Source organism: Leucopleurus acutus (assembly GCF_964270905.1).
Source record: "Leucopleurus acutus genome assembly, chromosome: 11".
Classification (NCBI taxonomy): domain Eukaryota; kingdom Metazoa; phylum Chordata; class Mammalia; order Artiodactyla; family Delphinidae; genus Leucopleurus; species Leucopleurus acutus.
The window spans coordinates 94,342,823-94,481,419 of record NC_139152.1 but is presented as its reverse complement, the minus strand read 5'-3'; the positions used below and the strand labels follow the sequence as shown (position 1 = coordinate 94,481,419).

General features: G+C 53.6%; 5 protein-coding genes across 7 annotated transcripts; 4 read left to right on the top strand and 1 right to left on the bottom strand.

The window, feature by feature from the left end:
- Window positions 1-15,561: 15,561 nt before the first annotated feature.
- Window positions 15,562-33,034, top strand: NPTXR (neuronal pentraxin receptor; the record flags this gene model as incomplete). The annotated part of the gene is made up of 5 exons (XM_082850465.1): window positions 15,562-16,167; window positions 28,494-28,719; window positions 29,538-29,785; window positions 32,339-32,518; window positions 32,804-33,034. The coding sequence occupies exons 1-5, from the start codon at window positions 15,586-15,588 to the stop codon at window positions 33,032-33,034; spliced, it is 1,467 nt and encodes a 488-aa protein (XP_082706591.1). The 5' UTR covers window positions 15,562-15,585.
- A 13,083-nt stretch (window positions 33,035-46,117) lies between these two features.
- On the top strand, window positions 46,118-57,851 carry DNAL4 (dynein axonemal light chain 4). Its single transcript, XM_082851219.1, has 4 exons — window positions 46,118-46,216; window positions 53,670-53,877; window positions 55,459-55,542; window positions 56,770-57,851. Exons 2-4 carry the CDS (start codon window positions 53,809-53,811, stop codon window positions 56,932-56,934), a joined length of 318 nt encoding a protein of 105 aa, XP_082707345.1. The 5' UTR covers window positions 46,118-46,216; window positions 53,670-53,808; the 3' UTR covers window positions 56,935-57,851.
- Window positions 57,852-68,812: 10,961 nt separating this feature from the next.
- SUN2 (Sad1 and UNC84 domain containing 2) lies at window positions 68,813-95,321 on the top strand. Of its 2 annotated transcripts, none has more exons than XM_082850206.1 (18): window positions 68,813-68,882; window positions 81,658-81,814; window positions 82,728-82,930; window positions 83,294-83,428; window positions 84,130-84,225; window positions 84,569-84,662; window positions 85,711-85,781; window positions 87,810-87,937; window positions 89,828-90,082; window positions 90,529-90,606; window positions 91,087-91,130; window positions 91,718-91,883; window positions 92,229-92,450; window positions 92,780-92,864; window positions 93,250-93,365; window positions 93,498-93,665; window positions 94,045-94,137; window positions 95,122-95,321. In XM_082850206.1, exons 2-18 carry the CDS (start codon window positions 81,693-81,695, stop codon window positions 95,233-95,235), a joined length of 2,190 nt encoding a protein of 729 aa, XP_082706332.1. In that variant the 5' UTR covers window positions 68,813-68,882; window positions 81,658-81,692; the 3' UTR covers window positions 95,236-95,321. The 2 variants fall into 2 exon arrangements, with proteins under 2 accessions (XP_082706332.1, XP_082706331.1); XM_082850205.1 differs by lacking the exon at window positions 68,813-68,882 and adding an exon at window positions 79,086-79,227.
- Window positions 95,322-98,845: 3,524 nt separating this feature from the next.
- Window positions 98,846-122,911, bottom strand: GTPBP1 (GTP binding protein 1). The gene is made up of 12 exons (XM_082849768.1): window positions 122,713-122,911; window positions 119,951-120,062; window positions 113,655-113,835; window positions 112,713-113,061; window positions 109,021-109,144; window positions 108,046-108,160; window positions 105,061-105,205; window positions 104,763-104,945; window positions 103,904-104,039; window positions 103,088-103,266; window positions 101,618-101,818; window positions 98,846-100,711 (listed from the first exon to the last, which is right to left on the bottom strand). The coding sequence occupies exons 1-12, from the start codon at window positions 122,902-122,904 to the stop codon at window positions 100,619-100,621; spliced, it is 2,010 nt and encodes a 669-aa protein (XP_082705894.1). The 5' UTR covers window positions 122,905-122,911; the 3' UTR covers window positions 98,846-100,618.
- Window positions 122,912-126,084: 3,173 nt separating this feature from the next.
- JOSD1 (Josephin domain containing 1) lies at window positions 126,085-138,293 on the top strand. Of its 2 annotated transcripts, XM_082849921.1 has the most exons (5): window positions 126,085-126,470; window positions 126,801-127,620; window positions 135,121-135,249; window positions 135,378-135,572; window positions 136,217-138,293. In XM_082849921.1, exons 2-5 carry the CDS (start codon window positions 127,436-127,438, stop codon window positions 136,314-136,316), a joined length of 609 nt encoding a protein of 202 aa, XP_082706047.1. In that variant the 5' UTR covers window positions 126,085-126,470; window positions 126,801-127,435; the 3' UTR covers window positions 136,317-138,293. The 2 variants fall into 2 exon arrangements, with proteins under 2 accessions (XP_082706047.1, XP_082706048.1); XM_082849922.1 differs by lacking the exon at window positions 126,085-126,470 and having other exon boundaries at window positions 126,774-127,620.
- The last annotated feature ends 304 nt before the right edge of the window (window positions 138,294-138,597 follow it).

Sequence of the window (138,597 nt, the reverse complement as noted above, 5' to 3'; positions counted from 1 at the left end):
GCAGGAGACTGGAGATGGGGACGCCGCCTCAGCGTGGGGCTGGGTCCCCAGGCCACAGGCCCCTCTCCCAAAGGTTGCAGGTGGAGAAGACGCCTTGTGTTGGGTGTGGCTTTTGGTTCTGTCGTGCTGGGTTCGGTTGTTTCTGGGCCGGGGGAGGGGCGTCTGTGCTGATTACTCTGTCTTGTATGTTTCGTTCTGCTGCTCTTCAATATCGTATCAATGCCAGGAAGGGGGCACGAAAAGCCTCTTTTGCCCCCCCCCCAAATAAATTGTCACATTCCGAAGCTAAGGTCTAGCCCCGGGTCTGTCTCATTTCTTCCGGCTGGGACTGTGGTCTTCAGAAAGCTCAGGCCATGCCTCTCCTGGTGCGGGTGCAGCGAGGACAGGGGGCCCCTGGCCCTCAGCGGTGGCAGGCCAGCGCTCCGGCCAGATTCCAAGCTCCCCGCCTCCCACCCCACGTCCACCTCGTGGGGAGATGGGCTTGAGGGGAGCCCCCTACACAGGTAAGCTGCGGCGCGCGCCACTTCTTGGAACCCGGAGACTACCTGGTCAGCGGGCACGTGGGAGGGGTGGGGCTCCCGCCACTGTCCGCCCCCCAGTTGGAGTCACGGCACCCGCAGAGAGGGGGCCCCGGGAACTGGATCCCTAGCCCGCCGGTCATCACGGGGCCTGGGAAGGAGCAGGCCAGGGTTGGGGGCACGGGCTACCCTTGTCAGTAGTAGCCCTTGCTAACAAGCTGCTTCAGCTCAGAGAAACATCTGTTTTCTGGGCGCTCGTGTGCCTCCTCTGATGAGACGAGCAGCCTTGGGGAGCCCGTTGGACGCCCACAGGGATCCAAAAGCAGCAGACCCCGCAGATTCCCATGCCTGCCTCAAGGGTTTGCCACCCCGCCCATGTCCGTGAGCGGCACCTCCGTCCCTCCACGGCCACCCGTTTGCCAGGCCTGGAACAGGTGTCACCAGGTGTCTCCTTCCAGCCCTCCCCTTCCCCACCACCCTCACCCCCTTGTTGTGAAACCCCCAAGGCTCGCCTCTCAAAGGTCTCCCCACCCTGCACCCCCATCTCACCTGTCCTGACCCCGACTCCTTTGGCAAAACCTCCCTGATCTGCCGCACTCGCCCTGCACCTCCCCCCGCTCTTCCACATGATGCAGATGCCGCAGGGGCCTGGCAGCCCTGCCAGAGCCTTCAGGAAGCCCACTGCCCTGAGGATCGAGTCTAAAGTCCTCCCCACCACTCTGTCCGGGGAGAGCTCCCCGCCTGAGCCCCCACTCCGTGCCCCGTCTCGCTACGCGAGAGTCGCAGCTCAGTGCCTGGCACGTGGACCCTTGATTCGTCTTTTTCCGTCACCAAGCTCGGTTCTTCCTTACTAATGCGGTCAGTGAGGCTTGGGAGGGCCAAGCGGTAGACATGGGGCACCAATGTGACTCATCCAGCTGGCCCTGGTCGAAGAAGAGCATGTCTCTGTCCGGGACTGGTCTCCGTGCAGAAGCCGGGCAGGGAGATGGGAAGGTGGGTGAGGGGGGTGGGACCCAGTGTGGAGTCAGGGCTGACCTCCGTGGCACCTACTCCACGTGCACCCCTACCTTGCTTCCACCTCGTCGTCTTGCCTGGCTCAGTGCTCTGTTCTCCAGACATCCTCATTCGGTAGGTACTTAGTTAAGCAACAGCAACACTGGTGAGCACTCTCCCATCCCCCCCTCACACCCCTCCCACTCTCCCCGGTGACCAGTGCGGCCTCCAGTGATGAGCCTGTGTCACGGAGGAGGGCCCGGGGGTTGAAGAAATTCCTTTGCCCCAAGTGGCACAGTGGAGGGGGACTTCCCTCCAGCACATGACTTTGCCCCCCGCCCCTGCCCAGCTCTCTGGGATTGAGAACACGGGGGCTGCCCTTGGGAGGCAGGTGCGTTCAGGGATTAGTGTCACGACTGTCCCTTATCATGAGTCCTGCTGCCATCTCTTAGCAACTATGTCTGCCTATTAGTTGCAGATGAATGAGTGTGACCGGGGCAGCTCCTTAAGGTGGATGGAAGGGTTCGTGACGAGGACGGGGCAAGACCACGCAGCTCGGCTCAGGGAGCCCGACGTGCCCGTCTGAGGTCAGTGAGGGCGCCGTACGTGCAGTGCTGGCGTCGTGGGGCTTGTCTGCTAGGCAGTGCCTGACCAGTCCCCCCACCCACGTCCCTCGCCCTATTCCTGGCGTCACCAGGAGTCAGCCATGGGGTGAAGCTCAGGATTTGGGGCAAGGTGTAGAGAGTAGAGGTTGAGATGGTATGAGAATGACAATTGTGCAAAATTATTCAGTCGCTTCATAGAAGCTGAAAGTGTAATGGTTTTTCTGTCCTTGTTAAGCTGTACCTGAAGTGAAGGGGGTGGGTCAGAGTGGCAGCATCTAAATGCCGAGCCCCCCTCAACCAGATCCCAAGCCTGTGTGCCCATCTGCACCCTCCTTGTTCAGGCTGCTGGCTTCTGAGGGTTCACACTTCACAAAGGCCTCTGGCTGGGAGAGGCCCCACAAGGATAGCTCACCCACAGGGTGGGGCCTGGAAGGGAGCAGCGGGTGAGTGGGCGTCCTGGCCTCCAGACATCTGAGCCTCTGAGAGTCAGAGGAGGGACAAAGGCCGAGACTTGAAATCACCTCGTGAGCTATGATGAGACCTGGACATGGCCGAGGAAGTGGGGTTGACAGGAAGTGGCCAGAGAGATTTAGAATATTGAGGATTTGGTGATTGGCTTTGAGTGCCGTGAGAGGGGCCCTCTGAAAACCTCCTGGGTGTCTGGTGTAGGCATATGAGTGGGTGTTGGCATCACAGGCTGGGGGACCGGCAGAGGAGTCAGCCTGGGTGAAGCTGAGTGCAGTTTGGGACACCTTGGGTGCGAATCCGACAGAGGGGCCAGGAGGAATTTTCATCCAGAGATTTGAGACTCCTGCCCTCCCAGGTGCTGCTGGAGAAATCTGTCCCTTTGCTGAAGAGTCTTTGCCCCCAGGTGCACCTCAGCTCTGAGATGACTGGTCAGCAGACATCCTGGAAGGACCAGGATGAGGACTTAGGTGCTTAGCTGCTGAGGCCACTGGGAGATCCAGCCGCCGCCTGCCACCCCTACCCTCCCAATTTCCTGCCTTTCATCTGGGTGAGGTTGTGAGGCAGGTGGCTGGGGCGATGATGAACCCCGTCAGACAGGTGAGGAGGAGGGGCAGGGGGCTTGCCAGCGCCGCTCAGAAGCAGAAGAGTGGAACCCAGGTCTCGGGCGTGATGGATAGAAGCTTCTGAAGAGCCAGCTGCTCAACACAATACTTCGAGATACTAAAGAAAATAGAACATTCTTTGAAACACCCGACTGAGCTTCCAAGAGAGTAAAGAAATCCCCGGGGACCAAAAACAAACAAAGAGGAAGCCAAAATCAGGGTGACAAGCAGATGCGAATCCTTAGGCTGCCCCGCAGGGTGGGTGGCACGGGGACAGGGGTGGGGAGGTGTTGGCCTTGGCCTATCTTGGTAACCAAGAAGCTTGGATTTCACATCTATGTAGGGATGGGGGACAAGGCCTTGGGCCCCTTCCAAGAGAGATTTGGAACTAAGACACCTGAGTAAAGCTGGACCCGTATCCTCCGTGAAAGAGCAAGTGGGGAAAAAACAAAAACGAAAGAAACATCCTTTTGCAAAAAGCAGGAGGAGTTGTCAAAGAAGTTGGCTCATGTTTGGCTCTGTGGGAAAAATGAAAATGAAGTCTCTCTTGCGAAATTACAACTGTAGACCTTCCCTCAGACAAAATTTGAGGTTTGGATTTGCATTGCCCACACAGCCCCAGAACTCCTAAGTCTGGAAATTAATATAAAAAGCAAATGTGGGGTGAGTTACACCCACAGAGCATGTCCCTCTCTGGAGGGACATTCCCATAGTAAAGGCCACGTGGGATACTCACAGATAAAACCGTTGTTAACATGAGCTCTCAATCCCAAATTACAAAACATACAAAGGAGCAAGCCACCAACAGCAGAAAAACAAACAGCATATATAGAATCCTGCATCTGACGTGTTATTTGCAAACACACATCGAAGATTTCCAAAAACGACCGTGAATAGCATGCAGTAGGACATAAAGCAAGTCCCAATAAATTTCAAGAAGTTGGTATCACAGATCATGTAGAAATTAGAAATCAATAGCAAAATTATAACTAAAAGACAAAACCTCGTGTACTTGGACAGTAACCCAGATCTCTCATTCACCTACACCTTGCTCCTTCCCCAAACGTCTGAAATCTCTTTAGAACAATGAGATTCCAGGACGGATGTAAAGCTGCTAGTAGACGGCAGTCACATGGGAGGAGCACAGCCAGTGTGAGTTGAAACTGGGTGGGAACAGGTCCCTCCCTGGTCTCTAGACGGGATGTGATCATTAGAGCAAAAGACCGAATGCTTCTCTGTCTCTTCCAAAAATGAGCTCAGTGTGTGACAAAGACATGAGCCTGCATTTAAATGACAGCCGTCAGCCATCAGCCTTTATGAGCCAGAGGGTCTGGGAAACATTTATGCAGAGCCAAGGTGGGCTGATGGAAATGGGACAGAGCAGGTGGCAGGGGTTCTCAGTGCTGTGTCATAATGCCGAGGCCCCCTGCCGACGAGCAACATGCTCTTTTGGGGTGGACTTGGAGGTCCCTAGGGGTTCTCTGTTAAGGCTCCGATACTCCCATGTGCGAGCCAGGAAATAGGACACACTTTGGAAGAGGCACACGTGGACTCTGTCCCCACAGGGACTCATTACAGTGATTGTCATCTCACTGGCTCCCTAGGCAGTCCTCGCAGGCACTCAGCTCGGTTTCCAGGCAGTAGCGTCCTGAGGCTTGCTGCCCTTCCCATCCCTGGCCCCCTCCCTGGCTCATCGCCTGCCTGCCTTTCACAACTCAGGCACTGTGAAGAGACCCTTGTCCAGGTTCAGGTGGCCAGGACACTCCCCTCTCAAGGCCTCGGTGTTCCTCAGCATTAAAAGAGGCCAGGACTCCCTGCTTGGCACGGTTACTTGGGAGGACTGAACGTGATGGGTCAGAAAGGGTTTTGTTCAAGCACCACATGGGTAAGAAGGGTCATCTTCCCAATCCATGTAGCCAGAGTCAACCACTCCTCTGACTTCCCGCCCCGGAGTTCTAGCCTTCTGCTCACCAATTCTGGATGCCCTCCTCCCGTGTAACAGCTTAACAATGGTAGAAAAACAGTGGACAAGTCTGAGCTCTGCCGGCTGTGTGATCTCAGGCTGGTCAATCACCCTCTCTGGGCCTCTGTAACCTCTTCTGTAAAATGGAGGAGAGGGCTTCCCCTAATTGTCTTTTCCAACTCAGAATGACTCTAAGGATAACTAATGCATACAGAGTGGACTTCGCAAGGACTGACTCATTAAATCCTCACAATCTAGACAGCACAGTACCCACAACATATAGATGAGGGAACTGAACTCAAAAAGGCAAAGTAACTTGCTCAAAAATCCCTACGTGGTAGACGTGGGGTTTGAACCCATGCAGTCATACTTACCCACCATGCCAGCACCCTCCCTGTGTCGCCTAGTGGGTGAGGGCCCAATCACTGGAGCTGGACTGCCTGCCTGAGTGGGACCCTGGGCATATTGCTCATCTCTTCTGTGCCTCCGTTTCCCCATCTATAAAATGGGGGAGGAGAGTAATAACTCCCTTCCTCGTGGGATTGCAGGGAACTCTGCTGAGGGCTCCACGGGCCAGGCTCTGAGCTGCCCACTGGAATTTCATTCCGGCCTTAACCCTCCCGTGGTACAGCCAAGGAAACTGGAGAGACAAGTTGGGTCACTTGCTCCAGGCAGTGCTAACTTGTGGAGCTGGGACCGAAATCCAAAAGCCCCAGCTTCAACGTCCGTGCTTTCAACCACTCTGCGGCATCTCCACGTGATGCCCTCAAACTCCACGCTCAAAACCAAACTCCGGGCTGCAAATTGGCACTCCCCGCAGCTGCCTGACTCACCACCCTCCCTGACGGGGGCCTGAACCCTGCACCTTGTCTTTGACTCAGCCCTTCCCAGCTAGTCCCCAGCGTGGTGACTCACTGACCCCGGAATGGAAAAGCCACTCCGATCCCTCCCTCCTTCCTCAGCCCTGCTGCCCGCGCCAGTCCAGACCCCAAAGCTAGGGACAATGGATACCAAGTACCCCGCTTCCAGAGGGTAGCCTTGCAGAGGAGCTGGACAAAAATGCTCCTGGCCCCTCAGCCCTCCCAGGCGGTGGGGCTAAGGAGCCATGTGGGAGGTGGGGTTGGAGAGGGAACTGTCTTTAGAGACAGTTGGCATCACTCCCTAGCCTCAAGCCAAGTGAGGGAGCTTCAGAGAGCATGGGAGCATGGCATGTGTCCGCTGGGATTTGGGAGGTGAGGCGACTAGGGACAAAGGTGAGAGGCTGGCTTGAGTCCCCTGTTTCCACAAGGCAGGCAGGGACCGAGCTGCTTTGGGGACAGTTCGCACTCCCAGCATTTGGGGGCCAGGATGCAAGAATGTTTCCCGGGGTCCCGGGGGAACCTTGGAGAAGGCGGCTGGTTTGAGGTCATTTTGAATTAGGATCCAGCCCCAAGAGGGTTGGGGTGGGGAGGAATAATAAGGAAGGTGCACGTGATCCTATCAGAAGACTTCATGTTGGGTGGACCCCCAGTGACGGGTGCTGAAGGGGTGTTGTGAGTGCCAGCCAGGGGGTGCTTTGCCCAGGTAGGAACTGCAGGTGGGACATCCCTAGTGATGCAGGCTCTTGGAGGAACCCACAAAAATGCCCCTAAGGAGAAAGAGCCAGGCCCCCAGGCACTCACCTAACCCACCTGAGAACACAGACTCTCCTGAGGACACCTGAACCGGCCAAGCCAGACTTACCTTGTTACCTCTCCCTCCTCCCTGCTTCAAGCTCCAGCCCTGGAGAAACCAGAGGCAACGAGTGGGGGAAAGGGCAAGGGGAGAGCAGACCAAACTGGGGTCTTAGAGGAAAAGCCCACCGTGCCCCCTCCTGCTATATAGGTCTTTGAATTTAAGGCAGACTTGAGCTGGGGGAGAGGAGAAGCTTTGACTAGAGCTTAGAGCTTTGCTATTAGACCCGACTATTTTAATACCTAAAAAATAAGATAAAGCCCAAAAGTGACTGAACAAGCTCTGAGATATGCCCAGGATCTCATCCAGAGGTAGGGAAGTTTGGGTCAACAGAACAGGCTAACAAGGCAGCCACTGAGAAAGGGTAAAATTCTTTCTGCCTGCTGCCCGCCAAGCACAGCTCATCCTGTGTCTCCCTTCACTGCCTCAGCCTCCTAACAGGCCCTTTTACTTTCTTCTCCTGTTCCAACCGACCCTTGAACCCCATCCTAGTCTACCGGGCTGAGGCCTGCCAGAACAGCCTTCCCTGCACCGTGCTTTCATCCAGAGAGACAGTCTATCGTAGTGGCCATGAGCTTGGGTGTCTCTCTTTGGATCCCAGCTCCTTGACTTGGAAGCTGAGCGACCTGAAACGAGTTGCTTAACCTCTCTGTGCTCCAGCATCACCATCTGCAGCATGTGGATCGTGATAGCAGCATGCCTATTCCACCACGGTTCTGTGAGTCTTTAAAGGATTACATATAAAGCCCTTAGGAACATAGTAAGAAGCATTTCAGTGTCAGTGATCATCATTATTCTCAGATGCTTCCTTCTTGCTGTGTAATCTTGGGAAAGTCCCTTTCCTTCCCTGCTTCTCAGTTTCTGTATCTGAAAAATAAATTGTGTGTGGGTACAATTTGCTTGTGGCTACAGCTAATGCTGGTGGCAGACAAAACTTCAGTGAGGAGAGAGACCCAAGCCTGGACCCACCCCACGGTGGACCGAGAAGAGAGCTGGCAGGCTTGGCAGGCAGGAGTAGGGAGGGGTCCAGCCAGCAGGACTGCCCACTCTACCCTGGTCTCATGCCTTCTGCCTTCTTCTAGCCTCTAGGAGGGTCTCCCCAACCTGCCCCCACCTTCCCCTAGGGACCACCTTGGGCACCCAGTGCTAGATCAGGAAACAGATGGTTTCCTCACTGGTTCCTCACTGGACACACGTGAGCAGCCATCCAGGTGAGGTCCCAGGTACCCGCCCCCTTAGGCTCTAGCCCCATCACACGCCTCTGCCTGAGCCTGCAGTGTCCATCTGCCCCTGATCCGCCTTCATCAGGAAGCCTTTCCTCTTTCGTCCTATCTGTGGGCAGCACAGAACTGCCCATACCCATTTTACAGACTAAGAAAGGAAGGTTCCCTAAAACTCAGCTTTCCCGCCTCCAAGTGCAGTGTCTGCAAAATCCTGGGAGTCATCAAAAACCTGCCTTCTCTAGAGGAGCTAGAGTAACGGCCACCGGCCCTGAGGTTCCATCGTGCGTGAAGCAAGTACATCCTGAACACAGGCTGGGTGCCAGTGACCCAGATAGGAAGCAGCCTCGGTCCCAGACCTCAAGAAGTTCTTGAACTTGTGGGGAACGCAAGTTACAGATCAGTGCAACGGAAACGGGCACGGGGGCCACTGGCGAGGGCGGGAGGGGCGCCGCAGTGGCTGATGGGTTTACGCCGGCTCCTGGGGTCAGGGAAACGCCAGGAGAAGGGGCGGCACTAAGCGGGGGGCGGAAGGAAGCTCCCAGGACGTTCTGCTTCCTCACGGGGCAGGGGCTGATTGACTCTTAGAGTGAGAACATGCCACAGGGGGTCTGAAAACTTCTGGGTTCAAATTCCAGGTGTACACCCAGTGACCAGGGGACCTTGGTCAAATTGCTGAACCGACTTTCTTATGTGTGAAATAGGGATGGTTAGAATACGGAGTTCCAGGGTTGCCACAGGTGAGGACCTGGCAGGGTAAAAAGTACGGCGAGGAGGAACTGGGAGCATTTGAGATGCTGGTGAGACAGTGAGAGCCCCGGCCCCAGCCCTTACGGCCTCAGAGAGAGGATGCAGCCTTATTAGGCAGCCACTCCACTGGTCCTTCTTAGCTGGGCCTGGACTCAGGCACACACGCTCCAGCCAACTCCCAGGTCCCCCACAGGGAGGACACCCGTTTCCTCCTTGTTTCTCAGCCCCTCCTGAGCTGGGAACAGATGTCCTCGCTTCCTGCCCGAGCCTGAGAGGTGGGTTGGCTCCTTTCGCTGCTTCCAGGGAAGTAACAACCCTGGATGGAACTCTCTGGGCTTCCCCAGAGAGGAAAGCTCTCTCTTCCGAGGCTTCTGCCCCTCCTCTCTGGTTGGGCTCCTAATCCCAGCATCTGCTGCTAAAACAGAAACGTTGCTGGGCCCTACCGGAGCCCTGCTTCCCCCTGGAAGGCCCCAGTCTGGGATGTGTTAATGGAACACATATATGAGCCTTAGTCTGGATCATTCCCCAGCTCTGCTCGGAAAGGGGGTGGGAGGGGAACGAAGAAAGGGCAGAGCAACTATGGAGGGAGGCACTGTACGTACCTGGGGAATCAAGGTAAAGAAGTAAAAAAGGAAATGAACGTTTACTGAGCACCTGCCACAGGCTAGGAACAAATAAGGAAGGGGGTAGCATGTACGGGGCATCTACTGAGTGCCAGGCATACTGAGTGCCCTGGGAATACAAGGCAGCATGGTAAGAACTGGTCCCTGCCCCTGAGTCCCTGGGAGGTTTCATATATGACATCTCATGTGGTCTTCTAATTCTCATAACAATCCTATGAGGTAGGTACCATGGCCCCACTTTTTAGATGAGGAAACTGAGGTGGCTCTAGTCCAGGGACAGCCCATCCCTGGGCGGAGACTGGACCCTTGGGATGGGGATGTCCAGGATGGGCACAGGAAGTTCCCTTTGTCCTCAGCCCCCACCGCCCCACCCCCTGGGGAAAGGAAGTTCTTTGGCCCAGGAGCACAGCCCAAGAGGCGTTGTCTTCATTCACTGGGAGTTGGAGTATCCACAAGGGCCAGACCCGGAGACCCAGAGATGAGGATGACCGCTGGTCCCTGCCTTTGAGGAGCTCACACTCCTTCAGGAGACAGGTAAAGGGGGAGATCCTGTAGTAGAGGGAAGCCCGGGGGCTCAGGAAGGCAGGGAGAGAGAGAGTCACGTGGTACCAGCACTGAGGGAGTGCGATCTGGGGATAGTTAGGATGACTAACTGGCCGGATCTGCCCAGGACTGAGAGATTTCCTGGGACACAGGACCTGCAGTGCTGAAACTGGGTGAGTCGGTCACCCTAAGCCCTGAGATCAAAGTCTGGCTCTGCGTTGTGCCTGTGGCGGAAACTACCTAACTAGCACCCAGTCCCCCATTCTTCTAGCAATGACTTTATTATGGTCCGAAATTGCCCCCATACGATTCTACTGCCTCCCTCCCCTGCTTGCAGATCTGTTGTGCATGGACTTCACTAGGCTAGGGAAGGCAAGCGTATTCTTCCTCCCTTTACTCAGCAGAGCTAATAGCAGAAGGCAGGGGGAATTTAGACTCGGTGCTGGAGGAGGGAGACAGTGAATTCCTTTTGGGGTCCTGAGACCAACTGTGATGGGGGCTGTGGTTCATCCTACCACCCGCCACTTCTAAATGTCCCCTAAGGAAGAGAGGCCCAGGGTACCTCAGAGGGGCTGCTCCCTGGTCGTGTGTGGAGAAGCAGATCTTCACGGGGGAAGGGGGGAGCTGTGGCAGCCTTGGAGGGCACCTTCAGGATGCATCACAGCTTTGGTTGGTCGGTCGGTTGGTTAGAGCAGTTTTCGGTTCACAGCATATCGAGCAGAAGGTATAGAGGTTTCCCATACAACCCCTGCCCTTATATATACACAGCCTCCCGCATTAGCAACATCCTGCACCACAGTGGTACATTTGTTACGATCAATGAACCTACACTGCCACGTCATTATCACCCCGCGTCCATAGTCTACATTAGAGTTCCCTCCTGGTGCTGTACTTTCTACGGGTTTGGATAAATGGATATTGACAGGTAGCCACCATCATGGTATCATGGAGAGTTTCACGGCCCTAAAAATCCTCTGCGCTCTGCCTATTCATCCTTCCCTCCCCCATACTCCCTGGCAACCACTGATCTTTTCACCGTCTCCTTTGTTTTCCCTTTTCCAGAATGTCACACAGTATGGAATCATACAGTATGTAGCCTTTTCAGACTGGCTTCTTTCACTTAGTAATATGCATTTAGGGTACCTCCTTGTTTTTTCATGGCTTTTCATTGCTGGATAATACTCCATTGTCTGGATATATCAAAGGGCATCCTGGTTGCTTCCAAGTCTTGGCAATTATGAACATGCAGGTTTTTGTGTGGACATCACCCCAGCTTTTGAGCTGAAGCCACCCTCTTCTGGGGCAGTGCCCAATTAATGACTGGGCATGAAAAGCGTACTAGGGACTGGGCATTTGTGCCCAGTGCAAAACTTCCCTGATGGGCACTGTTGGCCCTGGAGCACCCAGTTAAGTTGACCAAGGCTTTGTCAGATCTGCATGGAGGTCTGAGGTTCAACCTTCCCAATTCGTCTTTCTCCTCTTTATTTTTCCCAGGTTTTAGCCCCCAGTCAATCACTTGCATGTCTAATGCCATCTCAGTGTGCTTCCCGAAGGACCCAACAACTAACACTCTTCCTCTGAAATCAATCCACAATCCACCCAATTCTCTCCATCATCATGACCTCTAAACCCCTCATTCCTCTCATCTGGATGGTTGCATGGTCCCTACTTGGTCTCCATGTTTCCTCTCCTATCCCTTTATGACCCAGCCCCCACACAACTACCATTGACCTTTTACGAACACAAACCATATGGTGTTACTTCCCTGCTTAAAGCCCTCCAGTTGGGCTTCGAATCAAACCCATTCCCTTCCCCTGGCCTGTAAGGGCCCACATGACCTCACCCTGCTTTCCTCTCCAGCTTCCTTTCTCCCCGGGAGTTCACTCTGCTCCAGCTCCATTGGCCTTCTTTCTGTTCCTGGTATATATCAAACTCATTTCTGCCTCAGGACCTTTGCACTAGCTGTTGCCTTTGTCTAGCACACTCAGTCCTTCCCCAAGTTTCTACATGGCTGGTTTCTCAGGTCATTCAGGTCTCAGCTCAAATGCACGCCTTTTCTGACAACCTTATAAGTAATGCCCATCTCCTAACTCCCCACCCCACACACACTTCCTATAACTTTCTATCACGTCACTTTTAAAATTTCCCTATCGTTCTCATTACTATTATAAATTAACTTGTTTATTTAATTATTCATTTATTTACCACTCGCCTCCCCACTATAATATAAAACTTGAGAGCTTCTCTTGTTTCCAGCTCTCCCCAGTGCCTGGCGCTATGCCCGGTCCAAAGTTGGTCTCCAAACATATATTTTGAATGAATGCCTCTATTTGTTCATTTAGGGCAGAATTCCCTTTCCCTAAGGATGGAATGAAAGTAAAGAAATAAAAACCTCAGAGACGTGAGCTTTAGAGGGAAAATGTGCGGACTATTGCAGTCTTATGGAAGTTCCCCTGAGAATCCTATTCTGACCACCTCTTGATGAGTTCTGTGTTAGGATCAAGGGGGGTCTCTCCCAGAGCCCCAGAGAGATGGGTTAGCCCCTGTCCTAATCTCCCCCCCCCCCCCCACCAGCAGAAGCCAGGGTTGCCCGTGGAGGAAACAGTTCCACAAACATTCACCAAGCAGCTGCCCTGGGCGTGGCCCCATGCTGGATGCTGGGGATGGAGATGAATCACGGAAGAAGGAGGGGGTGACCTTCCAGGCAGGGGACAGCGTGAACAAAGGCAGAGATAGGAGACATTCTGGTGTTTGGGGGGAATTATGCACAGTTTGGTCCTGCTCCAGCCAGTGAGGGTAGGAGATGAGGCTGGAAGGGTGAGCCATGTCCAGATTACCAACCGTCTCATAAACCAAGAGAAGCTAACATAATAAGGCCCAACGTGTATTAAGGGTTTCCACGTACTCTTATTCCCCCATTTTACAGATTGCAGAAGCTGAGGCACAGAGAGGGTGTCAGGAACTATCAAAGACCTGAGACTTTACCCTCTTTGGAAACTAGGTCATGCAACTGGTAACAGCTAGAGGCAGGGTTTGAACTAGGCCTTCTGGCTCCAGAATCCATGCCCTTGACCACTAGGTACTGCTGCCTCTTAAGGAATTTGGACTTTATTCCACAGAGGGATGGGGATGGGGAGCCACTAATAGGTTTGTAAGCAGGAGCGTGACGTGTTCATATCATAGATTTTAAAAGTCATTCTCGGGACTTCCCTGGTGGTCCAGTGGGTAAGACTCCGTGCTCCCAATGCAGGGGGCCCGGGTTCGATCCCTGGTCGGGGAACTAGATCCTGCATGTATGCCACAACTAAAGATCCCACATGCCGCAACTAAAGATCCTGCATGCTGCAACAACTAAGACCCAGCGCAGCCAAAAAAAAAAAAAAAATTCAACTCCAGCCTCTGGACCCACTTATCCAACTGCTGTCCATCTCTCATGGAGCAGCTCACGTAAAGGTGGCACCATTTGGTACCCAAGCCACAGAGGCTTTGCTGCTCTTGGCAGCAGCCCCCTGTCCTGGCCTCCTCTGTCCTTCTAGGATGTAATGTGTGTGCTTCTGTCTTCACAGAACACACGTAGATGCACCAGGAGTCCCGATGCCTCACGCACCTGAAGGACCTCACCGCCCCCCCTACTGCCTGCCTTCACCTTCAGAGATCCCGGCCCACCTCTCCACCGGGGAGGCGCTTCCTCCGAGCTGTGCTGCTTGGCAGGTTTCCAGGTCACTGCTCCAATGAGTATTCACTCACATGCACGCACTTACGGCTCTGGGGGTTCATCGTGTACAGAGCTGTCATTTGATTTGCTCCTACTTTACAACTCAACCTTTGACTCCCAGAGATCGGGTAAGCAGGGCAGGCATTATCCTGAGGCTGGGGGTGGGGTGGGGTGTGTGGAACACATGCCCAGGGACCACTGGGCAGGATCTCCATAGCCAAACAGGGTCTCCCAGGGCTGTTGCCTCCTGAGGAATGTTCTGGTCTCTCCCCGCCACTCTGCAGAGACCACACGGCAGCCATGGTGGTCCAGAGCCCCAGGGTGAGCCTTCCCTTCAAGTCAAGAATGCAGGCTTGGAAGGTTGACAGGCCTGGGTGTGGCCTCGGCCAGTGCTCGCGCACGAGCCATAGCCCATCTCCTCTATCCCAGCCTTCCGAACACCCTTCCAGCTCTGGGAACCCATGCTGGTCAGGAGATGCCTTGTGGAAAACTGGAGATGGAGCTGGACTGTGAAGGATGGTAGAATTTTTTTTAACATTTTTAATTTTTAATTTGCAGCAAAATATATATAGACTTTTTTGACAGGAGAAAGTAAACGCCTCCTGCATCACCCCCGCACCAGAGCCCTCTCCCACGCCTGCTTGTTCCTGCCAGTGCCTGATCCACATGCCCACCAGGGTCTTGCCATGCTAATGCAGTCTGCAGTGGGGAGAGAGGTCTTCTCTGGGACCCTCGATGTTCTCTGCTCCCAAAGATTCAGAGGAGGGAACTTGTGCTGCTCTCTGAAATCACAGGAAGATTTTTCTTTTCTTTCTTTTTTTTTTTTTTTTTTTTTTGCTGTACGCGGGCCTCTCACTGTTGTGGCCTCTCCCGGTGCAGAGCACAGGCTCTGGACGCGCAGGCTCAGCGGCCATGGCTCACGGGCCCAGCCGCTCCGCGGCATGTGGGATCTTCCCGGACCGGGGCACGAACCCGTGTCCCCTGCATCGGCAGGCGGACTCTCAACCACTGCGCCACCAGGGAAACCCTTTTCTTTTTTTTGAAGGGGAGTGACCTCTCCTCCTTCAGGGAGTTGGGGGTGGGAAATGACAGGCAGGTGGCCATAGTATAACGAGAGGTTGGATCAAAATCTCCAGTCCCCTGCCCCCAGCACTGGCCTCTTTCCTTGTTCTCCCCACGCCCACCCCAGCTCCATTCCATAGTCTGGGTCCAGTCAGATGCTCCTGAGCTCAAATGCTGCTCCAGCGCATACCAGCCGCGTGATCTTGGACAGCGACCTGACCCCTGTGGGCCTCAGTTTCCTCATTTGTACCGTGAGTGTGTCCACGGTGAGGCTTAATTGTAAGCAAGCTCCTGGCTCCCTCAGCACAGAGCCCGACGCGGAGAAGAGCTCCCCGCAAGGTAGCAGGCGGCATCATGGGTTCCGGGAGGGGGCCAGAGCACAGGTGGGGTGGGGTGGGGGTCGCCCGGGAGTCCCGCCGCCCGGCCACCGGGTCGCCGCCCTCTGCGCGGTGACGGCAGCGGATAAGGCTCTCGCCGCATCCCGGGCAGCGCCCCCACTCGGCGCCCGGCACGGAACTGGTGCGGGGCTGGGCCGGCCCGGAGGAGCCGGAGGGGCGGGGCCGCCGCGCCAGCTCCCCTCCCCGCCGCCCGTCGCCTTCTCCTCCTCGCGCTTCCCGGGCTCAGAGCGGCGGCAGCAGCGGCCGCGGCAACAGCTTTGGTTCCGGCTCCTCCCGCTCCCGCTCCGGCCCCGCTCGGCCCCACTTGCCCGGGCCCCGCGCCCCGACCCCGCCGCCGCGCCTGCCGGGGGCCTCGGGTGCCCCCGCCGCCCGCCTCACGCTGAAGTTCCTGGCCGTGCTGCTGGCCGCGGGCATGCTGGCGTTCCTCGGTGCCGTCATCTGCATCATCGCCAGCGTGCCCCTGGCGGCCAGCCCGGCGCGGGCGCTGCCCGGTGGCGCCGACAACGCCTCGGCCGCCTCGGGCGCCGCCGCGTCCCAGGGTCCGCAGCGCAGCCTTAGCGCGCTGCACGGCGCGGGCGGCTCGGCCGGGCCCCCAGCGCTGCCCGGGGCTCCGGCGGCCAGCGCGCACCCGCTGCCGCCCGTGCCCCTCTTCAGCCGCTTCCTGTGCACGCCTCTGGCGGCTGCCTGCCCGTCGGGGGCCGAGCAGGGGGACGCGGCGCCGAGCGAGCGCGAGGAGCTGCTGCTGCTGCAGAGCACGGCCGAGCAGCTACGCCAGACGGCGCTGCAGCAGGAAGCGCGCATCCGCGCCGACCAGGACACCATCCGCGAGCTCACCGGCAAGCTGGGCCGCTGCGAGAGCGGCCTGCCGCGCGGCCTCCAGGACGCCGGTCCCCGGCGCGACACCATGGCCGACGGGCCCTGGGACTCGCCCGCGCTCATCCTCGAGCTGGAGGACGCCGTGCGCGCCCTCCGGGACCGCATCGACCGCATCGAGGTGAGCGCCGCGCCTCGCGCCGTCGGGACCTGGCCGGGGGGTGGGAGGGGCCGCTCGAGGGAGTCGAGAGCGTCCCGGGGTCCCGCCGCCACCGCCGGCTGAGGGACCCTGGGGAGCCCCCGCGAGTCTCGGAGCCTCGGGTTTCCGTCTGTGCAAAGGGGATGGTTGGTCCTGCCTCCCAGGGGGAGAAGGGAGGAGTCCGGTAGCGCACACAGGCCGGAGACTGACACTGTGACTAAGGCACAGGAGGCACACGGGAAAGGCTCCCTCCAGATCCTTTTTCCTCTGTAAGCCTCAGTTTCCGAGTCTGTAAAATGGGTATAACGGTGTCCACCTGTAGTGTGGATTGATGAAAATGTAGGTACGTGGAAATGCTACGCACGAACTAGGACCTCGTTAAATGTCCGTTTTATTTCCTTCTTTCAGACACCCCCAAAGCAGCAGCAGCCACACACTCAGTCCCTATGGTCAGAAGATAGGAACGCTGTCCAAGGGACTCGGGGTCCTCCTCTCCTGTGGAAGAGCAGGGAACAGTGTCTCATAAGCCAAACGTGGGTGCCCCTCACCGCCTCCACCCCTAAGTCCCCCACCTGGGCTCGGACCACGGGCTTGATAGCAAGAGCTGAGATGGTGGTAGCCCAGACAAAATGCCTGGAAGCCGGCAGCTGTAGGGTGAGGGCTGAGTGGAGAATAGGGTCCCACCTGGGTCTCTCCCCTTACACTCACCTTTTTCAGATGTTCCTGGCCCAGGCTCAGGATCAGACAGAAGGGGTCCAACAGGGGGAATCCGCTCTTGGCTGTCCTGTGATCCTGGGCCAGCCATTTCTCCTTTGAAGCTGCCAGACCCCTACCTCCCTGTGAGAACTTATTTGGGGCCACCTGGAGGGGAAGCTGGACACACTAGGTAGGACAGACATCTGGAGACACTGACCACCCCCAGCCATCCACGACTTCAGACTGCAGGGAAGGGGGTTAGCAACAAAACTGGATCCGTGGAAGGAGGGGGGAGAAAGAGGCCACAGCACCAGCTGCCCCCTTTATTACCTCCTTCGAAACTGAGTGCAGCTGTCAAAGGGAGGAGAATGGCTGGAAGGAAGGAAAGACAGGGACTTCTCCCTCTCCATGGCTTTCTCAGTTACATCCCTGGCCGAGCAGCACAGGAGATGCTGCTGGTATGGAAGGCTGGCCATGCCCATGGCCCAGTGGCCCTCCAGAAAGTCCGTGTTGGTGTCAGCACCCACCCTGCAGGGTGTCAGAGCACAGCCAGGCAGCTATCACAGCCAACCCCAAACCTGGGGCTCAGAGACCTCCTAAGGTGAGTGACAGAGACAGAGGAAAGCCCAGAGTCTTACCTGCTGGCAACATCCCTTTTCCCACTCCAGCTCTGGGGATTTCTAGGATGAGAGCTGAGAGCAGGAAAATAATCAGGGAAACACGGAAAGTCAACAGTGAAGGGAAGTCTCAGTTTCCTCACCTGTAAAATGGGGACAGTATTAGCACCTACCTCATTGGAGTGTTAGGAGGATTAAGTGAGTTAATCTTTTTGGATTGCTATTTTTAACATTAAGCTCTAATATTACCAATTTTTTAAATAGCCAAAATTTAAAATGGGAACAAATCCTCCCTTTAGAAATAGATTTTATTAATGTAAAAAAAAAAAAAAAAAAAGATCTGGTCTTCAATAAACTTCCCCTTGCCTGCCCTAGTCCCTGCCCCCACACCCAGATGGCGCCCGTGGTTCCTCCCACGTCTGGGGCTGGCAGGGCTGGGCTTGCCCTGGACCTGCACCTGTGCATTTGGCAGGGTGGGCTCCCTTCCGGTTAGCCCGCTGAGGTTGGGGGTATCCTGGTGGCTGGGATTTGGCACCAGGTCAGCCTCCTAGGTGGGGGAGTCCTGCTTCCCTATACGCACTCCTGCTTTCTGAGTGCAGTGGACGTGGAGGGGCTGCCTGTCCTTCTGAGCCTGGCAGCCAGCAGAGCCAGTCTCTTTGGGGTGTTTGGCAGGGGTCAGGGTCTGGAGCCCAGCAGACTCGGGGTCAGACTACTGGTCTCAGCTGGACCCCATGCACCTTTTAGCCACTGACTAGTTTTTCCCTTGCCTTCTCATCCAAAAGCCTCAGAAGGATGCCCCCAGGTTTTCAGGGTGTACTTTCTCACCACTAGTCTCTCTCCCACCTTGGTACACTGAAAGTGCTCGTGGTGACGTCACCACAGTTGATAGATTGCATGGGAATGTTTCAGTCCTTATCTTGCTGGACGCCTCTCCAACATCTGACCCCGTTGATCATCCCCGCCTACGAATCTGCATGCGGTTGGCTTCTAGGTACCTGTCACCTGCCCCTCCACCCTCTCTGCTTCTCTGTCCCCTCTTGGGTCCTCCTCCTGTAACATGTGCGCCCCTCGTGGCCTTCCTCTCACTTTCCCGGGGTGAACTCGGCCACACGCTGAGGCTTTCCAACACCATTCCACCGTGATGCCCCAAACCAACTTCGTCTCCAGCCCAGGTTTCTCTCCAAGCTCCAGACCAATAGATCCAGCTGCTTCCTGAGCACCTCCCTCTGGATGTCCCACCAACCCCCTCTCTTCATCTTGTCCCAGCCTGAACTCAGGTGCGCTCTGAGAAGCCCTGCTTGACTCCTCCCCTCCCCCCCCCTTCAGTCGGCCTCGTCTCTCCGCAGCTCCTTGCAGCAGCCTCCATGCTGGTCTCCCACCTGCCCAGACACACTCCTCCATCCCTCCTCCTCCAGGCAGCCCCAGGGATCTTCCTTAAGCCCACCCCGTGGGGCTCCCCTGTGGTGCACACTCAGCCTGCCCCCAGGCTGCCATTTTGTATCTGGCCCATCTCCCAGTTTCTTCTTCTTCTGCCGAGATTACCCCCAACATATCCATACTCATCATTTAAGTCTGCTCTGAGTACACCTCCTCCTAGAGGCCTTCCCTGCTCACCCTCTGTCTCCTTCCTACCCCCACCCCTGCACATCTCAGCACACCCCTGCCCACCTCTCTGCATCCCTCCCTTCCCCACCCCACTGGGCTGACTACCAAAGCGGAGGAAAGGTCCCCCTCGCCCACCCTCTCTCCACAGGCCTCAAGTTGGAGTCACATTTGAGGGCTTAGGAGAAATTGTTTGTCTTCTATGTTTTTATCTTTGTTGTTATTTTTGTTGTTAATTGAAAAAATGTCAAAAGATTTCGGGGGGAATTATATTTAATTCCACCATTTTATTCGTTTTTGCAGCCCCCCTTTTGGTCCGTTATCCAAGTGTAGACATTGTTCCTGAGTTGCTGGGTTGCTGGTAATTACCATTTTAATGATGCCCGTAATATCCTGGGACCCATCTCAGGCTCCACCATCCATCAATCCTTTGACTGTCTCCTGTTGCTGGAGATGTAGGTTGTTTCCGATTATTTTTGCTTCTAGATGCTCATTGCAGGATCGATTTCTTGCAGATAGTTGTTTGTTTTTTTCTTTTTAAGTCTGTTGAAGTATTTCTTTAGGCTGAATTCCCAGGAGTGGTATTACTGGGTCAGATGCTATTGACTTTTATGGCTGTGGCCAAAAACCACTTCTCAAAAGGACCATTTGTGGGGCAGCCAGCCATGTATGCATGTTACAGTGTTCTGGTTTTGCACTAATTGATGTGTAAAATGAAATTTCAAGATAGATTTAAGCAGCAATTTTTGGACATAAATCACATTCTTAATCCTGCCTGGCAAGCTAGTTGCCTCCCCTCATCTTGGGGTGGAAGCCATGAAAAGGAACACCCTGATGATGGTCGCAGAGGCTCCTGGACTTAATAACAATTATAGCTCATGCTTCCTGAGCACTTACCATGTGTCAGGTGCTGTTCGCTATCTCATTTAATCCTGATAAAATCTCCATGAGGAAGGTACTATTCTATCCCCCTTTCACAGATGAAGAAACCAAGGTTCAGAGAGGTTAAGAAACCGGCCCAAGTTCACACAGCATTGGAACCTGGATCTGACCCTGTCAGTGTTTGGCTCCAGAGCCCTTGTTTTTCATCATTAGTGCTAGATCCGTCTGGAGGGGTCAGACCTCACCTATCTTCAGGAGAGTGAGAAACACAGGTGAGGGAAGTGCCTCTTGTTGGAGAGTGCCCTGGACCACTTCTGCCTCAGAACGTATAAAACGAGAGTGATGAGGGCCAGTCCTCAGGCTTGTCGTGCTGTGGCAAGATAATCAGGAGGCTGAAAACAATAAATAATGACAGCAAGGGACATTTATTAGGCACTCACTATGTACATGTTAGCTTATTCCGTCTTCAGACCTGTGAAGCAGGCTGTATGCATTCCCATCTTTCAGATGAAGAAATGGAGGCTCGTAGAGTCTGGAGGAACCAGAGCCAGACAAATCGCCTCCCACCCTCCCCACCCGCGGCTTCTGTTTCCCCTTCGTAAAATGATCAGTGGGCAGGTGCTCCCTAAGCACCTTGCAGCTCTACATGTTCACTGAAATAGGAAGGCTGGGTGGCGTAAAGTTGAGTTCTTGCTTGTGACCTTAGGCTAATCACTTTCTTTCTCAGGGCCTCGTGTCTTTAATCTGTAAAGTGGTTAGGAGGGGCTGGGTTTGGTCTGGGCCCTTTGGGCTCGAAATTCTGAGTTCTTGGGCCGATGTTTCCTGATTAGGGATTGTAGTGCGGAGTATGCAGATTCCATGTTTATGTGGCCCCCGACTCCCCAGCCACACTCTCAGACCGCCAGTTCCTCAGCGGAGTCTGCAGATAAAGCGGCTTATAGAATCTTTTGGTGCCTTTTTAAAAGTCTATTGGTTGCTTTTGCTTTCCTCTTACATTCCTGCCCACCCTGGAAGCTTCTGCTCTGCGGGGGCTGGTTCCCTTGACCCTGCCCTCTTTGGCCACAAAAGGGGCCAGCAGAGTGCAGTGAGAGAGCTTCTGCCCATCGGCCTTTTGTTGGAGGACGTGGAACCTAGTGCCCTCTAGGCCACCTGCAGACCCCGACGGCCCCTCTCCCTGTGGCTGGCCTCCCCCCGTCTCTAGGTGGGGCACCCATACTGAGAAGCCCTTAACCCCTACTCCTACCAGTGTGGAACCTGCATTCTAGCAAGAAACCTTGGTTTTAAAAAACCCAGTTCTGCCACCTGCTCACCGTGACCTCAGAAAATTCCTTCTTCTCTCTGATCCTGTTTCCCCATCTGTCAGATGGAAGCGTGGGCAGGACACCCAGAGAACCCCTCTTTCTCTGTCATCCTGTGCCCTGGAGGCCTCTCATCGCTGGCAGGCCTTCGCCTGGGAAAGGAGACCCTTCCTGCCATTCCAAGCCTGGAACGAGCTGCTTGGGCGGAAGACAGGGACTTACCTGTGGGCTTTTTTTTTTTTAAGGTATATCTAACATTCAATATAGGTAAGAGCTCACATATCTTACTTTAAAAAGACACAAATCTTAAGTGTACAGCTCAGTGAAAATTTATGTATGGCTGCATCCATGAAAGCACCACCCACATAAGAGTCAGGACATTTCTGGAACCCCAGAAGGCTCCTCTGTGACCCCAAAGTCCATACTTCCCCAGAGGTACCACTGCTCCAGTTTCGGTCACTGTAGGTCAGTTTTCCCTGTGTTTGAACGTCGCTCAGATCGACTCAGAGAAGCTGCACCCCTTTGTGTCTGGTGTTCTCTTTCAACGTTGTCTGACCTTCAGTCGTGGTGTGTGTGTCTGTGGTTCGTTATTTTTCAGTGCTGTGTAGTGTTTCAATGTGTGGAGATACCCTATTCCTCTGTGGATGGACATTTGGGTTGTTTCTGGTTTGGGGTTATTACGGATAAAGCTGCCGTGAATGTACTTGTGGTATCTCTAGTTGGCTAAAAGTCCTCATTTCTCCTGGATGTATCCCCAGGAGTGGGATGCTTGGGTCCCAGGAGAGGCATATATTTAGCATTGGGAGTTTCTGCCAAACGCTTTTCCAAAGTGGCAGTGAGTGTTTGCACACCCACCTGCTGTGAAGCTTGTCAACCTTGCTACGGTCATTTTAAAGACACTCCCCGTCCTGGTGGGTGTGTAGTGAACTCATTGTGGTTTTAATTTGTATGTCTCTGATGACTCATGATGTTGAGCACCTTTTCGCACGTTTTTTGGCCATTTTGTGAAGACCTTGCCTGTGGGAGGTGGACCGAGATCAGTGGCTGGTGTCCCCCACGCCCACCCCCACCCCCGAGTGACAATGCCGTTGGATTTCCCAAGACAGTTGGGCATGTGATCCCTCCTGAACTCGGGACAGAGATCGAGGCAGCCAACCCGAAGCGGAAGCTCTTAGGTGCCCCCCCACACCCCTCGTTTGACTCCAGGGGAAGCTGAGGCTCAGAGAGGCTGAGTGACTTGCCCAAGGCCACACAGCACGGCAGAACTGAGCCAAGATGACAGCCGGGATTTTCTATGAAAATGTGCTGAGGGTGGGGTCCTCAGCCTCTGCTGCAGATTCTTGGCCAGGGCCCAGAAGGTGTGTGGGCAGGCAGGGCCTGAGAGAGAATTTTGTGGCAGCTTGACAGGGAGTACTTGAAGGGAGAGGAGAAGGGGCCTGGGGTTGGGGTGCCTAGTCACTTGCTCTGGGGCCTCAGAGCCCAGGAGGGTGTGTGGGCACACCCTCTGTGAGCCATCTCCCCTTCCTCCGGCCTCCTCCCCTCCCACACACCGACTGCCCTGACCTGGCACCCTTGGTGCACAGAGGTCCATTTGTCTTCTTTCCATTCCAGCTGCAAATTGGCAGTGGGGACCAGAACAAAGATCAGTCCGGCCTCTGCCACCTGCTCTCCTGCCCCTTCCCTGCCAGGGTTAGATGGAGACAGAGCAGCCCGCTGGGCCGGCTCCTGGGGAGGAAGGCGGGAGCAGGACAGCCCCTCTGAGAGGCCTTGTCCGACTCACCATGCCCCCGCCGCCCCACAGAGAGCTTCTTGCCGGTGCTGTCGCTGTCACAGCTCCCAGACAGCCTCCCCCCAGCTGAGAGCGCTGCTGTGGCCGGCGCTGGCCTCATTTGCCTAGGGAACCACAGCACCTTGCAGTTAGTAAGAGGCATCAGGGCTGAGCGCGCCCTCTGTGCCAGCCTGTTCTAAGGGCCTTACAACTTAGTCCCATGAGAACCATGGGACCGTTACTCTCCCCATTTCACAGATGAGGAAACCGAGGCTCAGAGCGGTAAGAACCTTGGTTAAGAACCGAGGCTCGGAGAGGTTAAGAACCTTGAAATCTGGGATTTCAATCCTTGGCAGTCTGGCTCCAGGGCCCACATCCACACAGTTACTACTCACCACGCTCTCCTGTTCTCTCAATAATAGCAGGAAATAATAATGGTTTTGACTCTTTATCAGCCATTTTTATATGCCAGGCTTTACATATTTTTTCATTTTGTATATCCTAAGATGTAGATACTGTAATTATCCCCATTTTACAGTTGAGGAAACCGAGGGTCAAAGGAGCTGAGCAGCTTGCCCAGGGCCACAGATCCAGTAAGTGGGGAGCCTGGGAATGACACGGGCCTGTCTGACCTGAGAGTCATGCTGGTACCCATGGCATCGTGTTGCCACAGCACATGTTGACAGATGGATGCGTGAATGAGTGAATTAATGAGTGAGTGAGGACTCACAGTTCCTCCAGAGACACCCTCTTTCCCTTTCCCTTTGGCGCATCTTAGCTGAGTCGTCAGGGAAGCTGCCATCTGGAGGGTGAGGAGGCATTGGCCAGAGGAGGTGGGATGGGGGTGGGAAGAGTGTTCTCGGCAGAAGGAACAGCATGTGCGGAGGCCCCAGGGTGAGAGGGAGCTGGGGACTCTCAGTCGGAATGAAGTGTAGCCTCTGGGGGTACGTAAGGGCTGAGATTAGAGGGGCGGGGTATTTACTGGTGGGAGAAGGGAGCTCTTGCAGGATTTCAAGCAACCTGCTTGGATTTGCAGTTAGGTGCCTGCCTCTGGCTCCTGTGTGGAGAAGGGCCAGAGTCGGAGCCTCACGATGGTGGCCTGGGCTGGGGTGGGGGACGCAGGAGCCGAGTGAGGCTATGGTTAAGATTCAGGGTTAGATTCCACCCTCAGAGACTCTGCTTTTGGATTTTCCCCCGTTTTTTAAAAGAAATTTATTGTGAAGTACCTCAGAGATATACAAAGGTATAGAGACTACCATCCAGGTCCCCACCCAGGCTCAAGACCCAGACGAGTTGCAAACAGCTGATGCCCCTCAGCGTCTCCCTCAGGTGCCAGAGGGTCACCACTGTCCCGAATTTGTATTTATCTCTCCGTGCATTCCTTCATGCTTTTATATATACGTGATCTAGTTTTGAATTTTTGCAACTTTGTGTGAATGGCATCTAACTGTTCTTCTGTAACTTGCTTTTTTTTCTCAATATAATGATTCAAAAAAAGATTTATGGGTGGAGGGGAGGCCCCTGCACGAGATGTTTCAGTAGGTATTAAACATACATGTGTAAGTAGTAATAACCATAATAGTAACTGACGCATAGCACGTCACGTGCCAACTCTAAGGGCGTTATATCTATTAACTTACTTAATTCTCACTACAATGCTATGAGATATTATTTTTGTACCTTTTTTTGCTGATGGGGAAACCGAGGCATGCAAGTTTTACATAACAAGGTCACTGGGCTGGTGGAGCCTGGGTGTGAGCCCGGGCCGACTCACACAGGACTTGGGGGCTGAGCAGATGTGGGAGATAGGAGGCCTGACCCACACCGCTGCCGCCGGGCCTGCTCTCTTGCCACCCTGCCCTGCTGCCCCTGGAGCTGGGCCTTGTGCTGTTTGGGCGGGGGTGATCTGTGCAGAGGGTGGGACCTTGACCCCGAAATCCAGCACCTTCCCTCTGCTCCCTCAAGGAAAGGAGTTGTCCCCACTGGGGACAAGGTGGTAGGGTCTTCCCCACGGCCTCCAGCCTCAGAGCCACCCTGCATAGGCAGGTCCCTCGCAACGGCACTAAAACCTCTTCTGCTGGCCCTTGAGGCAGGCAGTGCAGCCGACACCGTGCCCATTTGGCAGACCAACGAACTGTCAGGGTAGGCGTGAAGAATGGGAACAGGTTCTGGAATCAGAAGGGGCTGGACTGGGGTCCTGGGTCTGCGACTTCGCAGCGGTGTGACCTCAGGCAGATGACTTCACCTCTCTGAGCCTCTGCTCTCTCATCTGTAAAGTGGGCCTCCTTACTTCCCCAGGCTGGCGAGAGGGGTTGTGGAATGTTTGCACAGTGCTTCTGGAGTGCAGGGCCTGGCACGCGGTGCGTGGCAAGGAGGACAGCTGCCTCTGTTGGCCTCTTGTTACTGAGCGCTAATGAGCCCGGCACATTACCTGAGCTGGACCCGAATGCTGGGCTCTGGCTCCAGACCCCACCCTGGACTCCCAGCACGACAGGAGTGGGTTCTGAGCCCCCATCAGGACCCTCGTGGGGTGATGGCATCATCGTCTCCCTATCGTCTTGTGCTGGGGGCCCACTTGGCATCAGGCCGAGCCCACGCGGCACAGCCCGCGCCCGCAGCAGATGGGAAAGTGGGGGGAGTCATGTTCTTCTGATTCAGACGTTGGGGTGGGGAGGGGGCCACACAGGATCCAGTGAGCCCACCTCCTCCCTGGGCTTCCTGCAGAGCTGGCGGCTCTGACAAAAGAACAGCTTGTGTGCCCACCTCCCTCGGCCTGCGCAGTGTCTCCTCGCAACAGCATTTGTGTAAATAGCACTTGACGTCCTGTTCCTTCCTGGCAGGTCTTTCTCGCTCCAAGGGAGGAAGACGCTTTGCTAGAGAGAGAAGGCTTTGGCTCCAGAAGGGTCAGCTTTGCCCAGCCCCATCACTGTAGAAAATTCAAAAGGACTTCTGCCTCGGTTTCCCCATCTGTGAAATGGGGACACTAAGAGTACCAACCAAAACAAGTGGCTGTGAGGATTCACGAGTAAATACATGGAACGTGCCGAGGGCGGGCCTGGTACACTGTTCTTCAGAGGTGTGCCCCTCATGCCCAGCTAGGCCCAGTGGAAGGAGGGAAAGTGAGGCTGGAATGGTGCTGGGGCCGAGGAGACCCAGTCGCGGCCCTCCCAGTGCTGATGTGGAAGGCAATCCATGAGCTAATTGCCTCAGCCCAAGGTTTCCCGAAAGTCCAGTCGCCTCAGATGCAGTGGGTGGCTGGCCCTATCGCTCCATAAGCTGTCTGTGGTCAAGGGAAGATTCTGGAGGTAGCGAGCTCCCCATCAGCTGATGTATACAAGCCTCACAGTGTGCATTCTGCTTTTACAGTCCACGAGGACCTGGTACTTCCACTGTTCCATCCTTACATCTGTCCTGTGGATGGACAGAGTGGGGCCCGTTGTCCCTGTTTTACAGAAGGGGAGACTGAGGCTTTGCGTTTAGTCAGCACCAGAGTCAGGATTCACACAAGGAGCCCCCCGGATAGTGGAAAGTGAAGATTAGTGTAACATGGGTGGGGCCGGGTGTACCGAGCAGCTTATCCATCCGTGCCCCGCCCCCCTCACCTGGCCTCCCCACCTGGTGGGCCAGAGCAGGCGTCTTAGTGGGTGGGTGGCTGTGTCCTCTCTCATGGGACTCTGTGAGGGATAAAGTGGCCCACGCCGGGCCAGGCTTGGGCTCCCCTGATCACAGCCCCGCGAGCCAAACACTCCAAGTCCCCACTTTATAGAGAAGGACAAATGACACCAGAGAGGTTAGCCCACCTGCCGCCGCTGTTGGGGTGGAACGGAGGAACCAAGTGTCAGTCCCTCCAACTCCTCAGCGCAAGGTCACGTCACTGTCTGTGGTGGCCGCTCCCTTCTCTCAGGCGCTGAGTGTGGCAGTGCCACTCTGCCTACACTGCCCTCCCCACCCCCAGCACTTTGAAGCAGGGGGCACATTTATCCCCTCATCACATGGAGCTCAGAGAGGCTAAGGGAACTGCCCAATGTCACACAGCAAATGACCAACAAGGCCAGGATTGGGCCAGTGAAGCTGGGAGGGGTCTTCTGCACTTGCCCTGAGCTGTGGGGCCATCCCTGCAGGCACGTGGCACTCAGGGAATGCTAGGCTGTGCTCTTGGTTTTCTGTTTGGCCCTCGGCTGTCTCTTCAGCACCTGGTGCAGTGCCGAGCCCATAACAGGCGCTCACTGAATATTTGCTCGGTGCAGGAGTCATGAGAATTCAGTGAGCTCAGGTCTGGGGCTAAGCCTGTGGTCAGGGCCCAGGGCAGGTGGAGTGGGAACCACCAGGGCCCCTGGGCAGTGAGGAAGCATTGGGCTGTCAGTAGGGAGCGTGGAGGAGGAGAAAAGGGAGATAGGGGACAGGGATGGTCAAATTTGGCTCCTAGAAGCTCACTGAATTATTAATTTCCTACCCACGTTCCTGTGATGTGTCTGCCAGAGGCTGCCCCCCCACCGGAGTCAAGACTCGTGGCCTCACCTGCATTCCTCCACCCCAGAAGGGGCTTCCTGCAGCAGGGGAGGGGAAAGGAGAGGTGCCCTGGCTTCTGCCCCAGTTCTTCCCGCTGGGGTCTTAAGACAGGAAAAAGGGGGACTCTAAACACTTTGTCCTCATCCTGGGCAGGATGGGGGTGTCAGAGACCACCCTGGAACACGCTGCCCTAGACAGTAAGTGCAGTAAATGGGCTCTGTTCATGGGCATTTACCACATGTAATCATCCCCACAACCCTTCTGAATAGGTACCGTTGTCCCGTGTTGCATGAGAGGAACCAGGGGTTCAGAGAGATGGAGGCATTTGCCCCAGGCCACACAGCAGGTTGGTTCTCAAGCTGGATTTTAACCCTGGGCTGTATGCCTCCAGAGTCTGTGATCTTAACCACATGCTAACCTGAAGCGGCCGGAGGAGCAGTATTCCAGAAGCCCCTGATTTGTGTCCCCCCGGGTCTGCCCAGTGTTCGCACAGAGCCTTGCACCCCCTTAGAGAAGCTTGACATGTGACTAAGTGAAGACAAAGACATTCCACCCCTTCAGGGCCCATCGGGATATAGCCTGCCCACGATGAAGGCCTCAGTAGTGGCTCTCAACCCCAACTGCACGTTCGACCCCCCAGGGGACTATTACAGCTCTCTACTGCCAGCCCCCCACCCCACCATATGCTGAGCCGTCCTGAGGGCAGAGGCCAGCCTGCTTTCAGCTCCCCGTCACGCATCAGCACTGGAAGCAGCCTGCTAGACACCCGTACACGTTTGTTGCCTGGAGCTGGTATTGCCATCCCATTTTACATATGGGGAAGCTGAGGCTCACCTGGGGTCACTCAGCAGGGGTGGTGGGCATCTCTGGGCCCTTTGTCTCTTTCCTTCCTCCCTCCAAGTGACCTCGTGGTCCTTTTCTGTGCCCCGTGAGCAGCAGGAGCTTCCAGCCCGGGTGAACTTCTCAGCGGCCCCAGCCCCTGCGCCCGTGGTGCCCACCGCCCTGCACTCCGAGATGGACGAGCTGGAGGGGCAGCTGTTGGCCAAGGTGCTGGCGCTGGAGAAGGAGCGCGTGGCCCTCGGTCACAGCAGCCAGCAGCAGCGGCAGGAGGTGGCGAAGGAGCTGGACGCCCTGCAGGACCGTGTAGCGGAACTGGAGCGCGGTGGGTCCTGAGCCCCACAGAGGGCGTGGCAGGCGAGGCCTTGGTCCTCAGGGTGGCAGATTCACTCAGAAAGCATTTTCATGCTCTCCAGAGGCTAAAGCTAGATGGGATGGTGGGGAAGAGGCTGTGAAACACAAGAAAGAGGGAATAATTGGGAGAGGGCGTTATCATTATTGTTAACAGGTAGCATTTTCTGGCGCTTATTGTATTCTGGGAGTAGGCTAAGTACTTGATTCATCAGCTGGTTTAATCTTCACAGACCATACAGGGGTGGTAGTGTTATTATCCCCATTTCACAACTGAGGAATATAAGGCTCAGAGAGGTCAAGTGACTTGCCCAAGGTCACACAGCCAGTAAGTAGCGGATCTAGACCTTAAACCAGGTCTGACTCCAAAGTCCATGCATTTAACCACCACCACAATAGCACCTTCAATGTCAGAATTTTGTCATTTGTTTAACACCTGGGGCTGGCACCACCGGGGGGGTCAGAAAAACATGACATATTGGACAGTGTACAGGTGTGAGCATCAGGGGACCTAGCTCCTCATTCCACGGCTGTCACTGGCTTGCTCTGTCGCCTTGGAAGCTCACCTCCTCTCCCCAGGCCTCATTTTCCTCATCTGAAAGATGTGGATTTAGGACTCATGAGCTCTCAGGGACCTTTTGTCTTTTAAACTTTGTGAGGAGCACCCTTAAGAGGCTTATAGATGAGTTTGGGCTACCAGGGGACTAGTAACCCTCATTCTGGAGTATGCCCTGCCCACCCCCCATCAGTGTCCACTGACCCCCCCTGTGTCCACCTTGCTCACCCCCTCAGGGTCCTCAGCCTACAGTCCCGCAGACGCCTTCAAGCTCAGCATCCCCATCCGCAACAACTACATGTACGCCCGCGTGCGGAAGGCGCTGCCCGAGCTCTACGCCTTCAGCGTCTGCATGTGGTTGCGGTCCAGGTCGGGCGGCACTGGCCAGGGCACCCCCTTCTCCTACTCGGTGCCTGGGCAGGCCAACGAGATTGTGCTGCTGGAGGCGGGCCATGACCCCATGGAGCTGCTGATCAATGACAAGGTGAGGGGGGGGGAGCGAGTGGGAGGGGGGCGTGGGGGGGCCCTTTCAGGAGCACCTGTACTGTGCTGGGCCCTTTCAGTTCTCCTGCTCAGCAGAATCAGCACACATGAAATGCCTGGTGTGTGCCAGGCTGGGTTTGGGGATTTCAAGACAAGCCAGACCTGGGGCTGCGAAGAGGAGCTCATGTCCAAGAGAGGCTGTCAGCGGTGGTGCGCCACTTGCAGAGGGGCATGTGAGGCTCACAGAGGTTCAGAGGCTTCCCCAGCGATGCAGCTATGGGAGCAGGGCTGCAAGTGTCTGCCCCCAGGGCCCTGCTCGTTCTTCTGGACAAAGGACCTCTCTGGGGAGGGAGGAAGGAAGGGCGGGAGGGAGTGCTAGTGGATTCCTCACCCCCCTCCCCCCTGCAACCAGCCCCATGCGCCTCCCCTACGTGGTGAGTAGGATACTGCCGTGGTCAGGCTCTGGGCTGCATGCTGGATGTGAGGCCTCGTTCTGCCACTTACCCACTTCGTGGCCTTAGACTAGTCACTTACCCTCTCCATGCCTCACTTTCCTCATCTGTAAAGCAAGAATAACACTCTCTACCTCATAGGGCTGTGGTGAGAAATAAACAGCTTAAATACATGTAAAGGGCTTTGAGCAGAGCCTCGCATTTAACAAACTTCGATAAATGTGCCCTGTGCCAGTAAATGCTTTACCCATGCTATCACCCTTGACCCAACTGCACCAGGAGGTAGACACCCTATTATCCCCATTTTGCAGATGGAAAAGCTGAGGCTCAGTGAGGGCAAATAATGCACCCTGGCCACATAGCCGGTGAAGGGGTGATGACGTGAATTGGGGTCTTGGCCTCCAGAAACCACCTCTTAATCCCTCCACTGTTCTGCCCTTGGGTCACCCATCTGCCCCATGCCCAGGACTCCCACCCCCTCACCCCTCCCCCAGCCTGGCTTCAGGGCAGGATAAGGTAGGGGGACTGGGGGGAGTGATGTGGCAGGAGCATGGTGATCAAGGGGGAAGGAAGGGGAGCATCTTATCACCCCATTCCCCCCAAATATCTTCCCCGGCCTGCCACGTTGCTTTGGGTCTTGCAGGCATGGTGGTCTTTTGAGACTCCCTGAAAATGCAGGCAACATATATTGCACCCACTTGTGACCAGGCCACGGCCACAGAGAGCTGCTAGGAGTGGCTGACACCCAGCAGAACCCTGCTTAGCAGGAGGTGCCTTTCATTGGTGTCCTGAAGGAGGCAGAGGGAGATGGGCCCAGGGGACAGTGAACTTCCCTTGTAGCCCAGTAGGTCCTAAGACCACCAGGGTAGCTGGATGACATCTAGATCCTGCCTCCTGGTTCCCTTCATGCACCCCCTGGCTGCCATTTTTGCCTCTGCCCACGGTTAGCACTCAGTTCTAGTGAAAGGAATTCAGCACCCTGGACAGGGCCCAGCTCCCTGAACTTCTGGGGCCTTTTGAGAACCAACCTCACAAGCTACTCACAGTACTCATTTTATTCCAGCCTCTAAGCCTTTGCCTCTGCTGTGCCCCCCGCCACTTGCTTTGCCTTGCAGCAGAGTTGCCAGAGTCCATTGTACTTCCAGATGTGTTTAGCTTTCACATCTTCTGTTCCTACACCCCTCTCTCCCTCTGGGCCTTCACAGCCTCTGTACCTCCCAGATGGCCCCTATGTTACTCTGTCTTGTAATATTATCCCTGAAGTCCTTCCCTCCTGTGCAGACTCAGGTTTTTTTATGACCAGGACCAAATCCATACCCCCAGTGTCCAGAACAAGGCCTGGCACCAAGTAGGCCTCAGAGAGTGCTGCAATAAATTGTGATCTCAGAGAACTTGGGAGATGAAAGAACCCTTTGGGAGCCCCAAATCCAGAGGCAGCAAGTACCTTTCATATCACAGGCCAACGCTAATCAATCATCAGTGGCTTCTGAGAGCACTGTGATGAGGAAGGTTCCTAGGGTGAGTCTAGGCTCATGATTGATTAGCCATGTCTGCCTTGGGTGGAGGAGGAGGCAGAGGTGGCTGCATATTTGCTATCCTTTTCCCAAACCCCTGACTTTACGGATGAGGAGACTAAAGCCCAGGGAAGAAAGGGCAGCCTCCCCAGGATCCCACAGGGGGTTGGTTGGCAGTGCCCGGCCTCTGAGTCTAAGGCTTGTTCTACCACTGCCAGTACTTCTTGAGCCCAGCTGTGTGCCAGGCACTGTGTGTGGTATTCAGGGGAAGGTAGGCTTGTGAGATTCAGCTCCCACCCTGCATGACCTTGCAGGCCTGTTAGAGAGTGAATAAACCACCTAGAAACAACTGAAAACCAGCACTGAGTAGTCCCTTGTGATCTGAGTGAAGCTGCCTGATTGTACTGATATATTGTGGGGAGAGGGGAAAGAGTGGTCGGAAAGACACTGAGCTGGGAGCAAGGGGAGGGTCAAGCCTTGGGTCAGTCCCTGGAAGGAGGGACACCGGTCTCCCCATTCCCCATCCCACTGCTCCAGCCTCGGGCCTTGTGGCACCTCTGACCTGGGGCTGCGGGAACCTCTTTTCAGGTGGCCCAGCTGCCCCTGAGCCTGAAGGACAATGGCTGGCATCACATCTGCCTCTCCTGGACCACAAGGGACGGGCTGTGGTCTGCCTACCAGGATGGAGAGCTGCAGGGCTCCGGTGAGAACCTAGCCGCCTGGCACCCCGTCAAGCCTCACGGGATCCTTATCCTGGGCCAGGAGCAGGTAAGGCTCAGGGTGGGATGCAGCTAGATATCCCACCCACTTAGGGCCTCTGAAAGCACAGCAGTGAGCTCTCAGTCTGGCCCAGCCACTCTGCAGATGCGCAGACTGGGTGAGACCCAGGGAGAGCAGAGACTCGCCCAGCGGGCTAGAACCTTGGGGCGGGGCTAGAACCTGGAGGGGGTGGGACTTCAGCCGGGACAGGGGGTTGACTCTCTGAGTGCCTCCCTGTGTCTCCTGCTCCCTCACTCCATGTCTCTCTTCTTTCGCTCTGCTCTTTTGGTCCAGGATACCCTAGGTGGCCGGTTTGATGCCACCCAGGCCTTCGTGGGTGACATTGCCCAGTTTAACCTCTGGGACCACATCCTGACACCTGCCCAGGTCCTGGGCATTGCCAACTGTACGGGGCCGCTGCTGGGCAACGTCATCCCCTGGGAGGACAAGCTGGTGGAGGCCTTTGGGGGTGCAACGAAGGCCGCCTTCGATGTCTGCAAGGGACGGGCCAGGGCCAAGGCATGAGGGGCCGCCTCGTCCAGGGCCCCTCCCTTGCCTGCCAATTCGGGGGCCTTCCGGGGCGGGGTCACATTGCTTCCTCAGCCTACCCACATACTGGCCTCCTCTCTTGCCCCACTCCTGGCCACGCCTCCCGTTTCCGCCGCCTCCACCCACACCTCCAGAACGCCCTGCCCTTGGCGGCTCTCCGCTAATCCCACTCGGAGGAGAGCAAGCAGCTCAAATGAACAGGTCAAGCCTGGGGGAGCGCAGGGCCCGGCAGTGGGTGCGTAGCGGTGCCCACGGCTCTCCCCTCGCGGCTGCCGGCGTTAGAGTGGGGCCGCCTCCCACCTCCCACCCCGCCCTGTCCGCCAAGCACAGCTGGTTCCACTGATCTCATAGCTCCTCCCCTGAGGTCGTGTATGGGGGACGGGCCCCCGTCTCAGCAGCAGGACCGGTTATCTGCCCCCTTGTCCTCCATGCAGCAGGCCTGTCCCCTTCCCTTCAGGGCCGTAACAGGCTGGAGAGCTGTCCCCCAGCTGAGAGGGAATGACAGAACCGTGGGCAACTCAGATTCAGCCCTCCTTTATCTTTCTACCAGCTGCCGGTCAAGGGCAGTGGGATCCTGATGGAGCCTCTCCCCCCACCGCACCCCGACCCACACCCCTCTCTTCCTCCTCTTTCCTTGTTTCTTCGTGTGCAGTGGTTTGAATGTGGGTTCCATGCCTGGCCCAGCCCCACCTCAATTTCCAGGACACCCCCGTCCCAGCTCCAGCCTGGAGGGTTAGGGACCGAGACTCCGGGAGGCCAAAGGGCCATAGTCACCCCTTGCGCCCATCCACAGCTGTGCCCACTGGCACGGTCACCTCTCCCCTTCTGCAGCCAGGACAGGGCCTGGGCCACTTCAGCCTGGGCTGGGGACAGCATGGGACAGAGGCACATGCCCCAGGGGACCCACAATACCTACCCGCTCTGCATGGCCCTGCAGCCTTTGGGGGATGGAAAGAAGGAGCTGAGAGGGTCGGGAGAAGCGTGGCGTAGTGTGCAGAGCGCTGCATAGGGAGGAGGAGCCCTTGGTTCCTGGTCAGCCCTGCCGCTGACCTGCTGTGTGGTCTTCTGTAAGTCCCTGCCCTCTCCGGGCTGACCTTCCTCATTTATGAACTGAGGCCCTTGCTTCCGTCGTTTCTGAGAGCTCTCCAGATCAAAAGTGAGACGGTCTGTGATTTCAGGTGGATAGGGTGGGACAAGCCTGAGAACCTGCCTAGGGACTGAGGGGCACAGCAGGGGCAGGTCCTGGGACTGGGCAGCCGATGGGATCTGGCTAGGCTGGGTCAGGGTCAGAAGCTGGCTCCAGAGAGTCAGGGGCAAGGGCAAGGGTCAAAGCAGACCAACCTCACACACAGATTGTAAAGATCAGCTCTTCTGGTTTCCCCCAGCCTGGCACCCTTGCCTATCTGAGTGTCTCAAAGGGCTGGTGGCTTCCTGGTTCCTACCCTTAAGTCCCCACCAGCTCCCCCAAGAGAGTAGGAGAATATCAGAGCTGAGAAAAGCCACCCAGTCTGACCTCTTTGCTTGTACAGATGGAGAAGAGCTCAGAGAGGGCAAGTGACTTGCACAGGATCACACAGCACGATGGAGCAGAGCCAGGACTAGAACCCAGTGCTCTTTCCCCCACACCCTATTTCCTGCCCATGAGAGTCTTTTGAGTCCAGCCTATACCTGAGAGAATGGATATTTGAGAGGTCAGAATGCTTTCCAGCATGCCCACTGGCCCACCTTCCTTTATGAAACATACAAACATCTTGGCATTCCCACCCCCCACCCCCAGAAGGTAGGGGAGGAGAGGTGTGATCCCCGGGCACTCTGGCAGGAATGGAGACCTGAGAACACAGGTGTCCCTCCCCTTGCCAGTCACCTACCAGGTGTCTGGGCAGCTGTTGGCTACCTGAGTCAGATGGGCACTGGTGGCTTTTTGCCCCCGTTCTGGGTCCCTGTCTCCACTCCCCACGTCCACTTAGCCTGAGGCACTAGGCAAGAACTGCAGACTGTGGGTCCCAGGGCCATGGAGGCTTTTCCAAAACTTGTCGCTTCCAGCCCCCAGATCCTCGTTTCCATTTCAAGAGCACAGAAAGACCTTTCAGCCCCTCCAGCCCAACTCCGCCTAGAAGGAGTGATGATGCCCTTCAGCCAGAACCTGCCGAGGTCTGGGTTGTCCCGGTAACAGCCAATGACATCAGCCTCAGTGCGGGGTCAAGCGTCTCATAAGGACATACGCTGTTGCTGGGGTGACGGCGGAATTCGGAACTTAGATTTCGGGGACACTGGGTTTTACTGGGTTTCTGTTATCGTTTTTAAGGGAACAGCTCTTGCGGAGGCCTTGGGGCAAAGAAAGGGTCTTGAGAAGGAGGTGAAAGAACTTGTTTGATCCCTTGAGCCCACCCCGAGGCATCATCCCAAGTCCTTTATGCTTTCTCATGGTGATCATGAGACATGTGACCTGTGCTGAGTCACCCTGGTCATCCCTCCAGAGGGAACAGGAACAAACTGGAGACACTTGTAGGCTCTGAGTCTGGGCCATTGGTGAGTGGCCTGGATCCCCGTTTCCATTCCGGAAAGATGAACGCCCCACAGTCCCCACCTCTCCTTCATCTACTGTTCATCCTTCTTGCCTTTGCCGAGTGCCTGCTGTTTGGACTCCACATTTGACCTTCAGCTGCTGCCAGGCACAGCCGAAGAGACGGGGAAGAGAAATGGCGCTCGGTTGCACCCTCGAGCCACTCCTGGCTGAAAACGGGGCTGGAGCCGTGTCTCTTAGGCCCTTTTTAAGTGTCAGGCACCATGCTGCGCGCCTCACGGGGATCAACTCATTTATTCTCACAACAGTTCTCAGCTAGGACTGTCCTTAGCCCCCTCATACAAGTAGAGAAACTGGGACCCAGTGAGGTTAAGTAACCTGCCCATGGCAATCAGCCAGCAAGTGACGGAGTCCAGACTTCAAGCCAAGGCAGGTGACATCCAGGACCCGCGCCTCAGCCTGAGGGGCGCCGCCGCCGCCTGTGCAGCGGGATTTGGTTATCCGTTGCTCCTGACCCCATTCACCCCACCGAGAGGAACAGAGCTGCAGGATGGGCTGGCCCCAGGGCCAGGGTCCCCTTGGGTGAGGCCGCGGGAGGGTTCTCAGCCCCTTCAGGGAACATGTCCCTGTGCAGGGTGCCCTTCTCTCACCGGCTGGAGTTTCCAGGAGAGCTGAAAGGGGAGAGGAAGATGGGCGTCTCCTAAGAATCCCAGGCTGCGAAGGGCAGAAAGTTGACATTTCTCAAACCCCTGCTTTGGGCCCAGCCCTGTGCCAGGTGCTTCAAAGCTCTTATCTGCCAGTTTTCCCACCTTGTGGCACATGGTGCCCCTAATCAACATCCCAAGGGGGCAGATCACCTTGCCACCATTGTGCGTGACCTAGGACCACAGATTTGGGCAAGAAGGGCTCTAAAGCCCTTGTTTTACAGATGAGGATGCCAGGGCCCAGGGAAGATGAACAGCATTTGTGGACACCCAGCCGGGACACTGGGAGACCTGAACCCAACCTTCTGACTGCATTCAGTGCTCTCCATGATGCAGTGGCCCCAGTCCCCGTCCCCGCCCCCCTGCCCCCCCCCGAAATGGGTCCCTCCTTTTGTACATTTCCCAGCACCCTTGCTCTGAGCAAACTGGGGAAGGGACACCTTTCCCCGAGATGGATTCACTCACTTCACCCTCTTTGTCGCAGCTGCCTACCACTCTAAACCCCTCCTCCCAGCACCACCCCCAACCCCGCTGGGTGAGGAAGGGGCTCACGTGGGCCCAGGCTGAGCAGTGAGAGAGCATGTCGAGCTGTCAGACACTGTGAAATTAGTGCATCCTACTGGCGACGTGCCTCCCCCTCTCCTTCTCCTGCCTGATTTTGTACATAAAGTGACATGAGATGCAACATGCGTGTGTGCGTGTGTGTGTGTGTGTATGATATGTCAAGGTTTTGTTACTTTTTTGTTTCTGTAAATTTGAATGTTCAAAATAAACATGATGTTTACTCTGAGGCTCTTCTTGCAAGGGTGGGGCTACCCTGGGGGTGCCGGAGGGGAATGAAGCGGCTGCTACTTGGGGCGGGGCAGTAGGCAAAGCCAGAACAGGTGCCACCTTGGGGCCCCAAAGCCTCATCCAAACCCACCTGTGCCCCCCAACCAGGCTCTGCCAGGTCCCAGGTGTAGACACACCACTTTTCCCAGGATTTGTGCAGGAAGGATGTAAAGAACACAGGTCCCACATGGAAAGTGCCCTGGTTCTGATAACTGGGCTTTGGCCTCATTCCTAACGCCTCATCCCCACCTCGTGCCCCAGTTATGGGAACCAGGTCCCTGACTTGTTCCCTGAGACCCAATCTGCCTGAGTTACTTGCCTGGACCCCAGAGTGTTGCCTCCCTTGGGGTCCTGGGGAGATGGGGTAGGGGAGAGGGAGGGCCCTGTTGTATTTCAACCCGTCCCCTCCCCGCAGTCTACCTGGACTCCTCTGACTCGTGTGGCCTCTAGACTGACTCTCGGCCACAGGGTCTACTACCCTCACCCACCCCTCCAGGCACCCACCCCATCCCTGAGAGGTCTTGATCTGGTCCCCAGCCCTCCCTGTGCCCACCATCTTAGGGGCACAGCCTCCACCCTCCTGCTCCAGCAATATTGTCACTGCTCTTAGTTGGAACTTAGATGGTCCCTGCGAAATGCCAGGGGACCAGTCGGGTAACGGGGTGGGGGGGGTCACACCAGCAGAACAGCTTTCTCAGACTTTTCCAAAGTTTCCCAAACTTCCAACAAGAGGAATTCACCTCATAAGGAGCAGGGGTATAGCCGGAAGCAGCACTTCAAATAGGAAAACCATATTTCAAGTCTACCGAGTAATCAGTAAAACTCCTGTTCTTTCCACATTCTACTCCAGAATGAATCCAGATTTGTTTTAAAATATTGCTTTTAATTACTTACCACTGGGCAAAATGAAGCTGCAGGCAGATATGCCTTGTTTATCCTCTCTTGCACTGATTTACTTACAATCACCCTCTCTCCCTCTGTCCCACTCAGCTGGCACTGTCCAACCTTGGTTAAATCCTGCTGTCTACCTGCTCGTGCCAGCACCTGCACAGCTGAACGCTGATGTGGAAAAGCACAGGGCTCCGAGGTGTGTTGACTCTCATTTTAAATTCACGGGCAGAGATCTCCAAGGGGTGTTTCTTCCTTTCCAGCAAGTAAAGTCTCTCTGGAGGAAAATAACATCACCCAAACTCACATATTTTGTTACACAAGGTTTGGCATTCAATAAGAAATTATCAGACATATCTGGAGACAAAACTGAATGACTGAAAATCAAGAGAAAAAAAATTTAAGGGCCAATAGACCTACACATGTAAAATTGCATGGAAGTAAATAAACACACACATATGCACACGCACAGGCACACATATACACACAGGTACGAGTAAAACTGGGGAAATTGGAATAATATCGTATCAATGTCAGTATCTTAGTTGTGATATTGCATTATAGTTTCGCAGGATATTACCATTGGGGGTAACTGGATAAAGGGCACATAAAATCTCTCTATTATTTCTTGCAACTTAATGTGGATTTATAATTATCCCAAAATTAGAAATCTAATTTTTAAAAGATCTCTAAAGGAGATTCATAGAGTGGAGTTATAAGACCCAGGCTTGAAAATAATTATGATTAATATAACTAAGAATGTAGATGACAAATAGAATTTCAACAGAGAACTGTAAACTAAAAAAATAATCGAAAATTCTAGAACTGAAAAATACATTAACTGAACTTATGAACTCAATAAGTCTAACAGCAGCCTAGACACAGATGAAGAAGGAATTGTGAACTCTATGACCTCAAAAGAAATGATCCTTAAGAAAGACTGAGGGGAAAGAACGAAAGTACAGGAAAAAAAGCATAAGATTAATATGGATAAACCCACGCACATATGGTCACCTTATCTTTGATAAAAGAGGCAAGAATATACAGTGGAGAAAAGACAGCCTCTTCAATAAGTGGTGCTGGGAAAACTGGACAGCTATATGTAAAAGAATGAAATTAGAACCTTCCTAACACCGTACACAAAAATAAACTCAGAATGGATTAAAGACGTAAATGTAAGGCCAGGGACTTCCCTGGTGGCATAGTGGATAAGCATATGCCTGCCAGTGCAGAGGACACGGGTTCCATCCCTGGTCTGGGAAGATCCCACATGCCGTGGAGCAACTAAGCCCGTGCGCCACAACTACTTAGCCCACGTGCCTACAGCCCGTGCTCTGCAACAAAGAGAAGCCACTGCAAGGAGAAGCCCGCTCACCGCAACGAAGAGTAGCCCCTGCCCTCCGCAAATACAGAAAGCCCGCGTGCAGCAGCAAAGACTCAACACAGCCAAAAATAAGTAAAATTAAATCTTTTTTTAAAAAGTAAATGTAAGGCTAGACACCATAAAACTCTTAGAGGAAAACATAGGCAGAACATTCTATGACATAAATCACACACAGCAAGATCCTTTTTGACCCACCTCTTAGAGTAATGGAAATAAAAACAAAAATAAACAAATGGGACCTAATGAAACTTAAAAGCTTTTGCACAGCAAAGGAAACCATAAACAAGACAAAAAGACAACCCTCAGAATGGGAGAAAATATTTGCAAACGAAGCAACTGACAAAGGATTAATCTCCAAAATATACAAGCAGCTCATGCAACTCAATATCAAAAAACAAAAAACCCAATTCAAAAATGGGCGGAAGACCTAAATAGACATTTTTCCAAAGCAGACATACAGATTGCCAACAAACACATGAAAAGATGCTCAACATCGCTAATCATTAGAGAAATGCAAATCAAAACCTCAATGAGGTATCACCTCTCATCATCAGAATGGCCATCATCAAAAAAATCTAGAAAAAATAAATGCTGGAGAGGGTGTGAAGAAAAGGGAACCCTCCTGCACTGTTGGTGGGAATGTAAATTGATACAGCCACTATGGAGAACAGTATGGAGGTTCCTTAAAAAACTAAAAATAGAACTACCATATGACCCAGCAATCCCACTACTGGGCATATACCCTGAGAAAACCATAATTTGAAAAGCGACATGTACCACAATGTTCACTGCAGCACTATTTACAATAGCCAGGACGTGGAAACAACCTAAGTGTCCATCAACAGGTGAATAGATAAAGAAGATGTGGCACATATATACAATGGAATATTACATGCCATAAAAAGGAATGAAATTGAGTTATTTGTAATGAGGTGGATGGACCTAGAGTCTGTCATACAGAGTGAAGTAAGTCAGAAAGAGAAAAACAAATACCTTATGCTAATGCATATATATGGAATCTAAAAAAAACGGTACTGATGAACCTAGTGGCGGGGCAGGAATAAAGATGCAGACGTAGAGAATGGACTTGAGGACATGGCGGGGAAGGAGAAGCTGAGACGAAGTGAGAGAGTAGCATTGACATATATACACTACCAAATGTAAAATGGATGGCTAGTGGGAAGCAGCCGCATAGCACAGGGAGATCAGCTGGATGCTTTGTGACAACCTAGAGGGGTGGGAGGGTGGGAGGGAGTCTCAAGAGGGAGGGGATATGGGGATATATGTATACATATAGCTGAGTCACTTGTTTTACATCAGAAACTAACACAACATTGTAAAGCAATTATACTCCAATAAAGATATATTTTTTAAAAGATTAATATGGGACATAATGAAAAAATCTAACATGTAAGGAGCCCCAGAAATGGAGAGAGCAAATAGGGCAGAAATAATATTTGAATAGACAATGAGAATTTTCCAAAAACCATTGAAAGACATTAAGCCAGAGATTCAAGAGTCTCAGGGAACTCCAAGAATGAGAAATGCAAACAAAACCATAACTAGGACTCTGATAGTGAAACAGCTGCAAATCAAAGACAAAGAAAAATTCTTAAATGGTCTCAGAGAGAAAAGATGCATTACCTTCCAAGGATGGATGACCAGAACAACCGCTAGCTTCTCAATAGAAGGAATGGAAAAAGGAAGACAATAAAATGACATCTTCAAAGTGCTGAAAGGATATAACTGCCACCCTAGAACTCTATATTCATTGAACGCCCTTCAGAAATGAGGAGGACGTAAAGATGTTTTCAGACAAAGGAAAAACAGAATAGTTATTACCAAAGTTTTTTGTTACCAACAGAGCTTCTCTTAAAGGACAGACTAAAGGAAATTCTTTAGGGAGAGGGGGAAAAGGTCCTGAAAGGAAGTATGGAAATTCCAGTGAAGAACAAAGGAAAGGGTGAATATGTGGCTAAATCTAACTTAATATTGATTGGAAAAAAATTATGTCTGTGAACTTTGAAATTCATGGCAGCAACAGAATTAAAAAGTGGGAAGAGGTAAAGGCAATTAAAATATTCTAATGTCCTTGCAGGGTCCTGGAAGTAGTAAAAGTATTAATTTTACATTAGAGTTGAACAAGTCTAGGATCGATATTGAATTTTCTTAGGGTAGTCACTAAAGACTGTAAAAGAATATGTAACTAACCAGTTACTACAGGAGAAAGAAATAGAATAATAAAAATCCAAAGAAGGCCAAAAAAGGGGGAAAAAAGGAACCCAGAAAGGGAGGGATAAGTAGAAAATAGTGAGGTGATTGATTTAAACCTAAATTGAATGTCAGTGGGTAATTACATTAAATATTAAAAGATAAATATTCCAATGAAAATATTAATATTGTCGAACTGGACTTTAAAATAAGTCTGTAGGAAGGTTGAAATTAAAAGGGTAGAAAAATTATACCATGCAAACACTAATTCAAAGAAGGTTGGTGTAGCTATACTTAGTTCAAAGTAGACTTTAAGACAAGAATCACTGCTAGAGATAAAAGACACATTTCATGATGATAAAGAGTCAGTCTCTTAGGAAGATATAACAATTATAAATTTGTATGTGTGTATTAACACAGCATAATTATATAAAGTAGAAATTGGTAGAAACAAAGGAAAAGTTGACAAGTCTGTAACTGTAGTGGGATATTTGAACACACCTATCTCAATAATGTATAGGGCTAGCAGAAGAAAAACAATTCAGCATGAGTACAGAACATCTGAACAAAATGATAAACAAAGTTGACCAACAGAGCAACTACAGAATAGACATTCTTTTCAATTACATGTGAAAATTTTACCCATACTGACTCTAGTAAGTAAAATAATGCCCTCCTCCCTGCACCAAAGATGTCTACTTCCTGATCCCCAGGATGTGTGAATATGTTGTCACATGGTAAAGGGAAATAAGGTTGCAGATGGAATTAATGTTGCTAATCAGATGACCATGAGATAAGGAGATTAACTAGGATTATCTGATTGGGCCCAAGGTAATCACAAGGGTCCTTAGATATGAAAGAGGCTGAAGAGTCAGTGTCAGAGGAAGGCCGGAAGTGTTTAGAAACTGAAAAAGGGAAAGAAATAGCCTTCCTTAGAGCCTCAGGAAGGGATGCAGGCCTGGGGATACCTTGATTTTAGCGGGCTGAGACCCATTTCAGACTTCTGACTCCAGAACTGTAAGATAATAAATTTACGTCATTTTAGGTCACTATCCTCCCAATATCTGTGACTTGCAGCTGATGCAGTTGCTAACTGATTCCAGGGTGTCCACCATTAACCGCTCTAAACAGCAGGAGCAGTGCATGAAGAGGTGTAGCGAGAATGTAGGCTGAATCCTGGGGACCGACAAGAGCTGAGTCTGAAGAAGTAGGGTAGGATCCTATCCCCCCCATTCATTTATTCATATAGTTATTCATGAGACATTTACAAAGCCCCTACTCTCTGCTGGATCCTGTGTGAAACCCAGAGATGCAGACGTGAATAAGACAAAGTCCTTGCTCTCAAGGAGCTCACAGGGGAAGACGGAGAATTAAACTCAAGTACAAAACAGTGGAGAAGAGCCGTGGCAGGAACATGCACCAGATGAGACGGGAGTACAAAGGACTTTTCTGGTTGTAAGTGGTGGAATCCCAACGTGTGCAAGCTAAGACCAAAAGAGTATGGGCTCCTATAGCCAAAAAAGGAGGGACGGGCAGAGGAAGAATGTGGGCAGAGAGGATGTGTGAGCAAATGCAGGGAGGTGAGGAACAGTGTAGAGTGTGTGGAGAGCCATGAGAGCTGGAGTGGCTGGAACATAAACACAGGGGAAGGAGAGGCAAGGAGATGGAGGTGCCCACGGGCCATGACACAGGCTTGAATGCCAGGTCGTGGCATCTGGATGTCACTTGGTGGGCGCTGGGGAACTGTGGAGGGAGGGAAGCAGTTGTTAAAGAGAGGAATGCAGTGGTGAAATTTGGGTTTTAGAAGTATCGCATTGACGGTGGTATAGAGGGTGAATTAGAGAAGGGCAAGACTGCGGTCAGGTAGTCCTATTAGGAAGTCATTGGCAATAATACAGGTGGGATCATGGCACTGTGCACATGAAGAGTGCCATGAAGATGGCCAGAAGGGGCTGTAATCAGGACATAGGAGTTAGAACCAGCAGGCTTGTGACTGATTTGAGGTGGGTGACGGTAGGGGGAAGCGGGAAGGACAAGATTCCCTGATTTCTGACGTAGGCAACTGCAGGTGGTGGTGGTGCCGTTTACTGAGACAGGGATGCAAGAGAGCAAGTTGGAGGAAGATGGATTCACTTTGGGACACTGAGTTTGAAGGGTTTGTGGGACATTCTGGTGGAGATGGCCAGGGGGCATTTGGATATTTAGGCCTGTAGCTCCAGTGAGAGGCCTAATCTGGAGAGAGAAACACAGGAGCCATCAGAATCTACAAGAACATTGACAATGGAACCGTGGGAGTGGATGAGATCCCCAAAGGACAGTCCTTAAGGTGGCAATTCTCAACAAGATGTGTGTGGGGTGGCATAACTCCCTGGAAGAGTGTTTGGAATCACCAGAGAGGTTTTCCAAAATACACACCCAACCCTCAATTCCAGTAAATACTCTAGGCAGCGTGACCAAGGGAAACTCTTCCTGATGAGGAGGTGACCTAGGGTAGGAAGGAATTTGAGACCATTGATAAGAGGAGGGTCAAGGTGGGCACAGAGATCAAAGGAAGAAGGAGCCAGAAAGGAAGAGAGTTTTGAGGAGACCCAGGAGAATGAGGTGCCCCAGGTGTTAGGATAGAGCAGTGATTCTCAATGGTGAGTGCACACCAGGGGTGCTTGTGAAAAATATAGATTACTGCCCTTCACTATTCTGATACTTTGGGGCCTTGGAATCTGCATTGTAAAGAGTTCTGCAGGCACTATCTTTGGGGTGGAGAATTTCACGTAGATGGGTGTAGTCGACAGATTTATGCCAGCAGGGGGATGGGTCCACTAAGATAAAGACTAAAAGGATCTATTGGATTCTACTCTTCAGGAGGTCACTGGTAACCATGGAAGAGGGAATTTTGGTGGTGTCGTGGGAGTGGAAGCCAGATTGCAGTGGGCTGAAGAATGAATGGGAGGTGAGAAAGAGAAGACAGCAAATATGGACCCCTTTTGGGAGAAGTTTGGATCAGAGGCGGAAGCAAGAGCTTCATCCCCCTCAAAGGCCACCTTCCATCTCTTGGAGAAACTTGGCAAAGAGGATTGAGGAAGTCTGGAGGCTGAGTCACATGTCCCGTGGACCCTCAGAACACACCAGGGAGGCAAGCTGGGAATCGGCAAAGGCCTGGCGCACCTCAAGCTTCCAAGTCTCAAAGCTGAACCTGCTGGGCCTGCCTTCACCTACCCATTCCAAATCCAGTCTACCATCTTCTCCATCCAAGTGATCTTTCCATAACCCAAATCTGCCCGTGACTCTGCCCTACTTAAAACCCTCCAGCAGCCTCTCTCCCCCACTCTCACCTCACTTCTCTGAACCTGGCATTCAAAGCCCTACTTCCCTCTGCATCTTCACTTCCACTGTCTTCACCATCCCCCTTCCCACTTGCACCACATTCATCATCTACCCAGGCCTCATGGAGCCACCAGCAGTTCCCCAGTGAACTGTGTGGACCCTCCTTGCCGCTGGTCATCTTAGACTCAGCCAACTCAAGCACCACCTGTTCCGAGAGTTAGTTCCTCCCTCCTTGGAGAGAACAGGCACCTTGCCCACACCTCTACCAGAGCACAGGTAGAATGAATTACTCTCTATCTATTTGTTGACATGACTTTCCCCACACTGGACTGTGCCTTCTCTGGGACCAAGGTCCTCATCTTACTCCCCTCTGAATCATCAGCACCTGTCCAGGACTGAGTTCCCAGTGAATGCCAATGAATGTGAAGTGGGGTTCCACCCTAAGTACCCATCATGATAGGGTAAATGGTTAAAATATGGAACACCCCACTGACCCTTTGATCCACCAATCAAATAATTGAATCTGCAGGTTCTTCTCCCCTCCCCCCTTTCCCTTCTCCCTAGTTGTACTCATATGTTCAGATTAATTTCTCCTAAGGGAAAGAAGAGGCAGGCTCTGGACAATGGTATCTTTAGGTCAGATGGTACAATGTCTCCCACGGGCTAGGACTAGGCAACTATAAGAGGGTGTGCTGCTGTGCAAGAGCCCCTGGGTTCCTTCTCCAGGAACTTAACCTTGATTTTTTCCTTTTACAAGCTACTTAACCTCTCTGAACCTTAGTTCAGATGGATGTGGTTACGAATACTATTCGAATGGTGTTCGTAACCACATCTCATTGTGGTGAGAATCAGGTGCGATACTCATTGTAATGCTACTTAATATTAGGCTTTTGAGATCCCAATAAAGTGGCATCTTAGGGTCACGACACAGACAAATTGCATTTGTTATTTCAAATGACTAAAAGGAACTCTCCAGGCAATACTGCTTTTCAAAGTTTCTCTAAAATGAGAACTTCTTAAGGTACCCGGCTCCTCAGGCTCACTTAAGACAACTATAAGTGAAGCCCCACCTCCCCAACCTCTAAGCCACGCCCCTTTCCGCACAAATCTCTACGTTGTGGGCCCTTCAACATTGATTGACGTTTTTATTGACCAATAAGAAGTAAAATTTCCGTCAACGTCCGGTGAGGGGGCAAGACTTCCTTGCTGTTGCTAAGACACTCTTGTTTCCCTCCTTGACAACCCTGGCGGGGGTGCACTCGCTGAGGCCCTGGCTCCGGCCCCCGCGGGAGCAGGTGAGGCCCGGGGGAGCGGTGGGCAGCCGGGCGGGGAGGGCCGGCCCGAAGCGGGGCCGGGAGACATTGCGGGGCGGGCGGGGCCTCGCCTACCGCGGAGGCCCCACCTCAGCCTCCTGCCTGTTGGTCCCCAGTTCCAGGTCCTCCCAACCCCCATTTCCCTCCACCACCACTTCGGGGACCTGCGAGCTCTGTCGAGACAGTTTCGCCGTCGCGACTCTGCAGGCCGCTCCTCCCTACCCTCCCGAGGTCCCCTCCAGCTTCACGATCCCCCGTCCTCCCTAACCCAACTCCTCCTCGCGCCTTGATCCCCTATCTTTCGCAGGGTAACCCCCTCCTCCCGCGGGTGGGCCGGTGGTCGCCATCGCCTTCCCCCAGACCGCTTGACTTGGGCAGTTGACGACGTGCTGGGACTCGAGGCTGGTCATTTCCCTTTTTGGCCTCAGTTTCCCTATTTGTAAACGGGAAGTTAGGTTAAATGATCTCTAAGGTCTCTTTGACGCTGACGTTCTAAGATGTGATTCTTTGACCCAACTGTAGGCTTCCCTGACGATGTGGTCCTTTTGGGAAGTTTCGGGTGTAGTGAAAAGGACTTGGCAAACCTAATTTGGATTCCCAATTACAGGACCCTAGCAAGTTACCTAATCTCTCTGGAGTCCAGTCTGAGTATATATAGAATTAGGAACCTGCAGCACATCTCCTTTGGGGATTCTGAGGATAATATGAACTTCCTTCCTTTGTCTCTTATTTCCGCACATTTTCCCCGTCTGAGAAGTGTCACCAGCTCCCTTATGGTCAGCTGTCATTTCTCCGTTTCCCCTACAAATCCACATCGCTAGCTCTGATCTTTCTCCTGGGCTTCCGTGGTTAGGGAGAGTTTGGGAGTGGGGGTTGGAGTAGAGATTGATATATTGATGTGGTGCTTGGCCTTGGTGGCTTCCCTCCTGCCCCGATAATCCATTATTCCATGATTCCCTGCTCCTGATGAGACACCTCCATTTGTGTATCTCACCAACAGCTTAAACTCAGCAGTTCAAAAATCAGACCAGCCCGCGTCTTTATCTATCCATCTGTCCTACCTGACTTCCCCTGTCTGTCTCAGTGGCGTCACCATCCTCCTGGGGCATCCTCCATCACTCTGCCACGCCCGTCCCACTTAGGCAGTGTCAAGTCTTTGATTGGGCCTCTGCAAGGGTCTCACATTCTCTCTATGCCTAAAGCCACCGTCCTGGTTCAAGTTTTTAATGCCTGTCACCCGGGCCATTGCTGTAGCTTCCTAACTGGTGTTCCTACCTCCAGTCTCTCCTCCTGTTAACCCAGCCCACCAGAATAATTGCCCCAAAACACAACCATGTCACCAGCCCCCAAGACACTTCCAAAGGGCTTCTCTTTCTCCACTAAAAATATCCATACTTCTTAAGCCTGGGTCTTAGGGCCCTGCTGTATATCCGCAACCTGACCCCAGTCTTTCTTCCCAGCCTACTTTCTCTTTTCTCCCTTGCCAAGTTCTGTCCTCAGGCCAAATTGGACTGTTGGACTTGCCCAGAAAACGCTTTGAGCTTTCTGCTTTGACGTCACCGTGTGTGTTCATCTCTCTGCCTGGAAGGTCTTTGCTCACCTCGCCCACCCATCAGGATTCCCACTCAGCTTTTAAGGTCTGACTCAGATGCTGCCCCTGCCACCAAGCTGTCCTTGCTGTCCTCTGCCGCCTCCAGAATTCTCCTATTTCCTCTCTCTTTGCGCCGGCTTGTGGCGCTTACTGCTCTCTGCCGTGAACCGTAGTTAATTCCTTGTGTATGTGTGTGGGTCTGTCATATTGGATTGTGTCCTCCTTGAAAGCAGAGACCGTCTCTTGTTTATAGCAGAGTAGTTGGAAAAGCTTAATCCTGAAGTCATATATAGCTGATTGAATCGTAGCTCCTCCGTTTATTAGCCGGGTGGAAAGTCACTTTGCTTTTCTCAGCCTGAGTGTTCATCAGAGAAGTAGGGATAATAGTGCCCACCTGACAGAGTTCTTAGGGGGAGTAAATGAACACCCGTCCTGTTGTCTTGTTCAGGGTCAGTGCTTAATAAGTGTTATTGAATGGATTTGATAGGTCCTCTCCCTTCCCAGGGGGCAAATGAAATATAATTTAATTACAGTTTAGATATTTGTTGGGCTTCTGCCATGTGTCAGACATTGGACTTGGTGCTCTCGGTGTTCAGGAGAACAGAGCAAGTCGTTCAGCCCCAGGTGATTGTCTGGACTCACGAAGCACTGCTGAGTCGTGACTGGTTGTGAGATGTCACCAATAGTTAGCGATTGTGACTGATTTTTTAAAAAAAGTAAATCAGGGCTAACTCCAACTCATTTCTGTGGTAACGTCATTCTCAGTCCCTTACGTTCAAATCTGTTCTCTTGAGTGGGAAAGGAGGGGGTAGGTGGGAAAGTGGGGGGTGGGAGACTGTGGAATCTGCTGTCTGTAGTAAGCATCTGTTCTCCTGTGGAGCTGATGTCTGTGATAGTTATGGCTTTTTGTTGTACTTTGTATCCTGACAAAAATGTTTGGATTTGGGTATGTCCGTGAGGGTGTACCACACGAGTCAGTGTTGTTTATTGCACCATCTTATACATAAAGAAAATGTCTTGATCTCTACCTCCTCATCTTTCTCTCTTCCTCTCTCCCTCTTTCTTTCCTTCCCTCCCCCTGGTTTAAGACACATCAGAAGTTTTCACTGGACCTCAGTGAAATGAGAAAAAAGAAGGGTGATGTGAAAGAAAAAAGGCTTGGTGTGCATGAAGGGTAACTCTTTTCTTGAGCAGGACTGTTCTTTATCCTGCGATCGTCTCTTTCTTACTCTTAAAACTTTCTTTTATAGTAGATGATGCATTTTTTAAAATAAATTTATTCATTTATTTATTTATTTATTTTTGGCTGCGTTGGGTCTTTGTTGCTGTGTGCGGGCTTTCTCTAGTTGTGGCAAGCGGGGGCTACTCTTTCTGGCGGTGCACGGGCTTCTCATTGCGGTGGCTTCTCTTGTTGCGGAGCACGGGCTCTAGGCGCGCGGGCTTCAGTAGTTGTGGTGCGCGGGCTTCAGTAGTTGTGGCGCGCAGGCTTAGTTGCTCCTCGGCATGTGGGGTCTTCCCGGACCAGGGATCCAGCCCGTGTCCCCTGCACTGGCAGGCAGATTCTCAACCAGTGCGCCACCAGGGAAGTCCCAGGTGCATTTTAAACTGATTGTGGAATCCACATCTTCCGTGTTGTTTCCTGACGTCACCACTGACATCTTAGACGAACGCTCTCAAGTCCTTAGGTTCCTTTCTCCTCACCTTACGAGCTTTGCCCTTTGTTTGCCAGAAGGCAGAGGGCGGACGTGTCAGGGAAAGGCAGGAGGATAACCAAGGTGCCGAGTGTGTGTGTAGCCCCGATACGGCTGGAAGTCGGAGGCCTGCCTGGACGGGGGGCTGGACCAGTGGCTGCCGAGGATTGACATTGTTCGTGTTACTGTCTTGTTTCCTACTTGCTTGGGACAAGAAAGCAAGCACAGAAGGTAGCGTCAGAAGAAGAGACATGGGCTCCGCTCCTGGCTCTGTCATTGCTGGCTGTGTGCCCACAGGCCAGCCCGCAAACCTCTCTGAGCCCCAGTGTCTTGTCTGAGAACTGGGAGCGGGTGCTGCCCTCACAGGTTGTTACGGGCTGAAATGAGGCAGTAAGTGTGAAAGCGCAGTGTCACCACACTACAGCCCCCGGCCCAACTGTGTTTACCAGATTTCCTTGTGAGTCCTTCCTCCTTCAGTACTAACAGCACCGGGGGGGACTCGGTGAGTGTTGGTTTGTTTGGCCTAGCATTTAGCTGTTTAGTTGGCTGGGATATGAACAAGGGCATTGCACTTCCCCTTCCTTCCACACCAGTAGCAAGAGCTGACATTTACTGTGAGGCAGAGTCTATTCTTAGGCCCAGTTTCCAGATGAGAAAACCAAGGCCTAGAGATGTAAACACTTACCCGAGACAGACCGAGGTGTGAAGTCAGACCTGCCTGTGGAGCACGATGCCGTGCGCCAAGCGTGTCCTCCCACCTCTCGGATGCTGGAAGGTGGTAAAGGGGTGGCGAGCCGTGGTCCACGAGCCAAGCGTGTTCCAGGCGCTGAGTGGCTTGGGGTGGGGGGTCGGGGTGCTGGCTGACACTTTTGACCTTATTTCCCAGAATTCATTCATTTTTCCTTCCTCCTCCCCACATCCCCTAACCCTCTTAAGGATTCCTCCCAAACACTTCAAAAGCAAAATAATAAATAGTGACTGAGGTCATTGCCACAGAAGAACAAGGGGCACAGGCTTTGACAGGAGGATAAGATGGAGAGCCCTGCCTCTGCCTCCTGTTGCCTAGGAGAAGCCTCGCAGCAGACATGGGCGAGGCTGTGTAAAGCTCCAGAGGGGCCCTTGGGTAAGGAGGGGACTAAAGGGCAGAGAGGGAGCAAGGCTGCCACTGGCTCTGTGCGCCAGGACAGGCCCCGGGACGGTCAAGCTCTGGTACCCAGGAGATTCAAGTGCCCTGGCCAGGGGCACGCTTCCATTATTAAAGGGCTCTCTTTTAGACCTGACGCAACTTCTTCCTGGCCTGATCCTGTCAGGCACACACTCATTTGCATGGAAGATTTATAAGGTTATTAAAACCTCTAGTTCTGCTATTTTCGGTAGCATTCTATCGGCAGGGTTTTAAAATCGTGGCTGAATGACTGTAGCTGTACTATAATGATACAGCATCATAAAAATTCTCCTACCTCTCTGGATTTGGAAACACATAATCTATAACTGTTCCTTTTCATTCTGTGAGTCTCATTCCTTTTGGATCCCCAGGAGTACGTGCAGTGGGTAGGAAAAGTATCTGCAGTCGTGGTCCTGAATAAATGCGGTTGAATGAGATTGACGAAGTGCTGGCTGCTAACATGGTGGCTGTAGGGGCAGCGTGATGCTGAGCGCGGGGAGCTCCGCGATTTCAGAACGCTCACGTGCATCTGCTTGGTGCTCTCGACAGCTCTCTGAGAATGAGAAGGTGGGATTATCCCATTTCACGGAGGAAACCAAGACTCAGGAGGTTAAATTACTTGCCCAAGGCTGCAGAGCAAGGAAGAGGGCAGAATTGATTTCAGTTACAGAGCTAGTATTCCAGCCTTAATATTCCGCCTCGTGATCCTGTACTTTCTCTTCTCTACAAGGTGATGTCCCCTCTAAAAAAAAACTGTCCCAGTGGCTTTTCCACTTTGTTCCTGAAGAAGGGGCTTTGGTAATACCTCTGAAGTCTTGTTTCATCAGGATTCTATGTGTTGAAGCAGAGTCCAAGCAGCGGTCACAGACCCTGACCTCCCCGAGGGCACACGTATGCACAGTTGCCACCGAGCTCCCCTCCACACTAGCGCTTTTTAGCCCAGAGGATGAATTGGATTGAGCTGAAATATTCAGGTGGAAGGGCCCTAAGCAGCTGCTTCAGCATTGTAAGTTGTTCCCGCTTGAAAACCTCAGGAGGCAATGGAAGCTTAAAGCCCTTATTCTTTTATCATCAGTGTGGCCCCGCACCTTCTGTCACCCCTTGGTGATGTGGAAGAGGAGGCAATAAAGTGGCCTTTACCGAAGACAGCTAGGGGGACAGGGCGCAATGGGACCCTAACATTAACGAGAAAGGACGAAATGATTCACTGGCTTTTGTGAAGTAAGACACTTCAGCAGAGAGCACAATGAGATTGTACTTGGTAATTTGCAGGCTTATATATAGAGACAAACAGAAACTGCTAATATCTGAATGGTACAAATGCCCAGAACGATGAGGTAACAGGGGCTGTCTGTCCGCTGGGAAATCAGAACATACCCATGCTGTGGGGCGTGGGGTCGGTGGCAGGCTTCCAGCCTCGCTCGAGGGAGCCGAGCACATGGAGTGGCGCTGAGGACTTCTGCAGCATCAGAGAGTGGGATAAGCTCGAGAGCACAGCCCAGAAAAAGTGCACGGAAAGCTCAAGGCTTGGCCAAACAAGGGTCAAGTTAGCATCGGAACAGCAGACACCGAAAGGGAAGATCAAACCTTCCTCTCACCGCTGGGCTCACAGGAGCCGTGCTAGTGGTCACGCCCTAGAGGTCAGGCGTGCGGGCGCCCGCTGTGTGTCGTTGCCATGCAGAGGCCTTGTGAGGAGGGGTTAGGGTGACCGTGCCCAGATCAAACCCCAGCTTTGCCGCTCAGTAGCTGAGCGACCCTCCATTCATGCAGGCCCTAACTGGTGGGGTCGTTGGTGGCATGGGGCTGAGTAAACACACGTGGAGCGCTTAGAACAGTGTCTGGCCCAAAGGAAAGCCAAGAGACGTCGCTCGTCGTTACCTGCCCGTTAGTTGCCCGTTAGTTACTACGCTAGGCATCTTCAGGGTTCGGTGGTCGTGCACTGAAAGCAGATGTATTTGGAAATGTGAGAAGTGCTGGAATAACATTATTTGGCTGTATTTGGCCAATAAGGATGGTCACAAAGGGCTTAACGACATGGCAGTGTGTATTTATTTGTGTTAGTAGTACTTCTGAGATTAAAAGTTCTTTGAATTATAGGATAAAGAGAAACACCAGAATTTGCAGCACTGCTTCCAGTCTTTTAGGATCCAGGCCCATCTCTTTAGAAAAAGCCCCATCTGTTTTTCCATAACTAGATTTGGAAAGAAAAAAAAAATCTATACATGTGTATTAGCTTTATAACTTTTCAGTCATATCCTTGTATGCTCCCCCCAGGAGCCAGAGGGAGGGAAGCACAATTTACTGAATGCCTACCATGTGCCTGGCGTACATTGTCTCATTTGATTCTCATAACAGCCCCATGAGATAGATTGGACTACCTTCATGTTACTGATGAGGAATCTGAGGTCCAGGCCATGCAGCTAGTGTGCGGTAGCACCGGTACTAATGCCTCAGCATCCCAACTCCTGGGCCGGCCAGACGGGTGGCCTGAGGGAGTGGATGAGAAGAGCTGGGCTGCCAGGTGTGCCAGGGAGGGCACAGAGCATTGCTGGTCCCCTTCCTCCCACAGAGCAGGGACCTGCGGAAGGAGGCACTTGTTTGCCCATAAACCCAGGGCTGTTGAACGTGACCTGACATCTCACTTCCTAACCATGTCTGCTGGGGAGCAAGGACTGCGTACATAGTGGGCATGCAGAGAAGCTACGTTCCTTAATTGCGAGCTCAAGGCTCCACCCTCAGCCTGGCCCGCAGTCAGTATTTGTCTTGGTAATGACAGTGTGGGCTTGCAGCCTCGTACCGACGTGTTCTTAGCTGGGTCCCAGCATCTCGTGTTGACTCATCCTCCCGTCTGCAGACTTGCTGGCCATTTGGAAAGGATGCAGAGGAGTTGAGATGGGGAGGTGTCAGATTGTTACTGAGACATTTCTAATTTGCGATGTGTGGTTTTTAAGCCAACTCGTTTCTCCTGGTTTTTCCTGTTTTCTGCAGCACCCCTTGGGGAAAGACATTTTCTGCTCCCACCAAGCTGGCTGGGCCTGCTTCCTGAATCTCCTGGGTGTGTCTTAATTACCAGTCCCAGCACCTCCTGAAAGCCCCACTCTCTCCTCCTGGTCACAGAGGAAGGATCATGGGAGAAACAGAAGGGAAGAAAGATGAGGCTGATTATAAACGACTGCAGACCTTTCCTCTGGTCAGGGTAAGCCCTGGAGGAGGGAGCCAGGTAGCCAGCAGGCCCCACAGAGCCTTAGAGAGAGGCAGGGGGAGCTTGTCCCCTGCAGAACAGCAGTGGGAGGAAGTTAAGAAGGGCTCTGTTGGCCAGATCTAGAGACCGAGGGGTCAACAGTGATTCATCCTTTCATTCATTCATTCACTCGACCATTATTTATTTAGGCCACCTGCTATATATCGGGCACTGTTCTAGGCACTATGGATGTAGGAGTGAACAAGACAAAGGCCTGGCCCACATGAAAGAAAGGTTTAAAGAACATAATTTCAGGTAATGAGTGCTATGAAGAAGAATAAAGCAGGTATAAGGGGCTAGAGAATAGAGGATGTCTTCTAGAAAGGTTTCTCTGATCAGAGACCTGAATAAAATTAGGGAGCAAGCCTTGTGAAAGTCTGGGGGAGAACACTCCCCCAGCAGGGGAGGCAGCAGGCACAGAAAGCCTGAGTAAGCCCAGCGTTTGGGAGGAACAGCAAGAAGGCCAGTGTGGCTGGAACAGGTGCTGAGGGGGTGGCAGGACGTGAGTGTCAGCGTGACAGCAGGGCCAGGCCCCAGAGACCTGGGGGCCACGGTGAGAAACGTGGATTCTATCCTGAGTTCAAAAGGGAACAGTAAAGAGCTTTAAGCAGAGGAGTGGGAGTGCTGTGATCCGTTTTACGTTTAGTATTTCTAAAAGATCACTCTAGCTGTTGGAAGGAGAATGGATTTTAGGGAATCAGGGTGGAAGTGGGGAGACCAGTCAGGGTGCTATTGCAGAGGCCCAGAGAGATGTGGGTGGCCGGGTCCAGGTCACAGAGTAGATAGAGGTGGCAAGACATGGTAGGATTCTGGACAGATCTTGAAGGTAGAGCAAGAGAATTCACTGGCGCATTGCATGCTGGGTACGGGGGAGAGCAGGCCAAGGGTGGCTGCTAGGGTTTATTTCGTCCTGAGCCTGGGAGAGAAAACTGTGTTGATTACCAAGAGAGGGAAGACGGAGGAATAGGTTTGTGGGGAAAATCAAGAGTTATCTTTCAGACATCTGAGGTTGTCAAGTAGGCAGTTGGACATAGGAATCCGGAGCCCAAAGAAGAAGTTAAAGCCAAGGATGAACATGTGGGGGCCCCACCCGCATAGAAGATGTATGAATCCGCGGAGCGGGGCCCCGAGAGCGGGCAGCTGGGTGGAGACGAGGCCCAGAAGAGGAGACACATCAGCAAAGCGGCCGGAGAAGGAGCGCCCAGAGGGGCCGCACCGTCTCTTCAGGCTTCTGGGCGCGCCAGCTGTGCTCTGAGGCTACTGGTAAACCGTTCCCGTGGCCGGCAGGCTCCCGCCTGGGCCACCTTCAGCCCACGCCTGTCGCTGTAACACGCTGGTCGCACAGGGGCCCGGGGCCTAAGAGCCCGCGAGGCTTAGCATGATTCCGTCAGGAGATGGGTCATCTCTCTGGGCTGTGCCCGGGGCTGTGCCGGGGCAGCTCCCCGGTGTCCGTGCCTTACGCTTGGGACGGAGGCCAGCCCAGGAGGCAGGTCACAGGCTGAGGCTCTCTCTGTTTGTCCCCTGCCTTGTCTCCAGCACTCGGACATGCCAGAGGAGATGCGAGTGGAGACCATGGAGCTGTGTGTCACGGCCTGTGAGAAATTCTCCAACAACAACGAGGTATTGCCATCAGTGCAGGTGGCCCCTCGTGTCTTTGGTGACCCCTGTGGCCCCAGTCCCCACAGCGAGCCCCAGAGAGTCCTGCTGGGACCAGGCTAGAGCCTTCCTTGGAAGCATTCGCACCATGGGGAAGGCCGGTGAGGGGAGAGACCGGTGCTGTCTCCGGTACTGATCCGATGCTCACGACCAGCCCTAGAGGGAGAAGAGCCAGAGGGCTTTCCGTGACGCCCCTGCCCGCGTTCCCCGTCTCAGGCGGGCTGCTGAATAGGGCACCTTTCCCCTTGGCTCCGTCCCTGCGGAGAACAGAGGCCCACCCAGGTGCTCATTCATGTATCCATTCATCCATGCAAGAAAGATGTTAGACACGTCCCTGTGCCAGGACCGTTCTAGCTGCTGGCGATAACGACAAATCAGCGTCGACACAGGGATGTCACTCATCAATCTGGTGGTGAGCAAGAAAGAAGTCGGTGTCATGGCAGCTTGAGTGATGAGGCCGACCCTGGCTAGTGAGAACCCAGGCTTTGGGCCAGGGAGGCCCACGTGCACATCCCATCTCCAGCCCCTCCTAGCTCTTGAACCTGGCACAGGCCATTTCTTATCACCCAGTGGCCTAGTCTATGGCCAGGGGTGAGGGTGCTGCCAGTGCTCAGCAGGTGCCTAAGCACGGGGCTCACCCCGCAAAGGCCGGGCCTCCGCCCCACCCCCAGACCTCTTCTCGAAAGAGTGAGTGCGGGAAGGAGGGAGCCAGGCCAGCTTCTGTCCCAGAGCCCACCAGGCCCGTCGGGGAAAAGCCTTTCTGTTCCCTGAGGGGAAGCCTGACACCTCGTGGTGACGATGGTAATCCGTGCAGTCTGCGGCGTGCTCTCCGGGCGCTTGTTCACTGAGTGCTGAGAACAGCCTTGTGGCCCTGGCACTGGACGCGGGCACTAAGGGCAGAGCCAGAGCTCCAGCCCGGGGCCCTGTGTCAGGCCCGAGGCCCGCTCTACTGCCTCACCAGTGTCTTCTGACTGATGAGGTAGTGTCTGGTTTCCTGTCCCTGTGTAACGACAGCCCCTGGCAGGAGGGTCCCCGTGCGGAAACCCTGTCCGAAGGTTCCGTAAGCAGAACAGCGATATCAGGCAACAGGCCTTTCTTCTTGCCAAGACTTGTGCTTTCCGGAGAGGCGCTGACTCATGCCCACTCTCTCCCCGAAACCTCCCTCTCTGATGAGCATCCTCTTGGTTCCAGAGCGCCGCCAAGATGATCAAAGAGACGATGGACAAGAAGTTCGGCTCCTCCTGGCACGTGGTGATCGGCGAAGGCTTCGGCTTTGAGATCACACATGAGGTGAAGAACCTCCTGTACCTGTACTTCGGGGGGACCCTGGCTGTGTGTGTCTGGAAGTGCTCCTGACACTGTCCCCCACCCCTGCCCCCGTCCCCCGCAGGCCTTTTCCTGCTGTTCCTCTGGGATGGGGAGCAGCCCCAGGCAGCTCCTGACTTTCCAAAGGAAAGCGGGCTCTCTTCTGTTGTCCTGGGTACCGTTTCCTGAGCCGCGCCCAGTGTGTGAATTCGTTGACATCTCTGCCCCGGGCTCGCAGCCATCTCACGCTGAGTCCCAGGGCGTGAGGGGGCGGCAGGGGAGGGGTGGGGAGATGCGACAGGGTAGAAGGAGCGGGGGAGGTGGAATTGCTCTCACAGGGACATGTGAGCCCCGCCTCTCCGGCTGGCTGCTCACCCCTCACAGCCCGGGAGCCCCTCGCTCCCACCCGCAGCACTGCAGGCAGGTGTCCGCTGTCCTCGTCTTTACGGGCCGTATGCAGGCGGCCTCGAGAGGGAGTCTGTCCTCGGGGGTCGCTGGCGTCTCTCCTTGTCCTCCGGAGAAGTGGTGACCCCCACCCCACCCCAGAAGCCCCTTTCCCAGCCTGACCCCGGGCTGAACAAGGCACTGCATCTCGTTGGGCCGACAGCTCCACAGCCCCAGGCTTTGACGTGAGGACCAAGCAGCCTGTCGCCCTCCGTCCCCTCCCCGCTCCCCAGCCGCCAGGCTGCGTGAACCTGTTACCCCGCCTCACCCATGCAGTTGGTAACCAGTGGCTGAGGGTGTGGGAGCTGCGACTGCGCAGTTTCTCGGAAGTGTCACTGACCTCCGGTGAGACGCCTGGGCCAGGAGTGCCCTCGCCGTGAGGCCCGTTTCAGCAGGGAAACCTGGCCTGCCACTTCTCATCAGGGACCGCATGCTGATTTGTACTTCTTATCTCTGCTGGCTTTTCTATATTCTTTTTGAGTGTGGGGAGAAGGGTTTTAGTAGAAGGGCGAATCCTATTTTACACAGCGGTCTAATTTATATGAATGTCTTGGTTTTTACAATTAAAATAACCAAAAACTGATCTTGATCTACAGTCTCTCGAGGTTGGAGTGAAGGCAGGCCCAGTATCCTCAGGCTGTGCTGGGTCCCAGGAACTCGGGGAAGCTTCTGGCCGGACCGCAAGGCTGCCGGAAACCCTGTGCTCAGGCACGGCCCCGCGCGCCTGGGCCCTGCCCCCTCCCCGTTCCGTCACGGGTGCGGACTGAGCGCAGTTGGATGGGGCCCCGTGGACGCTGACTGAGACACCCTTGGTGGCCAGACTGAGCCACTATAAAGACGTTTTCGGTCTCACATAATGTAGTTCAGTTCAAAGATGTTTATTCAGCAGCACTGAGTGCCAGGCCCCGGGAGTGGGGACGCAAAGATGGAGAAGCCACAGACCCTGCCCTCAGTGAGCTCACAGTCTATCGCAGAACACTTGAACCCGATTGTTTCAGCGGGATGTGAAAAGTGGTGTAATAAGAGAGGACAGGACGTGGTTGGGTGGAAGGAGGTTCCATGCCCAGCCCAGAGAGTGAGGGGGAGCCTCCGGGGGTGGGGGAGCCCTGAAAGCCAGTTCTTGAAGGGAGAGTGGGATTTTCCCCAGGGAGGAGATGCTCCAGGCCAAGGAACGGTGGGGATAAACGCACAGAGGCGGAAATGGCTTGAGGAGGAGGGGCTGCCCTGCAGGCCCGAGAAGCCCCTTCAGCTCAGGGGCTGGCTCCGGAATCTGAGTCTCACACCCCAAAATGCCGGGTCTGGGCAGAGCTGGGGCAGCCTGTTCTCCCCAGCCCACTGTCCCTGCACTCACGGGGCCTCCTGAGATGGCCCACCTAGGACATTCAGACCTGGCAGTCCTGGCCCCTGGCCCAGTCACAGCCTCCTGAGGCTGAGAGTCCAGTTGTAATGGGATCTGTCAGCAGCTCTGCTGGACGGCATCCTGTCAGTCAGCTAAGCTCTGCCCAGAGACCCGAGCGGCTGAGCTGGGAGGAGAGCGTCGTCGGCCCACCCGAGAGCCTCACAGTGCTTGCTGGGTTGCTGCTGTGTGTGGTGGGGTCCTGAGCTCAGTGCGATGGGGACGAAAAGGAGAAGTCAGGGTCACTGCCCCAAGGCTGACCACCTGGATCTAACTGTGGAGCGGGTCCTGGCCCTCTGGGACTTGGGGGGCGCGGGGGGCAGCTCCTTGACCTCAGACCTGCGCTGGCCCGAGCCCTGTGCCGCGCTGGGTGCTGCCGGGAGATTGGCGAGGCGTGCAGATGGGAGTACAAGGAGAGGGGGTGCCGAGGCCTGGAATAGCTGTGGTTTAGTAACTGCCGGCTTTGCGGCTGTTCTCTCCTTTAATCTGCCACACGTGGGTGCCAAAAAGTAAGACAGGCTCAGCCCGCATCCCAGGTGGCGGGGTGGCAGTGGGGAATGTGGGCTCTGAGGTCCGCAGACCCGGCTCCGGCCCAGCCCTGCTCTTGCTAACCTCTCTGTGCCTCAGTGGCTTTGTCTATAAAATGGGGATAAAAGGAACCAGCTCCTGAGGTTGCTGGGAGTCTCAGGCCTGCACCTGGCCCTGTGGTGCACACTGTGTGCTTGGGCGTGCTGCTCTCTTCCCGGCTGGAGATGGGGTGCTGACACCCAGCTCCCCCAGGACGGGGTGGAAATTCAGCAAGATTTTACAAGCCGGCACTGTACTGAGTGCCGGCCCCAGCAGGCACTCAGTACAGTGGTGCCCCTTCTGTCTGCTGCGGCGGGCCCGTCCTCGCAGAGGGCCGTGCGCCCACTGTCGAGATTGGGCCGGGTGACCCGGGGCCGTCGCCGCTGTTTCCCAGACACTGCTTCTCTTGACCTCAGTGGCTTTCCTTCCCTCTGCTCCCTGAGACCTGTGCCAGCCGTGGTCACCCTGACCTTCCTCCCAGGCCCCTCCCTGCTCGTGGCCAGTGATTCAACAAGCATTTGCTGACAGGGGCTGCAACAGGAGAGGGTCGTGACGATGCGGAACGCGTCGGAACACACTGGCCTTGGCAGTGGCTGGCAGTCCATTGAGGGAGGCAGACCCAGGAGCAGAAAAGCAGGATGCCTTTAAGTAATCTGCTAGTGGGGAGGGAGGGTGGGGTTCAGGGGAATTCAGGGTTCGGGGAAGGGAGAAGCTCTCACTGCCCAGAGCACTGGGGGAGGTGTCACAGAGGAGGTGGCATTGAACTAGGCCGTGGCATTTCCAGGGGAGGGATGAGACGGGGGAACGCCTGGGGAAGGCACCCTCGGGTGAGGGGGCAGGGGCATGTGCAGAACAACGGGGGCCCGAGGAAGCTGGTGAGATGGATGTGGAGGGCAGTGGAGGATTTGGGGGTGCAGCTCCCAAGAGGGCGGAGGGAGGAGGAACGGGATGAAGACGAGGGTTTTTTTTTTTGCGATACGCGGGCCTCTCACTGCTGTGGCCTCTCCCGTTGCAGAGCACAGGCTCCGGACGCGCAGGCTTAGCGGCCACGGCTCACGGGCCCAGGCGCTCCGCATCATGTGGGATCTTCCCGGACCAGGGCACGAACCCATGTCCCCTGCATCGGCAGAGGGACTCGCGACCACTGCGTCACCAGGGAAGCCCGGTGAGGGGTTTCTGGGGTTGAGGACAAGGAAGCTTCCAGCTGTTGAGTGTCCCCCACTTGGCAGGCACTGGGCTCCCTCCCTTACGACCGCGATGTCCTGTATCCTCAACAGACCTCCGAGGTGGAGATCACCGTCCCCATTTACAAATGAAGAAACTGAGGCTGGGCGGGCGAGGTATCTCGCCCAGGTCCAGTTAGGAAGCGACTTCAGCCGGGACCTAGACCCTGGCCTGCCGGCCTCAGCGGCCCTGCTTGTCAGGGCACAAGCTGTGTCCACAGGCCTGCTGTTTACCTCCCGTCCAGTGGACAGCTGGGGTCCCCACGGCCAGTCCACACCTCCGTCCATCGGGCTCCCAGCTGCTTCCTTCCGCCGGCAGCAGGCCTCCACCTGCCCTCTGCTCGGCCTGCCGCAGCCCCCGGCATTCACTTAATGGTGGCAGCGACCACAGCCCTGCAGCCACCGCCAGCCCCGGCCCCTCCGGTGCCGTCTGTGCGTGGGCAGCGGTGACTCGCCCACCGACACCTCAGTCCCCTCTGCCGGGCCCAGCCAGAGTAGGCGTAGGGGAGATCGCAGCCTTCTCTGGACACATCAGGAGGCCGAGTCACAGGCCCCAGCCCTCTGCCTGGGAGAGCAGTGCGCACCGGCCAGGGAGAATGAAACGCTGGTCACCATACCGGGGCCCGCGGGGGTGGGGGTGGGAGTGGGAGGGGGCCAGGGGCACCGAGGCAGTCGGTGGGAGAAGGTGAAGAGCAAGGGCTTGGTAATGGGGCCCGTGGCATCCAAGGCGGCGCGCACGCTGCCAAGGGGACGGGCTGCCCTTGAAGCTCGCGGGGGGCCTGTGGAGAGATCTTCTGGTGAATATTTAATGTTCTTGGAAGCGATGCAGAGAAGCTCCAGGATCCCGCCTAGCCTACTTGCTGCTCCTCCGGAGAACAGAGCCTACGGGCAGGCAGGGGTGTCCCCTGGCTTGTGGGCTCCCCGGCCAGCGCCTCCCCCTCCCCGCAGCAGGACCGACGGAGCTTGTGAAGCAAGGCTTAGCTCCTTTCGGGAACAGGGAGCAGAAACCGGAGGGTGTCCTGCAGGCCCCTCCCCCGAGTCTGGGAGGGGAATTGTTCAATTTTAGCCATGAGCCACCACCCTGTTCTATTTTCCTTTTGTTCTCCTCATCTCATATTTAAAGCAACCACCTCCCACTGCCAGCTGCTGTCTTCAATCCTTAGAAAGATGGGGCGGGAGAGGGCGGGTGGGGTAGAAAGAGGGCAAGCTGCGGAGGCAGCAGACCTGGATCTGTATTCATAATATTGCCAGACTGTCGGGTGCCCCAGGCGTGCCAGGCCCTGCACTAAGCATCCTCCAAACTCGATCTCATTTAAGTCGTGCATCCCCCCTGTGAGGAGATACTCCCAGCATCCCCCTTTTACAGATGAGGCATCCCAGAGAGGTCAGGCTCGGGGTCTCACAGCCAAGATTCACCGTAGGCCTACAGGACACCCCAGCCCAGCTCTTAAACCTCTCCGGGAGTCTGCCCGCCAGCTGGGACAGCCACTGTGCTTCTCAGATCTCAGTTTTCTCACCTGCAAAATAGGGTTCCCAGCTTCTGCCCTGCCTCCTTCCCAGGGTTACTGTGGGGCGCCAAGGAGATGGTGGCCATGGAGGTGGAATTGCTTTAAGGTTAGAAGTGCCGATTGGGGATTGGGGTCAGGGCCAGTCTGGGGAGCCATCTGCTGCCCTCGGGCCCCCACTTCTACTGGGAGACTTGGGAGTGTGGAAGGTGGGGCTCAGCAGGGCAGGTAGGTAATTACCTCCAAGGCCCTGTCGGCACCGGTGCCCTGCAGGGTCAGAGCGTGAGGGGCAGGGTGACCACACACACACATCCAGGGGCCAAGGAACCCAAACAGCAGAGACCAGACCTTCCGTCTGTGTCTGTCCTTCCAGCCTCAGAATGGCCGGGGAAACTCCCTGAGGAGCCCCTGCCCTAACAGTAGGGAAATGGCTTCCTAGAGAACTTGGGATGTGCCCGAAGCGGGGGCTGGCCTGGGGCAGAAGTTTCTCCTCCACATACCAATAGCCTCAGAGACGTGGTAAGAGTGGTGTCAGCTCCTCTAGGACTCTTCCCCCACTGTGGTCCCTGGGCACTCCATCTAGAGGGTCACTTTGTCCCCACGGTGTCCCCACGGTGCCTCATCTTCTGTCCTGGTATCTACACTTGCTACGTTTTATTGACTTGATGGTGGAGACTATGGCTTATCTCTCTATCACGGGGCCTGATACGGATCAAAGATGCATTGTGACTAGCGAGCAAGTGAATAAAGATGGTTGGAGGGAGGGAGGGATGGATGGATGGGTGGATGGGTGATAAATGAGAGGAAAAGTCTTCTCCGGGAAGCTCAGAGCACCAGGGCACACGAGGCAGTCACATGAGTGACAGCTGGGTCAGGGGCGTCCCTTGACTTCTGATGCCCTCGGCCAAATTTCCTGGCCCCTCACAGGAGGCCTCGGGTTTATTTGGGACTCAGAAAGTCACTCCCCTTTGATCTGGTTCATAAGGAAACTGAAGACTCAGAAGCAGCGTGCGTGGGTTCCCAAGGCTAGAAGGGCTTGCTAAGAGCAAGAGGTTGTGCTCAGACCCGAGTTCCAACACCAGCTCCACCGCTTGCTGGCTGTGTAGCCTTGAGTGAGTCCCTTTCCCTGAGCCCCATTCTCTTCATGGGTAAAGTGGGGTGAAGTCCTTGTCCTCCTATCCCAGAGGTCACTGGGAGGGTCAGGCCTATGGAGCAGCAGTTGAAAGGGGGTCAGGGGTGAGCCACTGCCATTAAAGCCTCTGCCAGAGCGTCGTCATTGGCAGGGGAGCCTTCAACGCGGACCCTGCACCCCCAGTTGGCCTGTGACGACCGCCTTCTGCCTGCTGTCCTGGTGCTCTTCCCAGCCATCACTCAGCAATGATTTAATGAGCTCCGGAGGTGCCAGGCCCTGTGCAGAGGAAATAGGCACCCACTGTGGTCCCTTGCCGTTGGGGACACAGTCTAGGGCAGACGAGCTCTAAAGAGGCTTCCTGGAGAACGCTGTGCAGCCCGAGCAGAGATAAGCTGGTGGGTGTCCAGCAGACGCGTGTTCCAGGCAGAGTCCCCTGCGGAAGCCCCCGATGGCCCTGGCAGGTGCAGAAACTCTCCCTTGAACACTGTCTAGTCTGGAGCTTTTTCGGGAGCCTGGAGCCGAGGGGCTTTGCATTATATAACCCCCTACAGGGCTTAGCACAGGGCTTTGTACACAGCTGGTGCTCAATAAATGTTAAGTGAATGCCCTTATCATTTGCAAAACCTTGCAGCACATTCTTTGTGCTGCTTCTGCTGGGGTCAGGGCCATGGGACAGTGGGACACGCTTGCCCACCCGGAGGAGCTTGCAGTTCCGCAGACATGGAGCTGGCAGGACAGCTCCACGTGCAAAGTGCCATTGTGGGCATGGGTGCACCCAGGAGGGGCGCTGAGACAGAGGAGGGACATTGAACTGAAATGGACCTGAGTTCAATGCGAGGGGAAGGAATTGAGGCAGAACTCGGGATGTGTACACAAGCCCTGAAGACAGAGCGTGACATTTTCAGAAAACAAGGCCATTTGGTGGGGCGGGGGCGGGGGCGGGGGAGATGAGCAGGTTGGGGCGACAGTTGAGAGACGCCTCCGGAGAGTCAGGCAGGGACCAGGCCTTCGTGGGCCTTATTCGCTGCAGTAAGGATGGAAGTGGGGGCAATGAAGGAGGTGACAGCATCCGCGTGGCAGGGTCTAGCTGCCACACAGCGGGCAGGCTGGGGGTTCAGGGGGAGGCCTGCACCGGGATGGAGAGGGTGCCGAATTGGGGGAAGCAACAGTGTGCAGGGACCCACTGAGTGCTGGGAACGCAGGGCTGGATGGAGGGCCTCGAGGAGGCATGGGGAGGGGTCGCTCAATCCTTCCTTGGGCTGGGTGGTCCTTGCATTTCCCCCACCCCCAGCTTAGAGCCCCTGTGGACCTGGGAGGGGCAGTGCCACCCTGGAGATGGACCAGCTTCTTTGGAGGTTTGTCCAGGGCCAGGAGTGGGGCAGGGTGAGCACTCTGTTACTGAGGAGCCCGGAGCCCAGCCCTGCCTTCCCCTTGGCCCCTTGGCCTGCGGCCCCTTCTCTTATCAGTGCTCCTAACCCCACCCCCGCCTACCTGGCTAGGGCCCCCTCCCTTGCCCCGCCTCCACTGCATCCCCAGAGCCTTGGGCCCTCCCTGGACTCCATCTCTGGGCACCCCTGCAGGAGATGGCCCTCCCTCCGTGGCTGGCTCCAGCAGATGCCACCTCACTCTATCCTCGCAGTATCCGCACCCCCTTTGAGGCTACCTGGGCGACCTAGCTGCCTGGCCTTCCAGCTGTTTGCATAGCGGCCATGGTACCACTTCCAGATCCTGGGACTCATCTCGGTGGCCCTGCTGCTACACTTGGCTTCCCCCTCCTCTTGGGCCCCTTTAGGTGGCCTTGTCACAGCCAGGGCATCCCTTGCCTGATCCCCCCTGCCCCCAGTTCGGGAGCCCCTGGAGGCACTTAGCCCAAAGCCGTGGGGGCTTCAGGAGCCGCAGGACTTCAAGGGTGGCAAGGGCTCTGTGGAGAGAGGGGCTGCCCAACAGAGCCTGGGGCCACAGTCCTGCAGGAGGGCCAGGGCGAACGGGGTGAGCTCTCTGCCCACCCCGTCTACACAGCCATGTCACGCTGGGGGAGAAGGACAAGCTCTTCCACGTCACCCAAGGAGAAGTTCGCTGACCAACAGCGAGAGTGCCGAACGGACATTCAGGGACTCGAGGGTGGGGCTCAGCTGGTTTCTCCCTCGCCTCCGGGCCCCTCTGTCCCAGACTCCCTCTGTCCTCTCTCCCGGCATCCCTCTCGCTGGATGCTGTGCATGCTGGGCCAGTCCCTACATTCAGCAGTGGCTCTAACCCCGGGCCATGGCTGAGAACCCTGCTAACACGGTGAGCGCTGAGCTCCCACAGGATGCGGGTGCCAGGGAGAGGCCTTGCTGCCCAGACTGGCCAGGAGGGCGTCTTAGAGGAAATAGCATTTGAGCTGGGCCTGGAAGGGGTTCCTGCAGGTCCCAGGGAGGTGAGGAGGGGTCAGGGCATTGCAGCTAAAGTCGCTGTGGGTGGGAGTGGACAGAGCTGAAACCGAAGCTGGGTGAGGCATACACCTGTCATCCAACCGGCAGCAGCGAACCAAGGAGGGCTTCTTGAAGGATCATGATGCCAGAGAGCCAGGAGAAAAGGTCTCCCGGCCTCTTCTCCCAGCTCGGAGGGCTGACAGGAGACAGCCAGTGGGCCAGTCACCTGCCCTGCTAGTCAGTGTGAGCTGGGCTGTGAGTTATACTGTAGGCCCAGGAGACCACGGCCTCCTAACCCAGCTCCCTTACCCACATCTCACTCACCCATCGTGACTAGAAGGACCACGCTGCTCCCTGGTTTAAGCCCCACCCAATAGATTCCCCACTGCCCCAGGATAAAACCCAGCTCCTCACCCAGCCCGCAAGGCCCAGCATGACCTGGCCTCACTGCTTCTCAGCAGGGCCCAGCTGCCTGGGCATCCAGCGCCAGCCCTGCCCCTTGGGTGTGGGGTTCCAGGGTCAGTGAGGGCCATGCCAAGTTGACAGAGCCGCCCGACCCCCTGGGGTACCTACCTCACCTGGTAATGCTCCCACATCAAGGAGGCCGAGTTGTACCCCCAGCATGACCAGCTGGGCCCGTCCTGTTGGAAGAGGGGCTACCAAGAGGGTCGTGGCCTTGGGTACAGCCAAGTGCACCCCGTGGCCCCACCCCATGCTCCCCATCCACCAGCCCTGCCCTCCCCGACCCCATCTCCACCTTGCAGTCCACAAGTCTAGGGAAACCCAGACAAAGCAGCCCCAGCAGCAGGCCCTCTTCAGATCCAGGAGATGAGGACCTGGGAGGGGAGCTCTAGGCTCTGCCGTGGACTAGCTCTGGGTCCCCAGGACCAGCCACCCCGCTCTGGGCTCATTTCCTCCTCTGTACCGCTTTTGCAGTGCCCTCCGGCCAACGCTTCCATGGTACAATTTTCCAACTCTGCTCGGGCCGCATCCTGCTTCCTCCAAGGTGAGTTCCTTCCTCCACCACTAGGGGTCCTCTGGGAGGCTGGTCTCACTGCTGCTGGCGGTGCGGGGCGACCTCTCGTGGACACATGTGGGCATACATGGCTCGTCCCTGACTGCCCCGGCCGGGACCGCAGGAGGGCGCTGGGAGGGCCGGCCCGGCTCTGCCCACACCCTGCTCTCCTCCCAGGCCCAGGGGGCCACAGGCCACCTCCTCGGGTTCATTGGGCCCAAGTGGGAAAAGGCGTGGTGGCTTTGAATCAGTCGGACCTGACTTCCTTCCGCTCTTCACTGGCAAACACGGAGCACCTGCTGTGTGCCGCGCCTGTGTGGGTACTGAGACAGCCACCTAAGAGCAGGCAGGTCCCCACTGTTACTGAAGTTGTGGTCCAGCCAGGCCCCTGTGCCTCCACTTCACACTCCGAGCCCCACGTCCCTCCTGTAACCTTGCCTGCTCGACAGCCCCACCTCGCAGGGCTGCCATGACAACAGAGGTACCGGTGCTCGGGCCCTGGCCCAGGGCAGACACCCGGGACCCAGTGACTCCCTCGGTAGGTCACCAATCCCTCCTCCCCCACCCCCCCACTTCCACACTCTGCTGCCCCTTTTCCCAGAGGGTTGTTCCAAGGGCTTCCAGCGGGACCCCCCGAAATCCCAATGCCTGAGCACCTCCCCCCATGCTGGGCCGCCTCTTCTGGGAGATCATTTCGGTGCTACCCCCGCCCACCCAAGGAAGGGGTCAAGTTAACAGAATTTGACTGCGAAGCTCTTTATAAAATAAAGATCCTTTCATAGACTGAGGGAGTGCTCTAAAATTTGCCTTTCAGGCCCCTTTGGATTTTCTGCTCAGTGGGTTTGCTTAAAGCGGGGCAGTTCTGAGCCCCTCCTCCTCCAATGGCCAACCCAGGCCAGAGCATCTGGGCTTAAATACTGTCACCCCAGGCCCCAGAGAAAAACACAGGCTGGGCCAGTCCCTCTCAGCCCCCAGGGAGCCCTCCCAGAAAGCAAGAAGGCAGACCCTTGGTACTTCATTCTGTGTCTGGGAGTGTCCTATCCAAAGCAGGGCCCCCAACCCCAAGCCTACAGTCACCCTGAGGAGGGACTCTTGCCATGCTCCACACTCCTTCCCAAAAAAGAAAAGAAAAGAAAAAAAAACAAACCCAGGGACATTCCTCACAGCCACTCACACATCTGTAATTTACCTGGTGACGCAGGGTGAGTACACTGAAGCACAGAGAGGTTTAGTATCCTGCCCAGGTCATACAGCCATGGGAACTTCACAGAGAAGGGAATCCAGAGCAGACTACAAGTGCAGTGTTCTGCAGAGACCCCAGGCCCATTTTCCTGGACCATCTGGCTCACCTTCAGAAAGGCCTGCCTGTAGACCAGTTTGGGAAGGAAGCCAGGGAGCCGGCAGGTAAGTGCGAGGCTCCCTGCTGGTTCTCATTTCATCCTCACCACGGTCTCTCAAGGTAGATGACACTATTCCACTTTTGACAGATGAGGAAACCAAGACCCAGGGAGGCAAAGCCACACCCACAGTCACACAGCTCTCCCACAGGTGCCAGATTCTGTCCCTGACGCTGCGGGCAGGTTGCTGACATGCCCCCTCCACCAGGACAGCAGGTCTCTGGCCTCTGACCGCTGGACTCTGGGGTGGAGAGCCAGGTAGGGAGTGGGCAGGGGGCCTTTCCATCTAATGTCAGGCTGACCCAGGACCAGGAGACCCCTGCCAGCTTCTACTTCTCTGACGTGGAGCAGCACAATTCAGAAATGGTGGCTTTCCTCCTGGCTGGTGCGCCTCCCCCGGCCAGGTTCCTGGCAGCTCTGGGCCTGCGCCTTGGGAGCACAGACAGATCGGCAGACCTCCTCAAGCTCATCCCGGCCCTGGGGTTCCCTGCCCCCACCCCGACTCTCCAGGGACAGATTCTTCCCCTGATGCTTGGCCCCGAGCCTGGGGACCACCTGGGGGCTGGCATCCATGGCGTGTCAGACCCTCTGGCCTCATCATTCACCAGATGCTTTCCTTGGACAAGCCCCTTAATTTCTCCAAGCCCAGCTTCCGGTAAAGGTGATGGTCACCTTACAGCTCACTTTTCAGAGACTTTAGTGAGCTAATAGGGGGTAGGAAAGTTGCCTGGCACCTGATTAACAGGCACTAAATAAAAGCATGTTTCTTTCCCTTTCCTTTCTTCTGGGGCAGAATCCTGGATTTCTGGAGGTCCCCGTGGCCGTGGGCCGAAGGGTGAATATTATCCAGGAGATTTGAGACGTCACCGCTAGCAAGAGAGCTCTGCAAAACCTTCTTCACGTCCCCAGGTGAGTGGGCCCACCTCTCCAGAGTCCCCGGCCTGGGGAGACAGGCGAATCGAGAGCCCTCCTCGCGCTGAGCCACCCCCTGAGGCCTGCCCCTGCCCACTCTGTCTCTGAACAGTCTGTGTGTCTCGGATGTATGTGTCTCTTGTGTTGTCTCTATGGTTTTTTTTTAATATTTATTTATTTGGCTGCGCCGAGTCTTAGCTGCAGCATCGAACTCTTCACCGCAGCACGCGGGACCCGGTTCCCTGACCAGGGATCGATCCCAGACCCCCTGCATTGGGAGTGCGGAGTCTTACCCGCTGGACCACTGGGGAAGTCCCTCTCGATGTGTTTTTATGTGTTCGTGTGTGTCTGTGTGTCTGTGGGTGTGTCTCGGTGTGTGTTTGGAGGTGACCACAAACTTTCCTCTGTCTCTCCAAGTGCCAAGGGAGGAGGGGAGGGCTGCCCCGGGGCTGTTTTGCCCACTGTCGCTCTGAAGACATCCACGAACCACCACAGGTGAGGTTCAGATACAGACACTGAGTTTCAGGCCTGGGGAGACCCAGAGGATACACAGCGCCACCCCTTCTTTATCCTAAAATGTGCAGCACAGATTCATTCATTCAGTCATAATATTTCAAATGAGTTTTTTTAAAAAATCATTTGAAATAAAGATCATTTCATGTAACCCTCACAATAACCCCATGAAGCATTACTGTCCCCAGAGAGGCAGCTTCGAGGGCTCCACGGCCCCTGCTACACGAGCACTAACAGCTGCTTCCTGGCTCATTGCGAAGTTGCATCAGTGGCCTCGCCCGCCCCACCCCGACCCTGTTTGAGGCCATGGCTGAGTGGGCTACAGGAACAATCAATCCCCTCCTAGTCCCTCCAGGGCAGGGGGCCACTGGGCCTGAGGCCAGGGTAGCTCCATTCAGAGAGCCTTGTGGCCCTTGGTGATGTGGCCTCCCTCCTGATGGTCAGGACAGCAGCGACCACCCCAGGATGGGCCCTGGAACCCCAAGGACTAAGGAGGTTTGGCTTCTAACAGCCAAAGCCCCGGTTGTTTTTCTGTCCTTCTCGAGTTCTTTCCCTGCTGGCCAGCCCGGTGTCTTTGCCAGCTGCTGCAGACCGTGGTAGGAGAGGGCATCCCCAGCCCCTATCCAGCCAGGAGTATTGTTACCAAGACATGAATCAAGTCAGGTGTCCTGCCAACTGTCACCAGCCCGAACCTCAGGCTGACTGCACTTCACAGACAAGAGGGCCCCCCAAAAAGCTACGTGCAAAAATCAGTCTTTCATTTATAACGCACACAAGAGGCTTGTTAGTGACAAAGAGCTCGAGAAGAGAAGGGGTCCTCCTTCACCTCCCCTGGTCAAGTGAAGAAGCTTTTGAGAAAGGAATAACCACCTCCTAACTACTTAGGGATCCTCGTATCAGCCAGCACAGGCCCGGGCACACTTGTGCCCACAGCACAGGGTCACAAATGCCATGGCAGAGGGCAGGGGGAACTCGGAGGAGGCAGCCTGTGTCCTGATCTTGCAGGTGCAGATCGGCCGGCTAGGCAAGCGGGGAGGTCAGCTCACGAAGCAGGAGGAGCAAAGGCGGGGCGGCGCGAGCAGCCCTGGGGGTTTGGGTTTTTTAAGTAAATAGCTCTTATGTATTGTTTTTAGATTAATTAGTTAATTTATTTATTTTTGGTTGCACTGGGTCTTCAGCGGGCTTTCTCTGGTTGCAGCAAGCAAGGGCTACTCTTTGTCGTGGGGCACGGGTTTCTCATTGCGGTGGCTTCTCTTGTTGCGGAGCACGAGCTCTAGGCGCGTGGGCTTCAGTAGTTGTGGCGTGTGGGCTCAGCAGTTGTGCCTCATGGGCTCTAGAGCGCAGGCTCAGTAGTTGTGGTGCAAGGGCTTAGTTGCTCCGCGGCATGTGGGATCTTCCTGGACCAGGGCTCGAACCTGTGTCCCCTGCATTGGCAGGCGGCTTCTTAACCACTGCGCCACCAGGGAAGTCCCCTTCATGGAGTATTTGAGGAAAGGTCAGTGTGCTGGGGCGCCCCAGAACACCCCAGTTCCATGATTCTCTAGGAGGACTCACAGGGCCTGGCCGAGTCGTAGTCATGGGTATTTTCGCAAAAGGATACAGAGCTTGATTAGCAAAGGGAAAGGGCGTGAGGGCCACGTCTGGAGGAAACAAGGCTCAGGCCTCCGAGGGTCCCTCCCAGTGGAGTCACAGGTGCTTAACGTCTGCTTAAGGAAGATCCTTCTGGAAACTTTATGGTGTCTGGAGGGGAGGGGGGACAGCTAGGGGAAGCTGCAAAAATCACCCAGAGTCCAGTTCTGGAACTAGGGTTCACTGGAGAGGACAACAGCACGAGAGGCCTCAGCGGGGCAGAGGGACTGTTGGGCGGGAAGGGGGAGGTGGCCCTGTGCTGACGGGTCCCGGGGGGCAGGGGGGCAGAAGGTGGTGCAGGATGCAAGGAGCCTGTCCTGGGAGGGCGGCTGCTGGTTAGGGGTGGGGGTGGGCTGGGGCGTGAGACAGAGGATCTGGGGTGGGCGCTGGGTGCTACAGAGGCCGGAAGAGGAAGGCGGAGAAATTGCCCGAATTATGAATAGTTTCAGCCTCCTCGGCCCCTAGAGCAAAACTGCTGCGAATTAAACACAGGAGAATGGAGTAACTGAGAAGGAGGGGATAGGACGGGGAGATGCAGGCGAAAACAGGAGCATCTGAAGCACGTCAGACAATAAGCAAAACAGGCATCAGCTCAGGCCCCACCCCTCCCAACTCTCCCAACACCTCCCAACACCCCCAACATCCCCAACACCTCCCAACACCCCCAACACCTCCCAACACCCCACACTCCTCCCAACACCCCAACACCTCCCAATACCCCACACTCCTCCCAACACCACCAATACCTCCCAACACCCCCAACACCTCCCAACCCCAACAGCTCCCAACACCCCACACTCCTCCCAACACCCCACACTCCTCCCAGCACCCCCAACCCCTCCCAACCCCAACCCCTCCCAACACCCCCAACCCTTCCCAACACCCCCCACCCCTCCCAACACCCCCCACCCCTCCCAACACCCCAACACCTCCCAACACCCCCCACCCCTCCCGACACCCCCAACCCCTCCCAACACCCCCAACACCCCACACCCCTCCCAACACCCCAACACCTCCCAACAGCCCGCACCCCTCCCAACACCCCGCACCCCTCCCAACACCCCCAACACCTCCCAACACCCCCAACTCCTCCCAAGCCCAACACCTCCCAACACCCCCCACCCCTCCCAACACCCCAACACCTCCTAACACCCCCACCCCTCCCAACATCCCCCACCCCTCCCGACACCCCCCACCCCTCCCAACACCCCAACACCTCCCCACACCCCTCACCCCTCCCAGCACCCCCACCCCTGCCAACACCCCCCACCCCACCCCACCCCATGACTGAGCTGTCCATGTGCCGCAGGCACTGTCCTGGGCATGGAGTCACGTAACTCACTCCCAAGCACGTCCTGGGGGCTGGAAAGGTTCGGGGAGGGTGATTGGAGCAAAGACGGGGGCAGCTACGGCAGTGGGGAGGGCTGAGCCTGGGGTGGGCTCTGGAGGGGACCCCAGAGGCAGTTCATTCAGCCCCTGGGTGGGCAGGCTGAGGCTTGCCGCAGGTCACGTCACTCCCAAGTAGCAGCCCCGGTCTACCATCCGTGTTTTCCACACCCTCAGGAGTGTGCACGTTTGCACACACACACACCCCAGCTGCTAAAGGCAAGTCCCGTCTTGGACGAGTGGGGTGAAGGGGCAGCCCCAGGCCATCCCTCCCTGGACCCGCCCTCCCCTCCCACCCTTCGGAATCAAGGAGTCAACATTCCTGAGCCCACAGCTCTGGACCGCCAGGCCCAACAGCCCAGGCCGGTGGCTGCAGGCCATGCTGGTTATGATGCCCAGGGGCACAGACTGGGGGCCCTGTGAGGTGTTAGTGGAGGCCAGCCCATAGGCCTGAGCCAGGTAGGTGACCACATTTAATCTCTGCAGCCCTGCCTCGCTCCACCCATGTGCCACCAAAGCCAGCCACCCAGATTCCCCTTCACCTGGAGGGCTCTGGCTCCCGGGAAGTAGAGACCTCCAGGAAACAGGCGGTGGGGGCCATGCTGGGCACAGAAGGTGGACTGAATGAACTGGGGTCCCCAGACTGAAATGCCCTCAGCCATGACCCAGGGCCCGCCAGCCCTGCGCCCTCTCTGGGGACCACACTGAGTGCCTCGTGATGGGACATGCCTCCCCAGGCAGGCTGCAGTGCTGATGGCTGGGTGCTGAGTGCCCCTCCGAGGTCTGTCCTGCCTGGGTGAGGCATGCCGGCCACACCAACGATAACACTGTGGCAAAGACTGGCCACCTCTTGAGGACTCATGCAGCCCCTTTTCCCCAGGCCTTGGAGAACAGGGAAGGGCGGCAATGACCCCCACGCCCCACCCCACCCCGTCATGCAGGCCACTCCTCCCGCCCTTCAGGTCACCATCTCTGGCAGCCTCTGTGACTCCCCAGGTCTGGGTGAGGAGTCACAGCCAGACCTTACACGCAGCAGGCACGATGTCAGGGCCCACCACACTTACAGGGCCCACGGAGATGTTTTAATTATTTTTATCAACAAGAAGGGGGGAAAGTGGATATAATCCAGCCTGGATTATATTCTTCTTTATAGCAGCACAATCACAAAATAGAATTTTTAATCCGTTTTTGGAAGAAGGGGCCCACAGAAGTCATACTGAGGCCCTGGTCATGGGGGACCCTTAGAGGCCTGTGTGCCTCCCGGGGCCTTGCTGTGTGGTGATGATCTGCTCACTTGATGGCCTCCTCCAGAAGGGCCATGTCTTACTGTCAGAGCAGGCACACAGTAGGCAATGGGTGAATAAATACACGCTTGTAAATTAAAAAGTGGTTTGCATTGACTGAGCACTTGCCCCATGCCAGGCACTGTGCTCAGCTCCTGCAAAACAGACATGCCCATTTTACAGATAAGGACATGGAGGCTGAGAAAGGCTAAATGACTGGCACGAGTTGTTCACCAGGAAAGCCCAGGTGTCAAGCCTGCACCACTGGCCAGCAATGTCCCCACGGGAGGTGGAGCAGCTGGTGGATGTGTCATTTCCAGGAGGAACAACCTCACATAGATATCAGGCAAGTCCCCCGATGTCAGCCTATGAGTTCTGACACATGGGCCAGTGCCCTTGAAGGCCCCAGTGCCGCCCTGACCTTCCTCCAGGCCACAGCCCGTGCGGGCTGTTCCTCCATGCGCCCAGGCGCTGTGCCGGGGGCATGATGAGTGATCATTGTAGCCCACACTCTCTGTGTACCAGGCACCAGCCCATCTAACCTTCATGGTACCCCTGGGGGCTGTGACTGTTATTCCCGTTCCAGAACACCGCCTGAGAAGTGGGCAGAGACAGGGATGCGGGAGCCATTCCTTCCACCTTGGGAACTTGGAGGCAGGGAAGCAAGCCTTCATGAGACAAGAGACCTTTGAGTGCATCCATGAACGATTAGGATTTCATTAGGTAGAGAAACAGGGCAAGGGCATTCTAGGCCGGGGCACAGCCTGAGCAAAGGTGTGGGAGTGGAAGGGGCCCCGGGGCGCCGCTGAGGAGGGATCTGCTCTGGACTGCAAGTGAGGCCGCAGGGAGTATCGGACTGCTGGCTTTCCGAGGCTGTACGAGGGAGGGGATGTTTGAAGATTGGGGAGCTGCAGTCAGGCGGGCACTTGGTGCACGTGTATCGAGCATTTATGAGGAGCCAGGCATAGTAGTAGGCATGGGGGAACAGAGATGACTAGACCCACTGGAACCTGCCTGGGAAAGTCCATCTCGGCGGGGGATCCACATCTGTCCCTGGCGCCCCGTCAGGCCCCGGTGTCTTTCCCTCCTCGACTGGACTTCTTCCATAAAACAGGCCTAACTGCACTTGCCACCTGGTGACGGAGGATCCCTGGATAAAAGATTCTGTAAATACAGAGCCCCGTCGCCAGGGCTCTGGGCGGGGTGGAGTAGGGAGGCCGCATCAGATTCCCAGGAGGCAGAGAAACAGCCCCTGGGGGGCCGAGGGACCACCAAAATCCTCTGAGGTTACCGCCTCTTGGTGGCTGTCAAACGTGTTCCTGCAGCCAGGAAGTCTGACATTAAAGTCCCCCCCACCCCCGCCCCCACCAAGGCTACTCTGCCTGTGATGGTTAAATGACAGACGCCAACAGGCTGGCGGGTGAGGACGGCAGGGAGGAGGAGATGGAGGGGCCCTGACCGCAGGGAGGTGGCTGGAGGCGTTACCCTCACCCGTGTGTGCATCTGACACAAGTGTATTGAGCACCTACTAGGATCAGTCCTGCTGCAAGTGTCGGGAGTCCTGGGGGAGGCAGACAGGGACACGGCTCATTCCACCACTACGTGGGGGGGGGACGGGGAAGCCCGGTCTCTGGAAGCACGGAGAAGCTACCTGACTTGACTTTGTGTCCAGGACAAACCCGTCTCCCTTCGTCTCTCAAAGACCCCGGCGGCAAAAGCCCTTCGTGCTGAAGCAGAGCCGCTCCTCAGCTGACCTCACACCCGAGGAAACAGAGGCCAGGGAGCCTCGCTGGCTTGTCCCAGGTCACACAGCCAGTTGTGTAACAGACAGGACAGTTATTATTTGCATTTTACGAACGAGAGGTGAAGTGGCTCACAGAGCAGGCCACAGAGAAAGCAAGCGGTGCACCCGGCCTAGACCCAGGGCTGCAGATCGCGGGCCCCCCCTTGCCTTTCGGCTGATGCGGGACTTGCCACGGCTGCTGCTCCTCTGGGCTGGAGTGGAAGAAGGTTCCAGAGCCCCAGAGCACTCAGGTTGGCCTCTGGCAGGCAGGGGCTGGGGCGGGAGCCAGTATGGGCTCCTCTCACTGAGCTGTTCCTTGGCATCTCCAGCACAGAGCCAACCTCTCCATTAAGCAGAGCGGGCTCAGCGCCCAGGACGCGGGATGCTTCAGGGGCCCACGGAAATGTTTTCATTTCATTTCTTTTAAAACCGGAAAAAAATTAAGCATAATAATGATGAATACTTACTCATGAATCAAGCCTAGATTAGTCATCTTTCTACCCACGTGGTTGTAAAATATAATTTAAAAAAATTTTTTTTATGAAGGAAGGGGCCACCGAGGCAAAAGCGCCTGGCAACAGAGAAAGCCATCGTGTGGCCCCACGGCAGCGGCTGCGCCGCCAGCCACCCAGAGCCTGTTCCAGCTGGGGCAAAGCTGGCCACCTCTGCCCTGCCACTGTTTATGAAACGACGACGGAAGAAAGGAGGAGCAATAACAGAGCAGTGAAAAGACAGGAGGGGCGCTGGGAGAAGACCAACAGATGAACGGTGGCCGGGCAGAGAGACGAGTCTGAAAGGGCAGAGCGTGGCTCAGGGAGAAGATGGCAGAAAGGCCAGGGGCAGCGGAGACGGGCACACAGAGCTGTGTGTGATCGCACAAGTCTGACAGGTCCCATCAGTGAGGATGGTCAGGACAGAGGGAGGCGCCTCACACAGTCCTGGGAGCCTTGAACAACAAGACCAGGAATTTCCCAGGGGCCCTAATTACGTTCCCGTGCCTGCCGTAACAAATGACCACAGATTTGGTGACTTAAAACAACAGAGATTTATTCTCTCATAGTTGAGAAGACCAGAAGTCCAAAACCAAAATCACTGGACGAAAGTCAAGGTGTTGGCAGGGCCTTGCTCCCTCTGGAGACTCTAGGAGACACTCCGTCCCTGGCTTCTCCCAGCTTCCAGTGGCCGCCAGCATTCCTTGTCTCGTGGCCGCACACTCCAATTTCTGTTTCTGTGGCCACATTGCCCCCTCCTCTTCTCCTCTGCCTCTCTCTTAAAAGGACACTGGTGATTACATTTAGAGCCCACTCTGATAATCCAGGATAATCTCCCCATCTCAAAATCCTTCCTTTAATCGCATCTGCAAAGACTTTCCGTGTACGGTAACATTCACAGGTTCCAAGAATTAGGACCTAATATCTTCGGGGCCCATTATGTACCTACTACAGGCCCACAGAGGCAACACAGTTTAGCAGAGGGCTGCCTCTAGCCAGCCTGTGGCCATGGCCCATGCCTGAGACCAGTGGAAGGCACATGGCCTCTTGCTTTACAAACCAGCACATCCTGGGAAGGGGGTCCTTCTGCCGGGATCCTTGGAAAGGAGTGAAGCAGGCTCTGCAACGGAGGTGGCGGGATGTGGAGACTCCACTGGACTTGGCTAGGACAGAACTGAGGCATTAAGCTCCTTGGGGTGGAGAAGGTGTCAAGAGAAGGCCCCTCCCCTACCTGGAGGCTGACTCTAGATCTCATTTCAATTCTCACTTCACTCATCCCACGTTCAGCAGAGACTCAGACATGAGCCAGCTTGTCTTCAGGGAGCTCGAAGCCTAACCCCAGAGGCAAGCACTGTTGTCTTCAATGGATTGTAACTGCAGGTGAGGCCCCTCTTTTCCGGGTGGGGCAGTGGAGACCCAGGGATCAGGGGGTCATCTTTGTATGGAGTCGACTTAGCACAAGGGTTTCACATTTCCTCAATCCCCTACCCCCAGCGTCTTCCTGTCCTGATTTCATTATTTCTAGTCTCTTCCTCTTGGCACGTTAAAAGTGAAGTAACAACAGTTTCATCTTCCCTTAGAAGAGCTTGCCAGGAAGTGACTCCTCCCAAGCTGGGCACTTTCTGCATCTGTAGAGTTGGCCAGTGGGGAGCCAGGGCACAGGACCCTTGAAGTCAGGCAGCATGTTATTCATTCCATATCTATCAAGTACTCTTTCCACACTCAGATTTGAGTAAAGCAGAGGAATAGGTAACCAGCCTTGCCTTCTCAGCACCAACTGGGGCAAGCATCCTCCTTCAAATGAAGAAAAGCTTCTGCCATGAAATTTGGGGGCCTCTGAGGGCAGACTGAGAAGTGGCAGAGCTTCCTGCCAAGTCTGGAATCCCAAAATCAATCCCAAAATGGAAAAAAAAAGGGGGGCTTGGATATGGAGAGAAGCTTCTAATCTCAGTTTTGCCTCGTTCAAGCTGTGTGACTAAGCAAATCACTTAAAAACTCTATGAACCTGTTTCCTGATCTGTAAAAAAAAAAAAAAAAAAGTGTAGAAATGCCTAAGAAAACTGTTACGCAAGAGATTCCAACAATTGTTTGGGGGAGGTCCTCTAGGGACTAACTACACACTACCCCTCCAGGTGGGTCTTAGGCCAGGGGTTGTCAATCTCCCCTGCTCCCCACTTCCTCGTGCCATCTTCAATACCTTTAAGGTCCTGGCACCCCGGCCCTGTCGAGTCATCTTGCCGAGAGCTGGGCCCCAGAAGGCCGCGGGTGGGGTGAGGCGCATGAGGCAGTACCAGGACAGGGCTCAAGTGTTTTGAGCAACCAGACCGGGAGTCAAGTGCGAAGTCAGGCCAGGTCGAGCCCCCGCTTGCCGGCTCCATCCGAGTCCTCCAGCGCCCAGGGGCTGCCCACTCACCCGCGCCTCCCACGCGCGATTCTTGTCTGGCCTTGCCCCGCCCGTTTGGCCCACGCGGCGGGTGGGGCGAGCCGGAGCCTTTGTGTTCAAACCGCCCAATGGGCAGTGGCAGTGGGCGGTGACGCGGGCGGGGTCTGACCAATGGGCTGCGGTCTGTCAGCGTTGACTGACAGGCGCACACATAACACACTCGGCCACGCGCGCGCCGTCCGGCCCCACTTGCGCAGCGCGGTTCTGCGCGGGCCGCATTGTCCGCCAATCCGCCGTCCGCAGTTCCCCGCGCGCCCCGGGTCCCTGCGCCGACCGCACCTCCCCGGATTCCGACGCGGTAAGAGGGTGCGCCCGGGAGGCGCGGCTGGCCTCGAACGTCCCCGGTCCCGCACGGAGCAGCGGCGGCAGCAGGTAACAGCCGGCCTTGGGCCTCTGGCGGGCGGACGCGCGGGGCGAGGGTGGTGGGCCGGCCTCGCTCCCCTCCCCGCGGGTCCCGGGCCCGGCCTGACCCCGGGGTCATTGTCGGGCTGCACCGGCCAGAGCCGAGCTGCCCAGGCCTGGCCCTTCCTCTCCGGGCCAAGCTGGGCCAGGCTCCAGCCCCGCCCGGTGCACGCCCCTGGACCGGTCGAGAAGGGCCAGCGCTGTGCCAAGGCCGCCGTGACTCATCTCCGCCGCCCGGCCCCCGCCCCCGGGACTGGCCGCTCCACTGGTCAGTCTGGAGGGCGGATGTCTCCGGGCGGGACTTCCCCGGGCCGAACCTCCCCGGTAGGCGAGGAGCGGAGACCCGGCTGTCCCAAAGCGGCCCAGGCCAGTGCCCGCGTTTTCGTGCCAGTCAGGCAGTTTCCAGGGACAGGTAGTTCTCTGCTTCTGTCGCCGCCTGTCATAACTCTGGGAATAGGAGGGAGGGCCATTTTGTTCAGTTCTAAAAAAAAAAAAAAAAGAAAGAAACCAAATAGGAGGCGGGAGTGTGACTTAGAGCAGAGAGGCAGGAAAGGCGCGTGGTTGGTAAAAAAAAAACTCCCACAGGTTTAGCCAGTAGGGAATGAAGGGAGCAGAGTTAGCACCTGGAGCGTTTTGCAGGTCCCACGAGAGAATGTAGTATGAAAACGTACCGCGGAGGATGCCCAAGATCTAGGTTAAGTCTGACGACTGGATGGATACTGCCATAAAAGTTTGTGATGGGGGTGGGGAAGGGTGGAGCTGAGAAAGGATGTGGTTCCTCTCAGAAGTGGGAAGGGATGTTTTATTTGAGGGTGTCTTAGCGGTGGGGGGGGGGAGGCGGGGGTGTTTATTCTGAGATGCAAAAGACTGGAGCTCTGAGAGGCTCACGTCTTGTTTTGTTTTGGAGGACGGGGCCTCCACCTTTTCATCTTGCGAAACCCAGATTCAATGATAAACTGTTCCGTGATAGCAGAACCCCATGAGAAAGACTAAAAGGCACCCCTGGAAGGGTGCTGACTGCTGATGGTTTTCAGCAACCGCCCCCCCTCCAAACACACACACACACACACACACACACACACACACACACACACACACACCCCTCCATCTAAATATTTATTTATATTCTTGCCAGCAGTAGCTTGAGTTCTGTATAAACTCATTGCTTTGTTCCCGCCCCAGGGCGAAAGCTTCATCAGCTTCTGCAGGGCAGGGTTAAGAGGAGGAGCCTGTGTGAGCATCTGTAGCTTTCAGGTGGGGAGGGCAGTAGCAGGGGTGGAATTACCTTATAAGGAATGGAATATAGAAAAGGATCCAGGCCAACTTCCTGCGGTGGCTACTACCAATCGGTCCCTTTACCACCATCGGCTAAAACCAGGGAAAGATGCCAGGTGGACATCCTACCTGTGAAGACACCAGTAAGACCCAAGACATGAGGCTGCTTGTTTTTCAGAAGACGACTTTGTAGAATTCTTCAACTGGACTAACCAGACCTCCTGGTTTCTGTAGTCTGAGTTGGGATGTGTTAGAGCCTATGTCCATCACACAGTCCAGAGAACTAGTAATTTAAGTATCAACGAGGAATATTGGAAGTGCTAAGTCACAAGTACTAGGACCGAAGTATAACAGTGACTTTGTAATACAGGCTGGCAAAGGCGCCATGTTCAGAGTGCTCATACTGGTCATCTGAGATTTTGAACTTGGGTTTCTAGAACTGAAAGGTTTATGAATCCTCCTTGTGTTGTAGAATGCCCCCTTTTGCCACGTCTTTTCACCTTGGCCTCCTCTGAGTCTTCCTTATCAATTCCAGAGCCTTGGTTTTCCACCCCACGTAGTGACTGGTCTGGCTGATAGGGACTGAGGCTAATCCCACACTGGCGCTCTACCTGCCTGTTTTGTTAGTTTGTTAACAAATGTAACAGCTCTGCAGCCTGTTCTGAACATGCTGGAGGCTGTAAAAGGCTCTAGTTGGGGACACAACAACGTATTCCTGAAACAACTTGAAAACCTCCTGGTGGAGTGGAAAGACCCAGGCCCTGCAACCTGTGAGAGCTGAGCTCAAACTCTGCCACTGTCACTTACAGGCTGGGTGGCTGTGGGCAGGTTACTGATCATTTCAGTGTCCCAGGTTCCCCCCAGTACAATGGGGGTAACGATGCCTTCCTGGATTATAATGGGTGTGTAAGGAGCCGGGTACCTAGGAGGCATTTAACAAGGTATTTTATCGTATCAAGATGCACTGATGTTGCAGCCCAGTAATCACTAATGGGATACGGCATCGGGCGCCATCAGGATGTAGGCAGGGGTTACCGTGCATAAGTTTTCTGGAGTCAAAGTTGATTGCGGCTCTGAATCAGTGAATACAGCTACGAAGAAAGGAAAGCACGTCCCATCTAAGGGAAACAAGCTAGAACAAGAACAGGCACAGCTCTAGGGACAGGGCAGCACGGTGAGATGGCTGGGCTGGAGAGCGGGTGCAGGGCAGCAGTGATGAAAGGCATTCATTTAGCACCTATCAGGTGCCACAGGCTGTGTCTCATGTCAGAGGTTGCAGAAGGCCCAATGCTAGCTCTCACGGACCTCCGCATCCAGTAAACTGAGAATTAGGAAATCCTGTGGAAGGTGCCATGAAAGAGGCTGCCCAAGGCAGAGGGCAGAGGGCAGCAGGGTGGGTGGGGCCGGGATAATTAATAAATGCCCCATGTCATCCACATCTCAGGCTGTTTCAGTTGAATGCCGGTGGGGGGTGGGGATTGGCTAGGAGGCAGTGCGCTGTTTCTCCTCCCCTGGAGAGGGGCTGAGAACAGCCCCACGCTTCACATGGCGCCCTTTCTCTCCCAAGACTCTTCAGGGGAAGGGTCCCCCGCCCACCTCATCATGTCTCGAAGAAGCCAGCGCCTCACACGCTACTCCCAGGGTGACGATGACGGCAGCAGCAGCAGTGGGGGGAGCTCGGTGATGGGCAGTCAGAGCACCCTGTTTAAAGACAGCCCTCTCAGGTATGGGACCGCCACTTCCAGCCCCACCCGCCTCCGTGGGATCGCACTGACCTGCAGAGCACATGTCTTGGGCGGCTCACTGCGCAGCCTCTTCGTCTTGTGACTTTTGTGGGCAGAGATCAGATACCCATGTCTGGTCAAAGGGGACATTCACACCTCTGGGGATGCCAGGGCCCAGTGTTGTTTCTTCTCTCTATGCTGTAAGCCGGGCTGCTGCCCTCATGTTCAGAGAACAGGAAGTGGGGAGAGGCAGCTTCAAGAATAAGCCAGGCCGGAAACCCCAAAACCGAGAGCTGGGCTCACAGGAACCCATGGTGCCGTGGATGGCTCTGCCAGTCTGGCCATCCTCCCCAGACCCACACCCACATGTGCCACTGTCTGTAGGGCCTCCTCAGGGCCAGCGAAGCAGCTGAGGAGACGAACAAGTCCAAGGGGCACCAGGATGTGAGCTAAGGCAGGCGCCTGCCTCACCCTGCCCCCTTGCAGATGTGAGGCCGAGCTGACAGCCCCTGAGGCTTTGACTAGCTCTAGAAGGCCAGGTTGGGTTTGTCTGGGTTTTCAGTGGGTTGTAGAAATTACTAATCCATGAGGAAGCATGAAAAAACACTTTGGCTTTGAAGTTAGAGACCTAGATTTGAATCCTGACTCCATTGCTTACTGATGGTCTCGCCTAACTGCTTGTGAGATTTAGAGATAACGGGAGCACAGAAAGTACCTGCTTTGCCCCGTAGACAGTCAGCAGTTGGGAGTTGTTAGTTGCCTAGCAACAAGGCCGCGCCCCCCACCCCACCCCACCCCCCCCCCCCCCCCCCCCCCCCCGACCTTAGGAGGGCAGAGCACTGCCTAGAGCCCTGCTTTCGCTTTCCTGGCTGGGCTCAGCTCCTGCCTCTCTCCTCCTGCTGACCTCCCACAGGACCCTGAAGAAGAAATCCGGCAACATGAAGCGCCTCTCCCCAGCGCCACAGCTGGGCCCCTCCTCCGACAGGCATACCTCCTACTACAGCGAGTCTGTGGTCAGGGAGTCCTACTTTGGCAGCCCCCGGGCCGCCTCCATCGCCGCCTCTCTCACCAGGAACTCCATCCTCGACGACCAGCTGCGTGGTGACCCCTTCTGGAGTGAGTGTCCACAGCCTTTCTCCTGGGCCTCTGCTGCCTCCAGAGATGTATGGTCCAAAATCCCCCCCGGGGGTTTCCTAACCGCTGCGGGGCCAGAAGAGGGGCTCCCCACCTTCGGAAACCCTTGGGAGAGCAGCCGAGTGTCTGAACTTCCAGGCCCCTTTAGACGATGGAGTAGCCACGTAGCTGCTCCAGGCCTGGGAGACGGAGGGGCCGGTCCTAGTTCACCCTCCCTTGACCCAAGGGAGCTCGGGCGGGGCTGCCCATCAGAGATGCTCCTCGGGGTGTCCCCGCGAGTCCCTCTGGAACACCCTCCTCGGAGCACCTCTGCCCCAGGAGAACCCCACGTTCTTCCCTCCTCAGGTGAGGACCTGCGGGTGAGGAGGAGAGACACAGGTGGCACTGAGAGCAGCAAAGTCAACGGGCTCCCGGAGAACAAGCTGTCCGAGGACTTCCTCGGGTCGTCCTCGGGCTACTCTTCCGAGGATGACTACGTAGGTAGGCGACGTCCTCCCTCCCCAGCCTCGGGGAGGTGCTCCGCCAGGTTCCCGGGCTGCTGGGGAGGTGACGGGAAGTAGGGGAAGGCGCCCTGACAGCTCGAGAGAGCATGGTGTCCAGCTGAGTGTTGCTGCTGTGCCCCCACGGTGCCCTGAACCCAGGCCTGGGGTGGCCCTCGATAGCGCTGGGATGCGACCGCCTGGCCCCACGAGGCCTTGAGCCGCCTGTGGCCGGTTCCCTTATTTGACTCATTTCCGGCAGGTGTTTAACATGGAGCTTCACACGCAGGAGGTGCTTGATCCCTCAGTCTAGGTCTGAGTGGTTTGAGGGGTTGCTGGTGAGAAGGAAGCAGACAAGGAGGCCAAGGGAAATAAAATGTCAGAAATCTAGCGCTTCGCTTCGTCAGCGTTTACTGGCCTGCTAGCTGCCAGCCTCTGTCACTTGGGGATGTGAAGGAGAATGACACACGGTCTCAGCTCACAGTCTAGAGGAGCAGACAACTGACAGTCTCCATGTCCCAAGGCTCTTAAGAGTGAGGACAGCGGCGGTCCAGTGGTTAGGACTCCGCGCTTCCACTGCAGGGGGCACGGGTTCGATCCCTGGTCGGGGAACTAAGATTCCGCAGGCCCTGCGGTGCACGGCACCTCCACACCAGAAAAAAAGAGTGAGGACAACTGGGCGTCTCCTCTGCTCCCCTGCAGGCTACTCGGAGACGGACCAGCAGGGTTCAGGGTCGCGGCTGCGGAGCGCTGTCTCTCGGGCGGGCTCTCTTTTCTGGATGGTGTTCACTTCTCCAGGTGAGTGCCGGCTGCTCTGTACATGATGGTTTCCATTCTCTCTGGCAGTCACTTTCACCCATCTTTCTGCGGTTGGGTATCCAACGCGTTAGAAAGAGACTGTAGGGATAGCTCGCTCCAGAATAGTTACGGGGAGCCCGGAGCCACGGGAGCACCCTTGCTTGAAAGCTGGGCGGAGGGCGTTGGCAGCGCAGGCGGGTGGCATCACAGGACCTGGGTAGCGTGGGACAGGACGGAGGTGCACTGGCGATCAGGGTTGGGGTCGGGGCAGGGAGGACCACTGGTGGAGACACACAGGCCCAGTGGTTCAGGGTGGCACTAGGCTTGACGGGCCCTCTTCCAGGCCGGCTCTTCGGACTCCTCTACTGGTGGATTGGCACCACCTGGTACCGCCTGACGACAGCTGCCTCCCTCCTCGACGTCTTCGTTTTAACCAGGTAAGCAAGACTGACAAGGAATCAGAAGGCCCCAGGCAGAAGGGGCCGATAAAGCATCTACACCTGTGCGTGATGGTTTCTCTGAAGGTTTTTTCTTTCCCAGTTTACCTGCGGCTTTTATTAGTGAGCGTGGAGTGGACACCCAGAGCCCCTTTTTCTGCCTGAAAGTGGACAGGACTTAGAGTCAGGTGCAGGGAGTGTTCTGGAACGCAGCTTCTTGGCCACTTCCTTCCGAACACCAGCCTAGCCACTTCTGATCTCAGACAAGCCCAGCCTTACTCCTGCTGGCCAGGCCTTAGGCTCTAGCCAGCAAGTGGTGTTTCCCAGAACATTCAGCATCCCTCTCGGCCCCCCGGTGATCTGGACCCCCAGTGTTTTCCAAAAGAAAATACTGCCTGCCTAAGGAGTTACTTTTTTTTTCTTCTATATTTGCTTGCCTAGAGGACACCTGTCTGTGAAAGTTTTAGGTTATTCAGAGACCCCAGTATTTACTTATTTATTTATTTTATAAATTTATTTTTATTTATTATTTTTGGCTGTGTTGGGTCTTCGTTGCTGCTCATGGGTTTTCTCTAGTTGCGGCGAGCGGGGGCTACTCTTCATTGCGGTGCGCGGGCTTCTCATTGCAGTGGCATCTCTTGTTGCGGAGCATGGGCTCTAGAGCACAGGCTCAGTAGTTGTGGCGCACAGGCTTAGTTGCTCCGTGGCATGTGAGATCTTCCCAGACCGGGGTTGAAACCCGTGTCACCTGCATTGGCAGGCAGATTCTTAACCACTGTGCCACCAGGGAAGCCCGCCCCCCCGCCCCACCCCCAGTATTTATTTTTGATAACATCAATACAGTTCAGAGTCAGAATTGTCCCCATCACTCCAAGCTTTGCAGGTAAAGCATCCAATCTGGCCCTGGCAAGATGAGAGGCTTGAGGGTGTCTTCTCTAACTCTAGCTCAGCACTCAGGAAAAATCTCTAGGAACTCCCTGGGGGCATATAGAGGCTCTGGAGCCCTCCTGACACCTCCGCCTGCCCTCTCTCCCCTCCTGTGGTCCAGGCGCTTCTCATCACTGAAGACGTTCCTGTGGTTCCTCTTGCTGCTGCTGCTTCTGACCGGCCTGACCTATGGTGAGCTCATCCACTGTCACGGGGAGGGGTAGAACGAGAGCTTGTGGAGATGGGGCTTGCGAGCCAGAGGGGCAGGCAGAGTGTGGGCCGACGCTGGTGCTGAGCAGAAATGTGAAAACTAGAGAGACAGTGATCAGCTACAAAAAGGGGAAGGAGGCAGGACGAGCGGGGTCGGATGGCGCCTGGGCAGCATCCTGTCTGGGTCTCCTGGGTCCTCAGGTGACCAGTGGGTGAAAGGGGAAATGCTCCGATCCACTGATCTTGTCCTTGGTTTGGGTTGCTACGCTGGACTGCCTAGCATGTCTAGAGCATCCTTGCAGCCCCAGGGGCTGGAACATGCCTTAGTACAGGAATACTGGGGTAAAAAGCAGGGACTCTGACACTGTTATTAGCAGTCATTTTCCCTCCATTCCAAATCAGGAGGTTGTCTGGGTGAGTGAATTACCATTACATCAAGTTCAGTCTTCAGCTGTCTTTAGGATCAAAACAATGAAGTAGTAAAGAGAAGTGAGAGCACCATTTTGCACCAAGAAGTACCTGTCATCTATAAGATGCTCCACGTTGTTCCAGTCTCTATCGTTGAACTTTCACATTTTTTACATAGTTGTAATCATTATGTTTATATATTTTGTGTTCAGCTTTTGATTTGACAATTTCACATGAGTTTCACAGTTTCCTATGAGTTGCCCCTGTGGCCCCCAGGCTCAGTTTTACCAATTTATAATTAAAGACCATGCTTTATTATTATTATATTTTTAGAGGTGGTTTTATAGGTTTAGCATCTACTCAAGTTGTATTTCTTTAATTTCTACCAAGGTAGAACATCTTTCCAAGTGTTGATTCCCTTGTTTCCTGTTACAAGAACAGCTTGTTCCTATCCAGTGGAAGCTGGGCACTGCCCTTAAAATAATAATGACCTTTTATAATCTTAGAGTGTTTTGTTCAGGAAGCATACTCCCTTGTGTTATCTCACAAGGTTGTTTGTTTCACTATCCCCATGTGGGGTTGGTGGAGCTGAGGTTCTCACGGTGTCATGAGATGCATACGGAAAGTCTGAAAGGCAGAGGGGTGGAGTGACTAGCTCCGGGAGAGCAGTAAGTGAAGGCCTGTCTGGAGGGTCTGACTTAAAGTCTGGTGGTCACATGCTTCCTGTTGCACCTGCTCGAGGCCAACAACTGAGTGGCAAGTGTGACATCTTACCAGGGTGGAGACCCCACAGCCAATATGGCTTTTTCAGGCGCTGTCAGCCCCACGCATACATGTACACGCACACATGGCACGTGCATAGCTCAGGAGTAAACACATCGCAAACAGGTAGCCCCTAGCGCAAGATGCAAATGTCTGTGTGGTGGCAGCCTTGTGCTCTGTTCCGGGGCAGCAGGCAGCCTTTCTGAGCAGGTGGATTCTGTTTCAGTGATTCTCAACCATGGCAGCCCATTAGAGTCACCCGGGGAGCTTTTATTTATTTATTTATTTATTTTGGGAGACCATGCTGCACAGTTTGTGGGATTTTAATTCCCCAACCAGGGACTAAACCCACACCCTCGGCATTGAGAGCTCGAGTGCTAACCATGGGACCGCCAGGGAATTCCCACCTGGGGAGCTTTTAAAACTCCTTATGGAGGGATCCCCCAGGCCTGCGAACTCACTCTGGAGGGCGGGGCCAGACACTGATTGTTTCAAAAGCTGCGTGGGTGATTCTGATGTACGGTCTGGACTGAGGACCACCGTCAGGCCCTCTGGGTTCTACCGTTGGATCATCCCCAACTTATGATAGCCGCTTCCTCCAAGCTTTGCCACCTGTGGAAAGGTGAGGATTCCTGAGGGGACGTGAGGATGCGTACACGCTGGGATTGTCGGGTGGAGGCTGCTGCCTCAGAGAGTGGCGGGAACCTCCACCCCTCATACCGCCTTTGGCTGGGGCAAGGCTCCCGCGAGCGAGACAGGCTGCTGGTGAGCGCTGCTCATGAGGCTGCTGTCCGCGCTGTGGCCCCGGCCCGGGTTAACTGCCCCCTCCTCTGTGTGCAGGCGCGTGGTATTGCTACCCCTTCGGGCTGCAGACGTTCCACCCCGCCGTGGCTTCCTGGTGGGCCTCGAAGGGCAGCAGTGGGCAGCGTGCGGTATGGGGTTCCAGAGACTCATCCCCACATTTCCAGGTGAGCATCTTAGGGTCGCAGCCTCCCGCCTCGGCCTGAATTTGCCATTGAAGTCGTCCCTGCCCTTCTTCCTCACACACACAGCTGAAGAGGTGCTGCCAGGACACCTTTCTCTGCTGTTAGTGGTGCAGGTGTTGGGGGGTGTGTTGCCTGTGCTTAAATATGACTCAAAACTGCCCCAAAGTTAGTTGCCATCCTAAGAGGCACGGAAAACAGAAGGAAAAGGAATAAGACAAATTGTCTTGCCTACCTTGTTCCTTTTCAGTACAATTTCACGAATCTTTACTGAGTACCTTCTGTGAGTCAGGTAATATCCTGTTCTGTTACCTATTACCATAGATAAACCACCCCTAGAATCAGTGCCTTAAAAGTACCAGCACTGGGACTCCCCTGGTGGCGCAGTGGTTGAGAGTCCGCCTGCCGATGCAGGGGACACGGGTTCGTGCCCTGGTCCGGGAGGATCCCACGTGCCGCGGAGCGGCTGGGCCCGTGAGCCATGGCTGCTGGGCCTGCACGTCCGGAGCCTGTGCTCCACAACGGGAGAGGCCACAACAGTGAGAGGCCCGCGTACCGCAAAAAAAAAAAAAAAAAAAAAAGTACCAGCACTGGGGAATTCCCTGGTGGTCCAGTGGTTAGGACTCGGCACTCTCACTGCCATGGCCCACGGTCAACCCCTGGTCAGGGAGCTAAGGTCCTGCAAGCTGTGTGGTGTAGCAAAAAAAAAAAAAAAAAAAAAAGAAGTACAGCATTGGATTAGCTCGTGAGCCTGCAGGTCCTCTGGGTGGCTTTTCTGGTCTGAGCAAGGACAGCTGATCTTGGCTGGGCCCCCTCGCGTGTCTGCAGTTAACTGGTGGGTCAGCAGGGGCGGGCTGGTCTAGGCCTGGACTGGGCAGGTTGTACCTTTGCTGTCCAGCGGGTAGCCTGGGCTTGTTCTCATAGCGGCCGGGCAGGGTTCCAGGAGAGTGGAATCATGCCAGACCTTGAGGACTAGATTCAGAACTAGCATACTGTCACTTCTGCCACATTCTATTGGCTGAAGCAAATCTCAGAGCCAGGCCAGATTCAAGGAGGGGGAAATAGACCCCACCTCTCCATGGAAGCACCTGCGAAGCCACATTGCAGAGGGCGCAGATGCTGGGAGGAGGGCAGGACATTTTTGCAACCCGCCAGAGGCTAAAGCTGGATCCGGCCCAGGCCCTGCCCTCAAGAGGCCTGCAGTCCAGTGGGGGCGATGAGTGCACAAACCACCGGCGTGTGTGTGTGCAGGTCCCGGGGTCTACGATGAAAATGTAAAACGCTTTGTCCTCTGATTAGAGTTATTTGAACTTTGCTTGCACCCTGCTGAATTTAATTTGCTATCACATTTTAAACCATTTATTTTGGTAGATATTACTTTCCTGACCCTGATTTTATTATTTCACAAAATAACGATGTGTTCTGGCATCTTTAACTTTTTTTTTTTTAATCACTAGTAAAGACAACTCCATTTCAGGACCACGTTTTCTGTAAAACGGGGGAAGTAAAGAATGACATATCTTTGTATTTACTTTCATCTGCATAAAGACACTAATAAAAATAGTTGCCTGGTTTGGGAAGGCTTGGTGGTGAGGGCTCTGGGTGGATGGGGCAGAGGTTAGGAGCGTGAGTTTTTGCTGTTTGCTTGCTTGCTTTTTGAGTCACGCAAGTACTGCCTAGTTTAAAAATGGAATTTTTGCAAGTCAGAAGCCCGACCTCTGTACTCACTAGGCTCGTGCCTTTTAACTGACAGTCGACAGACTGTGTTTTATAATTTCATTTGGGTGTTTCTGGGATTCTCTTCCCTTCCTCTTTAGGAAGCACTGTTGTCGTAAGTCCCTAACCTCTGTGGCTTTTCCCTCCCCGTCCTGCCAGGCTGAGCAGCGCATCCTGTCCCGGGTACACTCTCTGGAGCGGCGCCTGGAAGCTCTTGCTGCCGAATTTTCCTCCAGCTGGCAGAAGGAGGCCATGCGGCTGGAACGCTTGGAGCTGCGGCAGGGGGCTGGAGGGCAGGGGGGCAGCGGCAGCCTGAGCCACGAGGACACCCTGGCGCTCCTGGAGGGGCTGGTGAGCCGCCGCGAGGCTGCCCTGAAGGAGGACTTCCGCAGGGACACCGCTGCTCAGATCCAGGTCGGGGAGGGGAGCTGAGGGGCCCGTGTGGCTGACACCCTGGGTGTGTGGGTGGAGGGGGTGAGGCCCTGCACCCTGACATGAGGGAGACAGCAGTGTGTCATTCAGGGTCAGACGGCTCTACCACTTGGCAATTACCTTCTCTAAGACTTAGTGTCCTCCTCTTTAAAACGGAGACTCTCCTGTCTGCCCCGCCCCTGGTTGTGAGAACATGAGATTGTAGTGCGCCTGTAACGCCCATGTAGGTGTGGCACACCATGCAGGTGTGCAGTAAAGACCAAGAGGAGTCTTGCGTGTTTCCAAGAAGCACTGTAGCAGAAAGGCCAGGAGCTGAAGTTTGCAACCAAACAGGCCTGGTTCGAATTGCGGTTACACCACTTACTGGTTGTAAGCGGCCTCTGAGCACGACTCAGTAAAATCCTTGGCCTCTCTCCTATGCCTGATAGGGAGAACTGGCCACCCTGAGAGCAGAGCATCAACAGGACTCAGAAGACCTCTTCAAGAAGATTGTCCAGGCCTCGCAGGTTGGTGGGCTTGGGGGCACTTGGAGCCTACAGCGGGGCGCTGATCGAATTCATCATCTGTTCTTGGGCTCAGAGAGACACCTTGGCCCCTAAGGGTCTGCTTAGGTGCAGAATGGGGAGAAGGGTTGTGAGTCTCCTGACTTCTGCTTGAACTGAATCCACTTGGGCTGGAACACTCTGCAGAGACGCCCTGGGATCATGCCTGAGGACAGGAAGGGCTGCTTTCAAGTGGCCTGTTGTGCTGGGTACACATGCTGAACGAACGAGTGAACGGGTGAACGCCTAAGCACGATAGACATGGGCCGAGACTCCCACAAGGACCTCAACCAGGAGGCCAGTTTGACGTTTGCTAGATCAGTCAGGAGGCCCTGGGGTGGGGATGTGGTTAAGCAAAGACCCCAGAGGGAACAGATCCTGCTCTGGGAGACTGACTGCTGTGAGCCTGACATTTCTTGTATTGGTCCCTTCTTTCGCTTATAGGAGTCTGAGGCTCGACTCCAGGAGCTGAAGTCTGAGTGGCAAAGGTAACGCGCACTGCCATCTGTCCTAGGCCTGCTCGGCCCCAGCCTCCCCATTCCCACCCCCAGCTAGGACTGGGGAGCAGAGCCCCGGAGCAGAATTCTGATTGTGTCCCAAGCAGAGAGGGAGATGGCTGAAACCTAGCTCAGGATCACCTGCTCAGACCCTGTCCTTGAGGTGCAGTGGAGGTCCGGCAGGGGTTGCAGGCATTGCAAGAGAATTGGGATTCATGGGTTCATTTACAGATGTACCGTCTTTTCTGTACAACCTCATGCCGGCTGTATTCCCATGCCCCAGATATCTGTACTTGTGGAGGATGTGAGCGCTGAGGCAGAGTGAATTATGGATCTGGGCTTAGAAGGGAAATGGGATACTGTAATGATTAGCTCCTGGGGATATGCAAGCCAAGTCACAGGCACCGGAGCTCTGCTCTACAGCCAGAACCTCCAAGAGTGAGCCTTGCACTCACCAGTGAGTGGTGGGCACACACTTATATCAGGTGCCAACTAGGGGATCCTCTTGTTCTCCTCAGCATAGCCTTACCCCTCACCAGAGATCCAAGGCTTACTCTTTCTTCTCTGTCTGGGAGTAGGATGACCCAGGAGTCCTTTCGGGAGAGTTCCATGAAGGAGCTGGGGCGGCTGGGGGTTCAGCTGGAAGGCCTGCGGCAGGAACTGGCAGCCCTGACCCTGAAGCAGAGCTCGGTGGAGGACCAAGTGGGCCTGCTGCCCCAGCAGCTCCAGGCTGTGCGGGACGATGTGAGTTGGAACCATCCACGTCCCTTGCTGAATACCCCTCCTCTGAGACAGTCCTAGCAGTCTGCAAGGCAAAGAGCCTCTTGCCCCCTGCTCTGGACTCGGCACAGATGCTGGCTTTCTTGGACAGAAGTTCTTCCTGTTCTCTCGTTGATAACATGGCGGATTGTTCATAACTCTTTCCTCCTTGTGGCCTGAGCAGGCACGTGCTGGCCCTCCCCTTGCAGGCCTGTTCCTCGCTCCCTGTCCCCTCTACCCAAGCCAGGCGCCACCCCACCTTGGCCAAGGCTCTGCTGTGGCAGCTTCCACTGTGAGCCTCCCAGAGTGAGACCTCTCTTTGGTCCCTAGGTGGAGTCTCAGTTCCCTGCCTGGGTCAGTCAGTTCCTTCTTCGAGGTGGGGGAAGCCTCACTGGGCTCCTTCAGCGAGAGGAGATGCAAGCTCAGCTGCAGGAGCTGGAGCGCAAGATCCTCGCCCACGTGGCCGAGATGCAGGGCAAGTCAGCGAGGGAGGCCGTGGCCAGCCTGGGGCTGACGCTGCAGAAGGAGGGCGTGATTGGGGTGACAGAGGAGGTGAGGACTGGATGCCCCTGGACACCCCCGCCCCCCGCTATGGCTAATCCACCCAGCACACACGCACTGCTTTCCTCCCTGGGAGCCATAGAGCTGCACAGTCCCACACTGCCAGCTCCCTGGCCTGTTCTGTGACCTAAGTGACATCCAGGAGGCTCCGATGTTTGCTTTGGGGCTGGTGTGGAAGGGTGGAGGTGTATGCCTGAGCAAGCGGCACGTGTCCAGACTGGGGAGGGCTGAGCCCAGGGGTTCCTGGCCCCTAACGGTGGGGCCACGGAGGTGGACGAGTCTGCTTCCCATCACAGCTGCTCGGGGCGCCTGTGTTTTAGCAGGTGCACCGTATTGTAAACCAGGCTCTGAAGCGCTACAGCGAGGACCGCATCGGGATGGTGGACTACGCTCTGGAATCGGGAGGTGTGTGCACCCCTCCTCCCTTTGCTGGGCCCCTTTCCCTACGCTGGCGGGCTCCCTGGCATCTGCTAGGGTAGCTGTGGTGTTAGGCAAGCAGGGCTTGAGGTCGGCAGAACTCACCCAACCCAGCGCTCACAACAAAGGCGAGTGACTGCGTGGGAGAAGCGGGACGTGCTGAGCACCATCCTCGGCAGGAAAGAGGCGGGCGGTGCTTGTAGCTGCTCTGGGCTCTGGGTTAGGTGTGAAGACTGGTCCTCAGAGAGGGGACGGGCAATGGTAGTCCCTGCCGGGGTTCCCTTGGCTGGCGAGCTAAGCTGGTTGTGTGGGTCTCCCTCCCCTGCTGGAGTCCAGCCCCAGGCGCCCACCCTGCCTTTCTTTCCTGTCTCAGGGGCCAGCGTTATCAGTACCCGATGTTCCGAGACCTACGAGACCAAGACGGCCCTCCTCAGCCTCTTCGGCATCCCCCTGTGGTACCAATCCCAGTCTCCTCGAGTCATTCTCCAGGTGGGGGCCCTGAGCACACCGAGTCGCCTGCGTAGCTGGGTGACCGTCCCCTCCTGGGTCATTGAGAGCTGCGCTCAGGGCGGGTTGTCTTTGTCACCTGCCATGCGCTGACCCGACGTTCTTCCCTTCCAGCCAGACGTGCACCCAGGCAACTGCTGGGCCTTCCAGGGGCCCCAGGGCTTTGCTGTGGTTCGCCTTTCTGCCCGCATCCGCCCCACTGCTGTCACCTTAGAGCATGTGCCCAAATCCTTGTCACCCAACAGCACCATCTCCAGTGCCCCCAAGGACTTTGCCGTCTTTGTGAGTATCCCACCTGGGGGCTAGAGGGGCTGTAAGAGGGCCCTGTGGGTCTCTATTGAGGATAGAGTTGGGATCGTTCTTTGGTTGAGGGGAAGGGAATAGATATGGAAGAGACGGCGCCAAGGTGGGAAACAGCACTTCGGTCTCAGTTACCTCGGGCTGCGGAGGAAGAAACGGAGGCCTAATGAGTCAAGTGACTTGTCACAGATCACACAGCGGCCCTGTGTCCAGAGCTCAGGCCCCTGCAGTCCCCGAGGAGGCTGGCGCCTGCCCCACCAGGTGGGAGGGGGCCAGTGGGGAAACGGGAGGGAAGGCCTTCCTCCCCGGGGGCCCGTGTCTAAGAGCAGGCTCTTCCCTCCATCCTTTGCTTTCTCTTCAGGGTTTCGATGAAGACCTGCAGCAGGAGGGGATGCTCCTTGGCCAGTTCACCTACGACCAGGATGGGGAGCCCATTCAGACGTTCTATTTTCAGGTATGGGATTCTGTTCTGCTGGCAGAGGCGTATATATGTACTTTCCCACCCACTCAGCAGATGTTTTCTGAGTACTTGTCCTGTGCCAGGCACTGGGGGTTCCAAGTGAGAAGTCACAGCCCAGCCCACCCACAGCCCGAGGCACGGAACAGAGACCACTGTCCCTGTGGCGTGGGAGAGGCGCCAAGTGCACATCAGCGCAGGGGCGGGGGCGGGGGCGGGGGCGGGGCCCTCCCAGATGGGCAGTGCTGGGGAGCTGCCTGCAGGGGGTAGGTATCCGCGTGAATGTGGCCCAGCTGGGCCTCACACAGCACGGCGTGGCTGGGCCACCGCTGGGGGGCTCCTGCCTCAACTTGAGTGGGCATTGGTCTCCTGGGCCCTTGTTAGGAATAGATCCCCAGTCTCCAGCCCAGGTGAGTCTCCGGTAGGTGGCCTGAGAGCCACACCAGGGGAGTCCTAGTGTGAGGAAGTGGGTGAGGTGGAGAAGGGACAGAGCGGGGAGAGAGGCAGGCCTGGCTGCCAGGCAGAGAGTTTCAGCCCTCAGCTGAAAATGAGCGTACGACACAGAGGACTGATGGGAACTTGAGAAAGAAAAGAAATTCTGCTTAATTCACAGTGAAGGAATTCTTTTTCACCATCGACATACGTCAAGCTCTCCATAAAGGTAGTTCTGTTCACGGTCAGAGAGCTCCTGTGAGGTTTTCCCAGTTTGCGATGAATCATGCTGGGGCTCGGTTACAAGGCCGTTTTTATGTGGCCGTGGGCTGGGCCTGGCGCAGCCTGACATGCGTTGGCGGCCCCTGTGGGACCTCTGAAGCCTGTGGGGCTCCTCGGCCCACCAGGTGGAAACTGTGTTCCAGGGTCTGAAGACAGGAGCTTTGAAGTCCGGTTCTCTACAGAGGCCCGGGGGAGGGGGCGTCTGGCCCTAGGTGTGGCCGTCTCCCCTCCGGTCTGAGGACTCCCACCCCTGCCTTCTCTCCCCAGGGCCCTAAAATGGCCACGTACCAGGTGGTGGAGCTGCGGATCTTGACTAACTGGGGCCACCCCGAGTACACCTGCATCTACCGCTTCAGGGTGCATGGGGAACCCACCCACTAGGCCTTCTCTGTGCCGCTGCCGCCGCCAGCGGGGAGGCCAGCTGCTCTCGGCACGTGCCTCCTGCTCTGGGGGTGGCTGCGCAGCACCCCCGCACGCTTGAAGCGCACTGACTTCCGGGAGCGGGCAAGAAGAGCCCCTGGCCCAGCGGAGGCGGGGGCGCGGGCTCTCCCCGAGCGCCGAGCGCCGGGCGGCCCCAGCGGCCAGCAGGCTCCGGCGTCGCTTCTCCTCCTTTGTGCTCTGCGCGCCGGGCACGGGGCGCCTTCTCCCTCCCGCGAGGGTGTATATATGTAGCATGTTGTGGGAAATCGAGGCAGGGAGAGACGGGATGCGTGCCCATGTTCCGGCAAAGGTGGATGAGACCTGCCTGCCCCTTGCCCATGTGCGGCGGCTGGCACCCAGGGAGCTGCATCAATGAAGCAGGTGCCAAAGCCGTGGGTGAAACAGGCTAGGGCCTGGGGCAGCTGAGCTGCACCCCCTCCCTAGGCAGAGAAGTGAGGTCCTCGGGAGGAGGGTGCAGGCTGGGACTGGTCCCCAGGCAGGAAGCTCCTGGGAGAAGGCAGCTGGGCTCCTCCAGAAAGCTAGTGCCGCCAGCCTAGGCCCCAGCATTCCCGGAGGGCTTCTATACACTGTATTTGTCCTGGGTCAGGGTGGGCCATGGGGCTTCCTGTACCCTGGAGGGTCTGGCTCCTGGGAGCCTGGGGTTACTGCTCCTGTGGCCCCGTAGGAGTCCCCTCTGCTGGGGACAGTAGTTGCTCGCTCTCTCCTGATGCTGGGACTGGGGCCCACTCTGCTCCCCACTCCTTGCTAGGGCCCACCTGTGCCCCAGCGCAAGCTTGCTGCATTCCCCCAGGGTGCCCAGACCTGTCCTTCGAGGCCATAAACATCTGGGGTCAGCTAGAAGTGTTCAGGGGACTCCCTGGGCTCTTGTGGCCCAGCGATACAATGACTGACAGTGACACTCAGGGTGCCACGGTGGGAGGAGGTCTGTCTGCACTGTTGGCCCTACCCCACCCCTATCAGGCCGCTGATGTAAGAGGCCCCCTAACCCTGAGCCACCCCCGGGGGCTCTCTCAGCTCATGCTCAATTCTGTTTCTATTCTGACTCATTTTCTATGGGGGACAGTCAGGGGTGGGGGGCTGGGTTAGGAGGGGGCGCTGAGGTGGGAGCTTTTGCACCCAGCAAGCCCTGCTCTATTATGTATGTATTTTTCAAGGTCTGTTTTTTAACTGAAAAGCTAAGGGCTTGACTCCTAGCCCCGTTCTGTGGGGCCTCGGGTGAGTTCAGGTCCTTGTAACCTGGCTGCCAAGAGGGGCTCGGGGCACTGGTTCCAACTCTGTGGTTCGTTCCGGCCCGCGGGGAGGGGGCAGGAAAGGCTGCTGTGCAGGTGGGCGCCCTGAATGGAGGGCGGAGCTGGAGCGCAGGCGAGGCCCCGGCCATCCTGTGGCCGGTCCTCTGGCACTGGCCCTGCCTCCAGACAACCAGGTTTTGTTTTGCGCTCTCCTGTCACAAATGCTGCACTATTGGTTCTTAACTTTGTATCTCCAGATTCTAATTTATGCCTATGCAAAAAATAAACTATGCCCAGGATTAGGGGAGTGTGTGGTTTTTATCTGGCCATTGCACGGGACCCTGCTCTTGGGAAAAAGAGAATGAATTCTTAGCCAAAACAGTGCCCCAAAGGCTTCCTCCTAAGCTTTAGAAACCCAGGCTTCTCGGCTAAAACTCAGCTGTGACGGGAGATGGGACCTGAGGCAGGCCCCGTGCCTGTGACTCTGGGCTCAAAGGCTGGCAGGAGCAAGTGAGTGGCTTTATTAGCCATCACTGATGTCCCAGTCCCACTGGGAAGCAGGAGGCTTGTCCTGCGTCTCTCAGTGCCACTGGAGCAGAGGGTAGAAATTACCCACTTTACTACCGAGCTCGTCCGCCGTCAGTGCCGCAGTCCCCCTCCGTGGGAATTAAACCCTTGTCCCTTGTACCTGTGTTGGGATGGCACGAGGTTGGTCCCCTGAAGAGCCAGAATCTTGCCAGTTCCAGGGAGCAGGTCCTGGCCCTTCCCTGCAAATATCTCCCCAGATTCAGTGCCTCCAATGAGCAGCTCCAAGGGCCAGGGGTGGTTGCCCAGCTGGACTCTCAACACACGCCTCTCATCCTGACCATGGCACCTGGCCCAGGGAGGGGCCCAATCACAGCTGAGAAAATAAAGGCAGGAACAGGTCAGTAGGCAGGAGTTGGGGGATAAACTGCTGCAGGAGATGGTGCTGGGTGGAAGGCAAAGCCAGGCCCAAGGCTTCGGGCCAGTTACTCAAGCCCTCAGCTCTCTCTCTGCATGAGGAAAAAGCTAGTCCTATGGCTCGCCCCTCAGCGACTGCTCGCTTCATCACCTCCTATTTCATTCACACTTGCACTGCATTTAGCACCATTTTTCAACAAAGGTCGTGACATCCCTGAGCCGCATTAGTAAACGCATCCCTGGAACCTACTGCACACCGTCAGGGCTCAGGGCCTCTGTTCGTGCCCTCTGGGGCCTGTCTGCACACATCCAAATCTTAAGAGGCCCTCATGGCACAACCCTCACACCGTCTTTTCTATGGTCCGTCCCGTGACCCCAATCAAACCTGCGCTTCCCCTGCACCATGGCACATTTCCTGTGGCTTATTCTGTGCTGGGGAGGCCGATAAGCCAGAACAGTGGGCCTGGCTGAATTAAAGATGCCACACGTGTTAGCTGCGTTACAAAAGGGTCAGGATTTGCCATTTGAGGTGACTGGATTAACAACTTTATTCTTCATCAACAACAAAAGGGCTGGTGTTTTGTTCCAAATAGATAGTTGGTAGGGCTGAGACCCATATGGGACCTTTGTAGTCCCAGCTAACGACAATAAAACGCTGCAGTCAGCTCCCTGGCTGGCAGGTGTGGGCCTGGCGACCACAGAGATCAGAAGGACCTGAGTGTTGGAAGGCAGAGGCCAGGGTGGAGGCCACAGCTGCAAAATGTAAAGGAAGTGGTTATGCTCACAGCGGCAGGAGAGTTCCAACAAAACGTGGTTCTGCCTGTTCCAAGGTCCCCCATGGCCAAGTCCTGTGGAAACACAAATTCCACAGCACCCACCGTGGGGACAGAGAGCACAGGGTGCTGCTCAAGGCTGGAACTCCTATTACAAAGGCACCTCTGGGCAACGGCCCCTGTAAGCAGAACCAGAGTCAAAATTCAAGAGGGGAACAGCCAGCAGACAATGGAACTAGGACAGGCTGAAGGACACCGCTGGAGTGGGTGACTGGAATGACTGGGGGCTGGGGGCACTGTTCCCCTGAGCTCCAGTGTCCTTAACCAGAAAAACGTAACTACCGCCACCTCCCTCATAGCCGCGAACATCAAAGAACATGAAGCGAGGGAAATGCCTGGCACAGTCCCAGCTGAACAGCAGAGACGTGTCCACGCCACATTTCTCCTTTTGAGCCTGCTGCCCAGCTTGCGGCCTCTGCCATGGACGTGGGAGCCGGCGTGGGTGGTAAGCAGTGTGATGACCATTATTCACCGGGTACCGCCCACGTGCTGGGCACATCAGGGCCTCACACACATTCTCTCGCTGAATCCTCGCAACAACCTGACGCAGGCATTTACCTCTTGCTGTGGATGAGGAAACTGAGGTTCAGAGGATGGCAACTTGTCCTGTGTCACAGCTGGCGGAGGAGTCTGGGTTTTGGAGCCATGCCTGCCTGCCAGGAGAAGCTGGGCCCCTCCCGGCCCGGCCCGCAGCCGCGGGCTCTAGGGCAGGCAGAGCAACCGAGTTCCCCGTGGCCGCACCTCCACCTGGAGGGGCTGGGCAGGGAACAGGACACCGTCAACTTGGAACAAACTTTTATTTTGTGTGCTGGTTTGGTCGGTCCATGGCCACAGGTCAGTGGTAACTAGAAACAGTCAGGAGGAGAGGAGAGGGGAGCAGCAGTCCGGAAGCAGGAGTGGCGGCGAAGGGTTGGGGATGGAAGGGAGGCGAGGCTGAGGAAGGACCCAGCCAGTTGGGTGTCCCAGGCTAGAGAAAGAACATATCTCTGCCCATCAGTCCACCCTAAAGAGAGGGCTTCAGTCCACAGCTCCGAGCAGGCTGGTTTGGGGCCCATGCTACCATCTCTGGCCTGGGCAACACCACCCCCACCCCTGGCAACGATTCTTCCAAAGGGCTTAATGCTCTGAGCTGGGTCTGGAAGAATCTTTTTTACTACCTCCTACCTGCTCTCCCTGTACCCCAGTTGGAGCTTCCAAATCTGGGGCTCAGGCCCTTCACTGCTGGGCTCCTGTAGCAGCCATGCTGGGGCGATGTGGCAGGGAAGGAGGGGTTCCAGTCCCGGCCTGGCTCAGAGGAACACCTGGCACCCCCGCCAACAGGAGGTGCTGTTGACTGTGACCCTGAGCAGGCGGACCCCAGGCCCAATCATCAGTGCCCTGAGGCCCAACAAGAATCAGAGTCAAAGTCCAAGCAGGAGGCGGCCCCAGGGCGAGGTGAGAGCCCCCGCTCGGCAGACTCAGCAGAAGAGGAGTCACCCCAGCCAGCCAGGCAAACAAAGGATTGTCTCCAAGGGGAAAGAAGAGCCACAGCTGTCTTCAGGTCAGTGGCAAGGTCAGAGGGGCAAGGAGGGTCCTACAACTCAGTCACCAACACCCTCCACACGTCTACAGTTACAGCCTAAGAGCTTTTGGCATTACCTGTTTGGGGCTTTAAGGGAAACGAGGGAGAAAGAGAAAAGGGGGACCACCGCTCTCCATGCTGCTGAGATCCCCAAGTCGCAGAAGGACGGCCCCCTGCTCTGGCAGCAGCAGGTACTTCCCCTGGGCGCCCCTCAGCCTGGAGGCGGCTCCGTGGCGGGCTCCAGGCGCACTGGAGAGTGAGCACAGGGAAGGAGGGCGCGCTTCGCCTCCTGACAGCCCTGAACGGTTCTCACAGAGACACACGAACGCACGGACAGACAGGCAGCCAGCTAGCTCCTGGAGGCTGGTGGCCAGCCACGGAGGAGAAAGGGGAAAGACTGCCAGGCCCTGACCGGCCGTACTCCTGCACCTCACACGCCCACACACACGCACACGCACACTAGATAGATAGATAGATAATAAAAAGAATAAAAACTAAGGGCCCAGATGTACAAAAAAGGTGTGAGTGAGGAAGAAGGTGGGGAAGAGAGTTGGAGATGGTCAGTCCTCCAGAAGTCTGGCCACCTTCCTCAGCTTATAAATTACAACCCCCTGGAAAACGGGGGTGGGGGGAATGACGAGGCTCCGGGTGCGGCCTGGGGGAGGGCGAGCGGTGGTCAGAGTTGCTCTGGCCCATCTGGTGGAGTGGTGGCCAGAGAACGAGGATCCCTTGGGTGGTGGAGGTGGGCTGGGGGAGATTCAGCAGCCGCTGGCGGGAGTCAGGCAGGCCCCCTGGGACTTCACCTTGTGACGCTGGCCCCCCCGTCGCCGGCCCCCGCTGCCGGGCTTGGGCTGAAAGAGAGAAGAAGGAGCTTGAGAAGCAGTGGCCCATCGGGAGCAGGGCAGGACAGGACAGCAGAGGGGCAGCGGGGAGCGGGGGCAGGAGGTGAGCGAGCAGCCATCTGCTACGCCCTCCACCAGATGGAGCCGGCGCCCACCCTGCCTTCCTCGCAGCTGGTGGGTCACAGGTGATCGCGGTGAGAGGAGCCGTTCAGAGAAGCACAGAGTGAGCAGGAACTAACGTGTGCCACTGCTGACAGGTGGGAAGAAAAAAGAAATGAAGGAGTCAGAGGAAAGACTCGACGGGGAGGGAGAGCAGAAAGGACAGGTCCAGGCAGAAGCTTCCTTCTCCAAAGAGGAGTCGGACGAAGAGACGCTGGAAAGGGGCGATGTGAGGGCCACCAGGAGAGGACTCCAGGGGACAACGCTGGCAGGAGGTGCCGAGTGAGAGCCACACTGACAGGGCCCAAGACCACCTACCCCTAAGGAAGTGTCACGTCGGGGAAGGGGCCAGGAGGACCCTCTAAGGCAGCGTCTTTCAGACGTTTGGGCTGCAGTACGCACATCCATCACTTGCACTCTCACACACACAATGCTCACTCTTACTATGACAGGGAAACGCTGACATTTTTCTATTCTCTTTCATTAAAACTAAATGCTGGTCAGGACCCATTAAGTTCATTTCATGTACGCCACATCTCAGTTTGAAAAACACTGCCTTGAGAGACAAAAAGCTCACACTTAGATAGCACTTAGGGACCTGGAGTTGTGGCAAACACCCATCTAGGAACTCAAAGACGTGGCAGACTGGTGAAGGCTGCCGGCGCTCTCCTATGGGTCACCTCCACGGCCATGCCCCCGCCCCCACCCCACCCGAGGCCGTCAGGGGCCCAGGACCAGCCTGGGAAGCACACTCACCTGTGGCTGGAGACTGCCGGATGCAGCTGGCTGCGCAGCCGCTAGAGAGCAAGCTTCATCTCCAGTTGGGGGTGCCCCTACTGCTGGCCCTCCAGAGGGACCTCCCTCTTCTCGTTTGGGCAGGGGACCCTTTTTCGTCGATTGCATTTTAATCTGCTGGGGCTTGGAGTTCATTGGGGAATTGTTGGTGGTCTGGAGGAGCTGCAGGAGCCAAGGGGGTGGGGGATGAGACAGAGCTGCAGGCAGTGACCTGGGCTCAGCTGCCCCCGCCCCGCCCCTCAGGTCTCAGGGACCTCTCACTCCGTGGCCTGGCTGGGCCTGGGCGAGGTGGGTGGCAGGAGGGCGATGACAGGTCAGTGGGGTGGAGAGATGTCCTCTCCACTCAGCGTGCCAGGGCCGATGTCTCACCTGCCTCAGCCCAGCCCAGAAGGGTTCCAGCCTGTTCCCTGCCCCAGCTGCTCTTCCCACAGACAATCTGTGAACCTCAGCCATCTCCTACTCAGCCCAGCTCCCAGGCTGGGGTCCAGCCTGCCCAGAGCATCAACTCTATCTCTTGCTGCCCCTGTAACAAGAGCCTGGGGTAAGTTTTAATTTTGGGCCTGCCAGAGAGATCAAGTGAGTGTCTCAGGAGCTGGAAATACTTGGAGTGTGGCCATCAAAAATCTTAAGAGCTACCACCCAGGAAGGACTGACTCAGAGCCTTCCCTTATGGCCCAAGTTCAACCTCACACAAAGCAGCGAATAGGCCCAGCCGCATCCCCAAGGGCATCACAGCACGTGCGGGCAGCTTCTGCCAAACCCTCAGCCAGCCCGAAGCAAGGGGGCCTCCGAGGATGACCCTCCCCACTCAACACACTCTGCAGTCTTAGTGACGTGGATGGGCCTAAGGAAGGCCATTCTGGAGGAAAAGCAAGCCTGAGGCTGATTCCAAGATTTCAGACAGGATGTATGGAGCAGGGGTCAAACCACTCTATCAAGTGCCACTACTCAAGGCCATGGATGAAGTCTGCAGAGGGCATAAGGTGCGCTCCAGGACACAAAGAGCTCAAGCCCATGCCCCACTGCTATCCAGCACTCACTCCAACTGGACCCACTGCTCTAAGGGCACGGCCCCAGCCAGACCATCGGAGCATGTGCCCAGCATCTCAGAGGCCAACACTGGCTAGGCCCAGACATTCTCCCACCACGGACTGCCATACCTCAACTCCACCTTCACTCCTCCATGGTCACTACCAAAGCTCAGAAAGACAGGAGGTCTAGGGAAACCTCTGAGGAGAGCAGAGAAGATGGCACTAAGGCTATACCTCGGCGCTGTTCCAGTTCTCCCAAGGTAGGGACTGGTGCCTCTGCCCCCGGCAGTCAGTAAGATTTCACAGGCTTCTTGAGCAGAGCGTGCTGTGCTCACAGTCTAGAACTGGAGCAGCCCCTGGCACTTCTTGTAGGCAGGCAAGGTGGTCTGCCCGGCCGTACCTTAGTGATGGTGCCTACAGCCTTGGTGCGGCCTTCCCGGAACACCAGCCGCTGGTCTATGTGCAGGTACTCGGGGGTCTTGATAAAGCGGAAATGCACGGTGGCCTTGTCCCCGGTGCGCAGACAGTCCTTGTCCATGCTCAGGATGGTGGCTGTCTGCCTGATGCTCCCACAGTGCACTGCCAAGGGAGCCAGGAAGTCAGGAGAGGCCTGAGCCACTCAGTGGCCTCAGGGCAGGGGAGGCAGTGGGTGAAAGCATGAAACAAGCTCGAGCTGTGGCAGGCTGAAGACCTCAGAGGGCAGAGTGAGGCTAAGCGACTGGAGGCCCGTTCTTGGATTGATCCTGCCTCACATCCTCCCACTTCTCCCTCCAGTTAGACCTCGCCTGTCCCCGGACCCACTTGTCCCTAGCTCCTGAACACAGGGCACTCTGTCTGCATGCGGGCCTTCTCCGGACTGGGGGCTTCTCGATGGCAGGGCCCTTGCCCACCTTGTCTTTGTCCCCAGCACCTTGGCAACACCGCCTGGCACACTGCAGCACTTGGTAGATGTCTGCTGAAGGACTGAGTGTGAGGTCCTTGAGGGCAGGTCTGGGTTTCCAGAGCCCAGCACCGAGCTGGTACTTGGTTAGTGTTTGCAAGAATGAATAAACCACAAGCCACAGCTCGTGGGTGGAACAGAGGGGATGGTATCACTGAACAGGGCCGCGACCTGACTTTTGGCTGCAGCTGAAACTTTGGGGTTTGGGTTGCCAGAGCACACTGTAGGGGAGCTAGAGCAGGGGGCTTCAGGCTGGCAGTGCCTTTAGACACCTACCCATGGCCTGGTACCGCGGGCTGATTGTGGTGGGGTGGTGAAGGACAAGGATCTCGGCCTCGAACTCCCAGGATGCTTGGGGATTCAAGCGTGGAGAAACCATCACCATGCCCTTCCGGATGGACGAGCGCTTGATCTGAATGAGAGAGAATCCCAGACCTCAGGGACAATAATGCCTTCTGGCTTCACCCCCTGGTCACAGAGGACCAGGACTCCTTCTGGGAACTGCTACCACCCCAACTTGGCCGTGACCTCTCACTGCACTGGACCACAGGCCTTCTTTAGTGCTACATGGGAAGCCTCAACACTGCTATTGGGGGGTCAGGAAAGACTTCACACAGAAAGTGGCATTTTAGCCAGGACTTGCGAGACGGGTCAGAATTAAGTGGGTGGCGAGAGGGCAAAGGCAGGCAAGCACTCAGGTAGGAGAAACAGGGCGAGCGTGATCTGGCTGTTGGGAAGCCCACAGAAAACCCGGCTTTGCTGGTTAACTGGGCTGGTGCAAATGACCCAGGAGCTAGCACTGACCCCAATCCCCAGGAGACTGAAAGCTGAATGGCAAGAGGATCTGGCATGGACTCAACAGCCCCGCGTAGAAGGACCCCAGCAAGAAGGAAGCACAGGAAGGCTCCCAGCTGCCCTCACCGAGCTCAGGAGGTCGGCAGGCCTAGGTTTAAGTCCCGGTGTTCTCCCCGGATGCTGGGCAAGTCACTCAGACTCTCCTGAGCCTCAGTTTCCTCATCTGTAAAAGTGAGGTCAGTAATCCCTGCCTTGCAGAGCGGCTGTGAGGACTGGAGATGACCCGGAGCCTAGCATAACACGGAGCCCGAGGGGAGTTCTTGGTTTTATCAACACTCACCTTCTTCAGCGCGAAGGAGGCCGTCTGGCCCCCCCGCACCTCCTTGACAGGCATGCGCTTGCGATGGATCGATTTGACAGCAATGGACAGGAAGTTACCCAAAGGATCTGGGCCCAGCAGCAGCGTGTCATTCAGCTTGATCAGGCCCCTCAGTGTTGTCCCTGACACCACTGTTCCCACACCCTGCAGACAAGACCCCGGTCCAGTAAGTCCACTGGCACTACAGACTCGCCCCGGGACCCCTGCAGGAAGCGCCACTCAGCCTCCTGCCCTATCCAGTCCACCAGAACCCACTCACCGGGACAGAGTAGGTGTCGTCAATCTGAAACTCAGCAGGCTCTTCCTCCCGGTAACTGGTGCGAGGGGAGAGCAGGTTGAGGAACATCTTCAGCAGATCTAGGTTCTCGCCTGTAACGTTGGAGATTTGGAATATCGGGCACATCCTAAGGTGGGGAGTGTGTGGAGAGAGAGGAAGAAGGCGCTCAGGTGGCGAACTCCTGCCTGACAGGGGATGAGCAGCACGAGGGCTCCTGGAACGGCTGCTGCTGCGAAGGGTCCCACCACCCCTTCACTGGCCTCCCAGGCCCTCTGCCCAGCCCACCTACTTCTGTCCAGACCTGCTCTGAGGCCTCCTCCTCCTATGTAGTTTTGTCTCTGAAACCTGTCCCCTCCTCTCTGTCTCGGTACCACTACCCTATTTCGAGCGATCATGACTGCCTCTTCTTCCTAAAGCACATACATCCTTAAAACCTTAACCAACTCTCCACTGCAGAAAAGACAGCCGGAATCCCTCCTCCCAACATCTCTGCCAGTTTATTTCTCTCAAATTCCTATATTCCAGCCAGACCAGAGAACACTCCCTCCCTTCTCCTAAGACCTTGGTACTTTTCTGTTCCCATGTACTTGTTCACTCTGAATTGTTCACCCCCTGCCTGAATTCCTTCCCTCTTATCCAACTACCAAATCCTCTCATCCTTCAGAGCCCATTTCCAGCACCGCCTCTTCTAGGGAATCCTTCCCAGATGGGCACTCTTCATTCCCTCTGAGTTTTCAAAGAACTTTTTTTTTTTTTTGTAAATTTTATTGAAGTATAGTTGATTTACAACATTGTGTTAATTTCTGCTATACAGCAAAGTGACTCAGTTATACACATATATATATTCTTTTTCATATTCTTTTCCATTATGGTTTGTCACAGGATATATATATTTTTTAATTTATTTATTTTTGGCTGCATTGGGTCTTCGTTGCTGTGCGTGGCCTTTCTCTAGTTGCGGAGAGCGGAGGCTACTCTTCGTTGCGGTGCGTGGGCTTCTCATTGTGGTGGCTTCTCGTTGCGGAGCATGCTCTAGAGCAAGGCTCAGGAGTTGTGGCACATGGGCTCAGGAGTTGTGGCTCACGAGCTCTAGAGTGCAGGCTCAGTAGTTGTGGCACACGGGCTTAGTTGCTCCGCGGCAATGTGGGATCTTCCTGGAGCAGGGCTCGAACCCGTGTTCCCTGCATTGGCAGGTGGATTCTTTTTTTTTTAATAAATTTATTTATTTATTTTTGGCCGTGTTGGGTCTTCGTTTCTGTGCGAGGGCTTTCTCCAGTTGTGGTGAGCGGGGGCCACTCTTCATCGCGGTGCATGGGCCTCTCACTGTTGTGGCCTCTCCTGTTGCGGAGCACAGGCTCCGGATGCGCAGGCCCAGCGGCCACAGCTCACGGGCCCAGCCGCTCCGCGGCATGTGGGATCCTCCTGGACCGGGGCACGAACCCATGCCCCCAGCATCGGCAGGCAGACTCTCAACCACTGTGCCACCAGGGAAGCCCCCTACTTTTAGTTTTTTGAGGAACTGTTTTCCATAGTGGCTGCACCAATTTACATTCCCACAAACAGTGCAAGAGGGTTCCCTATTCTCCACACCCTCTTTAGCATTTATTCGTAGACTTTTTAATGATGGCCATTCTGACTGGTGTGAGGTGGTACCTCATTGTACTTTTGATTTGCATTTCTCTAATAACTAACGATGTTGAGCAACACTGCATGTGCCTATTGGCTATCTGTATGTCTTGGGAGAACTTTTTGTGTCTCTGTTACACGTGACTACATCTGATTTTCTGTCTGTTATCTGAATGGCCTCTATATCTCCTATTCACGATTAGTCAAACTCCTCAAGATCAGGAATTATATATTTCCCACAGCTCCTGGAGTAGGGACAGCACAGAATAGGCACTCAACAAAATGAATGAATTGAAATGGGGTCGACTGAAACGTACCCCCTCTGCTGGCCAACTGCTGGTACTGAAGACAGCGTCAGGGCAGAGACACAGGCCAAAATGTCAGGCTGCTCCGGGTCCTGTACTTAAGCAGCCCCAAGACTCTGGGAGAAGGAGCAGTGTTAACAAAATTTACTATTATCAAGAGATTATCTCTGACCAAGGAGCCGACCACCTTGAGGACAAGGACTATGCCCAAGTCAGCTCTGACTCCTCAATGCCTAGATGAAAAGCCCAGCACAGAACAAACACCCAATAAATATTTATGGAATCAGGGAATTTCCTGGCAGTCCAGTGGTTAGGACTCGGCGCTTTCACTGCTGAGGGCCCAGGTTCGATCCCCGGTCAGGGAACTAGCATCCTACAAGCCGCGCGACATGGCCAAAAAAAAAAAATTTTACAGAATCAAAGGACATGCTAATGAGTAAATGCCAAAACTGATCTGTGATTAGAGAGCTTTTGAGAAACAACCGTGTAAAAAAATTAATAATAACCATCCTAAAAATGGCTGTGTATCTATCACACAGCAGCCAGGCACGGTGCCAAGTGCTTTACATACACCATTTCCAACACTTACCAGAGCCCTGTGAAGAAGGTAGTATTATTCCCATTTCACAGATAAGGACACCGAAATATCAGCTGGGATTCCAACCTCAGTGAGACCAGCACCTCAGAATCTGGGTCACCTGATACAGCCCCCGAGCAACATTGCTGAGAGCACAATCTTCTATTTCAACCAATCTCTGTGCCTGTGCAGAAGTGAATGTTCCCAGGACTTCCCTGGTGGTCCAGTGGCTAAGACTTCATGCACCCAATGCAGGGGGCCCAGGTTCGATCCCTGGTCAGGGAACTAGATCCCACATGCTGCAACTGAGAGTTCACATGCCACCACTAAAAGATCCCGCATGCCACAATGAAGATCCCACGTGCCGCAACTAAGACCCGGCGCAGCCAAACAAATAAATAAATATTTAAAAATACATAAATAAATAAAAGGAAGAAGTGAATGCTCCCTACCCATTACCTCTCAGAGCTGAAGTTGGAGGCTGTAACAATCACATCATCCTTGCTCTGCACCAACACAGGGATCTTGCGGCAGCCGGGCGACTTCAGCAGGCGCTGTAACAGCTTCAAGGTTTCTTAAAGGGTAAAATGGAACGAAATTAGGGGAACATAGCCTTCTCTTTGGCCAGGCTTCTAGGGCAAGACAGGTCCACTCATTACTGATGCAAGCAGGAGACAAACAGATGGACAGTGTTAAATGCCATAATGCCTGGAGAAGCAAAAGGAGGATCAAAACTTTGGGTGGGTAAGTGCTTGCTAGAGTAGAAGGAGAGTACAGATGGGGACTGTCTGCTAAGGATATAAGTCTGAAACCTGTCAGGTTTCTCCAGAGTCTCTAGAAGACCTGCATCCTATAAGCAAGTGATTTGGGGTCCACCAGAAGGACAATGTTGTTCCTAGAATGCCCTGCTTCCTGGAAAAAAAGTTCATCTGACAAAAGGATCTCTAGGACATTTAGACACCTGTAGAAGTCCTTATGAGGCCCTCCAAAAGGATACGTCTTCACTTCTCTTCCACCATCTTTAGCAACGGGGGAGAAATGCATGAAAGCCTAGTCTTGCAACACTGTTTTGAAACCTTTGGTGGTAAAAGGTAATCAGACTCTCTGCCCAAATGTCTCCATGTATGTCCAGCTTAGATGGTAAAACCCAACCCCTTCTGCCTGGAACCATCTGAAAAGAGATGCCAGATTAGGGATTTCAAGGACCTTGAATTTGTAACCAGAAGGAACAATGAGCAGGAGATAACCCTAAGCTCTGCTCAGACCAAGAGGCAAACAGGGAGAAAGCAAAAGATTCTGGGTTGATGGACATTCAGGCCAAGGTCTAAGCACAATACAAGGAAACAGAAAATTCCGGGTAGCAGATCACCAAGGAGCCACAGTGCGTGACTGCCCCAAACAGAGAGACTGCTACTGGCTGTTGGCTTCACTTACCTTGCAGGATGTTGGCAGGACACATGTCAATCTTGGTGACCACCACAAAGACAGGCACATTGAGTGCCAATGCCAAGCCCAGGTGCTCCTTTGTCATCCCCACAATGCCAGCATTGCTGCCCACCTGCACCAACACAGAAAGAACTGTCAGGACAAGGGAGACAGAGATTGCTGCTGGGTGGGCACAGGGGCTCAAAGAAGGCTGAGGTAAGAGAGAACTCCCATCTCTGAGGCCACCATCAGAACAGGACACAGGGGGCACAAGTCTTAGGCCAGAAATAAAATGGCTGTAGATGAAAGCTGGGCTGGGCACAGATTGCTTTAACCTCCAATTTAACAGGGTGGGCTATCAAAATCTGAGGAGACTTCGAAACAATAAAAAGGACAAACTCAGTCTGGGAAAACAAAGTCATCAAAGTGGATTCAGTTTAACATCCCTGGCCCCCAGTTAGCCCATCTATAAAATGGGGGATAATAATATTCACTTTAGAGGGTCACTTAGGTTTAAATGACCAAACATATGTCAAAGGTCCAGCACACAACTAGCACGAATTAGGTATTCAAGCAATGGCAGGGACTTCCCTGGTGGCGCAGTGGTTGGGAATCTGTCTGACAATGCAAGGGACAAGGGTTCGAGCCCTGGTCCAGAAAGATCCCACATGCCGCAGAGCGGCTAGGCCCCGGTGCCACAACTACTGAGCCTGTGCTCTGGAGCCCGCGAGCCACAACTACTGAGGCCTGTGCACCTAGAGCTCGTGCTCCGCAACAAGAGAGGCCACCGCAATGAGAAGCCCGTGCACCGTGACAAAGAGTACTGCCCATGTGCAGCAGTAAAGACACAGTGCAGCCAAATAAATAAATATAAATAAATTTATTTTTTATAAGAAGCAATGGCAGCTGTTACTACTGTTACCATTCCTTCCTGTAACAATAAATGTTTTAAAATATCATCATAAAGGCTGGTTAAATAAATTAGAGACATGCACAAGTGTGCGATACAAAAGAAAGAGGAAACTCTTAACTGATGTGGGATAATCTCTAAGATATGTTTTAATGGGAAAAAGCAAGGTGGTATACAGCATGCTATCACAAAGAGTGGTGATTGGATCACCGTTTGAAAAAAGCAGCTAGAAGACATTTGGGGGAACATCTGAGATAACATAAATACTTTTAGACTAGATATTGTATGATATTAGGGAACTCCTGTTCGTCTTCTTGGTTGCAATAACAGTAGGAAGCTGTGTGCTAAAGTATTTTAGGAGCTGTGTGCTGAAGTATTTGGGGTGAAGAGTCACAATGTCTATAATATAATCTACTTTCAAATGATTCAGCCAAAAAACCAACCAACCACAAAAACAAACAAAAAGAAAACAAAAACTATACATACACACAGAAAAACTCCACATATGCATCTATCACATGTACAGATAAATATGGCAAAATGTTAATGACTGTTGACTCCCAGTGGTGGGTTTATGGTATTCGTTGTACTATTCTTTCAACTTTTCTGAATGTCTGATATTGGAGGGAGAGAATATACACATATATGCTGGGTGATTACAAAATATCTCTAGAGGATACATAAGAAACCGGAAGTACTGGTTGCCTGTGGAGGAAACAACACAGGCGGAAGAGAGGCTTTAAGTCCTTTGGTACCTTTTAATTTTTGTACCATATGAATGTATTACTTACTAAAACAAAATAAAATTAAAATTAAAATCACCAAGACATATTTATACAGGGCTTTATACATTCCAGAGGGACTTCCCTGATGGTCCAGTGGTGAAGTCCCCTTCCAAGGCAGGGAACGCAGGTTCGATCCCTCGTTGAGAAACTAAGATCCCACATGCCGCGAGGCAACTAAGCCCGCGTGCCACAACTACTGAGCCTGTGCGCCTCAACTAGACAGCCCACGTGCTGCAAACTACAGAGCCCATGCACTCTGGAACCCGCGCACCACAACTAGAGAGAGAAAACACGCACACTACAACTAGAGAGAAGCCTGCATGCTGCAACGAAGCACAAGCGCGCCGCAGCAAAAGATCCCGCGTGCTGCAACTAAGACCCACCACAGCCAAAAATAATAAATAAATAAAATAAATATACATTCCAGCGTCTTCAAGCGATGCTCTCATTTGATCATTACGATTCCCAGGTGAGCTACCACCTCACCAGCACAGATGTCCCACGCATGTTCCCTTTTCCTACACCGGGACACCTCCACCATTTCCCTCCTAATTCTTCCCATTCCCTCCAACCACCTTTCCTAACCAACGCAGACCTGCTTTTGTTCTTCCCAAGCAGGATAACAGAATGCTCTCTCTCTCTGTTGTCTCTATATTTTCAAGGTTTTTTTGTTTTTGTTTTTCTGGAAATTGATTGCCATGGAACAATAATGAAATATTTCATTGTTTTCCACAGAAATTTTTAGTATTTAGCTCATGGCCTAAAAGTCAGATAATACGTAACATTTCATCTGGGGTGAAGATATGTCCGTTAATTGACCTTGATCACTGTAGCTCAGTTAGAAAAACGCTCATGTTAAACTGATTTCTACACCCTTCTTAATCTCAACCCAACAACTGCCCCAAATACACCCTATGGCTCTTCCTTCGAAACCCTTTTGTAGAGCGGCTTTCCTCAGCCAGTCAAGGTCGGTAAGGGCCCCTTGCAACGTTCAAAGATATGGGAGATAAAACCACAATGAGATTGCAAGAACCTCGGGCAGAGAGTTGACAAGAGTGTTCACACATATGCTCTGCCTCTCTTTAATCTCCGGTCTGGGGAGAATTTGCCTGGAAACCTCTGTTTGTGGGGCAACTTGATCAAGTTTGCTCTGAACAGATGTTGGCATTTACTACACTTATTAATACAGACAGCTGGAGGAACTGGGAAATGGGGAAGGGTTTTGAGAAGGATTTTTGCCAAAGGAAAACTCGCTCGCTCGCACTCTCTGTGAAAGCTGTGAAGTTGTGACCAAGGCCGTGGGCCTCACAGACTCCTACTCTCTGGCCAGGAAGATCAAAGGGGCCCAAATGCGAGCTTCGAAACATGATCCAGCCCAGAAGCCTCTGCTCCCTTCCCCTTTCAGTTCACCTACATGATGAGCTGCTTAAAAATCTATTTCCCACGAGACTGTAAGCTCTATGGGAGCTCGGGACACCCTGTTCACTGCTCTGTCTTCAGGCCTGGCACAGTGATAGGCATGCAGAAGCTTCTCAGCAAATAGCTGTGGGACTGGTTGACACTGGTTCCAGGCTTCAGAAGAGGCCACCTCTCAGGCCCCTCAACGGCTATCTGCACTCTCGTCCATTTCCCTTCCAGGCCGCCCCCTCTCTGAGGGTGCTGCCTGGTGTCATCTCAAAGTAGCCCAAGTCCAGGAGGAAACACTTCTGAAGGTAATAAGAAATGCCCCAGGAGAAACCCTCCCTCACCCCTCTCCGAAAAATAAGAGAGGTCTGCAAATGGCACCTTGGTTTCTGCTTAGAGGACCTCCTCCTGGCCCAAGCTAGGAGAAAGATCACGGTACGCTCCTTGAGAAGGCTGGGCACCCCTGCAAAACTTGTCGTTCTTACCCAATTTCAAAGCCCTGAACCAAAAGGCCCTGTCTCAGAACAATGTCAAACACCTGCATATCACCACAGCCCCGGAGCCCAGCTGCAGCCCCCGCTCCTCGGCAGCACCCCACTTACCATGAGCATGCAGAAGTCAGGTAAATGGCCGGTCATGCCGAAGACCGTGGTCTTCAGGTACTTCTCATGGCCGGCCAAGTCGATGAACGTAATCACCTTAGTGGATTTCTCACAGATCCGCGTCCACTCCAGGCTGCCACCATGGCTGTCTGGCTTGTTTACCACATTGCCTTCACTGTCAAAGCCCAGAATGTCGTTGCCCACACTGCTGGTGCGACCAGATTCAATCTCGTGTTTGTGGCGGAAGAGTTTCTGGCGGGCGAAGCCTCGGCCATTGTCCAGCTCCCCGTGGGTCAGGACCCCCAGAAGCGTGCTTTTGCCGGCATCCACGTTGCCCACTACTGCTACCCTGTGTGAACACAAACCCATACGTTTGTGTGAGAGTTGGTGAGTGAGTGAAGTGGACCTTCGCAACCGGATCCATAAGGACGGGCTCGCCCCTGAGCCTCTCCAGCTCTCTGCCCCTTCTATTCATGGATGAGCACATTAAGAATGCTCTTGGAGCTGTATCCAGGGAGTAGAAAGTTACTCAGGAGGAACTGAGTTCCCACCACAATGACTTTCTCCCTTAACTTCCACTAGCTTTCCCAAAGCTGCCAGACAGAAGCCCTAAAGCCGAGAGAGGTACAAAATGCTCTCCTCCGTTACCCTGGTTTCAAGCCTCCCGGCCTGACGGGAAAGCGAATGCAGCCCACAGAATGGCCACAGAACATATGGTTGGCCTCTCTCCCACTCTCTCCAAATGGAAATATTTAGGGATGAGGAAGTGCAGAAACAGAGAATGCAGCTATCGGTGTCTCTGGACACTCCTTCCATGCCTCAGGAAGCGAAAGGGTGTAGCCGACACACCAGGTGTCAAAGGCTCAATCACCGTTCTGTGTGAAGCCCTAGACCCCAGGGTCATGCTTCAGGGGACCTGGAACTGTTCTGAAGCCTCCTCACCTGACTTCCAGGAAGTCATTGTCTCCTACTCGTTTCCGGACCAGGTAATCGCGCACACGGCCCCCAGCTTCTTGACGTTCCCGGAGGAGGATGACATCAGCCTCTATTTGTTCTGCCATGCTCTTCACTGTGGCATAGGAGGCCTCCATGTCAGCTTCACTCAGCCCGTACTCAGTCCCATCTGGTGACAAGGGCCCAGACGTCAGCCTGCCATCAAGTCTGCCAGTCAGCCACCCCTCACAAGGTCCCACCCTGGGCACTGACGAACATGGCTCTCTCTACCAGATACTTCAAAAATTTGCCCACAAGTAAAGTTAATAAATAATAGCCTTCTCCATTAAGCAGGGCATTCATTAATTCATTCAACAGTAATCACAGAGACTCTCCTAGGTTTTATGCCAAGTCTCAGGCCGGGTACTGGGAATACAGGTGCCCTTAGCGAGCTCACAGCCCAGCGGGAGAGACAGGAAATTAATTAATTGCAATACAGCTTGAGTGCTTTACTACAGAGCTGTACAAAGAGAATGTAAAGCACGAGCAACTAGCATTGCCTGGGGAAGCTGAGGACAGCTTTGCAGGGCGCTGACTCCAAGCTGCGTCTCCAAACATGAAAAATGGGCCTGCGGAGAAAGGAGGAAAGACATCCTAGGCAGCAGAGCAAAGCATGGAGCACGGCAGATCATGGCACGTTCAGGGACCGGTAAGCAGCTCGGCGCGTCGGGGAGCAGGGTGTCAAGTGGCGGGAGACCACATGAGAGGCAGAAACAGTTAGGCAGACGAACATCACACAGCAGCAAAACACATATGTACCAGGGTGGGAAGCCTTGGGGTTACACAGGGGAGTAACAAGATCAGATCGCTACGGGACAGAAAGATCTCTTGAGCAGCAGTGTAAAGTGAGCGCTGGCAAGCGAGAGACCAGAAATGGGGAGCCCAGTTAGGAAGTAATTCTAATAATCCAGGCAAGAGATAATGACAGGAGACAAAGGAAAATGGAGAGAGAATTTAAGAATGAGTTTAGGGACAGATTTTTAACAGAGGTGGCTCAGGTAAAATGTCCAGCAAGTAGCTGGAAAAAATGAGTCTGAGCTTAGGATGAGGAAGGACGGACCAATCAACCGCTAATGTATTGAATGCCTACTGTATGACAGTCCCGGTCAGGTACTGTCCACATGGTACCATATCTCATTCCCACAGTAGAATGGCAGCTCCTCCAGCTGTCTCCTGGGAGCACTCCTCTCCTTCCCTGGGCTCATGTGCCCAACCTCTTTTCTTTTCTGCCTCCAAAGACCTTGCAGCACCTTCTCTCACCCCCTTCCACTTCTCCCCCTACAAACAAGCTCAAGGCTTTCCTAAACTAAAGGAGACCCAACCCCTCTTCCCTTGCCCCAGCTTATCTACTGAGCTACCATCTCCTCCAAGCATCTCCAGAGTAATGGACACTTGTTGACTTTATTTCCTCACCACCTTCTCACTGATCTGATGACTATGGAAAAAACTGGTTTTCAAGACATCAGTGGCGTTCTGCCCACTCATCCAATGCCCTTTCCTTGACCCCTTCACAGTCAACACTGCTGGCAACTGTCCCTTTGTTTACTGAGGCACTTCATTCCCACCCTGCTTGCCTATAACCCAAACTCTTCTGATTCACCTCCTGGCTCTCTGGGTCTTACTTCTGTCTCCTCTGCTGGCTATTCCTGCTGCTGTCCCCAAATGCCAGTCTTTTTCAGTAGTCAGTCAGTGGCCTTCTTCTCTATCCTTGAAACATTCCCCTTGGCCTTCTCATTCTATGGGTTCAACTGTCATTTTGAAAACTATGAAAACATTCATATCTAGTCATTCTTCCCAGAGCTCCATCCACACCCTTTTTAAACAACAGCACAAAAACTAACACCATTAATAAAGCATTTTAGTCCTCCCTGCAACCCCATTAGTTAGGCATTACTGTTCCCATTTAATAGTGGGGAAACAGAACCTAGAGGTCTCTGTGCTGGGAGGGAGCAGAGGGGCCGTGTGAGCCTGGGTCTTCTGATTCCAAACCTAGAGGCTTTTCCTCTGGCAAGGGCTCCTCTTAGTGCCAGACCAGTTCCTCCTCTTGCCTTACCTATTTCTAATGACACCACTATCCTTCCAGTCACCCCAGCTTAACACTCATCACTCCAGTCCTGCCCCTTTCCTTGTCCCTGCTCTCCTCTTTTTGCCAATCCAATGCCACCAGCCTGATTTAGGCCATTATTCTACCTGAATCGCCACAAGAGATCCTTAACTGGTCTTAGCAAATCCAGTCTCTGTTTCCGCCAACCCATCCTGCATAGACATTCAAGCTCAAGGTCCTAAAGAATGCACAGCTCTGACGTTGTCACTTCCGAGTCAAAGCCTTGGAAGGGCTCCCCAGGCCCAGCAGCGCTCAGTTCCAATTCCTTAGAGGCTTCCATCCCCCTCCCCCGCCCTCCCCTTCTAAGCTTTGTTCCAGTGCAGGTGGCCGAGTCACCATCCCTCCATGTCTCTGCACTTTTCTAGCTCTATACCTTTGCTCATGTATTTCCTGCCCTAGAAAGCCAATCAGCGTATCTCCACTTGTCAAAATCCTACCCATTCTGCTCCCTTATGAAGTTTACCATATGGAATAGAGTTTTGGATGCGTGTCTTCCCCTGCTATACACAAGCATCTCGAGGACAAGGGCCATATCTCAAACATTCCTGGACGCTCCATGGGGGTGCCTTTCCTATACCAACTCGTCAAACGTCTGTAAAATGCAAAACAAATGAACAAAGAGGATGCAGTTGAGCCAAGGAGTTTCTTTTTCTTCTTTTGGCTGCGCCGCATGGCACGCAGGATCTTAGTTCCCCAACCAGGGATCGAATGCATGCCCCCTGCAGCGGAAGCACAGAGTCTTAACTACTGGACCGCCAGGGAAGTCCTGCAAGGAGTTTCTAAATGCATGGCCAACTGCGCTCTGGAAATATTCTGGGTTAGAGAAGGTCTCGGAAGCATCCCTAAGAGAAGGCCAGCTAGCCCTGCCATTCTTGCCAGACCCCCAAATTCTATCCAACCTTTCCTGCTTCTGGTACAATGAGAAGCTTTCAGATCCTACCCCACACCAGCAGGCAATCACCAGTGTCACCTCATCCATCCAGGGCTCCCAGAAATGCACCCAGTCACATTACCCTTCTCCAGCACGCTCTATACTCCTCACTCTGGAAGAGTGGAAACAAAGGCCAAGGAGAAAAGCCGCAGAGGTCCAATTACTAAAGGCCACATATTCAGCCATGCAGGAACCTAATCAGATCTCAGTCCTGCCACTGACTTACCTTTCTTATATGTACTCTCCTGCTCAACATAATGCAAAGGCTCCCCAAAATTTTAGGATAAAAGTCTAAACGCTTTGGTATGGCATTCAAAGACCCTCAGATCTGGGCCCTGACTACTGGGAGACTGGGTCCAGCCTCCCCTCCTGACACTCCCAACCTCGCATTCTACACTTCCTACTCTACTGAATCACTCCTGGCCCACCAAATACTCCACACTCATCAATGCCTCCAAGCCTCTGTGCTTGTGGCTTTCTCTGCCCACTCACTGCTGCCTCCACTCACCTAGAAAACTCCTACTCATGCTTTAGAATCCACTGAAGGGGCACCTCCTCCTTTGGAAAGACTTTTAAGTCTTTTCTAACCCTCCCACAAAGATGTAACACTCCTCCCATGCTCCCTGAACTTTTAATGCAGTACCTGGGTCTTAGAAAGTCACAATTTAATATGTGAAGAATGAACAAGGCTCTTTTTGAAAGAAATCTCATGGTAAATCATCTATAACCTGGAACCCTTAAAAAATTACTACTGCAACTATTAATACTAGCTAACATTTATATAGTGCTTACTATATGCCAAGTGTTAATCTTCACCATGCCACCATGGACTAGATTCTACTATTATCCCCATTTTAAGACAAGGAAAAGAATCAGTAGGCAAACTTAGACCCACCAGGTTCCAGACCCTGAACTAACTGCTAGGTCACACTGCCTCCTTTTAAAATATCAACCGTAACTTAAGAATGTATACTTAGGGACTTCCCTGGTGGTCCAGTGGTTAAGATTCTGTGCTTCCAACGCAAGGGGTGTGGGTTCAATCTCTGGCCGGGGAACTAAGATCCCACATGCTGCACGGCATGGCCAAAAAAAATAATAATAATAAGAGAAAAAAAGAATGTATACTTAAAGAGCACATTCCTCCACCCTGCTTCGAATTTTTTTAAAGTCTAATTTATCCCTGCAAAACTTGCCTCAGGTTGTGGGGGCAGTGGTGGTACCATCCGCCCGATTTTATAGATGAAGGAAGCGTCAAACAGAGGGCAAGCACCAAGCACACACAGAAAGTGAGGGATGAAGCCGGCCCAGGGCGCCTCGCATCTCTTTTAGTCTTCTGCTTGATCTTCAACTTGTTTAATTACAATCTCTTTCTGCCCCTGAAGAATTCCAGCAGGAAGGAGTCACTATGAATCTAATAGCATCCAATTGGTAGATGCAAAGATAATGCTTGGGTGTGTAAAATACGTGTTAATGAATGTTTGCCATCTTGTCATGCTGTGCCACGGGAGGGTTAATTAACTGTGAGCCACCGAGGTATGGTAAAGTTCAGTAAGAGTCCACATTAAAGAATAAGCAAAGAGTGGGGGCTTTAAGAATCTGGGTCTTCAAAGAACAGTCCCAACACTTGTCAGAACTGATCTAGATGTGGTTTCTTCAATTCTATAAGCTGGAAGTGACCTTTGAGTGGTTCATCCTATTACAGGAGGCCAGGTGTGCACCTGACCCCAAAGCTTTCAAAAGCCTACCAATGATCCCCCTAGTCACCAAATGGAATGGCTTTTTCTGAACCTGACTCTCCCTGCTGTCTCTGTAACACTTGACAATGCTGGCCAACTCCCTCTCTTTCTTTCTTTTCTTTCTTTCTTTCTTCTTTTGCGGTAAGCGGGCCTCTCACTGTTGTGGCCTCTCCCGTTGCGGAGCACAGGCTCCGGACACGCAGACTCAGCGGCCATGGCTCACGGGCCATGTGGGATCTTCCCGGACCGGGGCACGAACCCGGTAGGCAGGCAGACTCTCAACCACTGCGCCACCAGGGAAGCCCCTCCCTCTCTTTCTTGACAGAACCTCTTGGTTTGACTATCTCTCTGACCATGCCTTCTTTAAGGTGGTAACACCTAAAACTGGGGAGGTGGCAGTAAATACAGAAAGGAAAGGATAGATATGAGAAACATTTCAAAGGAAGGCAGAGCAATATTTGGAGATCAAACCCTTCTTCCTTGTGTCATTATTGCAGCATTTCCAAATACTGTTTTCTACTGAGGTTAACTATGTATATGCCATCTCTCCTTCTTGGGACAGAGACCAGATTTTAAGTATCTAAAAGTGCTTTGCAACAGTATCAAGACCTTCTAAGATACTTAATAGATATCTGTCAAATAGTTCAAGACAGATTTTGAGATTTCCTCCATTTTAGACTCAAACTACAAAAGAACTATTACCTGCCTTTACAAAAGCTACATTCAGCAAAGAGAACTAGTCCCTTAATGATGCATCGAGGCCTACTTAGGCTTCTTGTAAAGATGACAGAGATAAGATCTGGTACAGGCTAAATTCATAATTATTAAACAAGTCCAGCTGCCATTTCAGCAAAGATAATGTCTTAATGAAGATGAGAGTAAGCAGGCTTTGTATTGAGGATATAAACTAGGGATGACCGGGGGGAAAAAAGCCCAGGATATAATCTGGGATTCTGTCATGGGGGCTGCCTTCCTCTAAAACAATGGGCCCCATTACAATGGAATAAGGGGCTGGGAGGACAATAACAAGTCCCTTCCAGAATAGCAACAAGCCTACATGTCTGATGGGATCTCACAGGGAGAAAAGAGGACCTCTGTTATCACAGCTATCCCCACCGAATGGTCAGTATGGTCCAGGGCAAGGCAGCCTTGCTGAAGAGAGGAATTCTGGATGTCCTTTCCTTGCTGACATCAAGAAGTATCACAGGGGTTCTCTGCTAAGCAGGCAATAAGTAGCAATGGGATCTGCAAATCGGGCTTGGAGGGAAGACTTAGAGCTGCCTAGGGAAGGCTTAATTCTAGACCTAACTGTGACTTACTCTTACTCTATCACCTCGGACAAGAAGTTTCCTTGCTTTGTGCTTCATCTCCTCTTATGCAAATGTAGAGTACTGGAGGTAGAAAAGCAGCATCTGTAAAACCGCTTGGAAAGTGAATTTTTAAAAAAGTAAAGTGAAAGGAAAACTAGGCTCACCTGATCCCTGCCCAATGACATATATGGTCTCTCCGCATCCCTCGTCCATCCTCTCCCACATTTGCCGAAGGAGGCTGTCATACTGCTCTGATGTAGGGCTCACTAGAACCAGCTAGAAGAGAAACCAACAGCCTTAGGACCACACTTACTAGAAGAACACCACAGCCAAAGCAGATCAAGAGCCTGACCAAAGACCCTGACTGAACCCCACAGCACCCTGATCTAAAAGAGCTGGGCAGCCCTCTCATGCCCTCTCTGCCTCTCCTTAAATAGCCTTTGAGCCCAAGGCCTTATGAGAGTTGAGTTATATGAAGTACTGAAATGAGTATGTCTGAACCACAACCCACAGAAAAGAGGGTGTGAGCAGCCTGCCTCCTGCTGCTTAATGGGAGGGGCAGGATCCACAATGACTGAGAATCTGGCATTGTAGGTAGAAATTAAACGAGTAGTGCTTTACACCTACATGCCAAAGTCTTCTACCTGCAGCTTGCAACTCACAGAGATCTCCATCCAAGGCCAATGGTTCCCATAATAACATAAGAAGTCTGTTCCAACTTGCCTTGGCTATCTCGATTATTTAGGAATCGGCAGTAAAAACTGCTGCAAGACTCATCTTTATCAACAAAACACATTACCCCTAAGATGGGTATTAGCACCGTCATTTTGCGAATTTCTGCGAATAACATTAAAATATCAACCACTTATCTGAGGAGGCCATTTACCAACAGGCATGTCAGATCCCATTCTCTAACCACTCATGTGTGACCTTGGACAAAGAACTTAACCTCTGAGTCTCAGTTTTTTAATCTACAAACTGGAGATACTACTACCTACATCCTAAGGCCACTGTAAAGACCAAATAAGATAACATGTAAAGCATCCAGTCCACAGCTCAGTAAGTGGTAATTACAATTTTCTTCACCCAATCATCCTAGAAAAAAAATCTTCCTGGATGAAACTAGCCACCACAGTTCACTAACTGCTTCTCCTTTTGGAAGCTCTCAGAGCCTTATGTCCATCCCCACATTTAATTGTAGCAAGTATATAAACTTATAGCTTCTAATCTTTTCCTCAGGAATCAATCTGTTCAACCCCTCTATTCTCTCCCTTCACATCAGTTTTTCTTTTCAATATCATCAGTATTAATCTACATATAGCTTCTCAACTTTAAAATACTGAGAAGGACTTCCCCAGCTACATGATGAAGCAACACTTCCCTATCCTGGAACATTAAATAAGTTGGTCAGGAAATAGAGGTACTACTCTCTGCAACTCTGCCCTGCAACTTCCCACTGTTTTCAGGCTTCTTCAGCACCTTGGCCATGAATTGACATCTAGCTCATCTGCTTGAGTCAAGTGTATCTCTTACAATTTCCTGAGTTGACTCATCAGAGCTTATACTTTGAACCTGGGTGCTCGGACTTGTGCATCGTGTCCCATTACCTCACACATTTCCCCTGACCATCCTCTCTGAACTTGGCCAGCCTCGTTATGGCATTAGAGGCACCAGACAGGACCACTGTGACAAGGTGCAGTACCGGCTTCTAAGTGCTCAGCAGAGACTAGAGGGAGAGATCAATTAGCTGCAAGGTAAAGTCCTCTCCTGTTTGGACCAAGTTTCATGCAATTTTGCCACCACAGACTAGAAAGTCACAAATGTTTTCAAAAGTCGTTAAACTTCTCTACTGTAGGTATTCAACAACAGGTAGGAGGTGGTATCGGTGTTCTATCTTGCATCAGCTGCTATTTAATCTGCACAGGGAATTATCAGTTTATTCAGTTCACTTCAAACATTTACTGAGTAGTATGTAACCGGCAGTATAGTAGGTTTCTTACATACAGTTCTCGTTTTTACAATGCATCTGTACTAAAAAGATGATGGAGCTGGAGAACTGAGAGGTTAAGAAACTTTCCCAAGGTCACAGAGCCTTTTTAACTGGCAGGGCAGGAAAGGGAACCCAGCCCTGTCTGACCCCAAAGTTGGCATTCTTTCCTTTAGCAATGTTAGGCACCTTCGAAACACCAGTCCCAAATTATACTTAATTTTTTATTCCTCCCACCCCCAACGCCAAGCAGAAGATGAGCCCTTAAATCCTGCCCACCTTCTCAAGAGCTCAGAAGACACGATTTAAATCGTCCTTCATTATTCCAGTCAAATAACATAAGGTCCCACTCCCAGAATGGCGAAATGATGGGTCACTGCCCATCTTTCACTTTTGTTTTGGGTGGGTTTGTAAAGTAGACATTCTTCAGACGTCCTTCTCCCGGACTGAGCGACTACTTAATGTTTCCTCTCCCAACACCAGGAAGAGCCGCAGCTGACTCCCTGCTCCCCTCTCGGACTACATGATCCTCCCGCGCGCCCTGCCCAAGCCACCTCCGACCCTGGGCTGCCGTGGACAGTCCACGGGGAGAGCCACCCTCGATCTCAGGGGAGGCGGCACCGCGTGGGGACGACCACTACGCGAGTAGCTGCCGGCGTCCGGCGCCCGCGTTCCACGTGGCGGAGGCGAGGGGTTGTGATCCCGGCGGGAGCCGGACGGCGGGAGGCCGGGTGGGCGCCGCCGGGGAAGGACAGCGGTGCGGCGGGCCGCCGGAGCCGCCCCTCACCGGGGAGCCCGCCGCGCGTCCCGCACTTACAGGTGGGTGGGCTCGGCCCCTCCTGCCCCCGCCGTCGCCCCGGAGACTGCGCGGCCCCACCGCCCGGTACCCCTCGGCGCCCGGACGGTCCCCTCAGCGCCGGCGCCGGCGCCCGGGCCTACCTTGCTGGTGAGGTCCAGCTCCGGTTCGCCGTTGAGCGCCTCGCCGTCCTCGCTGCAGTCCGAGTCGAAGCCGCCGTGGAGCCGGGCGGCAGCCGCCGCGGCCCTGGCCGCCCCCGGAGAGCTGGGCTCGGGGGCGAACATAGAGGCAGGGACCGGCGAGTCCATCGGGAAGCGACTCCGCTCCGCCGCCATCTTTAATAACTTAGGCTAATTCGTAGCCGGCCTCTCCTCCCTCCCCAGCTCATTTGCCTAATCTATGCGCAGCCCCGCCCCAAACCTTATCAGAATAATTTATGCGAAATTTCTCCAGCCGCGTAGAGGATGACACGTATCTCTAGCTAAGAAACAAACGACCAGGCCTCTCAGCCACCAATCGCTGCAGCTCTTTCAAATACATAATGAATAATTAATAAGAGCCAAAGCCCAACAACAAATGTCTGAGACGTCACGCGCCTTGATCGTAACTTGGGAGGGACAGCACCATGTCCACGCTACCTGCCAGGAGCCTTCCCGCCAATGGGAGCAGAGCAGAGCACGACTGACACAGCAGCCATACAATGAGAGAAATACACACAACGCTTACCTTCACCGCCCATCACTCTCCTTGTTTTCAGAGGCAGTGCTCAGCTTCCAAATCAGGCTGCTAGGCAGTCGGGGGCGGAGAGCCTTCCGATGATAGACAGGTGAAAGGCCCAATCCAGTCTTCGGACAAGTCCCGCGCCTCGGGCCACCGCCCACGGAGATAGTAAACTGCGCAAGGCGCCTCCCACTCAACTCAGTGACTCCGGGCAGTCACTGAAGACTGATCTTCGACCTGCTGGCAGTCTCCAGACAATTTTAACACTAGGATCGATGTCTGGAATACTACGGCAGCCAGAGCGCGGCAATTAACTGAACGCTGACCTTAGGGAGAATTCTCCATTCATTGCCTCTGCGGAGAGAGCAGTTACACGACCAAAATGAGGCAACTAGCTCAATAGAAGCCAAAAGTACCTCAACACATTTGTGAACTGTAAGGCCGAGATCTAGAGTCTGTTAAGGTAGTTTCCTATGGATGATTCTTCCTGTGTCATCAGCTGTGTAAAACCCAACCCAAAACACTATCAGCAGAAGTTTTACTGTCTTGAATTCCTCTTCCAAAAGACTGAAGAGCTTGATGAAATTAGGGATTAGTCAAACTCTAATAATGCTGGCCATGGCCACTCGTCCCAGGCAGCAAGCAAGAAAGAGCAGCCATTTCAGAAGATAACATACCCAGATTTAGGGGTTTGGAACACAAGATTTTGTGAGCAAGAGGCAGGGTTCCAAAGAGCCTTCAGTTTCAGGGATCTACTTGAGAGTTAAGAGGCAACTTCTTGTTCCTGTTTGCAACTACGATCAAATCTTTTTTTTTTTTTTAATATTTGGCTGCACCAGGTCTTAGTTGCATGGCACACGGGATCTTAGTTGCTGCATGCGGGATCTAGTTCCCCGACCAGGGATTGAACCCAGGCCCCCTGCATTGGGAGCCTGGAGTCTTAACCACGGGGCCACCAGGGAAGTCCCCAATCAAATTTTATCTGTACAAACACAGGTGAGAATCTGGGATGAGAAGCCACCCAACTCCAAAGGTCTTGATAATAGTTCTTCAATTTTTTTTTTTTCTGGTGAAATGGCTCACCGCTATCCTACATATGCCTCTATGAGGTAGATAAAAATATTAAAATCTCAATTTGGCAGAAGAGCCAAATATTGTGGCATTATACTCCAGAATAATAGTGATATTTAGAATCTTACCAACTGGCTCTTCTAGAAAAAGTTCAAGTTCAGAATGTGCTGACACCTGATGGTAAGCTAAAAAACATGCCCTTCTCATTACAGGGCTTTACCCAGAAAAAAAAATATTCTCAGAGAAGGTGCTTTTTGAATTGACTAGAGAAATCTGAAATCACATTTTAGAGAGGGAATTCCTTACCATCTTTACATCCTCTTTCGGAAGACAGGTTAGAACCTAGGTTCAAATCCTAGGTCCACTATTTACTAGCTATGTGACCTCAAGCAAGTTAATTAACCTCTCTGTGCTTCAGCTGTCATCTAAAAAAAAAAAGTACCTACCTAGCAGGTTAGCAGTAAATGAGTTAATATAAGTAAAGCACTTAGAAGAACAATGTTTGCAAGCCTCAATTACGAATCATGCACAAATATAACTGTAATTCTTAGATGGCTTACAGATAATAAAAATTTAAGATGATTCAAAAGTTGTCTGGACGAGGGCAGAGGACTCCCAACCACATGGTAGGCACACAAGCAAGTATGTTAAGTGATAATTCTGTGTTTAGTGTAATGGTGTTGTTAAAAAGAAACAAGGCCCGAATGGAGTCACTTGTGTTGAGCCCCACCAAGATTTAACACCTAACCTAACTGCAGTTTCAACCTCTATCAGGAGTAGAATCTTAAACCAATCACTCTGGAATTTCCTGAACAACACTAGTGAGGTAATCTGCCTGATAAGACCCCTTGCTTCCTATAAGGGAATGTGACCTTCCCTAATACAATCCACTCTTTCTTCTGCCTATTGAAAACTTTCCATTTTGCACAACTCCTAGGAGTGCCTTTCTATTTACTAGGCGGGATGCTGCCCGATTCATGAGTTGTTTAGTAGGCCAAATAGATTTTCAGATTTACTCAGTTGATGTTTGTGTTTTAAGTGTTGAGCTGTGTTGAAGCAGGATTAAAGAAATGACTGAATTAAGTGTGATCTTTTCTTTTATTGTTTTTCCAACTTTCTGAACAAAAATCCAAAAGGATAGCAACACTAAAGTGGATGATGAATATTTGCTGAAGCCTTCCACATGTCTTTGGGTAAAAAAAAAGGGAAAACAATCCATGTGGGACTGAGTTCATCTTCCTGACACAATGCACTTACGCCTTAAGAAAACTCAGAGGAAAGCTCTACGGCCGCCACTGTGAGACCAGACGGGAACCCGAAGGCAAAAGGGCAGTGGTCTGTGAGTAGCAAGCCGAAATACGACACCAAGGAACTGAAATAGGATTATTCCACTTGAAACGTGACTCCCGGCGAGGCACTTACCCTCAGAGTTCCCGGAAAGTGAGGGCGGTCGGGCCCACTAAACAAGAGAATTTGCGCCCGACCGCGTCAGTAAGGTGCTTTGAAATCACCTGGCGAACGGCATGCTAGACAAAGATAAAACGGCCAGCGCAAGTGAAACTAGTCCGGGTTCGCGAAAGCACTCGGCCCAAAAAGCCTGATCAGAAAGACGGGAGGGCTGGGGAGAGTCGCGAAGTGTAGCTCCAGGCTGGGTCGCCGCCCCGGAACTGAGCCGACGCCCGTGGGACGAGAGGGGCGGGACAGGCATCGGGGCGGGACTCCCACCGGCCGCCCGGCCTGCCCAGCCCCGGAGGGAGAGAACAGAGGATCCGGGCACCAGCCGAGGAGCCGGGCACTATCTCTACCTGCGGCGAGTCGCCGCTACAGCCGCCGCCGGGCTACCCACCCCGCACCGCCAGGAGACCCAACGCAGCGTGCACCCGCGCGACAGACGCACGGCGGCCGCGACCCCACAGCCGGCGCCGCTGACGTCAGGGCGACGTCAGAGCGGACGCCGCGGCGGGGCGGGAGCTGGGACGGCGAAGGAGGGCGTTTTCGGAGCACGCGCTGGGCTGGGGCCGCTGACGTCGGGCTCAGGTGCGCGCGCTCGCTCGCCCGCCCGAGCGCGGCCCAGGTGGCGGCTCGCAGCTCCAGGTGGCGGCCTGCAGCGGTGAGGGGGCGACCGGCGGCGCGTCCGCACGCTGTCCCGGCGGCGCGGGAGACCGGGCGGGGTCGGGGTTAGGGGAGCGGCGGGAGGGCGCCTCGGCTTGCACTCACGTGACGGCCGGGGAGGTTGGGGTGGGGGCGGCGAGCTGGGTGGGCCTGGGCCCCCGAGGGCGAGACGAATTGTCCGGCCCCACCCCTCGCGGGCCTGCCCGTCGCAGTGCAGGACCTTCCTTGGGGCTGGGGCCGGACCCGCCGCGCAGCTTCCCTGGGCAGCCTGGTCCTCTGCCGCGGCCCACCCGACCGCCGGAGCTGACAGGAGTTGTCTTCCCCGTAGGGCCGCGGCGAGAGGGTGAGAGTCCGCGCTTTCCGAGGGAGCTGCGCCGGCCTCGGCCCCGCGGGGTCCCACCGCACCCGAGAGGATGGAGAGCCTCCCCCGACGCCCCAGCAGGGCCCGCGATCCCACGCTGGCCGGCCCTCGCTAGCTGCTCGAAATTTGCGTTTTATCCACCACCTAGGCCTTGTCTCCTGAGTCAGTGGCGTTGTGGTTCCAAAGAAATGGAAGAAAAGGAGCGATGTGACCGACTCCGTTCGGTCCTCCTGCCTTGAGGCCTGGTTGGCATTTGCAGAAAGGAAAATACAGCAAGAAAATCGTGTGTTTTTGGAAGGGGTAGAAGAGGAGGGTGGAAGAAGGAAAACAAGGTCTTAGATTTTATATGATTTTTTAAAACTTCTGCACTTCGACAGTGGTGGCAAAATACACTAAATCCAAAAGTTATCTTTGTTTTGAGAAGAGGGGGATTATTTTTCCTTTTGATTACAACCTTTTCTCCCCGTGACAAAGCATAAATCATGGACATCAGAAAATAAGGTAGACCTCAGGAATCCTGCAAAGACTGAGAAGCTTACATTCCTCCTCAGGAGGAAAGAGTGGGGTGTTTTTAGCCCTCTCTGGAACCTAAAACGAAAAACATGAGTTGCGTGCCATGGAAAGGAGACAAGGCCAAATCCGAATCATTGGAGCTGCCCCAGGCTGCACCCCTACAAATCTACCATGAGAAGCAGCGCAGGGAGCTTTGTGCTCTGCACGCCCTCAATAACGTCTTCCAGGACAGCAATGCCTTCACCCGGGACACGCTGCAAGAGATTTTCCAGAGGTAGGGGACTCCTTCTTGGTGCCTCTATCCTTTTGTGCTCTTTTTGAATTTCTGCGCCTGGGGCAGCGTCTCTGCTGCATAAACCTTCAAACCAACAGGGATTGTTAGCTAAATGCTGTTAGCAGGTATAAGGGACACAGGAATGGGAAAGTGAATAATCAGGACCATTTACTGAGCACTTAACAGTGGGCTGGGCACAGTGCTAAGAGCCTCAGTGGTGTTACTCAAGTGATCCCTTCTACAATCCATTGGAATCTGTGTTGTCATTTCCATTTTATGGATAAAGACAGGGCTCAGAGAAGTTCAGTAATTTGCCCAAGGTAACATAACAAGAGATGAAGCCAGGCTTGAATCCAGGTTTGTTGTTGCTGTGCTGTTGACCACTATGCTGTTAATGCCTCTCAAGTCCTGCCCCCAAGGAGTTTAGAGTCTAGAAGGGGGACAAGATACGTACACACTCAGTCACCTGTCATCCGGGTTGGAATGTAGTGGGTTCCATAAGAAGGGTATATACACAGCGCTCAGCTTTTCTACGAGGCCGTGTGCTGGGCTTGGTGCTTTTCATATGGTGTTTTGTGTAGCTCTCCTAACAGTAGATTTACTGTCTCTATTTTACTGATAAAGAAACAGAAAGAAAGGTCAGGTAATTTGTCCAAATAGCTTCTAAGTAGCAAAGCTGTGATTTGAAGCTGACTCTAGGTCCCCTCCCCTTTCTACTTCATCCTAGAGGGCCTTTCTTATCCACTTTCCAAACACTACCGGACAGGTTGATAGAAGTTCAGCTTTCTTCTGTCGGCTTTGATGTTCTAAAATTCTTCTCTCAAAGGGTATGAGAAATGGTTCTGCAGTGGCTGGTTCAGCACGTGTGCTGTCCATAGCAACTCTGACAGTGCGCCTGTCTCACTACGCCAGCTTATAAAGAGTTATCCCGCTCAATTCTCAGTGCAGAGAAAGCCCAAGAATTCTTCAAACAATGTATATTGGCAGTTCCAGAAGACCCTTCTCTGACTCCATTCAGAAATGAAATGATTGCCCCACAGGGCCTGAATTACAGCTGGGAACAACCTATTTGGGGTGATTTATGAAGCATAGGTATGGACCACTTACCCTGAAAGAACCGTAGGCCCTCTCTTAAAAGAATGTTAATCCCAGTGTGCTGACAAAATTGTAATGAGAGTAATTATTTTCCAGTGTCAGTAATAACCATAGTAATGCCTTAGCAGGGCAGATGTGTCCTTTGCATCATGGCCATCATCTGGCAAGTAGAATTAACTCTTCTCAGGAAACAGGGCCCTGGGAGGTGAGATAACTTGTCTCAGATTGCTAGGTCGTGTAGCTGAAAGCAGAAAGGAGGCCAGTCCCTTAGACTGCTTCCTTTTGGCAGCCATTAATATATCTTCTTCTCCTAATTGGATATTTTCAGATTATTTCCTAATCGAAGTCTAGGGAGAAGAAAAAGACTGACAGTGAGTCCTTGAACTTGCTTGGTACTTGGTACTCTGTGACAGCCCTGCAACAACCTTATCAGTAGTGATCCTAGGAAACTAGGTTTCCATTTAAGCAATTTGCCCAGTTTCACTCACTAGTCAATGTCAATTCCAAGATTCGGTGTGTCCATTCAGAAGTTTTCCACTTCTCTAAATTTGGCCTGGATCTGACATGATGATGATCACTAACACAGATGAACACTCACTCTGTGCGAACACTGTTCTGAGTGCTTTCCTTGTGTTAACTCACTCCTGACACCAATCTTAAAGGGTAGATCCTGGGACTTCCTTGGCGGTCCAGTGGTTAAGACTCCGCACTTCCACTGCAGGGGGCACCGGTTGGATCCCTGGTCAGGGAGATAACATCCCACATGCTGTGCGGCCAAAAAAAAAAAAAAAGGTAGATCCTGTTATTTTTTATCTTTCCAGATGAGGGAACAGAGTTCACAGAGCTATTAGTTGTAGGATTTGGTCCCAAGCTTTGTGAATGGAGGGCCTGCTTTCCTATCTGCTCTGCTACTTCCTGAGTATTGGGAAGGCGTCTCAGAGCAATTACATCATCAGTAGCTGTTCACCCTGCTAGGAAGTTGGGCCTGGGTTTGAAGATGTGGACTATAAGCTGTTTGTGGATAATAGCAGGACTTTTTCAGCTATGTTTTCCCTGAATGAAAGAACGCTAAATATTTGCTAAACACTCACATGGAACCAAAGTTCTATTCCTGGCTTTTGAAGCTTTAGCAAGTTGTACTACATTCCCCCAGGTACCTATCAGCACAAGATCCACCTCAGAGTCACAGCAGACCAGTACATATGAGAATATATGTACCCTACCACTCCAGAGGTAGAATTCTGTATGGAGTATTTAATATGGGAAGATTCGGTGTGGATAAATAGAAACAAAGAGGTGTGAAAGGGATGAGAGTAAAAAACAAAGGGAGGAGAGGTGAGGGAGAGGAGACAGAATTTTTTAAGCGAGAAACATTTACTAGCTGCCTTCAGTATGCCAGGCACCACTACACACTGTAAAGAAAACAAGCTGAACAAGACTCAGCTGCTGAGAAGTACGTCTTAGAACTATCCATTGACCCGGCCTTGAGAAAGGACTTAAGTGAATTTGGAACCATGGAATTCAGAGCGATCTAAAGGGAAAAAGATAATCCATCTGGATTTTAACAGAAAAGAAGAGTAGTGTTGGCAGTAATGTTAACTAGACAATTTAAAATTCCCAGATCTTAAGCTCTGTGCTTTCTTGAAGATGTGGCTGATGAATGGTAGAAATGGGACACAATTTTTGATTAATGCCATTTGTTGAGAGGAAGTTCATTCTAGCAGTTGAATTTTAGCCAGACAGAATACAAAAGCAGGGTGGAGTTTCAATGCAGTTGTGGGTATGAGGTGACTCATGGCTGGAATAGAAATGAATAGGAATTTAGACAGGACTAAGCTAATGACTCGGCAGCAACACAGGAACAGGGAAGAGAGGAGTCAGGTGTGACAGGCTCAATCCAGGATTTGAAGATACTGGTCACAAAGAGATCATTGGCTCGAAAAGGATGAACAACTGCAATTGGAGAAAAGGTCAGACTATAAGAGATTATAGATGCTGGTGAACATCCTCTACCACAGAGAAGCCCTCCTGCCTCCCCATTAAACAGTCCCTGAGCACACATTTAAAGGAAGGCGTCACATTTAAAGGTATGGCGGTTGTAAATGGAGAAAAGGTGTTGTTGAGTGTTAACCTCTAGAGATTTAAATTTTCTCATCCAAGGGCTGGACAGACTCCTCCTCGTCGTCATCATCATCATCATCATCGCCAGCACCTACAGAGTACTTCTGTGTGCCTGGCGCTGTGATCTGTGCTTTATGTATTTAAGCTGTGCTTTATGTATTTAATAATTTAAAAACACATTAGGAAGTTCTGAGCCATATTTTCTAAGGTCACACCTCAGAACTTATAAAAAGGAAAAAATTAAGGGAAAAAAGGAATCTTGATGACATGTTTCCACATTTCCTTTTCATTCAAACCTGAAACATCACCTTAGCCAGACACAGTGGTAACTATAAGAGAGGACCAGAGACTTAACTGAGGGCACAGACATCAGTGGAGCGACCTGGACTAGAATCCATCTTCTCAGTTGTAGATCACTTCAAATCTTATGGCTCTAACCTCTGCTTATGGTGACAAAAATGAGAGACTAGCGTATAGTCCAGAATTTCCGTGGAAATAATTAAGACAGTCCCGAATAGGAGTTTGCCGAGGAGTCTCAAGAAAACATTCCATTGGGACAGAGTAGAATTCCCATGGAATTCAGTGGGATCAGTGTGTTGAAATACCCAGGAGACTGTTCATTGTAGCTTTAGGTTTAGAGGTGGAATCCTAGCTCTGCCACTCACTAGCTGTATATGACTGTACAAGTCACCATAACCTCTTTGTACCTCAGCTTCCTTACTTACACTATGGGGTTAATTTCTATCTCAAGATTGTTGGAAGGATTAAGTGATAAATCTCATAAAAATAGCCAACACAGTGGGCACTTGATTATTGTCAAAGTAAAAACAAGCACTGGTATAATGGGCACACTGGATGGATCCCACTTATTCAAATGGCCACTCTTCTAGGAGTGAGTTGGAAACCATTCTTAGCATTTCCTATATTGATTGGTTTGACAGACACATGGTTATGCAGTTGCCAATGCCCAGCTGTGAGAGATACAGAGGAGATGAGTCATCCCCTTTGCTTTGGGAATTTACTATTTTGTTGGACATGTATAAAATAAGTGAATTCTTCAATGATCCTATAAGATAGGAATCATTCCCATTTTTACAGAGAAGCTAACAGGCATGGAGACTAAATCTCAGAATTGATATTGATTCTGCTTGGATATGAACTCAGATGTGTGTGGTCCTCCTGATCTCCCTCCTTTTTCTGCTGCACTGGAGCCAGGAAGGATTCCATGGAAGAGGTAGGATGTTAGGTTGAGCTTGAAGAAGCTTTAGGATTTAGCTTGAAACAGGAACTAGGATAAAAGAAGAGAGGCCACATGGTCATGGTGCCTGAAGTACACTAAGCCCAATGAAAGGGAAACAGCAGGTCAAGTGGGGCTGGGAGGGTTGGAGTTGGCCAACCAGGCAACTGGCTCCACTGACAGTTCTTATGTAAGTGAGTGAAATGATACCTTGGTGAAGGTGGCAGGAACATAAAGGCTAAATAGGTGGAAGGAGCATTTGGAAGCAAGGAGGTCAATTTAGGAACCTGTGTCAAAAAATCCAGGTGTGGGACTTCTCTGGTGGTCCAGTGGTTAAGACACTTCCAATACAGGGGATGAGGGCTCGATGCCTGGTCGGGGAACTAAGATCCCACATGTTGCATGGTGCAGCCAAAAGATTAAAAAAATTTTTTTTAAATCCAGGTGTGAGGTGAGGGGCCTCCAGTTAGGGGAGAGATAGTAGGAATAGACAGGCAAGGATTTGAATCTGAGATTGATGTAGGACAAGGAGAAGAGACACTTGGAACACTAGTCCTAGAAGGTGCACCTCAAAAAAAATGTGTGGTCAAACCTGTTTGGGAGCTGAAACCTTTTGTACACCCTCTCCCCGAGACTCAAGGTAAATATTAGCATATTAGGGGCTTCAAGAAAACCTGTAGGAAACCTGTTTACTTGATTCATTCAGCTATTGTGTTAAATGCCTCTGTGATCCTCTGAGGAGCGCATTGCGGGGAAACGCAGCACTAGGGAGTTAGATGGTGAAAGAGGTGGAAGACTCAGCAGTTTCTTTGCTGGAACCTTCATGCGTCTACTGGCTGGAGACTTCTCTGAAGGTATTGAGAAGCTACTGAAAAGTTGGTGAAGGGAGAGTAACTTGATATATCTTGAGATAGACTTTCATAGGCTTTCTCATTTAATCCAAGTGCCCAAGAACCCACTGAGAGCCTTTGTCCTGTTAAGCTACATTTTAGGCCCAGGCCAAGGGACTCAGCTGGCCTTTCCTCTTATCAGCCCACCGCCACCAGCCACTCTGATTCATGAGTCCTTGCCGTAAGACAGCAAGCAGAACTTTGGATTCAAACAAACCCGAGTTTGAATCCTAGTTCTGTCATCTATAAGGGAAGTGATCACGGGCTAGTCATTTTAAATCACCAAACTTCAGTTTCTAAACCCATAAAATGGTAATAATTCATAGCTTCTTATGGGTTTATTGTGAGGATTAAATGAGATACATATATGAAAGCATCTATCATCAGGCATGGCAGAGAAGTTTTCACTAAACGGTATTTATTGTCACAGGTAAAACAAAGTTTGGTCGCAGAGTGGAGTTTAGTGTCCTCAGATCCCCTTCTTTGCTAACTCTGGAGGCTAGCATATAAGCCCTTATTATCTTAAGGGTCCGCTAATATTTACAGGGCAAGAGAGAGGGAAAACAAAATAAACATGGAAAACATTTCAACAAACGTCCCTCGAGCACCTGTCACGTGCCAGGTATTCTTTGAGGTCTGGTGATGGGTAGAGAAGGCCCCTGCTGTCTTTCTAGTGTGGAAAAACACGCAAGTCAGAAAACACGTCCAGTAGTAACACGAGCTATAATTAAATTAAAGCAGGTGGATGTAAGAGGAAATGACTGGGAGAAACGTAAGGTTGGGTGGTCAGAAAAGGCCTCTAGGGCAATAACACTTGAGACCCAAAAAATGAGGAGCAGAGCAAGTGGAGATCTAGGGGAAGAGGATTCCAGACAGCGGGAACAGTGAGTGCAAAGGCCCTCCAGTGAGAAAGAGCTTTGTGTGTTCAGATTGCAGAGAGAAGGTGTTTGTGCTAAGAGGTAGGGATGAGGTCGGCAGAATCCTAAGGGCCTTGCAGGCCAGAGGAAGTAGTTTAGATCGTATTTAAGTGCTTTGGGAGCTATGGAGGGTTTAAGTAGTGGCAGGAGTATGTTTTATGTTGGAAAAAATATCAGTATGGTTGCTGTATATAGAGTATAAGATTTCTTAAGTTTTTAGAGTTGACCTAAAGATCTGATTCTCTCCTGGAGATGGCATTTAGCAACCTCCTAGACATCCGCTCTCCACTTTTATTCCTGAGGAACTCACGTCATTTCCCTTCCTCCCCTTCACACAGAGGTGAAAGGCATGCTGCCCCTTCCTTCAAGATGGCCTTTCCTCAGGTCCTGGCCTGCGCCGCCTATGAAAGCAAATTAATAGGATTGGGAATGCCTTCAGAACTGACCTTGTCATGAGATGGAGGAGTGGCTAAAGAGGCCTGGGCAAAGGTGGCTTAAAGCCAGTGAGCAAACCACACTGCAGTTGAGTTTTGTTTATCTGGTACAAAATTTTTTTCCAATTTGTGTTTGTTTGTTTTTTTTTTAATTCAGGTATTTTACACACGTGTATATTCAGAATACCTTTAGGTGGTTCATGAATTTCAGTTTAATATGGGCCTTACTACTTTATATTGCCTTATGTGGTCCCAGTTCATACATTTATGTTACCTGTCTGAGCCCCTGTAGGCCTTTGAGTATTTAATGATTGATGATTACCAAGTATGCAAGCCTTAAACAGAAAGCATTTAAAGTGTAAGAAATAAGAGTAAGAAATACTACCCATGCAATCAAACTATCAAATACTATTTTTAATGTTAAAAAAAAGGCTGTATCAAGGCAGGAAGATCAGCAAGGAAGAAGACTGCAGAAATGGGAAGACTGGGGATTTCATAGATGAGACTGCTTCGTGGAACATTCTCTGTATCCATTGAATTCACTGGAGACATACTTTCTAAATGGCAGGCAGATAGGCCCCACTGCTACTGAATTATTGTTTTTCATAAAAGGAAAGGTAATCCCTAGGGAAGCAGGAGCCCAGACTTCAAAATACTTTGGTAAGAACTCGTTACATTTACTTGAATGGGAGGAAACAAGCTTCCAGGGGCAGTGGTGTAAAGTGCTCTTTTGTCCCTGCCAGTGCAGGGCCAGGAGGGGTTAGGTTGACCAGCAAGTCTCAGCTTTCCTCCTTTCACATTTGCAGGTTGTCTCCAAACACCATGGTGACCCCCCACAAGAAGAGCATGCTGGGAAATGGGAACTACGATGTGAATGTCATTATGGCAGCACTTCAAACCAAAGGCTATGAAGCTGTTTGGTGGGACAAGCGCAGGTAATTGAACCAGGCTTGACTTGATGAGAACTGGCATTCAGCCGGGGAGGTGGCCAGTGGTGGTGTTACAGCTGGGGAATCCGGGGGAGTTGGCTGCTGCAGAGCCCAACACCGTTTCTGTTCTGCAGGGATGTCGGCGCCATTGCTCTCACTAACGTTATGGGCTTCATCATGAATCTGCCCTCCAGCCTGTGTTGGGGTCCACTGAAGTTGCCACTCAAAAGGCAGCATTGGATCTGTGTTCGAGAGGTGGGAGGTGCCTACTACAACCTCGACTCCAAACTGAAGATGCCCGAATGGATTGGAGGCGAGGGCGAGCTCAGGTACCTGTGTGGCTGATGTAGTGGCAAGTTGAGCTTATCTTTGGACAAAGGAAATGAAATTCCTAGTTCCTTGGGTCCTCTCCTTATTGTCACTTAGAATCATAGGGTTTCAGACTTTAAAAAGACCTGAATCTTTGATGGCCCATGAAGACATTAAATCCCATTGGTAGAGAAGTCCCATTACCTGGGATGCTGGCTTTCTGGTCTGGCGGGACTGGCATTGTAACATTCTCCAACTTGACAGTATAGCTGCCAGTTCAATGAAAGGAAGGCAAACATTTGGGCCAGAGGGGGCTAAATTTCCCTGGAACCAAAGAAGAAACTCCTTCTTCTTCTTCTTCTTTTTTTTTTTTTTTTTACAATTATAAGTCCTTTAGAGTACTTTGGGCTCTGTTCCTCACAGAACTGGCTACTGTTGGCAGCAACATATGAGGATGAGCAAAACTTCAGATTGGAAATTTAACTGGACAGATTGAGGGGTAACCAAATGTGGACTCCTCCAAGAACAGATCACTACTAGAGTGTGTTTAGGGCAGCCAGGGGTATAAATAACAAGGGTCCTGTCTGGCGAACATGTGGCCCCAAGACTGGAGTTTGCAATTTTACTAGCATTTCATTTTCTCATCTACCCTTTTTTCCTGTAGGAAATTTTTAAAACATCATTTGCGAGGAAAGAACTGTGAACTCCTGCTGGTGGTACCAGAAGAGGTGGAGGCCCATCAGAGTTGGAGGGCTGATGTGTAACACAGTTCTACCCAGCCTTCCCTCACCTCAACCCCCGAAATCCTCTGTGATGTGCTGTGGCCTCTACAGTGGGTCTGCCCTTGCCACGTCCCCAAACATCTCATCGGGTTTTTCCCCTCAGATTTGACAGTGCAATAGGACAGACGTGTAGACTGTTACAGAACCAACCAGCGTTACTTGTTCTGGGAAAGGAAAGTAGGAGCTCTGTGTGCTTAAGGCAAGCTATGGAAGACTTTTGTTTTATTTAAGAGAGGAGAAAGAAAGGTGGGTCTTAGCTTATTTCCCCGTTTCTCTGAGGACTTGCCAGAGGTTCTGCTGGAGTTCACTGCTGCTCTGACTCACCTGGAGATGCTGCCTTCACTTCCCCTTTCCTGGCAACCAGTGGGTCTGAAGACACAGTACAGGCAAAGCCCATGCTGACGGGTTTGAAGGACTTAGAGCAAAAAGGCCTCTCAGGAAACCATCTCCAAAACTGCAGCAGCAGTACAGCATGCTGTCTCCAACCCTTAATGCCGCCCTTATCCCGTTTTTAAGAGTGGTTTATGGCCATCCTTGGAGTTTTATAATGAAAAGTTCTCTAATATTCCATGCCGGGCGATTGAATCCTGCGATATTCTAGTGTGACAGGGTGAGCTAGATACCTAAGAGGATGTGGCCAGAACCAGGCTGGGGCAGGCATGGGCAGCCTGTCCGCCTCACTCCAGCATCATCCCTCCCACTTCACTGCATTGCACTGGTTTAGGAGGCTTGGAGGCACAAGACAGGCAAAAGGGCAGTTTTCCCAGCTGACCCACTCTGGCAAAAATCAGGAAAAAAATAAGACTGCCTTTGACATCAAATACTACTAGTTTGAGACAGAGTTGGGCAAGGAAAGTATTGGGAAGATAAGTCTTCAGAGACCTGGAGCAGCTAGAATGGGTAGAAGTCCTAGGCTTGGAGTCACTGTAGTGACAAGAAGCAGAGCCCTCACATTGGGTGGATATGTGCGTTACGCTTTGTCATCTCTCTGTAGCTTCCTTTACAGATCAACTGAGAATGGACCCGCCCCCTACCTCTTTAAATAGTTGTAGGCCACTTTTCTCCCCGTAACTTGGGAAAACAAAAGGAGAAGTAAGGGTCATACTACACCGCCTGTCACCACAGTGGCTGTGGTTGTCTCAGGGCAGGCGGGCAGGCAAGGATGGCCTGTCCAGCCCTCACAGGTCAGTGGTTTCGGCAGGTCTGAGAGCTGCCCCACTGGCCAGACCTCTCCAGTAGCAGAGCCAGCCTGGGGCTTGCATGTCCAGCCTGAGCAAGCTTAACGGGATGAAGCTGAGGCTTTCTCCCCACTGTGACTGGAGTGCATGTTTACACCAGCACTTCTTCTGCACATGTACCTTCAATCCAACAAGGCCATTTTTTATGCTGAGTAACAAGTGGCCGCACTCAGCAAGTGGCCGCATTCTCTTCTGCACCATTTTCTACACCAGACCTGCTTGGCACCACAGGGAGCTCTTCGCCCCTGCACAGACATTCCAACCACCACCAGCCAGAAGTTACAGCCAACCTTGCTCATTGTCACAAGCAGGACCTTGGGTCCATTGGCACTATCAGTGATGTAAGCCATTTCCTGGGAGAAGGAAACTCCTCGCCACCAATCTGCTGGGGCCTGTGCAAACGGCACTTCAAAGGAGTCCCCATGCACTTGGAGTCCATGAGCCAGTGGGATATATGCAAAGACGCTTAAACATTTCAGGGCTGGTTTCTCTGTTCATATCCAATTCTGGTGCTTAGGAACAGGGACCTATGCTGATGCCCAAGGGCAAAAGGCCCCACTTCCTATAAGAAAGGGGGCAGGCCTGACCCTGATGCCCAGTAAGGGGCAACCCTAGGCTTTTTGTTTTTCTTGCTTTTATTCCTTTTTGTTGGCCTTGTGCTGGGTTTGTTTACAAAAGATGTATTTTGTTTAACCAAATATTAAAAATGGAAAACTCCATACATAAATTTCATCTGTCTGAATTCTATAATTATGTACATTAAAAAAAGTGAAGTTTAGTATGATGCTGCTTTGGAAGGAATTCACTACCACCATAAGTCATCTTTTAGAGACATACTGTGCTTTGGCCAGACCTCTCTCACTTCAAAAATCCAGACAAAATACTCACCAAGTAGGACTTGATTCAGAAAAAGCCCGAGACACTTTTCGACTTAATTTGTAAAAACTAGGCTCCACAACATGAAGAACCCTAACCCTAATCTTAAGTACAAGTTTTGTTTACTGACAAGTGACTGTTCTTCCCTG

Bases quoted from the DNA above. Each gene is read 5' to 3' on its own strand.
- DNAL4 (XM_082851219.1), top strand. From the start codon at position 53,809: ATGGGAGAAACAGAAGGGAAGAAAGATGAGGCTGATTATAAACGACTG. The intron at 53,878-55,458 runs GTAAGCCCTGGA...CCTTGTCTCCAG, and splicing joins AGACCTTTCCTCTGGTCAGG to CACTCGGACATGCCAGAGGA. The intron at 55,543-56,769 runs GTATTGCCATCA...TCTTGGTTCCAG, and splicing joins AATTCTCCAACAACAACGAG to AGCGCCGCCAAGATGATCAA.
- SUN2 (XM_082850205.1), top strand. From the start codon at position 79,101: ATGTCTCCGGGCGGGACTTCCCCGGGCCGAACCTCCCCGGTAGGCGAG. The intron at 91,131-91,717 runs GTAACGCGCACT...GTCTGGGAGTAG, and splicing joins CTGAAGTCTGAGTGGCAAAG to GATGACCCAGGAGTCCTTTC. The intron at 91,884-92,228 runs GTGAGTTGGAAC...TTTGGTCCCTAG, and splicing joins TCCAGGCTGTGCGGGACGAT to GTGGAGTCTCAGTTCCCTGC.
- GTPBP1 (XM_082849768.1), bottom strand. From the start codon at position 122,904: ATGGCGGCGGAGCGGAGTCGCTTCCCGATGGACTCGCCGGTCCCTGCC. The intron at 120,063-122,712 runs GTAGGCCCGGGC...TTTCTCTTCTAG, and splicing joins AGCTGGACCTCACCAGCAAG to CTGGTTCTAGTGAGCCCTAC. The intron at 104,946-105,060 runs GTGAGTGGGTTC...TCTTGTCTGCAG, and splicing joins ACGACACCTACTCTGTCCCG to GGTGTGGGAACAGTGGTGTC.
- JOSD1 (XM_082849921.1), top strand. From the start codon at position 127,436: ATGAGTTGCGTGCCATGGAAAGGAGACAAGGCCAAATCCGAATCATTG. The intron at 135,250-135,377 runs GTAATTGAACCA...TCTGTTCTGCAG, and splicing joins GTTTGGTGGGACAAGCGCAG to GGATGTCGGCGCCATTGCTC. The intron at 135,573-136,216 runs GTACCTGTGTGG...TTTTTCCTGTAG, and splicing joins GGAGGCGAGGGCGAGCTCAG to GAAATTTTTAAAACATCATT.